General features: G+C 42.4%; 6 protein-coding genes and 4 long non-coding RNA genes across 13 annotated transcripts; 7 read left to right on the forward strand and 3 right to left on the reverse strand.

The window, feature by feature from the left end:
• Positions 1-1991: 1991 nt before the first annotated feature.
• slx9 (SLX9 ribosome biogenesis factor) lies at positions 1992-31740 on the reverse strand. 2 transcript variants are annotated; one of them, XM_048234853.1, is made up of 6 exons: positions 31419-31740; positions 30684-30795; positions 10973-11044; positions 6305-6473; positions 3160-3228; positions 1992-2684 (listed from the first exon to the last, which is right to left on the reverse strand). In XM_048234853.1, exons 1-6 carry the CDS (start codon positions 31611-31613, stop codon positions 2564-2566), a joined length of 738 nt encoding a protein of 245 aa, XP_048090810.1. In that variant the 5' UTR covers positions 31614-31740; the 3' UTR covers positions 1992-2563. The 2 variants fall into 2 exon arrangements, with proteins under 2 accessions (XP_048090810.1, XP_048090811.1); XM_048234854.1 differs by lacking the exon at positions 3160-3228.
• Positions 31741-38099: 6359 nt separating this feature from the next.
• Positions 38100-41076, forward strand: LOC125288994. Its single transcript, XR_007192552.1, has 3 exons — positions 38100-38210; positions 40398-40551; positions 40672-41076. It is a non-coding gene; the product is annotated as an uncharacterized LOC125288994 (long non-coding RNA).
• A 5062-nt stretch (positions 41077-46138) lies between these two features.
• Positions 46139-63151, forward strand: abi2b (abl-interactor 2b). The gene is given in 13 exon segments (XM_048234434.1): positions 46139-46317; positions 49841-50008; positions 50414-50590; positions 51305-51322; positions 51594-51694; positions 53039-53185; positions 54434-54555; positions 55300-55336; positions 55338-55543; positions 58230-58418; positions 59717-59806; positions 61001-61186; positions 61984-63151. Coding segments are annotated over 13 exon segments (1734 nt in total). The 5' UTR covers positions 46139-46200; the 3' UTR covers positions 62160-63151.
• Positions 63152-63318: 167 nt separating this feature from the next.
• On the forward strand, positions 63319-65352 carry LOC125288246. Its single transcript, XR_007192469.1, has 2 exons — positions 63319-64494; positions 64694-65352. It is a non-coding gene; the product is annotated as an uncharacterized LOC125288246 (long non-coding RNA).
• A 103-nt stretch (positions 65353-65455) lies between these two features.
• itm2ba (integral membrane protein 2Ba) lies at positions 65456-82188 on the reverse strand. Of its 2 annotated transcripts, XM_048234438.1 has the most exons (7): positions 82021-82188; positions 75178-75309; positions 74964-75038; positions 72745-72960; positions 69004-69114; positions 67432-67582; positions 65456-66648 (listed from the first exon to the last, which is right to left on the reverse strand). In XM_048234438.1, exons 1-7 carry the CDS (start codon positions 82105-82107, stop codon positions 66560-66562), a joined length of 861 nt encoding a protein of 286 aa, XP_048090395.1. In that variant the 5' UTR covers positions 82108-82188; the 3' UTR covers positions 65456-66559. The 2 variants fall into 2 exon arrangements, with proteins under 2 accessions (XP_048090395.1, XP_048090396.1); XM_048234439.1 differs by lacking the exon at positions 74964-75038 and having other exon boundaries at positions 82021-82187.
• A 71-nt stretch (positions 82189-82259) lies between these two features.
• nudt15 (nudix (nucleoside diphosphate linked moiety X)-type motif 15) lies at positions 82260-85223 on the reverse strand. The gene is made up of 4 exons (XM_048234440.1): positions 85030-85223; positions 84691-84867; positions 84104-84300; positions 82260-82662 (listed from the first exon to the last, which is right to left on the reverse strand). The coding sequence occupies exons 1-4, from the start codon at positions 85065-85067 to the stop codon at positions 82547-82549; spliced, it is 528 nt and encodes a 175-aa protein (XP_048090397.1). The 5' UTR covers positions 85068-85223; the 3' UTR covers positions 82260-82546.
• Positions 85224-85302: 79 nt separating this feature from the next.
• sucla2 (succinate-CoA ligase ADP-forming subunit beta) lies at positions 85303-97262 on the forward strand. The gene is made up of 11 exons (XM_048234437.1): positions 85303-85433; positions 86042-86237; positions 89374-89473; positions 89655-89817; positions 91346-91474; positions 92005-92143; positions 92356-92517; positions 94854-94996; positions 95293-95413; positions 95545-95633; positions 95802-97262. Exons 1-11 carry the CDS (start codon positions 85350-85352, stop codon positions 95874-95876), a joined length of 1401 nt encoding a protein of 466 aa, XP_048090394.1. The 5' UTR covers positions 85303-85349; the 3' UTR covers positions 95877-97262.
• Positions 97196-118050, forward strand: htr2ab (5-hydroxytryptamine (serotonin) receptor 2A, genome duplicate b). 2 transcript variants are annotated; one of them, XM_048234436.1, is made up of 5 exons: positions 97196-98666; positions 103013-103081; positions 108639-109403; positions 116432-116632; positions 117025-118050. In XM_048234436.1, the coding sequence occupies exons 3-5, from the start codon at positions 108977-108979 to the stop codon at positions 117846-117848; spliced, it is 1452 nt and encodes a 483-aa protein (XP_048090393.1). In that variant the 5' UTR covers positions 97196-98666; positions 103013-103081; positions 108639-108976; the 3' UTR covers positions 117849-118050. The 2 variants fall into 2 exon arrangements, with proteins under 2 accessions (XP_048090393.1, XP_048090392.1); XM_048234435.1 differs by lacking the exons at positions 97196-98666; positions 103013-103081 and adding an exon at positions 107502-107752.
• A 13722-nt stretch (positions 118051-131772) lies between these two features.
• Positions 131773-133984, forward strand: LOC125288624. Its single transcript, XR_007192507.1, has 7 exons — positions 131773-131899; positions 132063-132153; positions 132262-132362; positions 132479-132604; positions 132887-133087; positions 133577-133736; positions 133944-133984. It is a non-coding gene; the product is annotated as an uncharacterized LOC125288624 (long non-coding RNA).
• A 43-nt stretch (positions 133985-134027) lies between these two features.
• On the forward strand, positions 134028-134735 carry LOC125288625. Its single transcript, XR_007192508.1, has 2 exons — positions 134028-134262; positions 134632-134735. It is a non-coding gene; the product is annotated as an uncharacterized LOC125288625 (long non-coding RNA).
• Positions 134736-144179: the final 9444 nt, after the last annotated feature.

A 144179-nucleotide genomic window follows, 5' to 3' on the forward strand; every position in this document is an offset into this window, starting at 1 on the left:
TCCACGCTGGGCTCACGTCCCTCATAAGCTGCTTTAACACAATAAGGTTGTGCTCAGCAGCAGAGGTTGCCTTGCCTAATGGCTAATGGCCTCTCTCACACGCTACACTTCCCATGCATCCACACTGGCGCACAACACCAACGCAGTGTTTGGGGCGCTCTGATGGATTAAAGGATCAGTCCATAATTCTGGTAAAAAATTGGTGATATTATGAGCTAAGGAGCCAATCAACGTCCGTGTTACTGAAGCGATGTGTCGATTGGCTGGATCAGTGCATGGTTCTGGCTCTGAAGAACTTCCCAATTTACAGCTTCAGGACTTGTGTACATACACTGCAGTTTTCTTGGGCGCACATAGAGAGGGGACAGCTAGAACAATAATGAGAAATTTACTGAGTGTGATAAAAAAAAAAAAAAAGGATATTGGAATAGAATCACGAACTTCTCAGTTAACATGTATGCAAGCTAGGGGTGTAAAGGTACACATATTTGTACAGAACTGTTTAGGTACACAAAGTTAGGTTTAATACAGATGTATACCGAATGGACCAAATGCAGTCTTTAACAGTAATGCGGACCATGTTTCAAATTTGAGTACCCACACAAACATATTAAGTAGTGGACCATATGTCAGTTTAGTCAATTAACGTCAAAAATCATAGACACCTTTTTAAAATACTATTCTCAGAATGTATCAAAAATATTGTTCGTGAATTTAAGGTTAGCAATACCTACAGGCTTACTGTACCAAAAATGAACTGAACGGTGACTTTAAACCCGAGGTACACAACGAACTGTGTTACGAAATTTTTGTGTACCCCTAATCCAAGCAGGTCGCTTCACTGAGACAACATTTTGGCATTCTGATGGGTTAATTAGAGATCTAGTAGGGTGAGGGTGGGAGTGTGTGAACGTGACACGGGTGTTTGTCGTAGGTTTGGAGGGGTCTGATTACGTGGCCGACGCGTCCTTCGACCTGCTCTATGCATTATTAAACAGTGCTAATGGCACAGTCCCTGCGCACAGACCCTTGCCATTGATTGGATTTTACTTTTCTCAAATATGATCTGACTGGCGCCTCGATGGGAGGACGATCATTACTCCCATCAGTTTCCTCTGCTGCCTTTGCTCCACCCAATATGAATCAAATACGTTACCCACCCCCCTCCACCACACCCCAAAGGCCACCTTGCTGTTGTGTGATTTACGGAAAATCTCCATACACAAATTGTGTGTACATGGTGATGATGGTACAGTACATGATGTTTCAGATTCTATCATTTCTGTTAACAGTGACCCAGCCAGCTGTAGATGGTAAGCATGCTTTATGCTTACTCAAGCCCCCTGCACAATGACTTGCACCCCAAATCCAAACCTTGTCCATTTCACCACTGTGCCTCAGATTGTAATCACTGCGACACCGCCAACCCACATCCAAACAACCACCCATCACTGTGACCTCTATCTGTAAAGAAACAGCCTCCTAAGTGCCTCTGACGGGGGGACAGTAGAGGGTAATGTTCTCATTACTTCTACATCCGTAACTAGTCTGGGATTCAAACCATGCAGCAACCTCTTCACAAAGCCCCTCTGTTTAGCAGCAGACAAGTTCAACTCGACACACGCCTTCACTGTCTGGCCGTTTTCTCTCTCTCTCGTACAACACACACACACACACACACAAACTATTTGCATCTGAATCATGTTGACTCTTCAGTGGCTAGAAGCTGTTTCACACCCACATGTGGGACCAGGCTACTGGGAATGTCGCCTACTTCTGTGGTGAGGTGGTTGTTGTTGTTATGCCATGTTGCCACGGATACATCAAACGTTGTGAGACTGAGGCCAATTTTTGGTCGCAGGCCCAGAACGGACCTGACTCTTCTGACCTGACTCTGACTCTTCATGACAAGCGATCCGAAGATTACCGTGAGATCAGTACTGCAGGGCAGATTAAACAAACCACAAAAGCTAGTTTGGATGACCTGTGGATGGCTTTTCAGTTTTGTTTTTAATATATGCAAATGAGTAATTGACTTGACTTTGATTAACAGAGGCAACCCCATGACAAGGGGGAGTTCAACCACTCACATAAATAGTGATTCATTTGATCTGTAAACCAAGTAGTGCACACCAAGCCTTTTCACATCACCTTCCATGCAACCATATCAACTCCAAACAAGGCATCAATCAAAAGAACACACTGCCATCATACTAACGTCATAATACATAACGACAAGAGTCCTGATGGGGAAGTATAGGTTAGGATGCAGGTCTGAGGGGTAGGAACAGGGGATGAGGGTGGATTTATGTTTGAGTCTGTGTCTCAATGTCCAATCAGACAAGACGATCATGGAGGACTGGGTGGGGCTAACATGGTGTTCAATTAGACGAGAGAATGCTAAGGAAGTGGGTAAGGCAAACTCAGTGTCCAATCAGACGAGAGCATCCTGGAAGACTGGGTGGGGCTAACACAGTGTCCAATCAGAGAAGAGGATCCTGAAGAAGTGAATGTGGCCAACTCCATGTCCAATCAGACAACAGGATTGTGGTGGTGGTCGAGGTTAACTCTGCTCTTCTTCCTGTTTTAGACGTTTCCTCAGGTGATCGGTGATGGCCGCCAGGGGGTTGGCTTTCAGGGTGGGGTTCTTCAGGGCCTGACTGAACCACGCTGTCTCAGTCTCCCTGCACACACATGGAGGGTCACAGTTACACAAACACACAAAGCCTGTTCTACACAAAACACTGACAACAAACTGATGATTACACTAACACAATACGCTAACAATAACACTGACAACATGCAAGGGATAACTGCCACTGAGGTGCCCTGGATTTGATGGACAAGGCAGAGCCAAAGAGTTTCCTTCACCAATTGGAATACTCTTTGAACACTAATTAAACTTTATCACCAAATTTACTTCATAGGAGTCCTGTTGTACTCAATTAATAGCTACCTGCAAATAGCCAGTTAGAATTAATATAATTTATAGCCAATTAGAAGAGAGTATTTCTGGCCTCCGGGATACATTTGATAGAACACTATAAAGTGTGTGAGTGGACATCTCAAACACAATGACAATCCTGGGTCGGTAGTGTGTGTGTGTGTGTGTGTGTGTGTGGGGGGTAATAACAAAGTAATGAATGCAGTGGGGCTTACACTAGTTTCCTCTTCTGAGCTGGCTTCATCTTACTGAAGTTCACGGAGCTGGGTTTCTTCTTCTCTCCACTGATGAAGCGTGGGGGGGGTGGGGGGTGGGGGACAATCAGTTATTTCAGTGGCAGTAAAAGTGTGGTCATACTCAGAGTATAAATAAATTCATAAAAGTAATACATACTTGAAAAATAGGTTTAAAAGTGTAATTGCTTATCATTTCACAAATTACACCCTGTTTGGTAAACTGGTTGTCTAGCATTTGGAGAATAGAATGTGTTGAATGATATCCAAAGCACAATTCAAGAGGTATTAAAAGACACAGCTCAGGTCAGCACCATGGGCTCATTTAACAAAATGTCAAAACAAAACTATCGTTGGTGCAACATAAAAGATCACTGTAGTGTTCAAGAAATATTCATCGTCTTCCCTGAAAAAGACGGTATCTGGATGGCAGCATATGTTGCTCAAAACTTGTATATCATTCAGCATTAATTATGCCGTTCCAGATTTGCAATTTGCCCATGCAATAGGCACTAATCCAACCCCATACCATCATAGATGCTGGCTTTTGTCAGTGTGAACTGTGCACTCATAACAAGTTAACATTGTCCCTATCCTCTTTAGCCCAGAGGATGCATTACTGAGTCCATGATTTTAAAACAAAACTGCAGATTTCAGAGAACAGATGCAACACTGTGCTCATAGACAGGTTGTAAGTTTTCCTGAACCCATACAGTGACTTTCTTTGCAGAAATATGTCTGTTTTTAATGCAGTGCCATCAGAGTCCCTGAAAATCATGCATACATTATGTACTATAGATGATGAAACCCCCAAATTCTTCCCAAATTTTATGTTGAGGAGCAATTTCCTTACATAGTTGCATTATTTGCCCATAGGTTTTCACAGCCTGATGAATACCTCTGCATCATTACTTCTGAGAGACTCTGCCTCTCTGGAATGTTTTTTTACATACTCAATCATGGTGCCAGTTAACCTTATTAGAAATGGTCTTCTTTGTGTTTTCTTTAGCATTACACAACTTTTTTGCCTTTTGTTGACCCCGTCCCAACTATTTTGAGACCTGTTGCTGGCATCAAATTCAAAATCAGTTTCAGCATTTGATTTGTTGCCCATGTCTTTTTTGTAACTAAATGTGGCTTTGTGAGATTATCACATTCGGAATCCCAACTTTTTTTGGAAACGGGGTTGTACAAACTAACAGAAGATTACAGTTCCCAGTCAGAACCAAAAGGTAATGGGGTGGGGAATGTCTGTGTCTGTATATGTGTGTGTGTGCTTATGGGAGTGTGGAGATGGAGTGGTGATGTGTGTGTGTCTGTGTGAGTTGGGGGGGGGGTGGGGGGTTTGGTAGAGAGCCATAAATCCATATGATGGGAATGCCCCCGTGGCCTAGTTCCTGCATATGTCAGCAGCAGAACCATTACAGGCCATGAAAGCGCCTGTGTGAGGTCACTCGTATAACATGCATGTCATTTCAACACAATTTTACTGTGACAGAAAACAGATCAAATAACCCAGACTACTATAGGGGAGGGGAGAGGGGTTAGAGGGGGGATAGAAGCATTACAACTATAGTCAGCACCCTAAAACTGAAGGTCATAAACCTTCACTAGATGCCACATCACTGAACTCAGACTGAAACCCCTGTGCTCTTGTTATGCTGTGGTTGAGTCAGGTTTGATATAGTTCTGATGGTAACATCCTAAAAGCCTCTCTTCTGATGGTGATGGGATATGGGCAGCATCCTGATTAGGTGCATCCTCCACAAGAAGGACTACTACAACAAAGGGCTGAAAACTCAGCACCTTCCAATGTATTTATCATTAGATTTGCTGTGTATCATAGGTTAGGCTAAACAAATGTTTTGACCGGACAAATTCCAGAATACCGAACATACAAAATATATAGTGGATATATGTTTTAAATAGCTATTTAATTGCCTATACATTTAAACTGCAATAAAACAAACAAATTGTGGTGTGGTCAGCACAAATGAACTCGGCACAAACATTGCAAACTGACAAGGAATCGGAAGAGTCAGGAGAATTCCCGGTGGGTCGTAACACTTGGCCAGCTGACGTAAGCTCAAAAACGGGCATGATACTGTTGTTTGTATAAGATCATTGCTGTGAGATCACAGCCCCTCACTCACAATCCCAGCGGCCCCTCCCCACAGCCCTGGTAATAACATAGTGACAGCTATGACCCTTAAAGGTGCACCGTCACACCGGTGTGACAGGAATGTTGAAAAATGAACGTTCTAAAGAATATCTGGGTTCATTGAATTCAACATAGAATTTTAGAACCTTGAATTGTTGCTGAACGGAATGTTATGTTACAATGTTCAAAAGCCCACACCTTTAAGGGAGTTGTGCAGGTTTAAATGAGAGTAGGTACAGAGACCCTTACTGAAGATTTTAGATGGGTGGCTGTGATATCTTTTTAGTTGCCCTGGGTTTTCCCCCCTAAAATAGGAATAGTCAACGGAAATAATTTATGCTGAATAAATTAGCATTGCAGCAACACAACTGCAATTCCATGAATTCCTGCTTACTTGCGGCGCGACTTCATGGAATGACAGTTCTCCGCTGCTTGTTCAAATCAAAAACAAACTACACGTAAATTTCCGACCAATTTCCAGCTAACGCAACCCCTGCTGTGTAGTTATTGTACCTGTTCTACAGTTACTACTGTAATTAAATTATGAAAATCCTAATAACTCAACACCTAGCTTGCTGTGCGTGCTTCAACTTACAGGGGAATCCTTATGAATAGTTGCCATATGTGTGTAGCCTTGTGTATTTCAATTTCACATAATATCCCTGTAATCAACCCAGATATTTAGAGTATTTGGAAGAGTATCACGGCATAATAACACACATGTTCACATAACGTTATAAAGAATACAAGGATACAAGGAAGTTTTTTGTCACATGCATATAGGAAGTAAGAAATGCAGTGAAATTATGTCTGGTGTCAGCCTATTTGTGTATTTATGGGGGGTGCAGTAGAAGTGGGGTTTAGTAGATTAAGTGGCAAGGGCTGCATAAGAAAGGTGGGGGAGGATTGGGATTGGGGGCACCAACAAGGAGCACCCAAGAGCAATGGTGTCTACTGTATACTCACGCTTTGGCCTTTGTGCGGGTGGCTGTGGTTGTTGGTTTAGTGGTGGCGGTGAGCAGAGAGAGTTCGGGCAGGGCGTCCACTAGCGGGCGCATGTCCCCCACCACAGGCGTGGCCTTCCTACGGGCCTGAGCCACCTGCTGCTCCTTCGCCAGTTTGATGGCACTGATCTCTGCCACACAGAGAGAGGTCACTCATGATTAAAACATTTATTTATCTTTAGTTTACTGGTTTATTTGAACTAGATAACTGTATTTAACAAATGCAAATTCTTGTTATGCTTTCAACTAAAATACTTACAATTCACCTGCAAATAGTTATATACCTGTTGTAACTTTACTGTTTATTTAAACAGTGTTAATTATAAATGTTTTATTATAACCCTTACTTTCCATAACCCTCTTTTTTAGAACTTAATATAACAGGTGTGCATTATACATTAGAACTACATGTTGCTCCTTTCTTTCACTGCAAAGCACTGGCAGAGCCGACAGCACGCTTTGTTATCTTTGGGGAAATATGAGTCATGTATCATGAGCCAAGCTAACTTTCTGAGCTTGAAATTCGCAGCACGCTAATGACCATCTGATTCAGTGAAGACAATTTATTAAAAACACAATCCAACCGTAATCACATGCTTTTTTGATTTGTTGTTCAAGTCATGTATGCATGTGCTGATACAAATGAATTGCTGCAATGTTACAGTGACGGCCCAATCAGAGAGTTTGATTACAGATGTTTCTCTGACCAAATGTTTGACTTGTTCTTGGACAATAAGAATACAGAATATATTGATCCTGATTTTCACAAATGTTGACATTACCGCTGGTGCACTTTCACAGCTTACACTGTTGCACTGTTCAAATTCAAGTTGAAATGTCACTTCCGAGTTGGTTCATTTTTGATGCGTGACTGACTGAAGAAGCATGTTCAGGATACAGGTATCATGACGCAGATATTTTGTTTTGTGTAATTTCATCAATAAATCTGACTAAACATTCATTTTTTCCAAATAATCATGCTATGGCCTGCCTTCTAGACCTATCCTGATATATTTTGGAAATATGAAGGGGAGATTTTGTGCTGGCTGTTTAAAAATGATGTTTTTGCTTTGGCAAAATTTATAGAAAAGGCCTGGTATCTGCGGCAAAGTATTTTGTATCCCATTTTGTAGAAATGTCACTTCCGTGTTGGTTTATTTTGTCTATGATGCGTGACTGATTGAAGAGGCATATATTATATATACTCGAATAAAAACAGTATTATCCTTTCAGTTAACTTGTTAACTTGTCTTGATACAAACATAACATAAACATAATAACTTTTAACATGAATGAACATAAGCATTATTATTTATATATTAAAATAAATATGCCGTATGCCAACAGCGTTATCTAATGATTATTTATTCCTGCCTGCTGCTCAAATGATATTGCACACAGGGAGAGTGAATGCAAGTCTGTGCACACAACCCCCATGAGAAACAGTTAGCAGACTGTAAGAAGTGAGCTTCTGAAAAAACAGACGGGGAAAAAAGAAACTGTTCCCTTTGTTGCCCTCCATGTTTGGACGATTTCAGCTTAATTGCACCGAAATTTAAGCGTTTGATTGTGGATAGCCGTGGCCTGTGGACTCGGCCCTGCCTTTTGAAAACACGTCTGCTGGTCTGCGCTAATGAGGAGTCCGAAGAGAAGCAGGCAGCCGGCACAGGATGACAGAGCAACCACTTAGCACTGTACCCCCAGAGTCCCTTAGCTGGGGATGCTCTGGGACGAACTGTCTATAATTATCATGCAGGACTTCAAATGGGCTTTTTGGAAAGCAATAAACACAATTTGCCATGTGTCCATTATTGCAGGCTCATTGTTGATGTATAATGAACTAACTAGTTTCTGCTGTAGATGCGGTTGTTTTTTTCCTGTTTTGAATCCAGTGATTTGAATGCAGTGATGGATTGGGGTTCTTAAGCCTCTCCATGTACAGTCCATGGGCTGGAGGGCTGGATTTTGAGTGTCGTACAAAAGAGAAACAAGCGGCAGGGAAATTATGTTTTAAATTTGAAGTGAACTTTATCCCAACCCTAACAGAAAAAGTGCTTACATCCTCCGCCCCCAAAACAAAGACACCATTTAGAGAGTTTCAGCCTACGAGTGAGTTTAATTGCTGAGATTTTTCCCCCTCTGTCTGGTTGCCTTGAGGACCAAATATGACTATGAGAAACATTCTACTACTAACCCCCCCCCCGCCTCCTGAAACTGTGTCTCTGTTTTGAGAAGGAACTCATTCCTGAGTAAAGGTGTCATGGAGGAATGCATTCACTGCAACACAGGCATTCTGAAGAACATGCTGATGTCATGGGAGAAGCAGCATGACAGAAACCACGCTTTGGCGGTGGAATGTACCATGTGAGGCTGAAACTCTGAACAGTCCTTTCCAAACACTGCTGTCGTGTTGGACAACCAGCGGAGAGGGAGTAGAGTGGTTGAGCCTTAACAACACGCACATTACTCGTCTGAGCTATACACAAAAGAAAGCAACTCAGACAATCTACAAAAACCCACCTTTGAAAGGGATGGTATTGGTAAACTATGTCTATGAAGCTCATGGACAAAACTGATGCTGATTTGTCCATGTACTTTGGGCTGAATTGTATTAATAATTAAATATTAACACCACATGTGTAGCTCTACCGTATGCATTTTTTCAAGTCTCAAAGCACGAAAAGGCAAAAGGTTACTTTCCATCGAATACAAGACACATCGAATCAATTCCAAACACACAGCGACCACACCAAGCTATTTAAGCAGCAACAGTAGCAGAAACCAGTTAGTTCATGAACTAAATTCATCCATCTATTCCTCACACACAAAAAAAAACACCACAGCCCTCATTTTTTCCTGCTCAACTCTTTCATCCTCAAGCTTTTCTCCTTAGCTTCTTATGAGGTCATTCATAAAAGCGCATTCATTTTCCTCCCCATCATTTTTATATGTCTGTGCTACTGCTGGATGGAGACCTTGCAACAAAGGTCCTTGTCAAAGCTCAGGCTCCCTGCTCCAGCAGCCATTATTTCAGAAACCACGACCGGCCGCTTATGAGATCGTATGAAGGACACGGTCATCCAGTCCTGAATAGAAAGTGTGTTGTTGTGAAGAAAAACAGCATCATAAAAAATGTGACTACTGTTTGTGGTAAGAAAAGATTTCTTTCAGTTGAAGTAAACATTGTAAGGCATGTAAGGTTTGGCAAGACGGCTGTTTATTTTCTGTTCTAAGGAAGAACGGGAGAAATGAAAGCAGCATATTATCTTTGTGTGTTCTGCATTCATAGCATGATCGACTGCCAGAGTGAGCAAACGCTGAATAAAGAAGGCTGCTGGATCTTTTTCAAAAAGACTTCCGGACACAAAGCATGAACTGACTTGAATGTGAATCAGGTCTAGATAATTCTCTTTGCACATGCACAGCGTCTACCACCTATGTGTGAAGCCAGACTTTCAGGGCATCGTCACCTCAGGCTTAGAGCGTTAAACCCAAAATACCTAAATTAAAATTGAAAATTGTTTTTTTTTTCTTCTGTACTCTGATTTGTGTAATAACATTCTCGGTACGCAAAGGTGCAAAGGCTTCAGAACCAAGATACATTTAGAGACATTGAGAGAGAGAAAAATACCTCTCCCAGTCAAAATGGCATTTGTGGCTGGTAAAAAGTCATAACATTTTGTGCACATATTAAGCTGGATATTTCAGGACATTTAAGACAGAAAAAAACAAGGGTCTGTTGGTATCTCTCCCTTCGAGAATAACAGGAAAGCAATACATGACCCCGGCCCTCCCTCCTTATTTAATTTCCGAGAGATGGACACGTCCCCTGTCGTTCTTGAGTTACTGCAGGAGTCAGGAAAACCATTACCGCCTAATTATAATCACACTGGCCAAGGCTCGGGTTGCACAGAGATTGATCCTACCAACAGATTCAATTTCCAATGAGAACAATTAGATGAGATTGAGATGGGACTAAAGTGTGTGTGTGTGTGTGTGTGTGTGTGTCTGTGTGTGTGTGTTCTGTATATATGTGCTGGACATCGCATCTTTGCACTTTTGAGTGTGTCTGTCTGTGTTTGATGCAGACTCCATTTAAGACACAAGCTAATGAGTGTATCAAAGGGTCATTCAACACATACAATGTTATCCTCGTCTGCCATCATGGTCAGGAAGTTCAGACCCGTAGTTATCTACAGAACAGGAGTGGGGGGATCTTTTATTCTGGAAGTGTATGAGAGTGCAGTGAATTTGTCAGTAAAAGTGCTTGCGTGTATGGTGCATTTATTTATGTGAATGTGTGTATGTGTGCTTACGTGATGCATCTGTATGTCTGTACATTATGCATTCGTTAGTGTTTGGTGTGTGTGTGTGTGTGTGTGTGTGAGTGTGAGTGTGAGTGTGAGTGTGAGTGTGTGTGCGCGCGTGTGCGCGCGCGCACGTGTGTTGTAGCTTTGCACCAGTAACCAGTATCATTTGTGTATGTGTTTAATGCATCTTAACATTTGTTTGTGGTGCAATAGTTTGTGTTTCGTGTGTGTGTGTGTGTGTGTGTGTGTGTGTGTGTGTGTGTGTGTGTGTGTGTGTGAGCTGGTTGCAGTTTTTGCGACTCTAAGGATGGGTCACCTACTGTTAAGCCATCGTTCTCTTCTATCCTTCATCTTCTCTTTCTTTGACTGCTGTTTCTTTTCACCACCACCACCTGCAAAACAAGAAACAAACACACACACACACATACACAGACACACACACACACACACACACACACACAGACACACACACACACACATACACAGACACACACACACACACACACACACACACACATACCCAATTACTCCACATGTACACCTAGGCAAAAAGGACAGTGCCTTGGCATGAAGCTAGTTCCAATAAGCCTGAGGCAATGCAGTCTCGATCATAGAGAATGCTCTTTCGGGAAGAGAAATGCGCCTGAAGATACAATCAGCCTTTTGTATGGTGTTTTATGGAGCCTGCAAAAACTTTAAGAGGCATTGGCTGAGCCTCTCCTAATAAATCACCTTTATAGTTCAACACCATTACTTTGATAGGAATTCAGAGATGTGAATAACAACAGCGATAACATTCTCATCAGGAGATGGGCTGGTGCACTTAAAAACAAACCTTTCCAGACACGGCCCCACAACAAAACCAACACAACACACAGAAAACAGCAAAGATTGAAAAGAAAATAGTCGGTGGAGGGTACAAGAGAAAATATTTTGTTTTATTCTGTAAAACTCTATACAAAAACGTTGTGTGTGTATACTGTATATATGTGTGTGTGTGTGTAAGTTTGTGAGTGTGAGTGTGTGTGTGTGTGTGTGTGTGTACGTACGTGTGGGAGTATGTGTACGTGTACGTGTGTGTGTTTGTGTGTGTGATGCCAGCGGGAGGTATGGGTGTGTGTGTGTGTGTGTGTGCGTGCGTGTGTGTGATGCCAGCAGGAGGTATGGGTGTGTGTGTGAGTTGGGTCAGACTATATGTCTGCTCTCCTCCCTGTCAACATCCTGTGTGAGGATGGAAAGTCCTCTATCAGCACCAGCACCTGGGAGCCCCCTGCGACCACGCACTCCCAACAGGGCACAAGGACCAGAGGCCGACGCAGTGTATGTGTATGTGTGTGTGTGTGTGTGTGTGTGTGTGTGAGTGTGTGTGTATATATCCTCCTCACTACTTCTGTTGCTCATAATGCTGTACTGTGCTCTATTGTACTGAATGCTTATAACTTCATGTTTAGTTGGGTGTCTATGTATGTATGTATAATTATCTCTCTCTCTCTCTCTCTGTGTGTGTGTGTGTGTGTGTGTGTGTGTGTGTGTGTGTGTGTGTGTGTGTGTCTGAGGACCTTACAGCAGTACAGTTCCCACCCCTTCCCCTTTCCTGGAGGATTTATCTGCACTGATACTAAAAGGTCTGCGTCCACAAATAACGCAGTCACCAAACTTCCTGTCGCAGATAAAAAAGCATGGGCGAATAACAGTGACACACTCCAGATGTATGTGCACAGTATGGGTCTGCTCACACAAGACCACACAGCATATTAGGTGTACTGGGGTACAGTGGTAGTGGTACCATCTTCGCAGTTCAGGTTAAGTTGAAGACTTCGCTTAAAGTTTGTGATATGAGAAGTCCTTATGCAAGTTGTTTAAGCTCATGAGGACCCTTAATTATTACTGTGAATAAAAATAAAATATTTTCAGCAAAGAACTGCATGAATACATTTAAGTCAACCACACAATATAATACAACTGTATAGAACACTGGAAAGTAGGCCTATGACAAAATATTTCCATTTTCAAAATATAATATTATTATATTTTGAAAATGGAAATATTTTGCATATTATATTATAGTTATTATATTAGTTATCATTATTAATAATAATTATCAATGTTATTGTTAATTATTATTAATAATATTAATATTATATGATATTTAACAAAAAAAAGCATATACAATTAATAAATAAGGAATAAGACCCTGTGAGAAGATTTCCTTTATATTTTCTGCTGAAAAATGCAGAGAGGGGGGACTTAACTCTGTGTCTGAGAGACTTTAACAAGTCTAGGTAATAATGACGATATAGGTTCCATTTTATAAGCTACCATTATGCTTCTTTGATTTAGAAGTCGCTATTTGAGGCAACCCATTTTTTGGAACACATCTTCTATTTGAAAAGCGTTCAAATAAATCAATCAAATCACAGACCATCGATGGCAACAGATTGGAGGAAAAAATCTGCATTACAAATCTACATGAACAGCAGGCGTGCTGCAGATGACAGATGTGTGAAAATCTGTGTGTGTGTGTGTGTGTGTGTGTGTGTGTGTGAGAGAGTATGTGTATGCACGACTGTGCACATGTGTGCATGAATGTGTGTCAATGTATGTGCGTGTGTGCGTGTGTGTGTGAGTGTTTGAGTGTGTGTTCGCTCAGCAGTAATCAGCGGGCCACACACTTAAGAATAAAGAGTAGCCTGTGGTGCCTGCAGATGGCCGTTCTGTGGAGGATCGATGGGCTTCGCAGATTAAACTGTGCTGCACAGGCAGCAGCAAAAACACTTAGCTGGTGGGGGTGTGGGATAAAACACTTTCTTCAACAGTCAACACAGGCCATGTCTGACTTAATCTATGTTCTTTTGAACTGACTGATTTAGCTCTCTTCCTTCTTAATATCTCTTATTTATTTCATCAGATTAATCAATTGTTCTTTTAATCTTTAATGCACTTAACCTTTTTTTGAATTCTTTTATCTCCTCACTTGTATAAATAAACTTCCCTAGAGCAAGAAACGGCTTGGACGAGCATGGCGGTGAGGGAGGAGGGATGGGGCAGCCCGAGGAGAGAGTGAACGAAGAGAGCGCCACAAAGTGAGAATGGTGAAGGTGTGAAGAACGCGACATGGCAGGTGGTCTTGGAGGTAGCAAGCTCACAGTCGCTGTCAGACCTCCCAAGTAGTCTTTCTGTCCAGAGACAGGTGTGTGTGTGTGTGTGTGTGTGTATATGTGTTTGCAAAAAACAGTGTGAGTGTCTGTGTGTGTGTGTGTGTGACAGAAAAAAGAGCGAGAAAAAGCAAAAAGAAAGAGTAAGAGTGTGAGTATACGTGTGAGAGAGTGTATGTATGTATGTGTGTGTGTGTGTGTAAGAGAGAGAGACAGACAGACAGACAGAGACAGACAGACAGACAGACAGACAGACAGAGAGAGAGAGAGAGACTGTGATACCTCCACTGGGCATGGATGAGTCAGGGCCAGGCGTTCAGACACTTGGATGGATCTCCTCCACACCTTTAGGAATCTCAATGAGAACTAGAACACCGTGGAGGTGTCAACGCTGACTTCCTGGGCCGGTGTCCTCCGGTAACACCGCAGAACCAGGAAACGGCACCATGACGTCTCCTCACAGGAGACGGACTCCTACTCCTTCAGTTTCTATTCTCCAATGCATCTAATGGCCACCTTAAACCAAACAACTTTGACACGATTTGGGAAAGACTCTTGAAAGATTGTAATCTTTTAACTAATGCTCCCCATTCAAGCTTTACTCAGAAGACTCCAATCTTTCAAGGATCTTTCCCAAATCTTGTCAAAGTTGTTTGGTGTAAGAAGGCCATTAGCTGACTGAACCAACAACCCCCAGGCAAAGGCCAACCTGGAGTGGATCTCTCACATTAAAGGGACACCAGGCAAGCCTGATGCTTTTTCTCTATGAAACTCCCCCTCGCTCGGTCTGAAGCTCTTTTCCTTTTCTTTGCATCTTCCGTCAAGTGTTTTCGCTGCTTCTTCGTCGGCTCTGCCATTATACACAAGTTTGCAACAATCGCTAGCTTTTCGTTAGCCTGCCTCTGTGCTGTGGATGCAGGATGTAAACTGATCCTGCTTCGGTTGGCGGGTACGATACACTGAACTTGCAAGCGGGATATTCTTCCTACAGGCAGTAGGGGCGGGCGAGAGAGTCTTCATTCACCCTGTAATGAGTCGTTTAACCATATACCGACTTACAAAGATGAGTAATTCACATGAAAACGTTGACTGGTGTTCCTTTAAACTTTAAATATACTTACAAACAAGCTCAAAATCTTATCTCAGTATCTCGAGATGTTTTTAAGGGCTTCGTTCACCTTTCATCCTACATTCATAATACTAAATTATTTTTTAATGACATTGAATACCCTCTTCATCACTCTCAGCTTCATAGAGTATCAGTGGGTACTTCAATGTCATAGATAACTATTTAATAGTAACATTTATCACTATTACATGACACTATTGACAAGACCATGATATGCCTATTGTTTATTGTCTACTTTTAACAATGATCACAATATGAATGTGCTGTAATTCAACTGCGACAAAGACACCCTCATCGCTTAAACAATGCTATGAAAATGCTAAAAAAATTAAATCAGCTGATGCATTATGTAGCATAACCACTACATATAAAATATATAATTGCCGTCATTATAGTTATATTATGTATTCTTCCACTTCACATCCCTTCCCTTTGCTCTACACTTCAGCTCCACTTGCCTGACCCTTACTATCCCCCTTCATTCTCCCTCACTGACCATCTCTCTGGACTGATTAGAAATGTCCTTGAGAAAACAATCACAGTTAAACTTGCCTGGGACTGAAGCAATCATAAAAAAAAGGACAAACTAAAGGAAACTTTCTGCTGGTTCATTATCGCTCCTCCATGGCCTTTTACAGCATCCGGTGCTCATTTCACTCTCCAGTGCCCCATCTAAATGTTAGCCTCCACCCAAACCCCCTCCAATACACCTTGGCGATGCGGTAATTGCTACTGTGGCTCAGTGATTCATACAGCAGGGCTGGCTGATTTACTGCCTCTGTTACCGCGTTGTTGCCGTGGCTCGTTCACGTGGCAACTGGAGCTGAGGGGAGTAGAAAAGGGTTGCTATGAAACAAGCGTGCCGCAGTAAAAAGTTACCAAGGGCCACCGCTTCCTGGCGCAGGAAATCAAATCTAGCATGATAGGATCACAATATAAGACTGGGAGTGGGTTTGCAGGGCTGACTCCACCAGCCATCCCCCCAAATACAGGCAAACGCAGTGCGCTTCAGATAAGAGAAAAGTCAGAGATCAAAAACGGATTTGAGCAACTTCTACCACTCACAAGAGCTTTTAAACTTACGAGAGCTAAAATGATAGGGCCATGAAATCGTAGACAATCAGGACATAAGGTCAAAAGGCATTTTTGTTCATTAGTGTAGTTCACAAGTGTAGCCTGACGAGCCAGACCCACATTAAAATGTAGGGTCTGGGCACTCACTGTTCGCAGTGCTCAGTCGTGGGCGGGATGTCGGTTGTCTTTCAAATTCCTCTGCACTTAATGGGACAGAGCTATGAGTCCCATCGTTTTCCCACCAGCGGAGCTAGTTGGCTAGTTCAAACTTCTGCCAACTTAAAAAAGCTTAACTCGTGTCACGCTGTTCGCCAACAGCAACATCCATCTTCTTTGTTTTCAAGTAGCAGGGAATTCAAGCCAAACATTTGCAACTCTGCCATCAATCATTATGTTAAAGGTAAACTATGCAGTATTGGCAATTTCCTTACTGTTTTTTCGGTTTTTGCTTATTTTTCGCTTGCTCTGTTATGACGAATGGCCGAGAAACTCCATCGCTACCTTTTTCTAGCCGATGCCTGGCGTGTATGTGTATTTGAATGCAGTAAAGCAATTCGTTACACTCGTTATACTTCCTGACACGGAGGCCGTCGGCCCGCCCACAGTTGCAGGGGGTGGTTTTCTGCTCACAGCGCTAGGGGAAGAGGGGCGGCCACCATTCAACCGAAAAAAGTCATATAACCATTCCAATGACTCTGAATCTGGTAAATGAAGGTAAATTAAGCTAAAAAACTTGCATATTAAGCTAAAAAACCTGCATAGTGTGCCTTTAAGCCCGCCTAACGTCTTTATACAGGATTTGATTGGCCTGATAGAAGTTTAATTTTTCCAGCTCACAAGCCAACGGAGAGTTGCTAGACTAGCTAGTGTATGTGTGCACTACAGAAAACAAGATATTTAGGGATATTTAGTCTACTTCCAAGAAATTCAACATGAAAGAGGCATCTTCACCAAATCCAATTTAAAAAAAAAAAAAAATGTGAGGGGGAAAAAAAAATCATAGACTCAGTATCATTTACAGAAAATCTACAAAAGCATTTACAAAAACACAAACACACACTCGTATACATACTCATAATCATGCAACACTATGATCAGCGCATGTAGGCTATAGACTGTTGCCTGGTGCAGTCAGCCCCTAGGGAATGATGACCAGACTACATCCAAAATAGAGCAAAAAAGAAAGCGTGTGTAAAAGATATTTCTCGCCGATGCACAAGGGAAAGTGAGAGGGTGACAATGGGATGTGTGTTTATCTCGGAATGGTTGGACATAGAAGAAGATAACAAAACACACACACACACACGGGGGATAAACACCGAGTAGACTCGCTCTGCACATTGCTGATTACACTGCTCTTTCAGTCCGGGGGAAAACCCGATAAGTACCGACGCACAGGAATAAACAGCAATGATAAAAGAGGAGAAAATAAAATAGTGATTTATTAAGCTCAAGAAATGGATGTTAGCGTGGGAGAACCACAAAAGAGAGAGAAAATAATAAATTGGTGCTTAACAAGTCCCTCTCTCTCCATCTGCTCTCTATTACTATCTGTGAGATAGAGCATCTCTAACATATCATTTTCTCTCTTTCTGTCTTTTCCATGTGGATCTTGTTATGCATGAGGAAATCCTATCTCTATGTGTTTAAGGATTCAGCAATGTAAAGCTTTGGATACTTCTTCTATAGATGAGTGTTAAACTTCTTTCTCTCTTTCTATCTAAAAAGGCAGACAGTCCCTCTCTCTGTTGAGTGGTTGCATCTACGAGCCAGACGCACTCATTCTCATTCCGTTGTTCTGTGGCTCAGTCTCGTTGTTCCCCGGTGACTGGGCTCTCTCTCCCTGGCCATCTGCTGCGGGTGCATCCTGGACAGACCGGCCCGTGTCTCTCTCCACCGTGCCCTCCCAAACCCAATGGCCCTTTAACTCGTGTCAGATTAGCATCAACACCAATACGCAACACACACACAGTAACACGCCCCTCTTAAATGCAGATCCGCACACACACACACACAAACACACACTTCAGTGAAGAGCCCTCCTGTTTAGACAGATTTCTTCAATATAACCTTATTTATCCAGCTTCATGTTTCAACAGGGGCTGAGGGGCAGAGGAGATGGCACATCCAAAGCTGGAGAGTATCTTTGATTCAGGGGTGGAATGGTGGGGGGGGGGTGAGGGTTTAGAAAACCATTAGCAGTGCTAGTCTCCCATCCAGTCCACATAAAAACAAACAGCACGTTAAGTAAAAACCAACAGGGCAGTTATTTTTAAAAGCCTTGTTTTTCTTTCTTTTCCCCCCGCAGGAATGTTAAATGCTTCTTCTTGTGTTTCGATCTCTTTTTTTGCCACGGAGGGGAAGAGTGTCTGCTTCCTTAAGTCTCGGGAGAGCTGATCGTGGGGAAAAGAGATCGGATTCAGGCCTCTCCTGTGCTTGTGGTGTTCCAGAGAGAAGGAGACAGATGGGGAGAGAGAGAGAGAGAGAGAGAGAGAGAGAGAGAGGAGAGAGGAGAGAGAGAGAGAGAAAATAGAGAAAGAAAAAAGGAAAAAAAGACAACGAGAAATAGAGAGAGGGGTAACAATAAGAATGAGACTGACTCGATACCGCACTCCCCAAGGTGTCACAGAAGATTTCTTCCTATGGGCCTCGTATTAAAGAAACGTCATGTCGACATGGAGCACAATCTCTCACGCTGTCCGACGCAAGGCGTGCTCTCCCCATCTGGGCCGAGCATGAATAAATCTGAATAAATATGCATAGATGAGGTCTTGAAGAGTGCTGGAACTGTGACTGATGGCTCTAATAATGTGATTTAAGGGTGCCGACGCTGCCTACTCTGTCACTATCAAATCCAGTTAGCGTCTCTGTTCTCCCAGGGTTCCTTTCACGCTCCGCATTGCACATAACACGCTCAGCAGCACTGACACGCTGTGGAACATGGTCTGTGTTTATTACGAGTTTTACCGTTGACAAATTAGGTTAATGGATAAAAAAAAAAAGACACAGTAAGCATACACAAGAATCTGACTCGATTACTGTGTGGAATATTATGTTATAATGATTGGAACCAGACCGTCCTAGGACTCTGGAAACAAGATACACAAGAGTAGCCAATAACGTGCCTCCTATCTGGAATATTCAGTCAGATTGGTTGTCCCAGAAACTAATGAAATGTGTATGCATTTACTGATAACATGTGATTTCATCCGCTTCCCCCTGCAATAAAGATCTCTCTCTCTCTTTATCTCTCATCTTCACTGGTAAAAATTGTGGATCATAAAAGGACAATCGGGCTTGGACGTGAGGTGGCATGAAATAAGCTCAGATCACTGTTCACAGCATGTCTGTTCTACCCCCCCACCCCTCAACACACACACACACACACACACACACACACACACACACACACACACACACACACACAGGCTAAAAATAGGCCACGCTGCATCTCCCTCCTCTCTCCCTCTTCACTCACACTGGAGACCGGCCCATCTGCGCTGCTCGGGCCTCCCCGAAAAGATGAATAATAAAAAAATAAAATAATAAAAACGCAGATCTCTAAAGCTTGGGTGTGGACTGATGGTCAGGTCTTGACTATGCCCGTGCTCCTTGCCTCTTAATCTCACAAGGTCGCCAGAGGTGTACGCATTCAGCTGCAGGCCTTTGATAAATGGCTCCGTGGAGCTCGGCTTTGTTAATATTCACCAGCAGAACTAGGCAGAGGACATGAGCGGCAGTCAGCGGGTTTGCCCAGCAGAACAGACAAATCACAATCACAGGCTTTTATGAGCGGCTGACACTTACCCACATGACTCATGCTAGGAGATGGAACTCCCTTTATTACTCAGCTAAACCCTACATTACATTAAGATGCCCTGACCTTTAAATGACAGTAAATGCTATTTGTGACATGGTATTATTATTTTTGTTATCAACCACTTCATTTTTGGTAAGGACCCTACATGGAGGACAGAGGACAGATTCCAAAAGAGTACACTTTCTGTGCCGCACAGAATATCTGAGTGTAAAATCCTTCACATACAGTGCACAGCATATGTCCGGAACATCCGGAACCTGTCTCCAACGCACTTCTCCTCTGTGGTTGCCTCCGGTCTACCTCCACTCAACACCTTCTCCTCTCTGGAGGTTAATGAAGCCACCGACTCGCTCTGCTCCACACTGACCTCGTGTCTAGGCGAGCTGTGCCCTCTTACCACAAAGGCCAGCTCGATCCAAACATTCTCATCCATGGCTAAATGATACCCTCCGATCGTGCGCACCAAACTCAGAGCAGCTGAGAGAGAAATGGCACAAATCCAAACTAGCTGACGACCTCAAAACTACCAGACACTCCTGACCTCCTTCTCAGCCAGCATCACTGCTGCTAAGACTGCTTTCTACCATGACAAAATCAACAGCTACAGACACTTTCGAAAACTTTTCTCAACCTTCAAATCGCTACTCAACCCTCAGCTGCCTCCTCCTCCATCCAGCCTTACTGCAGATACCCTGCGCCTCATTTTTTTACAAACAAAGTGGCGGCAATCAGCAGTCAATTCTCTACATGTCCACTCAGCGCATCTGACTCAGATACCGTGACTCCTACAACCTCTAGGGACTGCTGGAACATCTTTTCAGCATTCGCGCCTCTCCAAGAGTGAAGTGTCCAGACTCCTGACATGCAGCCGTCCACCACATGCTCGCTGGACCCTATACCCTCTGAGCCTACTTCAGTCCATCAGCCCGACCATCGCTCCAGCTATCACACATGTGATCAATGCCTCGCTAACCTCTGGCACATTTCCAAACAGCGTTCAAAATGGCCGGGTAACCCACCGTTACTTAAGAAAGCTTCTCTCAACCCTGCTCCAAGTCGAGAACTACCGCCCTGTCTCACTACTGCCTTTCCTATCCAAAGGCATTGAGCGAGCAGTCTCCAAACAGGTCTCTGACTTCCTTTCACAGAACAACCTTCTGGATCCAAATCAGTCTGGGTTCAAAAGCGGCCACTCTACCGAAGCGGCTCTGCTGTCTGTAACAGAAGCCTTAAAAGAAGCCAGGGCGACCTTTCGGTCATCAGTACTCATTCTGCTTGACTTATCGGCTGCCTTTGACCACGGTTAATCACCGTATCCTTCTCTCTATACTCGCTGACATGGGAATCTCGGTTCTGCTCTCTCCTGGTTTGAATCCTACCTCACAGGGCCTTCGTTTAGCGTATCATGGCTTGGTCAGCTATCCGCACCTCACCATCTCACCACAGGGGTCCCCAGGGCTCAGTGCTGGGCCCCCTCCTCTTTGCTATCTACACCACCTCCTTGGGACAGATTATCCGTTCGCCCGCGGCTTCTCATACCACTGCTATGCAGACGACACACAGCTCTATCTGTCCTTTCCACCTGGCGACCCCTGGTTTCAGCACGGATTTCGGATTGCCTTTCAGACATAGCTACATGGATGAAGGCACACCACCTCCAGCTGAACCTCTCAAAGACTTGAACTGCTGGTCATCCCAGCTAAACCTACCATACACCCGCGACATCAACATCAAATTTGACTCCCTGTCTGTTTTACCGACCAGGACTGCAAGAAATCTAGGAGTTGTTCTTGACAACCAACTAAACTTCTCAGATCATGTTGCCTCAATTAAGCCCGGTCATGCCGTTTAGCACTCTACAACATCACGGAAAATCAGGACTTACTTGACTCAAGATGCTACCCAACTTCTGGTTCAGGCAATAGTCATCTGCGACTCGACTACTGCAATGCCCTCCTGACAGGTCTCCCAGCCTGCGCAGTGAAACCACTTCAGATGATCCAGAGCGGCGGCGGCGCCTGGTCTACAACCAACCCAAAGGGCACATGTTACCCCCGCTGCTCATCCAGCTACACTGGCTACCTATGGCGGCCCGCATCAAATTCAAGTCTCTAGCGGCTTGCCTACAAAGTAGTCTCGGTTCTGCTCCCACCTACTTGAATGCCCTCTTACAGACTTACACTACCTCCAGACCGCTGCGGCTCCTCTGCCGAGCGGCGTCTAGCTCTACCACCCGATGCGCTCAAGCCAATCAAACTTTTCTCATCTGTTGTTCCTCGTTGGTGGAACACACTTCCAGTTCCTACAAGGGCAGGGACATCCTTTTCCACTTTCAAAAACTCCTGAAGACCCAGCTCTTTAGAGAACATCTACTCTCATAGCAACACTTACAACAAGTCTTACTGATCCTAGCACTCACCAGCCGTTTTAAACTGACAAGTAACTGTTAAAACAGCACTCACCCGGCACTTATTCTTTCTGTACTCTAATGTTCTTTTAAACTGTCCTAAAATTGTGAGAATTGTTCTAAAACTTACTGTTTACCATGTTGTTAGTCGCTTTGGTTAAAAAGCGTCAGCCAAATGTAATGTAATGTAATGTAATGTAATGTAAATGTCTCAGACAGACACTACGCCTGGTTGGATTTCCACTGTTTTGAGGCCTTAAATCCTGTTACTTGTAAACCGAAAGCTCTGCACTGGCTACCTGTCCACTCCATCAGCCCAATCACATGTCTGTCCAGTGGAGCTGCCTGGGAGAGGGGGACGATCAGAGATAACAAACAGGTCATCCACAGCCCGCAAATGGACAGCCATTTACTTCAATGAGACCGGTAGGGTTGAGGCGCTGGTGCCGGTGGACAGGACAGCTGTTGAGCGTGGCAGTGGCTCAATAGCACATCGATGAGGGCCCAGGGTCAGTATAAAAACTGTTCTCCTTCCCCTGACCCCGTTTGCGTTCGATCTGAGCTGATACGATACAGTACAATACGATACGGGCATATTAACGAACACAACAAAGCCTCACCACAACCAAACCACACTCTTTCTACTGGTGCTTTAGATGGTAGAACAGGGAAACTAAATATTATTCAAGTGGCGGAAATGTAAAACGATGAATGCTTGTATCTGGAAGAAAACATTTTCTCATTTAAAGGTCCCATTACACCGCTTTTTTTCCACAATTTTAAATAGCTTTTTATTGAGGTCTTAATAAAAACATCTGTGTCATACTTTGGTCAACATACCAAAAGAAGGGAGCACTACAACACTATGTTCAACCCTGTCTGAAGTCAAGTCAAGTCACTTTTATGTATATAAGCTTAACACATTTTTGTATGCACAGAGTGAGAAGAAAAAGAGCCCTGTTCAGAGCACCCTTTCGTGTGCCTGTTCCTTTACAAGCATAACATGTTGCATAATACTTTTGCTTTTTACATTTTGATAATAGGTCTCGAACTTGTGGGATAAAAGCAAACTAAAAAGGTGATATTTTTAGTTATGGGACCTTTAAGCTCTGTTTTATCCCCAAAGTAAGCCAAAAGGACACCTAGAGAGCACATACCTCCACCCAGGTTAAATATGTCCTTGCACTGTCAATAAAAATGAAAACAATTTATGGAAAAAGAAGAAATGTAGCATTAACTGTCATACTTAAGGGAAACATGAAAAAGAAAAAAGTGTTGAACAGAGTGGCATAGTCTAGCTAGCTGAAGAATAAGCAGCTAAAAGCCAAGTGAGAAGCCTGACTTCTCGTTAGAACTCACTGGAGGAGAACAGCTCATCTCAGTGAGGAGAGGTTTGAGGGACCTGACGCTGCCGTCCTTAATTAAGACACATAGCCCTCGGCTGCTCCTTCTGCAGGATTAAACATGCGAAACACAAAGGCTTCATTCTGATTACAGCTCCCTACTTCATGCGGCCTTAAAGCAAGCATACCATTTCAACTAGATGTACCATATAGCGGTACAATAAAAAAAAAGTATGATGTATTTAATTGTATTAGTTTGCTATGAGTTTCTCAGACACAGTGCATGCTCACCTCTTTTTAACCACTCACAAGAGGCTTCATCCGAAACCATTCAGCCCACTAACACGGCACCCATCGACTGCTTACTTAATTGGCCCAGACAGAAACAGAGTTCACAGACCAATCCATAGTCCACGACCCCCCCCCCCCCCACACACACACACACACACACACACATCCTGCCCCCACGATCAAGAGCCAGCAGCTGTGTCAGCTGGGTCAGGAGTCTCTCTGGAGCTCTTTGGCCAAGCTGTTACACACCTCAACTCGCCCACCCCCAAGCCTTTTCCAATGAAACTCATTCGCCACGACAGTGCAAGTCCCGTCTATTTAATTAGGTCCAGCCAGATTCACTGGTCCAGGCTTATTAATAGCCTCATTTTAATTAGCCCTCTCCAACACACTGCCCACTGGCCTTGTTTCCAGCTTTAAATGGACAACATCCTCTTTTTTTATTGCATGTCATACTTTATGCCACTCATTGCGACGTTTAATTAAAGACGAATTAATCTGAATTAGACTGTCAAACGAGGGCCACCACTGGACAGAGAAAATTATTGGCAAAGCCTTGCTTACAGCTTGAGGGACTAATCAAAGATTTAATAGCTGATGCCTCACTTCCAGTATTGCAAATTAAATCATGTCCATTCACCTGATGGTACAAATGTCTGGAGTAAGTCTAAAAGCAGATTGTAGTGCAACAAGGAGATGAAATTGTCAGCAAATGTGTGTGTGACTGTGTGTGTGTGTGTGTGTCTACTCATCAATCTCTCATTCCGTTTCAATCAATGCAACTCTACCCAATTCTATTTTAGGCTCTATTCTAATTAAACAATTTCAATGATTACCTGTCTATAACCATTACTAATCAAAAGAAAGTAGGCGAAAAAGTGTTCAGTTAATGAAGCACTGAGATGCTACGGATGGCAGAAAATTTCCCAAACGCACTGATAGTGGAGCACAAGGGGGTTGAGGAGTGGAGCTGCATAGCCACCTGAATAATGAGAGCAAAGCCTGCCGGCGGAGGTCATCCGAGCGACCTTTCCAACAACACACACACACACACACACACACACACTTGTGTGGAGGTCAGCCCTCTCCCCTTGGTTAGGCAACAGTGCTGACCTCAGAGCTGACCTGATTATAAAACCAATCACAACAGAAGCAGCATCTACATGGCACAACCAAGTAGCAGCCATTAAAGCAACACTATGCCGTTCCTTTAATGTAAAATATTATTATTATTATTATTAATAATAATAATAATACATTTTATTTACATTGCACTTTTCAAGTAATAACAAAAGTGTTTTAAAGAGGAAAAAAAAGTATGATTATACACTAATAATAGAGACATTGGCACGGTTGGAACGCCAGGTATTCCACTTTGCTTAAGTGGGCAAATGGGTACCCGGTAAAAGTCCACTGAAAACTGACGATAAGGGGCATACCAATTCACTGGTAACTAAAACAATTAAATAGCCAAAACGTTTCGATCACTTCTTTTCTTCATCTGGGCTTTAAATTTTTTTTTTTTTTTTTTTTTTTAAAAAACACTGGCGACAGCTGATTAGTGGTCTGAGTCTTTGCTTGGGAAATCTCCAGTGAGCCACCCTCAGCCAACATCTGATGTGTCCCTGCACTGTAGCTGATGGACACAGGCCGATAAGAATCTCCACCTCAGCCACCGTTATTGTCTATTCCTCATGCTGACACAGAAACACTAGCCTACCTTGCAAATAGGCCCTCTTGGCTTGTGGTGAGGAAAGGAGGAGAGAGGGGGAAATGGAGAAGAATGAAAGAAAAAAGCGGAAAAAAATGGGGGAAAAAAGCTTCTAACCACACAAGTCCCTGAGCAAGCATAGGGTTCTCGGCGCAGGGGAAACCAATAGCGTCAATTACCAGACGCCTGAGAATTCCATCTCCTTTGCCCTCCTCCTTTTTGTTTCATCCTGCCCCCCACCACCCCCCCCACCCCCGACACAATCATCCATCCATCCCCTCTTCCTCCAAGCACCCCCCACATCCCCCCGAGCAGGTCTCTCCGTCCGACCGTCACACTCGATACGTGAAGTGGCAGGAAGGGTGTCTTGGGAGCTGACTGACTGGAAGGTTAAGCAGGAGGTTTTTCGAGGGTCACCCCATGACAAAGATACCTCTAATTAAAGACCAGAGAGGCCTAGACATCAATGCAGTAGCCAGAGGCTCAGATCGACCTGCCCTGTTGTCACCTCAGAGGAAAACAGCAATGCTGAAGTAGCTGCTGATGTCTACAGACCAACAACACGCCAGTTTCCACATTCTGGTATACTTGACCTACTCAAGACATTTACCATGTGAATATTATCACAAACACAGTTTTCACAGAAATGGAGTCACCACCTACAAACCAACCATGGTGGTAAATAAAAATAGATGCTTTGGACCGTGACTGGATTATAGATGGTGGATCAGTTCAGCATCAATGTCTACTCATTCCTCCTGCACACCATGTGGACTACGTGTACAAAAAAAGGAAAACAGCGCCTTGCTCTTCTAAGAAACTTAGGAGCTTTAACACCAGCCAGGACACAATGTCCATGATCTACAAATCACTGACCAAGCGTGTGATGACATTCAACATCCTGTCATGGTATGGAAACCTGAAAACAAATGAACAAACTGGAACCAGAAAGGCTCCAGGCCGGAAAGATCATTGGACACAAACCATCAACTACCAGACTTATTCAAGTCTTAATAAAAAAAGGCAACCCATGATCCCAATCATCCCCTCCACTGTGCTTTCCAGCTGTTGCCATCAGGCCGGAGACTTGCAGTCCCAGTAGCCAAGGAAAAATGGCTACAAGTGGTCCTTCAGCAGGACCATCAGCTGTGACCATCCTTAACAAAGGATTGCCTAAATAGTAGTCCATTGCAGTTAATTGTTAGACACTTTTAGATAGATAGAGATGGATACTTTATTGATCCCCAAGGGGAAATTCAAGGTCTCAGTAGACCACAGACATCACACACAACATGCACTTACAGCAGAAAGGGTAAATATAAGCATACATATAACAAAACTCCACTGTACAATAGAGACAGTAGAAGATAAGAAAAACTAACAAAACTAAATACTAAATATACTATATAAATTAAATAAAAAAAATCCACAGTGTGCTTGAGGATGGTCAAGCATGAGACGCTTGCAGTGACAGGGCCGGGACTGGCCTGTAGTTCTGTGTGCATGGTAAGGTGCTCAAGAAAGTGAGTGGCATGGTTAAGGTGCAAAAAGTAGTCCAAAAAGTGTATTAAATATATATTTTAACTCCTTTTAGTAGTGAACTGGACTGATCTTATAGTCTACTTTTCTCATATTTATTTATATGTATTTATTCTGTATAATGTCATATATGTTGTGTGTTTTATGCCACTGCTGAAGACAAATTTCCATTTTAAGTAAGTCTGATGGACAATAGAATAGTCTAAGCCTATACATGACATTCCTCAACTACACTGCCCTAAAGTATGTTGTTGTATGTTAAGTACCCTCCTGGATCTTCTCCAACACACATCCTCTACATAATTACAGCACACTGCCCCCACCTACCCACACACACACACTACACACACACACACACACACAGTCACTGCTCCACTCCCGCCCACACACACATCTTCACTGTCATCACTCACATACATTACATACAGTACTCTGCTTGCAATAGTAAGTCCCTGCCCCCCCCCCCCCCCCCAACACACACACACACACTTACATCATCACTGTCATCACTTCACATACATACAGCACACTGCTTGCTACAGTAAGCCTCCTCTACATACTTGCTGCACACTGCCCCCACATACACAGCACATTGTCTTCAGGATCTTCTCCAACACACATCCTCTACATACTTACAGCACACTGCCCCCACCTACCCACCTACACACTACACACACACACACACAGTCACTGCTCCACTCCCCTCCCGCCCACACACACATCTTCACTGTCATCACTCACATACATTACATACAGTACTCTGCTTGCAATAGTAAGTCCCTGCCCCCCCTACATACACAGCACATTATTTCATCAGGAAGCTTCTCCAACACACATCCCCAACATACTTACAGCACACTGCCCCCCCCCCAATACACAGCACATTGTCTCATGAGGAAGCTTCTCCAACACACATATTGCACACTGCCCTCTCCCCACATACACAGCACACTATCCCATCTCCCCTGTCATCCCCCAACACACACACCAAGACCCTGGCAGTTGGGTTAGCCCCTTGAGCCGTGGATCTGCCCAAGGTTTCTTCCTTGGTAAGGGAGTTTTTCCTTGCCCCTGTTGCTCTTGGGTGCTCCTTGTTGGTGCCCCCCACCCAATCTCAATCCTCCCCCACCTTTTTTATAAACTTCCTTGTATCCTTGTATCCTTGTACAACAGGGTGCTGTCGCAAGTGTGACTGAAACATTGACAGGGTTATTAATTAGCAATGGTTTTCCTCCATGAAATTGGAGTTAAAAGTGAGTTGCCCGACATGATCTAAAGAAGACTTACCTACCATAGGCTCCAGTCCAAACCTATGAGCTACTCCCTTGCTAATCTTTAGTAGAAAAAATAACTAAAAGTTTGGAGAAACAAGAGAAGAAAAACAATAGCAAAACCTCTCTCTTCTTAAAGGAGAAAACATGATAATATGAGTAGGTTCAGAGGAGCCCCTCTACCTTGTATGCAAATTCGGAGCAGCAGTTTTATGCTATGTGAACGGACACACAGAATCAGACAGACAGACACACAGGCAGGGTAAATAGAGTCCCTGAGGTAGCCAGATCTGAGCCCAATGCAGGTCAAATCCACCACAGCCCTCCGCAATAGGTCACAATACCCAGCAGTAGAAACCACTACAGTCTGAAACGCCTGTTCGAACTAGCTGAAAGTTTAGAGAAGTGTGCTTCCGGGGTTAACAGGGGCATGATCTCTCGTCAGGGAAAGAAAGAGAGAAAATTCTGGAGAGGAAAGCAGTCCATCACTACGGCAACAAGGTAGAAATTATTCTCAAAGGCCAACTCATTTCAATTTCACACAAATAATGAGCAGCCCAGTTACTCTTTCATTGCTAATATTGCTTTCATTAGTTTCATTCAATTTTGTGCTGGAAGATGCCAGCAGTGTCAGTTCATCAAAGATAGGAAAGGAGAAGCACAGGAGGAGGGAGAAATACACAAACTCATCACAGAGGGAAAATCACAGAGCATGAGCATACACACTCACTACCCATTCACTTACTCTGTGACCTGTAGGTGACCTGTAGCATCTTCACCAACACACACACACACACACACACACACCTAAAGGAGTGAGCACAGTCAAAGCTCTCAAGAACAGGAGCTTGCATATGTGTATGTGTGTGTGTGAGCATGCTGAGGGTCATAGATGAGGATGCACACATGAGTGTGTGTGTGTCTACTCATACTTAAGTAAGAGAGTGTAAAAAAGCCTGCAAGTGTGCTAGTGAGAGCGAAAGTGGGAGGGAGAGAGAGAGAGAGAGAGAGAGAGAGTGAAAGAGAAGGAGAGAGAGAGAGAAGGGGGGAGAGAGAGAGAGAGAAAAGGAGAGAGAGGGCAAATAGGAGGGGCAATACAGGAGAGAAAGGCACATTAAGTCATTTAGCTGACACTTTTATCCAAAGCGACTTACAAAAAGGGAAACAATCAAGGTATTTGACTACTCGCATAAAAGTAGTGCAGCAATAAGTACTACTCGCATAGAAAGAGACAGAGATGGGCTGCTGCAGCAGCAGCAGACGAGTGCTATTCTAGTCAGACGGTAGCCGCGGGAGAGAGCAAGTCAGAAGCATTAAGCAACTCAAGAGAGCCGGCCAGCGAGTCAGAGTGGGCGAGAATGCTAGTGTGGTCCTTCCACACGTCTATGATGAGCTCTCGCGCGTCTTTACACGGGAACTGTCCCCCTCCGAGCGTGACAATAACACACACAATACAAACACTAAAAGACAGCATGACAAAAAATCACAGCGTTTAGAGAGCAGTTAGACCACCCTCACTGCAGCACCTTGGGAAGAAAGGGTGAGTGTGCACCACGATGATGTACCTGACAGGTGTAAAGGAGGGAGGGGAAGGGAGTGTCTACTGACAAGGCAAAAGCAGTACTGCACACGCACACAAGGAAACCACAGTACAACAAATGAAGCTGTAAATGCTGATGATGTTGGATCCTGATTTTCATGCATAAGCTATATATATATATATATATAATATGTGATTAAAATATATATAAGCTATATATATATATATATATATATATATATATATATATATATATATATATATATATATATATATATATATATATATATATATGTGACTGTGACTAAAAATAGCTCAGGTCTTTAACACTCACTGTGGTTGCCTCCTATGCAAGAAGATAAAAAAATGTAGGCCACTAAATGCTACAGACTTTGCTGAATACATACATTCTGCAAGGACTGTAGAGCTGGGGGTAATACTAAAGAGAATGTTTTCAGGTCTGGTACTGAATGAATTTCCAATGCCAATACTCAGCTATTAAACCAAACAGGGGTAAACATTGTCCTGGTAAACACTGACATCTAGTGGGGAGCTAATATTATCACGTCAGAGCAAGGTAGTCCAACTATGATCATCTGAAAAACTCAATGGGATGGCGGGTGATGTTCTCCTCCTTAGTCCTTAAAAAACTAATTGAGAGAGTGAGTGAGTGAGTGAGTGAGTGTGCGTGTGTGTGTGTGTGTGTGTGTGTGTGTGTGTGATCACAGAGGATGAAGTACCAGATACACACCTGTCTGGATAGCAGATGCTGTGGACTTAGAGGGCTCATCGTACTTCAAAGTCTGTACAAGAGCCTCAGGTGTGATTTTTGTTCCAGCAAATATGCCAGCTGGAAATGAACTCTGCAGAGAATGAGAGAACGACCTGTCATCATCAATGTGTAACTAGGGTATCGTTTGTTGATAAATCTGCTACTTATTTTCACAATCGATAGTTACTCGATCAGAAAAAAAATGTCAGAAAGTGGTGAAAATGTCAATCGGTATTTCCCATTTAAGGATATGTTCTCACATGCCTTTTTTGTCCAAATATAGTCTGTAAAGCAGAACATATTCCAGGTAAGACGCTGCAATCAGAATGATGGGCGTTTAATTTAATAGTTCACAACGCATAATGGATTAACGTTAACTGATTGCAGTCCTACCATCACGGTACTGGTAGCCCAATATGTGATTAGACTTAGCTGAGAAAAGCAGCTACTTCGATGCATCCGTATTTACATTACATTACATTTAGCAGACACTTCTTGTCCTAAGTGACTTGTCAGCTATATTACAAGGGATCACATTGTGCCCGGAGCAACTTAGGGTTAAGGGCCCAACGGTGGAAGCTGGGAATTGAACCGACAACTTTCAGGCTACTGCACGCTAGCCCAGCTCCTTAATCACTACACTACCACCGCCCCATATTTGAACTGAAATCTGAACTGAAGATGAGCATTCTCGGATATCCCAACGCAACCTACCTTTAAAGATAGTCCTTTGTTATTGTCGCTCTTGTTTGTTCTCTGGTTTAAATCAAATCCCTTGCTTATTCCAGGCAACACAAGTCCCTTTACTTCAGCAGGTAAAGGTGGTTTCTCGAGACCACTTTGAGAGTGGTCAACCTTGACAGCATCCTGGTGTAGCTTCTGTCGGATTCGCTTTATTTTCCCAACCATTTTGTTTCAACAGGTATTTAAGGGAGACCACAATAATACTTTATACACGTGTGAAACGTTACAGAGTCAGTTGTGTCTTATCCAGCATGTCTGTCTCCAGCGTGGTCGTGGTTTGTTGTCACACGGGGTGGTGTTACTTGATTTGTTGCGCGGTTGAAATCGGCTCAGTTAGTTCAGTTCCGTTTTTAAAAGTCACGTTTTGTCCCAATTAACGGCACCGTATTTATTGTTTAATTTAATAATGCTGAGATACATAATTTTCATATGCATAGAAATGTATAAGAATCTACGTGAAAACCGATTGGTCTACTTCCTGTTGTTTCCTCAAGCAGCAGAAAGATTTAGCAGACCAGCACCAAAATAATTAATCAGTACAGTGTGCTGCCACCTGCTGACAAGAGTGGCATGACACCCTGTTCATTTGGATAAAGAAACGCAAGCAGGCAGATGCCGAAATGGCTGTACTGCACCGTTCCTATACTGTAGCCTACTGATCTTGACAGAAAAGTAGAAAGTCGCACAGAGTACATGAACAAAATGCAGTTCCCCGGATGGTGTAATACACAAGCAAACATCTCAAGCAGATATTCCAACACACAGAAAGCTATGGCATTTCGGAAACTGATCTTGTTTTGTTAGATGGATAGATAGGTAGATACTTTATTGATCCCCAGGGGAAATTCAAGGTCTCAGTAGCATACAGACAACACACACACATTCACTAACAGCAGAAAAAGTAATTAAAAGTATACAAAAAAAACACAATTAAGCAATAAGGACAGTAGAATAAAGAATATACTAAATATACTAAAATACAAAATTATAATACAAATTACAAATTATAGCCTACTAATCAATTCTAAAAAAACAGTATCCACATAGTGGGTGATTAATCAATCAAGAGGCGCTTGCAATGACTGAGGCAGGGACTGAGCCTGTGATTCTCTGTGCATAAGGTAAGGTAAGGTGATCTGTGTGAATGAGTGTCATGGTGATGGTGCAAATGAGTAAGTCAAACAGTGCAACAGTGCAAGAATATATCTATATAATAAGTCTATATACTTTTTTGATCCCGTGAGGGAAATTTGGTCTCTGCATTTAACCCAATCGGTGAATTAGTGAAACACAAATAGCACACAGTGAACACACAGTGAGGTGAAGCACACACTAATCCCGGCGCAGTGAGCTGCCTGCTACAACGGCGGCGCTCGGGGAGCAGTGAGGGGTGAGCTGCCTGCTACAACGGCGGCGCTCGGGGAGCAGTGAGGGGTTAGGTGCCTTGTTCAATGGCACTTCAGCCGCAGCCCACTGGTCGGGGCTCAGCAACCCTCCGGTTATAAGTCCAGAGTGCTAACCAGTGGGCCACGGCTGCCCATATAAATAACTATATTAAGAAAGGTATAAGTGTGCCATGGAGGGAGGGGTTATGCATATGTGCTAATATAGCACACAAATAGTGAGGTAGAAGACAGTGGTAAAGTGGCTAGTGGACAGACAGTTCAAAACATGGAGGTGGTGAAGAGGCAGACAGACTATGCAGAGAAGTCTATTTCCCCTCTTCCCTTAAGTGAAGCATGGAACAATTCAATGGCCCTGTGGACGAATGACTTCCTCAGTCTGTCTGTTGTGCAAGGCAGTGAGCGAAGTCTCCAGCTGATCAGACTCTTCTGCTTAACAATAGTGCTGTGGAGTGGATGACACTCATTGTCCAAGATGTTGATCAGTTTGTTCAGGGTCCTTTTGTCAGATATTGAAGTGATGCACTCCAGTTCAGCTCCCACTACAGAGCCAGCTTTCCTTACCAGCCTGTCAAGTCACCCCGCATCCTTCTTCTTTGTGCTTCCTCCCCAACAAACCACTGCATAGAAGAGGACGCTGGCAACAACAGACTGGTAGAACATCCTGAGGAGCTTGCTGCACACATTGAAGGACCGCAGCCTCCTCAGGAAGTACAGCCTGCTCTGTCCAGTTTATTGTCCAGGTGGAGACCCAGATACTTCTAGGTGCTTACCACCTCAACATTGACCCCATCAATGGAGACTTGTAGCAGAGTGGGCTTAGACCTGCGGAAATCCACCACCATCTCCTTGGTCTCCTCCACCTTGTTACCACATAACTGTTCCCTTAAAGGTCCCATGGCATGACAATTTCACTTTATGAGGGTTTTTTGTAACATTAATACGAGTTCCCCCAGTGGCTAGAAATGGTGATAAGTGAACCAAGCCATGCCTATCCCGCCTTTGAGAAAGTGAAAGCTCAGATGGTCATAGGGGGAAATGTTACCTCCCCTTTCTTCTGCTTTGCCCTCTCATGAGAAGATGAGTTACGCCCACTGTGGCTGCATATTGTTTTTCCTCAAGAGACATCATGGCTTGCAAACGAGCGAAGCATGCCAATTGCTCAGTGTTTGGATGTACAAATGATTACAAAAGTCTTTTTTTAGTTCCTTCATCCGAGCCTCTGAAGAACCAGTGGGTTCATTTTATTTTATCTGGAAATGCACTGACACAACTTCCCAAAGTTTTGTATGTCTGCGCCAAACATTTCACTGACGACTGTTTCCTCAACTTGGGCCAATACAGAGCTGGCCATGCTGAACGTCTGAAAATAATGTCTGGATCAGTACCAACTCTCCTTGACTCAGCTAAAAGACAAGTATGTCAACTAACGTTAAGATTTAGTTTTTGACCCTACATAATCACAGTAGACTCAACTCGAATACTGAGGTGATCTGTTTCAATACTGTGGACTACATTTTTCAGTTATCATATGAATTGTATCCTCCAGTCAGTGCGCCAGGATGTCGCTCATTATACAGTATTAGCACCTGTACCCAGGTCAGCCATCAACATTCCAGAGTGTATGGTAGTAGTTGAATCATATGAATAGTGTCCTCATGTGCACCTGGCTGTCTATTATTCTACACCACTGGCACACATTAACACCTGTATCCAGGTCAGCCATCAACATTCCAGAGTGTATGGCAATAAACCTCATGTTTTCCCCTTCACACCTGATTCAAATCAATGGGTTATTAGTAGGTTTCTGCAGAGCTTGATGTAATTGTAATGAGATGAATTGTAAGAACTTCTAATATAAAGTATAAAATATATAAACAAATAAATGATATAATATCATTGTATCATTTCATAGATTGTTCGGTTACGGGTGTAACCTTTGTTCTCTGAGTGAAGAGACCGTTTGGAGGCGTGTGCCGATTAATATGAAGCACTAGTCCCACGCCACGACCTACTGGATTGTGCAATGTGGATACTGTTTAAGACACACCGGTTATACCGGCTACGCCCTTGATAAGTGTTGCATAAAACACCTGTGCTGGCGTGGGACTAGTGCTTCATATTGATCGACACACACCTCCAAACGGTCTCTTCACTCAGAGAACAAAGGATATGGCCCTTTCCATTAGACTCGTAAATCATCGTACGCCCACCTGTACACCATGTACGAATGAGTTGCTAGCGCGAACGCTGGGGTTTGTAGTCTTTTTGGGAAGAACATGGATGCCACCAGGGCAGCAGCTGTCTCGTTGGTGCTGGACATTGATCTAGAACATGAGAACACGTCCCTCATTCTCCCTTACTGGGTATGGTCAATGTGAATTAATTAAAAAAAAACTTTTTTTAGTAACTGAATTTCGCCTATTTCAATTTCAACAAATGCTGTTTGCGTTCCTCTCGAGCCACGAGGGGCATTAGCAGGAGGCTAGTCATTGTTATTGTTTTGTGCTACATGTATCCTCTAGCTAACCGGCTGGAAAACAAATCGTTACATTGTATTGCACGCACAGCAAGACCGTGCAATGCATGAATTGGTGACCGGATTGAAGCAGCAATGTAATCTAGTGTGTAAGAGCATTGCATCGACATTAAAATGACCAACACAGTACAAATGCAAAGAAAATACATGTCATCTCATCTCAACTATGGGCGCAGCCATGTTTGTCGTAAGGCCGTATGACCACCTTGGGGTACCCTCGAGTACTCAGAGGTAAAGGGGGCGTGCCTGCGTGAAATCCCGCAAGAAAGCTGGGTAATTTACACTTTCCAACTCGGGCGGCAGATTTACGAGACAAATAGAAAGGGCCATTACACCCATAACCGAACGTTCTCTGTCGTATTGAGACTATCTCTCCACCCATTACATATTCCATGTATGGGGAACCTCTTTAAGACACCCTGTGAGGAGGCCGTGCGGACCTAGTGCAGATGGATAGATGGATGGATGGATGGATAGATGGATAAATTAACTATTTACAAACCCCCAGGCCTGATGGCACTGCCAGACAGAAGTTTTCCCTGCTTTAAGCCCAACCTGGTAGCCTGGAGGGCCATCCTATATAATTGAAATGTATAGTCTGGAATCGACCCAATAACCTCGCTTAATCCAAGGGGCGGGCAGAGAATTGTCTTTCAAACTGCCTAGGCATGCAATAGGCCAGCGCTACGACCAATCAGAACAAAGAGCAGGATGACGTGGCCAGAGCAAAATGGCAAATACATCCTTCTTCGAAAGGAATGACTTAAGTGCATTGTGTTGCTCAACTTTTAAAGAAAAGTTGACGCCAACGCCGATTCAAACAACCGCTCTTCGTTCGCCATAGCCACCTTCCTTGTTGTTCACCGTCGCAGGACTGTCGTCATCCTGTTAAGCCTGCCTTAAGACTCTCTAACAAAATAGAGTGCTGTGATTGGATGACGTCCATGGCGTCAGCCAATAGAAATCCCAATGGTTTGCTACTAGACGTACAGGCTGAGCAAATTGATCTGCCGCCGCTAGGGTGCATCTAGATTTCTAGGCTACCAACCTGGGCCTACCAACCCCGCAAGACGCAAGGGTGTAGCGGAGGGATGAAGAAACTCAGATACTTGCCAGACTCAAGGCTGCATGAGTTGAAAAAAAAAGATAAACTGGGCCCCTTGGGCCTCAGTGTTGGCAAGAGTAACAAGAACACAAAAATAAGGCTCCCTTTCAGGGCTGGGTTGCGGCTAGCACCCGCTCTCCAAAGGATGGGCTAGCTGCTATGTTAATTGAATAGTATTTCACAACGGTTGAGGACATTGACCAAGTGGCCACTTTGCAGACATCCTGTAGAGAAGCACCTCGCCATAGTGCCCATGAGGTTGCCATGCCCTTTGTTGAGTGAGCACGGAGCCCTGGTAGAGTTGGGCCATCTGTTTCTGTGTAGGCCTGTCGGATGGCCTCTACAACCCATCTGGACAGCAGGGCCATAGTCACCATAGACATTGAGGGGGACGTGTCCCCCCCAATATTCAAATATGACCAAAATGTCCCCCCCAATATACGGACATAGAAAAATAAATAAAGATAAAAAACTCTACAGGAAACCAACAACCACCACCATCTGAAATGTAATCAAACATAAATAACGCACAAATTAGTGACCTAGTGATGGTTCCAGAGTAGCCTACACCCCTGAGTGGTTTGACCTGGTGGTTTTCCGTTTTTCTAGGGTGACCTGATTGTGTCCTCTTTTTAGTTTGTGAAAAAGAGGACATAAGAGAAAACACTGCCTCAAAAGGCTATTTTGAACTTATTTGTGAACGACAGAGAAAAATGCAATGCAATTTCGCTGTAAACACGTTTGAGGCTCTAGAATAACAAAATTCTGGAGGATTTGTAAGGTCTCAAAGAGGACATGTCCTGGAAAAAGAGCCCATCTGGTCACCCTAGTTTTCAAAAGCTTCCATTTCCTGCACCCTACCAAAGATCCTTGATTACTGTACTAGCTCCGCTTTAACCCTCTCTGACCCTACTACGGTGAGGTAGGACTGGCAACAATATCGCAAAAGCTTACAATTCTCACAAAACTTGTTGGAAAGGTGTAGCACAGGCTAAGGAAATCCCATACATTTTTGGAGCCGATCAGACTCAAAGGGAACTTTGAAACATTTTCCATATTGTAACCTATTCTCGCAAATTCGCAATGATAGCGAAAGTGAAAAGTTTTATTTTAAATGATGAATTTGTGCAAGCCTGTGTCATTCATTTCTGTCTTACAACATAAATAATGCATTCATATGCTAGTACTAATGCCAGGAAATACCCTGTTTATAGGCATCTTAGAAATGGTTGTTGCATCTTGCATATTATTTAGATGCGCACTCGATCGCGCATCCATGCAGGCAAAACGTAGGAATCAAATGTGGCGATGGCACACAAGTTGGAAAAAACGTCGTAACAACTTGTTTGTGATTTTTAATAATATTTTTTGCATGGCCCTCAGACCCCACCACAGATTTGATCCCCCCCAATGTTGACATCATGACTACGGCCTTGCTGGACAGCCTTGACTTGATACAAAAAAAAAAGACTCACTGAAGAAGAAGAACAGGCCAGTGAACCCTTCTTTTTCTGTGAGTTTTTTTTTTGGCAGTTGGCAAACGGAGTGCACTGCACCTGCGCTAGCTAGCGGCTACATCATCACAAACCTCCACCGCTCTTCCGCAAACCACTGCCAATGCTAGGGCTACCAGCGCCGTGAGTACGCCTACAATGAAGGACATCAGACAGCAAACTTTATGCCCAAGTTAAACATTGCGAGCTAACTACTCAAAGGTAGACTCTCTCTCTCTCTACTCCTACCTTACAGAGCCTTTATCTCGCTCTCAGTCTGTCCCTCTGTATCTCTGTCTGTCTCTCAGTGTTGGGCAGCTTTTGATTCCAGTGTTCAAGTTAAGTTATAATTACCTTGTTAAATTGTGATGAAATGTGTTACTCCTTTTGAAAAGGAATTATTATCTTATTACTCTACTCGTCACTTTACTTCTGCCTTTTTACAGAAGTCCTTTAATTAAACATTTCTGTTTTTAAACTTTTTCTGATTTTCATTTGTCATTTTGTCTTGATTGAGAGAGTGTAGTGCTGGAGAAGTGGTGTGTGCTCTTCCTACACATAACAATGAAATAACTTTTTGTCTTGGGTTAGGATTAAATAACAGATAATTGTGTATAGGTCAGTGTTTTTATTGAAGGAAAATAGTAACCAAGTATCCAGTAACTGTAATAATAGGTACTTGATTTGAATTGTAAGCATTGCTACACTTCCTTACTCAGGAAGTTAAGTAACAAAATGACAGTAATCTGTTACTTTATAATTTGTTACCCCCAACACTGAATTTCCAAAGGTTGCAGCTACAGTTGCAGCTCAAAGTCGCGTTGGTATTAAAAAATATTGTGAAGGTATTAAAAGGTATTAAATTCAACTGAAGAATTTCTGTATATACCCTGCTGATGGACAGATAAGTTGTGCAGCTCCCCAATTCTCCTTGTTGAGCAGACTGCTAGAAGTATAATAGAGCAGTCTTTAGTGATGGCAACTTCAGCTCGACTGCCTCGATTAGTTCGAATGGGGCATGCTGGAATTCCCCCAGCACTCTTACCTAAGGTGCCAATGGCACCATTGGTACCTTAGGTCGCACTGTTTGTCGCTGGGCGCCCTTCAAGAATTGTGAAATGAGGGCACAGCAGCGTCCCTACTCGTGAAGCCTTAATTGCGGATACCATGCCTCTGAGGGGGGCAGCGGATTTAACCTGGCCCAGCTGCTCTTGCAGGAACTGTGGGATGTGCTGTGATGTGGAAACGAGGGGGTCCACCTGATGGACTTCGCACCAAGAGGTAAACTTGTCCAAACGGAAGGCATATGCCGCACGGGTAGAAGGTGCCCTTGCCAACTCCAATGTTTGGATGACTGGCTCCGGCAAGCCTAGGGCCCTGAATTCTGCCCTTTCAGGGGCCATGCCCACAGTTTCAGGCCCAGTGGGAAGGGGTGAAACAAGGTGCCTCGTGCCTGCAGCAACAGGTCTCCGAATAGGGAGCTCCACAAGGCTGAAAGGGGGAAAGGCATACAGCAGGCCTTGAGGCCACTGGTGAGCCAGAGCATCCGTCCCTAGTGGTGGGTTGTACCTCCCCAGGGAGAAGAACATTGGGCAGTGAGCTGTCTCCCTGGAGGCAAACCGGTCAGCTACTGTTTGTTTAACAGACGTTTTAAGTGTGCACTTCCTATTTGAAATGCAGCATATGCATGTTGTTTACTAACTTTCAAACGGTAGCACCTGTTCCTTTAAAACATATCCAAAAGACATTTTCTTGCGTTAGTAGCCTATTGGCTACTTATTCTCAAATTCAGATTGTTTTAGGGAAACGGGATTATTAGCCAATTTCAATTTGACAATTTGACCGGAGGGATTTAATTTTCTCAGACATTTTTTTTTTTTTGGCCAATGTCCGGCAATTACCGGACAACGGAAACCCTGCTCCAGATGGAGCCTCCACTCTCCTGGCTGAGGGCCTCCCCTAGACAGCAAGTCCACCGCAGTGTTCAGAGGGCCCTGCAGGTAGGTGGCTCTTAGAGAAACGGCCCTTGTCTCATGGCTAATGTCCATAATTTGTGGGCCAGCTGCCCCAAGTGGGGAGAGCCCAGTCCCTCCTGTCAGTTGACATAGGCTGCTGCTACTGTGATGTCGGTCCTGACTAGTACTTGGCAGTCCTGCAGGCGTGGGAGGAATTGTAGAAGCACAAGGTGACCATTGATCGAGACCAGATCGAGACCATTGATATGTTGTTTCAACTGTTTGCCGGTCCAGGCACCCCGGACCACACAAAGTCGCCGTGTCACCCAAACTTTGGTCGACAGGGGAGTCAGGGAGGTCGGGAGATTGATGCTGCCCTGGAGTCCAGGGTCATGTTGAGGAACTGGGTGACCTGTGATGGTTCCAGTTCGCTCTTTTTTTCGCTTATCTGCAGCCCCAAATTCCTGATGTGCCGCAGCAACCTGGATATGTGGTCGTGGCACATCTGTTGTGTTTGGGCACATACCAACCAACAGAACAACTGGATACACATACTGTAGGCACACAGCTATCCTTAAAGACTCTGCGGCCCCACTTTAGAAGTGAAGGTATGTACTTGCCACCTTCACTACATTTACTTTTGATGTAGTTAGTACGTATTCTGGCGTTTCTCTTTACTTTCATTATGTGTTGTTTCATTAGACTAGTAAAATACATTTTGGGCGCAGGTGTCCAGGCAACTGTCTCCTGCAAAGATTTCAGTGTTGGGACGTCCAATGCAGACCCTTTGTGCCTGTCATCGACACCTATAGAAAGACCATCCAAAAGACCTCGTATAGACCTCGATGAACAGCTTTAAACCCTACGTAGTGGCCTTCCTCATCAGGAAACTTTGAGCAGATGCGCAGGATCACCCAAGCTAGAATAACGGCCCGGATTCTGCGTCCCAGGATCCCCCAGCACCAGCTCACAAATGAAGAATAGAGATACCTGTAGCAACCGAACAATTGATTCTGATATTTAGGCGACTATTTATTATTGATTTGTGTTATTGTTACAGTATGTAAACAAATATTCATATGCTCCTATGGATCATCTTCAATGCTTGTTTTGTATTTCCTCTGTAAATAAATCTTGACACTGTCTACTCTATTGAATGAAAATTAGGCAGATTTGTTGGTGGAATAAACAGTCAAGACTCAAGACAAGACTTTATTTATTATTTTATTAACTTATGTAACAAAGCACAATTTACTGATGTATTCCTCTCAAATGTAGAGGACAGTAGTCAGGTCTGTATATTTGGCCGACATTCTACAGAGAGAACATTGAGGCCAACAGGCTCCGCTCCAATCCAATTCAATTCAATTAAAAAAACTTTATTTATCCCTTCAATTATCCCTTTTCAATTTTCCCTATGCAGGCATAGTGACATAAGACATAACACAACATATAAGACAGGACAAAAGAAAGAACAGGACAGACAGGAGTGGGGGGGGGGGTTAGTCCCAGGAGATGGAGCAGGAGGGGGCTGGGAGCATATTCAAGTTCAAAAGGTGAATAGCCTCAAAAGTAATCCAGGATAGTCAACCATACATGTGAGCTGTTCTACGACCTCCTGTAGTCTAGAATTAGAAATGTTAAGTGTCATTTTTAAGCACAATTAGTTGTCAAATGAGACAAAGTAATTTCCAATTTAGTGGTGAAAATGCTACCTGAGGTATCTCCAAGCATTCTCAGCTTCTGTGGCCATGGTAGATGGTAGCACATTTTCCACAATGGCACCTAACCAAAAAATATAGGTAGATGTAATAATGGCAGGTCAGGTCAATAGAGGTCTGATTAATATAGTGGCTCTGGTTAGTGTCTATAGCTGATATATATATATATATATATATATATATATATATATATAAAATATGGGTCAGTGGTGTAGTCTAGTTAGCTGTAGTGGATATACTGTGATGTAGTAGTTAGCTGTAGTGGCTATACTGTGATGGTGATGCTTTTTAAGTGGGTATATTGTGTAGTCCCGCATATCACGTAGACTACACCACTGACATGGGTTATGTGTAACATGACTTCATATGCGTGGACATGGAGAACTTTGTCATTAAAAAATGATCCAGAGTAGTCTTCTCTAAACTACAGCGATTATCGGATCGCCCCCTATTACCATCAGCCCTGTGTTTCCGTCCTCTTACGTGTATGTGTCACTTACTATTCATTTCTATACAAGCCAAGACGGCGGATTCCTAAAGAAACGCAAGCACCCACACCATAAGTGTATCTAAATTAGCTATGTACCAAAAATTACATTTTACCGTGACTCAAAGAATTATAAACAGTCTTGTAAGACTGCGTGTACAAATTCGGTTGGAGCTCCAGTGGAATTCTGAGGTAGCAACGAGAATTCTGTCTAACGGGCTCTGGTCTAACCGTTCATGTGCCGTTGAAAGGGTGGGAGTAGATGACCCACCAGGCCAGCACTAACCTCCGAGCGCAGTAAACAAAATCGGATATTTCAGGCAGTAAAAGCCCCGGTAAAAACCAAACCAGATTTTGTTCAAATCTACACACCTATGGCTACTGACAAATGTAAGGTTAATTTATCAAATTTTATTTTGAAGTATTAAAAAACATCGTTGTTTTAGAACTTTTGGATGAAATGGGTGATAAATGGAGGTGTTACTGATATAGATGCTAATTCAGCTTTAGAACGATAGCAAATCAGAGCAACATAAAAAGCCAACAATGTAGGCTAGCATTAGCTACACGATAATAACTGTAACAGCATGCATAAACAAACCAACTAAAGTACCGTATCCAAAAACAATATTTTAAACAAACCATTCAAAGACGTCCTACTGTAGCCACTGAGTTTCAACTTCAGGTACTGCTCCATCCGTATCAGATTCTGGGTCAAACTGGAAAGCTTGCGATAAAGCCATTGCAATATAGCCTACTGTAGGCTATCCACTGTAAATATTAGTGCATGGTACTGTGGCCGCAAGCTGGTCATGGCCACACCCCCACCCTCCACCTTGCCCCGCCTCTCTCCTCCTCATTAGCATTTAACGCTACAGACACAGAAATGGTACGTCCTAAGAAAAGCTCATTGTGGGACTGGTTGTGGTTGTAATTCTGCACCATGGCTGAATTTTGGGAAAGAGACTTCAGATACAGTTTTAGGGGACCACTAAGGCCTATATAAAAGCATCCAAAAAGTAGCATGTCATGGGACCTTTAAAATCACTTGATCAGGAAGCTGTGTGCAGTCATTGGAAATAGGCTAAGTTATTTTTTTTATGTTCTTCACAGAAAATGAGCCAAGGCCAATGAGTCTGAGTTTGAATAAATATTTTTATAACTTATAACAAGGGGCCATGTCAACCCATTCCATAACCACTCATTTCATGTATAGCGCCACCTAGTTAAACACAAAAAAGTAAAAATGAGGTGTTGTAATCGCAGGTATCTGTGACCTAACATAGTCAAAACTGCACGAAATTGGAAGTGTAGGATCATTATGACACCCTCTGTATGCACGCCAAGGGCAGACACAGTTCTCTGTGAATATCTTGAGAACTGTAGGGCCTAGGATGACCATTTTTTTCCGTATGTTTGCCTCCAGGGGTCATGTTAACCCATTTCATGTGCACACATGTGCACAAACAGATACACACACACACACATACATTCACAGTAATCATACGTATGACACATACTCACACAGTAGACATATGTACGCATGCATGCACAGGCACATACGCAGGCACACACACAAGCACACACACACACACACACACACACACACATAACATAAACATTACATTACATTACATTTGGCTGACGCTTTTTAGCCAAAGCGACTAACAACATAGTAAACAGTTTAAGTTTTAGAGCAGTTCTCAACAATTTTAGGACAATTTAAAAACATTAGAGTACAGTAAGAATAAGTGCATCAGTGAGTGCTGTTTTTAACAGTTACTTGTCAGTAATGTAAACATGTACATGCACACATGCACACAATTAAAAAAATTCTCAGAATTATGAACAGGCAAGATGGAGGTGGGGTTGTATAAAATGAATTTTACATGTGAAATCTATGAACTAAACATGTTTTGGTACTTGTTGTCTAGCAGATACCAGTGAGAATTGAGTGTGAATAAAGCAATTTAGTGAGACAGTTAGAATCATATATAGGCCTTTCAGCGGGATTTATTATTGTGGAAAAAATGTGCTGGACTGGGCGGCGGTCATATTTTGTACCGCTCTGCGGTACATCTAGTTTATTATTATATCTGCAGCACCAGCTGATTTTAACTCTGTTGAAGAGGATATATTTAGAACTTGTCATTATTTCAATAAATTTGACAATTTTAAGCTTGACCTACCACTTTCTTAGAGCGATGAGGGCAGGTGGGACTCCAGAATGCCCCCTTGATCAAAGTGGGGAGTGAAAGAAAGTTTGAGAACCACTGGTCTATGACATCTCAGATTTGATTGTAGTTTGTGTAACTTCAACATAGGTTATAGGTCAAAAGTTGAAAGAACGAGTGCTTGTCCTTTTGATTTCTTACAGGTTGGGTCGTTGTTGCCCATAACACGATAGCATTGTGCTAATGAATGACGTCATTGACACGTTTGAAAGGCTTTTTAGAACAATTAAGTGACTTTAAAAAATACAATACTCAGCCAAGTGTATTTTCTTTGTATATTCCCCTTTCGAATACAATATTCAAATTACTTGGGAAACAATTATATCCCGAGAAAAGTGGATTTTGAGGGTAGCCTAAGGCTCCATAGACCTCCATTCATTCTGCACTCGTGGACGAGCGCCCTCATGTGGAACCACAGAAGGAACGGCAACCAGTTCAGAAACTGGAAGTTTTTCGAGAGTGGCAGTTCTCCCCTTATTAGACATTCTCTGGTTGCACTAGGGTGGAGAGCTGGGGGCCTCAGGCTATAATGCGCACTGGTGGTGGCCACTGCATCCATAGATTTCAAACTTACCACAGGTCACAAACTCATTTTGACCTATGTTTTTTCAAAAACAACTGGAAAAGTGGGATAACTCATTGAATGCCAAGCTGTTTTCGGGAGCTTTGTCCTAGAGTGCCAGCAATCTTGACCATTGTTGATGATTTTTGTACAGCCACAGCATATTCTGTGTTATAGCTATGAACACATACAATGGCTCGTTTAAAAGGTGAGACTTTAAGCTCTCGGTGGGTGCAAAATTGCTGTTTTTTTTTTAGAAATGGAGATATAACGTCTTTCATGAAATATGAAGTGCTGCCTGTTACTTACTTGTGGAAACTTTCCGGGAAGTGATCAGCGAGACCTGGCGAGACTGCCACCTTGATAGACCCACGAAAATGGCCTGGTTTTGACCTGACGTGCACGCGTCACTGATTCGACCCAAAGCGGCAACCATAAAATGTCCAGATAAAATGTCCAGATTGTGCGTTTTCATGAGTTTCACGATCGTCATATATTTCATTTCTATTAATCACAGAGTTCCCAAAATCACATATAAGGTGTGTTAGAGTGTCTAGTTTCGTAATTTAAAAAAAAAGAGCTAAAAACGTAATATTACGTTTTTGCCACTCAACGCATGGGAAGGAAAAGGCACTCAATGAGTTAATGGCATGGGATATTTAAAGAATGAATGACTAAAGGAGTTAACTGTGAACCTATTGTCCAGAACACATGGGATGAAGCGCCCCTGGACTTTCACCTCAACTTCTGGGCATCCATCCAGTAGCCTAGGGTCCTTGACAACCAGCCCTGGTTGTCCTGGGCTGCTCCCCGAGATCTCGGGGCACTGTCTCTGAATGTGTCCCTGATTGGTACCAAAATAATCTACTAGGCTTCTGCTTTCAAAAGAGGTCAAGCACTTGAATATAAGTCAAAGTATGTTAGTAGGCAGTGTGCAATTTCGAGCAAACACTCAAAATGGGGGGTGGGGGTGGTAAGTGTAATGATTTAGGCATAGGCTACTGTAGCCTAGTGTTCCTGTGTTCTTTCTGTATTTTCTGATTGTATTTGGCAAAGATATGAGAGATGAGTGTGTTTCAATAGCCAATGACAGACCTGGTAAATGACATCAAGGTAAAATGATGTCAGTGTTGTTTTTGGAAAAGGATAGAGTCGAGAGGACTTTTGTTTTGAAGAGTCTGCCATATTGAAAAATGTTTCGGGTTTTCTGGCTTCAGTCAGTCAAGCTAACATCTAGCTGGTAAGATGTGAAGATGGCGGAGCTTCAAATGCTATTGGAAGAGGAGATTCCGGCTGGACGAGGCGCTTTACTTGACAGTTATGCCAATCTAGAAAGAGTCGCAGAATACTGTGAGAGCAATTATATACAGGTATGGATAAGATTTGTGATCCTAAATGTACGCGCAGTGCTGAAAGGCATGGCTGTGAACGGAAAGACGTCCAGCCTTCATTAGCTTGCTAAGTTACCTAGCTAGCTGGCTAACGTTTTGCTCATTGGTGTCCTTTGCTATTGACTACTGCCCATTGCCCTCAACAGATGTATCCAACGTTAACCTCATGGGTATCATCTTAGCAGTATATCATAGAAGACGCGTTAATGATCTCATTTAGATACAGTGCTGGACGTAAGCACGAGTAACTTAACGATGTTTAGCGGGGTAGCCATCTTGGGTAGAAGCTAATGGTTGGCAGTCATTGGTGTAACGTTATGGTTAGGTAGCTTGCTAGCTGACAAGCTAGGAAACACATGATAATGGTAATCTAATGGCTAGCTAGTTCGCTAGCCAGAACAGTTGCTAGCTGGCAATGAATGCAATGGAAGCAGTTCCCAGTATGCCAGTTCCCAGTTTTAAGATAGCGTTAGTTGTCATTGTCCACCTCATAAGTTTTATAATAAACATTGCAATCAAATAGTCTGCCTTGATTAGATTATTAGACAACAAACTGTAACGTTTACGATATGGCGAGAAAAGTTCACCGTGTTAGGCAAGCACAGTCACCATTCACCAAGTGGCTAGGAAGAACAGCAACAAATCTTGTCCGTAAAGTAGATGAATGTTCCGATAGATTTGTCTGATAAACGTAAACATTTCAGTTGCGACTGGTGCAGGACATATAACTGGTTGTTAGTGTGTGTGGTAAACGTGCAAGTAATTGGTGTTTCTGATGGTGTGATGGTCGTAGATAACATTACTAACGATATCACCAATCATTCGCTCGTCTATCCAGTAAGCCAATGTTACTTGAACGTTAATTGTAGATACAAAAAACTATTTGTGACATCGGTGATCATAGCCGTTTGGCGTTACAGGCTGAGCTTGCTCAAGTCAGATAAGCAGTTATTTTGCTGCAGTTATTGAGATTACGGCCCGCAGAAAAACAAACAAACACACGAACGCTGCGAGGGATATCCATCAGATTTATATTTAGTTTGGTGTCGTGGGAAGCTTTGTTTCTATTTTGCTGGGCTTAACTCAAATTTGTTAAATAGCAATTACCTGTATTCTACACTACACTCCTTGATGTCAACATTAGATGTGCCGCAGATTTGCTACATGTTGAACTCAATGCGTCCAATGGTCATCAAACGTTGAGGGCACTGTTTCCTCTGGGGTAGAGAGCCCCAGACGTGTAGCTAGAGCCATTAAACTGGTTTGTGGTATTGTAACCCCAAGGGCTTGTTCGAAGGCTCTAGCTACACGACAGCTTTACTAAGCCCGGCACTTGTAGGTCATTGGGCAACAAATCACAGCCGCTAAATGTCGCTCATCCCCTCTGGCTCAGATGGAGCGCGAGGTAAAGATGACGCGATCTAGCAGCACCTGGACATTTTTGAAGTGGATTTTTTTTGTAAACGTGATCACTGTGGAATTCCGTAGCTATTGTTAATTGTCCTTGGCCCCGTTTTTCCACCAGGTGTATGTTGGTTGGATTATTTTTAGAGGTCACACCCTTCTGCGTGTGTCCGCTGCTTGATTTTCTCTTGCGGAGTGGAAGAGCGGTTCTCCGCTGCTGCTTCGTTTCACTTGGGTGGGTTGTGTGAGTAGGTGGGAGAACAACATTAAGCTCATCATTAGCAGGGACATAGACTCGCTCTCTGAAAGGAACCACTCTGTTTTCCCTTTTGATGTTGTACCACAGGCAGTATCTGTCCTTTGTTGGAATGTATGAGTTATGGAGTGAATTTAGCATATTGAAAAGCACACAGCCTACTATACAGATCAGTACTGACAGAGTGACCATTATTCAGGTATAATTACAAACGGCATGTATAATCAAACATGGTTGATGGCTGAATGTGGGTGTCTGTTCTAGCAGAATCGACTGGTTGAAAACTATGTTAGTCATAGTTTTCATTATGTCAGGTTGTTGGTAGGATACCAAGTTAACTTAAGCACAACTTAATTTGAAACAAACTGAAGGTTTTCTTCTCTCTTCCGACTTTAGATTGTGTTTCTGTCTAAGCATCTGTCTTGCGTTGGACAGGTGATGTGGTCTCTGTGGCGTTGCCGGTCTGTTGTTATGGCTGCCAGTGCATTGACTGTCTGTCTGGCTGTACGGTGTTGTTGTGTGTTTTTGGGCTGACAGTGGAGAGCTGTGCCCTGGTTCCCTGAATGGGACATGCTCCGCTTGAGCGTGCTGTGCCATGCTCTCCCTCTATGGGACCCTGACCTGGTTCAAGCACTCACAACGCTGACTGCAGAAACAGAAGTGTTGACGGGCTACATTCAGAGAATGCTGAATGTTTGGCGGGGTGCGTGTGTGTGCGTGAACACATACCACTGAAACCACATACTTGGAGAGAAGTGTCATAAACTTCATTCAGCAGAGTCTTGGAAATGGCAAGATTGTTGAGTAGGCCATAGCCGCGCAATGAATGTGGTGTTTCTTGATTCAGGCATTGGCTTGCATGTTGTTGGAGGGTACCTGTGGGGTAACGTATGCAGTTTCCTAGCTGATTACCAACAGTATGGACATGTACTGCTTCATATTTTGAATTTGTTTTTGTTTATCTCTCTGGGTTGAATCTGGTTAGCATGTGGGATGATGTGTCCTTAAAGTGATGCAAGAAGCAAGTCGTGCATACTTAATACTCGTGCGTGTGCGTGCGTGCATGCGTACAAGTGCATGCGTGCGTGTGTGCAGACTGAGAATGGTCTGAAGAACCCTCAGACCTGAAGCCAAAAGCCTCTGATGGGACTAATGTGACATCTTTGTGTCATCTAATGTGTCAGCTGGAATTTTATAAATGTGACTCCAACCCCTCCTCTAGGACCTGCCAGGGGCATAGTGTCACAACAAAACTGTGTGTGTGTGTATGTAAACCCTTATACACTGGGCAATGTTTTGGTTTAATTTTATGTAAAAACCTGTCGGTTACATAACCAAAGTTGAGTGTTTTATTTGTCTCTTCATGTTCCTTCGAGTGGATTGTGTGTGTTGGCTTTTGCAAGGCTTTTATCCCCCATCCCCCCCAAACTGCCCTGTGAATGTCTTCACACTCACTCACACGTACCACATTTATTTTACGGCTCTCTCCGATGTGATGGCGTTGCCACGGCAACCATGACAGGTGGTGATTGATGGTTGTGGGCAGCCAATGGCGCGTGCCTGGGAGGTGTTGTGCTGCGCTGTCATTGGGCTTGCAGGAGACTCAGTCTCAGTGTCCTGATCCGCTCCCATGCTCCTCAGGAAATGATTTTTTTTTGAGGGGGTGGCGGGTGTTGAGGTAGGGTGTATATGTGTCATCCCGTTGTTATCTCTGCATCTGCACGCAGCCTCAGTTAGTCAACCCATAACTCCTTCTCTTTCCCTTCCCCTGTCCCATTTCCCTCTTTTTCATCTCTCTCTCTCTCTCTCTCTCTCTCTCTCTCTCTCTCTCTCTCTCTCTAGTCCCCTGATAAACACAGGGCTTTGGAGGAGACCAAGAGCTACACCACCCAGTCCTTGGCGAGCGTCGCCTACCTGATCAACACACTCGCCAACAATGTGCTCCAGATGCTCGACATCCAGGCGTCCCAGCTGCGCCGCATGGAGTCCTCCATCAACCACATCTCACAGGTTACACACAAACACGCGCACACACATGGCTCAATATAATCTGTCAATACCACACACAAACATAGCACAATGGAGGTCTCCATCATCCACATCTCAGAGGTACTCACATACATACACACATACATGCATACATACATACATACATGACTACAGACATATACATACACAGGCACATTAGACTTTAATGTGCATGCTTGCACCATTCCATAGGATTCCATTGTATAGTCGTCTGTGGCTAGTGACAGCATTCTCAACACTGAACCAATTTTGTTTTTGTCCCTACTAAAGATGTGGATCCAAAAAGATTAAAAAAAAATACAGCCCAGGTTGAAAAAGTTCTCCTTTAAGCCTGCCGAGAGTTTGTGTGTTTAGCCTACACCTCATATGTCCCTTTTTCCCCCCTAGACTGTGGACATCCACAAGGAGAAGGTGGCCCGTCGGGAGATCGGCATCCTCACGACAAACAAAAACACCTCCCGCACACACAAGATCATTGCACCGGCCAATCCCGAGAGGCCCGTACGCTACATCCGCAAGCCCATTGACTATGGTGTGCTGGATGACGTGGGCCATGGCGTGAAGGTAGGCCATGGGAGTGCGGGAGGACACTTAGCATGTGGAGGGTGTCAGTCAGACAGCAGCTCGGAGACCCTAAAACCTTTGCATGTGCCTGTCCTCAATGCACTGTGTCAGTAGTACCTATGCAATAAATCTAATGGCTGTATTTAGTTTTCTTTTGATGCACTGTCTAGGCCCTTTTCTTGAAGGACTGTACCTAATTGATTGACCTAAAGAGCACCGAGTTCTTTTGCTCAGCTTTGCAGTAACCAGAGATTTTGTAGGATTAAAGTATCGTATTGTCAAGACATACAATAAAGATGTCACTCTCTTTCTTTAATAATGTTAATATTGAGGGCTAGGAATTGAAAGAAAAACTCCATATGAATATCTCTAAAATAGCAGCTCCAAGATTGAGATGAATTAAGCCTATAGATTTTTAATTTCTTCTCTATCAAAACTCCCCAATATACTGTGTAAATGTAGGCTATGCTTTGCTAGTAGTTTGCACCTTTCTAGTGACCTGTTTGCCTGTGCGCCCTCTCTCTCTCTCCCTCCCTCTCTCTCCCTCCCTCTCTCTCCTTCCCTCTCTCCCTCTCCTCTTTCCCCCTCTCTCCTCTTTCTCTTTCTAAGAGTAACACACTGAAATACTTTGCCAAAGTGCCATTTGCCGTACTAACAGAATGATTCTCTTCTCTCTTTATCCCTGTCTCTTACTTGGCTCTTGTATGGTCTTAGTGGTTGCTAAGGTTTAAGGTAAGGACTTGTTCCAAGGCCCCCTTCCTCTCCTTGGCTTGGTGTGTAGTCGTGTTGTTTTTGTTTGTCCTTTCATCCACCAAAGTGCCTTAAAGGACAATATTTCATCTCCTCTTCCATCAGACAGTAATAGATAGATCTCTGTATAGATCTAGTTTTAAAAAGTGCCAGAGCTGGAACAGTTTTTGTTTTCCATGAGTAAAAGTGTGGTGTTATGTAGGAGGTATGACCTGTTGACCTTTAACTTTTGAACCCCTCGTCCATATTACAGGTCAATGCACAGAACATGAAGGCAGGCGGGACGATCCCGCGCACTGCAGCACCGACCCAGAAGCCCCCAAGCCCCCCTGGACCAGGGAAGGGCACTCTTGGGTATGTGGGCTGGAGGATCGTACGCGTGTGCGTGTGCGTGTGCGTGTGCGTGTGTGTGCGCGTGTACGTGTGTGTGCGCGTGTGCGAAATCTGTCCAGGAGGTTTTCAACAGGTTTTGCATCCTTCTAAGAAACTAATTTGGACCTGATACTTAGGGAAAAACAATTTAGCATTTTGTAAATGTATTAGGTTTGTACTGTTGTAACATTGAGGCCTAATTCAGATGTAATAGTTTTTTCCCCCTTAAAATGAAGCTTGTTAGAATTGCCCTGTCCTGACCTGAGTTTGATCAGTGGGGAGAGGACAAACACTGACCTTCAGATGACCTCTCTCCCTCTGTGTGTAGAGGAAGAAAGGTCTCACTCAGGAGATATGCATATGTTTTTACAGTGCTTCAAAACATCCATGTTTTATTCATGCCCATCTCCACAGCAAAAGACAGAAGGCTTACTTCCTCATTATTTGTGTGTGGGTGTGTGTGTGTGTTTAGACGCGAGACCACAGTGTTGCAATATTGGAATCTTTTATGACCTAGCATATTTCTTTGGTACTTGATGGGTTTGGCCATTACAGTTATGTGTGTGTGTGGCTGCTCTGCTTTCTAAGGCTAGAACTCTGGCATTGACAAATCACACTCTGCTCTCCAATTCCAGCATTGTGGGCACTCGAGTGTGAAATGTTTGTCTGTTCAGGGCCTTTGTGTTCTGTTGTGTTACTTGTGGTGTTTGTGTGTGTGTGTGTGTTTGCCTCAGGTGTGTCAGTGTTGATTTCGTGTACCCCCTCACAACCCTTCCCCTCATCATTGCCCTAGCAACACAGCTGTCATTCATCACCACAGTGCAACAGAAATCGTGAATGGCTTTCTAATGGACCCCCCGCCCCTCCCTTGTACACCTAGAGCTCCACAGCGCCATTATAACTCCCACTATGACATTCAGCCATTGAACTGACACCTAGTAGAGCTCAGAATTTGCACTGTTACTTTTGCAGACGAGTGAATTAGCCAGCATCATAATAACCATTTACATCATCCACAGGCAGCCTGAACTAATTCTCTGACCAATAGCTGAAGTAGCTAAACATCAAACAAAGCCTTTTTTTATTTATTTATTTATTTATTTATTTATTTATTTATTTTTATTTTTATCACGCACTGCAAATCACAGTGTGGTGTTTTGAACTGACCACTGATTAGAAAAGAGGGACCAGTTTGCTGTTGGGCCGCTGCAAGGGAACTGGGTCCCAGACAAAGCTGGTGTTTGAGATTTCAACCCCAATCCCATCCTTTCCTCCTCCTACCCCCAACCCCCCGTCCCCTTTCTTACCCCCGACCCCCCTCGGCAGGCGACACTCCCCCTACCGGACGCTCGAGCCGGTGCGTCCTCCCGTTATCCCTAACGACTACGTGCCGAGCCCGACACGAAACACTGCCCCGGCCCTGCAGAGCCCGGCACGCACCGCATCTGTTAATCAGAGGACCCGCACTTACAGGTACCCCCTCACACACACCCTCTTACACACACACACACACACACACACACACACACACACACACAGAGACAGACAGACAGACTTGCACACGCGCACACACACATACAGGTACCCCCTCACACATACAGGTACCCCCTCACACATACATCATGCCAGAAGAAACATATACATAGGTGTGCATTCAAACACAGCTCTCCAGACATGTATAGGACACACATACAAACATACGCACGGAAAGAGGTACACAAAGTTTTGCTTATTCATCGGAATAGACAGAATGACACATGTACTACACACACATAAACACATGTAGACTATACTGGACAGGTCTGCAGAGAAATGTGGCCTAATTGACAGCATTGGACCTTCAAATAAGACCACGATACAAAGTACGTAGGCAAATAAGGCAAGAAATGGTTGACCGAAATCAATATCAACATTTCAGAGCTGCCCAGCTTGTAACAACACGTGAACCCCAAGACAACTATTAATCAAATATTTAGAGTTCCCTATGTGTAAATCAAGTCACACACACACACACACACACACACACACACACTATATACCCACCCTGGGTGCATTCAACTCTGACGCCTGTTGGTTAGCAGTGGCTTGGAGGCTTGGCCCCCCCCCCCTCTACCCATTCTTCTTTCCCCATCCCTTGTTCCATCTCTTTCTCTTTCCTCTTCTGGATTCTGTCTAAGTGTGTCTGTCTATGTGCTGTCTGTCCTTGTCCTCTCTGTCCTTGTCCTCTCTGTTAGCAGAAGGAACAGTCACTCACCATCTTTTTCTTTTTCACTTTCTCTCTGTTCTCCCCCTCTCTTTCTCTCTTTTTTTCTTTCTTTCTCTTGCTTTCCTATTCTCTTGCGCTCTCGCTCTTTCTCTGGTGCTCTAGTGCCTTAGTAACTTAGCGTTTTTTTTTTTCTTTCTTCTTTTCTTTTATTCTCCTGCACTTCCAGCTGCTTCATTTGCATCTAGCGATCTTGCGAGGTCGCTCTTTCATTATGATCCATTCTAAGGGGAAAAATCTCTGAAGGACCTGTTACAGGCTTACACTGAAAACTGAGTGAATTCTGTTCTGTGTGACATGGGTTTTTTGCAGTTAATGGGATGATGTTTGTGTGTTTATCAAATGGTGTGGGTATGTGGGTGCAGAGTGTGTGTGTGTGTGTGTGTGTGTGCAGGTGTTTGTGTGTCGTGCGCGTGTGTGCGTGCCTTCAGCCTGTGCTAAACCTGAGTGTGTATTAGCAGTGGCAGCAGCGGCGGCAGCCACCCCAGCAGTCGCAGCAGCAGCCGGGAGAACAGTGGCAGCGGAAGCGTGGGCGTGCCCATCGCCGTGCCAACCCCAGCCCCTCCCACAGCCTTCCCAGGTAAGGTCTCCACCTGCCGGCACTACGTCCCTGCACAGAAACACCCAGCTCTAGGGCCACTAACCCACACCCTAACCCCCTCTTCAGCCTGATCTGAGTATGCCATCCAGATCTCGTAAAAAGCCTAATGTGACCTTTCACCTCTGACCCTACCCTATGTTTCTCCATCTGTTAACCCTGTTGCTTGACCTTTAGCAGTAGGATGACCTAGATGGTCGGACATGTAACAATGTCTCTTAATCTCTTTCTGCTTCTCTTTCCTCTGATCTTGCTCTTTATCTTCTGTGTGGTTTATCTCTCTCTTTGTCCCTCTTTATCACACTTTCCCCTCTCTCTCTCTCTCTCTCTCTCTCTCTCGCTCTCGCTCTCGCTCTCGCTCTCGCTCTCTCGCTCTCTCTCTCTCTCTCTCTCTCTCCCCTCTTCCCTCGCTCTCTTTCTTTCTCTTGCTCTTTCCTTCTCTCTCTCTCTCTCTCTCGCTCTCTCTCTCTCTCTCTCTCTCTCTCTCTCGCTCTCGGCTCTCGCTCTCTCGCTCTCTCTCTCTCTCTCTCTCTCTCTCTCTCTCCCCTCTTCCCTCGCTCTCTTTCTTTCTCTTGCTCTTTCCTTCTCTCTCTCTCTCTCTCTCTCTCTCTCTCTCTCTCTCTCTCTCTCTCTCTCTCTCTCTCTCTCTCTCTCTCTCTCATTTTTCTGTTTCTTTTCTCCTCTACTGTGTTTTCTCTTTCTCTGTTGGTTGGCTACTCAATGCAGGTACCGCTCCTGCTCCTCCTAACCCTCCAAAGCCTCCTTCCTCTTCCTCTTCCTCCTCTGCCTCCTCCACCCCTGCTCCCGCCCCGGCACCTGCACCTGCACCCCCTGCCCCCCCCCCCCACTCCTGAGCCCACCCCTTCCCTGCCCGCAGAGGGCCCACCCCCTGAAATCCCCCCTCCCCCTCAGCTGCCCCCCTCAGCTCTCACGGCCACCAGCTCTGCTGCCCTTAGCACCCCCGCACAAGGTGAGTCCCCCCACACCGGTACCGCAACCCACCCCATCTTACCTCCCCGAACCAAACATCATCCCTTCTTCACCCACCACCACCACCTCCACCACCACCTTCAACCCAGCCACTCATCCATCCTGGTTTCATTCTTGCACTCTTCTCTCTCTCTTTCTGTCTGAGTATATCTCTTTCGTTGTGTGTGTGTGTGTGTGTGTGTTTCTTTCTCACTCTCTCATCCATCATGCTTGTGGTGTTACACTCATACTCCCTCTTTCACTGTCTTATTTCCCCTCCTCTATGTCCATTGCCCTTCCTGCATGACTGTCCCTCATCTCTCGACTGTGTGTGTTTGTTTTGTTTGTTTGTGTGTGTGTGTTTTGTTTTGTTTTGTTTTGTTTTGTTTTGTTTTGTTTTGTTTGTCTGGTGCCTCTTTTCCCTCGGCTCTCATTCCCTCAGCCCTGGTCAGGGTCCTTCTCCTTGTCATAAGAACATTTAGTTCTCGTAAAAATTATATCCCCATATTGCAAAACCCTACAAGAACATACATCATCTCATATCACAGTTTGCCTTTTTTTCCCAACTAATACTGGAATTAGTTGGAAGAAGTCTGTCTTCCATTTACTGTACCTCGTTGTGTGCTTAAGCTTGTTGGCATTATTTATTTAGTTCATAGTATTTGTACTTTCAGCTGTTAATGCTTGCTGCTTTCTCACCAAATATCTGACCCGGCTTAAAGTGGCACATTGAGCATGGCACCATTTTTGTAACACTGTTTGAGACTACCAGGGAATTTGGACTTCCTCTCAGTGAATTATTCAGTGAAACATTCACAATTTGAAGTCCTCTGCTCCCTAGTCAACCACATACATACATAGCCCTTTTGTTTCATGCTGACGATGAACTGATGAACTGATCTATACAGATAAGTGTCCTGGACGAACCCGGCAGATCAGCTAATCAGTAAATCAGATGACGTGAACTCAGCGTTTGCACGCATCTACACACACACACACACACACACACACACACGTACACACGTACACGTACGTGTTGCTTTTTACATTGGGCACTTAGCACAGTGTCTGGAGATGACTTCTGTAGCAAAAGCCAGTGCACACAAAGCTAACTTTAAACTTTTAACTCCCTAAACATGCCCAAGTGCTGTTTAGTATGTGAACCCACATTGAATCTTCTAAGAGACATTGTTTGAGGAGTGTTGTTTTAAAGTGTTTCAAATGCACAGAACATGCCAGTTTTCATAAACATCTAGATAAAAACGGTAATATCTCCACATGTTGTAACGCATGTATTACAATACACATTAGCCATGTTTACATGGACACCTTTAATCTGATTAGAAACGGGATAACGGCTCGGAATAAAAATTCTCATATAAACACCTCAATCGAAATAAAAATGCCTGATCCCATCAGAATTTTAATCGGAATGAAAGAGGTGGTGTATTCTGTTCCTATTCCGATTGAACAGCCATGTATAGTCAGAGCCGGACAGGAACGGAGTACATTTACTTGAGTACAATTTTGAGGGATCTGTACTTTACTCGAGTATCATTTTTGGGGAGTACTCATGACTTTACTCAAGTACATTTGAGAGGCAAATATTGTACTCTTTAGTCCACTACATTTCTATCCATAACCGTGAGTACCCGTTACCCGTTAAAAAAAAAGGAAAAAAGAAAAATCTCGGAAAACCCTCAATTTGTTGTTTCCCTCTCAAATATGATTGGCTTGTGCAGGCGCCACTGATTGGGACAGCCTATCAGCAATCACCTTCAGCTTTCCGACAAAGTCAACTCCATGGTCAGATTTAGATAAGAGATGAAACCATGGACGAAACAATGGATGAAGATGCAGCAGGTCCATCCCGGGAATGTGCCAACCTGTTGCCACACTTCGCCAGACTATTTCAATTTTCTGAACAAGTTAATGATAGTTTTAGCTTCAAGTGTTTCAATTACAAAATAGTATTTTGTATTTGAAATACGTATTTTAAATACATGTATTAGAAATACTGCCCATCCCTGGCAACATGGTAAAAAGATGAAAATGACTTGATTTTACTTTCAATTCCTTTTACATTCTCCAAGGTATTAACATTAACATTTTTCATAACTCCATGTAGGTTGTTTCTGTAAATGTAAGCACTGTGGCAGTAGTAATGCAACATTTAGAAAATGTAGGCTACTCTTGTACTCTTGATACTCAAGTACTTTTAAAAACAAGTACTTCAGTACTTTTACTTAAGTAGACATTTGACTGTTGTAGTTTTAAAATTGAACAAAGGGTATCTGTACTTTTACTCAAGTAATGAAGCTGTGTACTCTGTCCGCCTCTGTGTATAGTCGGATTACCTGCTGTATCTTCTCAACGAAAAGTAGGCAACAACGGTTATTCCGATCAAAGATTCTAAAGCACTTGAGAGCACCTGATCGGAATAGAACGTACCCCGTGTAAACAGACATTTTTCAATAGGAATAGTTTAATTGGAATGACAAAAAAACTGTCCATGTAAGCGTGGCTATTGTAATATTATGTTACGTGTATTACAAAAGTGTAAAAATAAAGGGTTATTTGTTACTTTTATTATGATATTCCTCTGGCTTTGTGTGTCTAGGTTGTATGATTTCAATGCCATGCCTGTACTTCCTCTCACTGTCATCCCTCTGCTGTTCATCTCCAAGGTAACGGCCCTCAGTTCTACAGCATGAACCGACCAATGACACGGCAGACCACACCTAATGTGGGCGGGTCTCTTCCCTACCGCCGCCCCCCATCGGTGACTGGCCAGCCGAACCTTCCCCAGAATCCGAATCCCAACCCGGCCCAGAGCCAGAACCAACTTAATGGAGGACCACATTACCAGAACCAAGGTACAGACCCACTTCAGTGCCACTCAGTGGGGCTTCAAGTCCATCTCAGAACTACTTCCTTAAAGATGGACTCCAGCAGTTTATTGCACCCGTAAAGTTCTTGTTTGTTCCTCTGGAGTATAAGTATAGAAAATAAGAAAATATCATGAAAAAGTCCCCTCATTGTCATGAAAAAGGCTTAATTGGAACTTTACATCGTCTTCCTTATTTTGAAAATTGGGATCTATCTGGCCTGGCCCTTATTCCACACACTGTTCACTTGCTTCAAACGGCTGCTACAGCAGACACGTTTGCACGATTGTCTTGTATCTTCATGAAGAATTGTCCCACCCCCAAGCTCTTGGGATTGGTTCAGTGCCCTTATAGACCTCTGAAGTTCGCCTACAAAAAAGAACCAAAAAGGCCATCTTTGCCTATATAAGGAGATCCAGTTGTTAATTGAACTACCTATGGCAAGTTGCATTGCAAGTTAGCTCTGGGGTAGAAAAAATCTAAGTGTGCTTCATGTACCGGGGATCACAGTATCCACTCGAAGGCAGAGGACAAAGTGTGTTCAGGAAAACGTCTGCATTTCAGACTTTTTCATCCCCGCGAGAGTTTAACAGGTGCGATAATTTTAAATCCCCATGTTATTTTCCCATAGGAAAAATTGCCAGATACCAGATGTCAAAGATGGCAGCTTTTTTGTAGGCGAACTTCAGAGGTCTATTATGGTCATAAAGAACTGCAGTTTGAATTTGCATACTGAAACTGTGATTGGTCGACCGTAGATCCAATGCAGAAATCCTCATCCATAATGTTGAGTGCAAATTTTGCTTTTTATATGTCTCGTAAAACATAGCCGACATCATATGGACATGTTGACAAGGTTAAAACTAGATTTTCACTGGAGGGGATCTTTAAGCATAAGCATTAGTAGTTCATTTTCATGCAGATTGAAGTGATTTTGAGTTGTTTCTAGATGCTTTGTGAGCATCACAAGAGTCCTCTCTGTGATGAGGCTTTTTGCTTCAGACCTAATGCCGCGCCTTTCTCTCTGCGGTTTTGTTCTTCTTTGCTTTCCCATCATCATATTTCACCTGCCATGTTTGCTTCCACGTCCTTTTCTCTCATATCTCTTCCCTTCCTCCTGCTGTCCTCTTCCTTTTGGTTCCTTTTTCTGTCCTCTCTGTCCTCTTGTCTCTCTCCTCCCCCTCTCTCTTCCTACGCTCTCTCTCTCTCCCTCTCCCTCCCTCTCTCTCTCTCTCTCTCTCTCCCTCTCTGCACTCATTTCTCCGGGGCCTGGGGGGGGTCATCAGGTCCAGCAGTGGCTCCCCCTCCCCCCTCGATTCTGCAGATCACTCCTCAGCTTCCGCTGATGGGCTTTGCCGCCAGGGTGCAGGAGACCAGTAAGTGTCTTCCCCACTTGCCCCTCTCCTAGTCCGTGCGCCGACACAACTCGTGTGTGTGAGAGAGTGCGAGTGAGTGTGTGTGTGTGTGTGTGTGTGTGTGTGTGTGTGTGAACATGTCCGTCAGTATATTATATGTATGTTGTCTTGTTTGTTTGTAGGCAACTTGCATGCATTTTCATGTCATGGTATGTCCTCATCATTGCTGTTTTGTTCATTAGAAATGTTGGTGTGTGTGTGTCTTTTTATGTTTGTAGATAACCTGCATGCACCATTGCTGCATGCTTTCTTCATAACAGATTATTGTTTCAAATAGATACCCCCCCAGCATGTGGTAGGACAAATTGTTTATTTGTCAGGCCATTGTGGTGTTGTCTCCTCACTACAGCATAAAAAGCACAATTCCATGTTTGCTTTTCACCTTGCATGGCCCTCTGCCCTGGGGGAGTTTCTGCCTAAACACAGTGTGCAGCAACACTCTCGGCAGGAGAGGGCAGCTTCATTCACTTTTAATGAGGAGCTCAGCACAGTGCCCTCTACTGGTTGTGTGCAAACATCTGCCACCTAACACAAAGAGAGGAAGAGAACTGCTCAAAATAAATTGTTATATAAATAGACACATCTGTCTAGATAATGGAGAAAATGATTGTAAATGTAGCCACAGTCCTTTCTGTGTTTCTGTGAAGAATGGCCTTCACGCTCAGCCTCAAAGTTGCAAGGTGTAATAAGTTGGTTCTGAAAGTGGAGGAAGGACGATGCGTCTGCTGGGTGTGTAGGCAGCTTACAGAGCCCTCATGTGATGTGTGAACGGTGATGGAGTTGTGCTTCAGCTTCCATACTTCCCTAGTTCTTGGGATGAGTTGTTTTGGTGGTCTTCCTGCATGCCGAGGGGTTTCTCCTTAACCAGATGACCTTTTAACCTTCAGTGGTGATCTTTGATCAGGTGCCCCAATTGAATATTTTGTGTACATAACATGTGTATATGTATCAAAATATGCATGCATAATGTAGTGCACTGTGCAGCTTAAAAAAAGAGCTGATCGTTGGTCTTCACTAAAGGGTACTAGTTTACCAGTTCTGTTGTGTGGTTGTATAATGACCTCTGCATAATTTAACAGAACTTGTATCCTTCCCTCTCTCCACACACACACACACACACACACACACACCTCCCTCAATCCTCTCCTCCTGCAGTCTCAGACGCGCCGCCACCCCCACCCCCCGCCGACGAGCCGGTGTTTGAGGAGACCCCCCCTCCGCCACCCCCAGAGGACTACGAGGATGAGGAGGACGAGGAGGAAGAGTCTGCTGTGGTGGAGTACAGCGACCCCTACGCCGAGGAGGACCCGCCCTGGGCCCCGCGCAACTACCTGGAGAAAGGTGAGGGGGCGCCTGGCCTTCGGTGGTGATTGCTATGGTCTAGCTGTTAAGGATCTGGGCTTTAAAAAAAACAACGCACACCCAAACAGGTTCTGCACTGCAAAAACTGCTTATTTAATAAAATCTAACCAAGTGTTATTAATCTTATGATATTAAGATCAATGATATCAACTATATTAAGATAAAAAAATATAGTTAATATTGTTTTCAGTATAAAGAAACTTGCCTCCTTGCCTCCCACATGCACTGAATTCAAGCCACAGTACAATTTTTGTAGTTGCTGTGGGAGTATTTGCTCTGCCTAAGATTTGAGTAAGCTGTAATGACTCAGTCACCCAGGGCACCTTTATTGCGACTGTATTTTGTTGGCAATTGGAATCCACCCACAATGCCAAAGACCACCCAGTCTATTAAAATAGTTTGTAATGAATTAACAGTACAAGGACAATTGCTGGAAACGCTCTTACACATTCTGAATCTGGAATCTGTCCATCCGTAACATAGAAATCATGGTCAGCTGAGTTGGTGAACTCTTATTGGAAATAATGTGCGTGTGTGTGTTCTTCTGTGAGCGATGTTGACACGGTACTCAGCAGAAATAGATTGTGTGTGTGTGATGTGGGTAGCACAGGATATTCTGCTTCCTGTTTTTCTCTCGTATTCTCAGATAACAGAGTTTTGCAACAGCGTTTTAGCGGGCCACCAGTGAGCCCAGACTGAATTGAGATTATTCTGCAATGACACTAGAGGATATTGACTTGTAATAATCTCTCACTCTCACTCTCTCTCTCGTCCAGTGGTGGCGATCTATGACTATTCGCGTGATAAGGAGGATGAGCTGTCCTTCCAGGAGGGCGCCATCATCTACGTCATCAAGAAGAATGACGACGGCTGGTACGAGGGGGTCATGAGTGGCACCACTGGCCTGTTCCCCGGCAACTACGTCGAGTCCATCATGCACTACGCTGACTGAGCCCCCGACACTCACACACACACCTCAAACAGCCCCCTCCACCCGAAAACACCTCCACCATGTCCATCTGCTGCCCACTGAGCCCCTACACACACACACACACACACACACACACACACACACACACACACACACACACACACACACAGATAAACACTCCCTCTATCCTCCTTAATTCACATTGCTGCTCCCACCATACCATCTGCTGCTTTTCAACACACACACATACTCACACACACACTCTCAAAGTAGAGACATGCAGATGCAGAAATTATTTACAAAACACCCACATCATTTCCTTCAATGATTCAACACACACACACACACACACACACACACACACACACACACACACACACACACACACACACACAGATATGTATGTACTCAGAGCTTTCCCATCCCAACCTTAAGTTTTGAGTGATGGATAACTGGAAGAGACCGTGGAGGAGTGGAAAGGGTGAAGAGGAGAGAGACTTGACTTGGAGAAAATGCTACAAACATGTTTTGCCTGGGGAACTATTTACCTGAAGTGAACTGTGAGATTTAGTTATTTCTCCATTTTTTTTTTTTTCTTGTCTTAAACCGTGTACCCATGAAGTGAAGGGTGTATAGTAAAGACTGTGGTGTGTGTGTGTGTGTGTGTGTGTGTGTGTGTGTGTGTGTGTGTGTGTGTGTGTGTGTGTGTGTGTGTGTGTGTGTGTGTGTGTGTGTGTGTGTGTGTGTGCGTGTGCTTGGTGTGGTTGAATGCGTTTGGATATCGGTAGTTGGAAAAAAAAAAAAAAAAATCCAGAATCTGATTGACCAAACCTACAGGTCATTAGGACTCTCTGGAGGACTTTTACTTTTTCCTCAGTTTGAACTCTTGTGTATTTCTTTCTATTTCCTCCTCTTTGAAATAAGCTTGTTTGCTTCCTTATTGCTTTGAGTCGGTGTGTGGATTTGCGTGCTTTGTGAAGTGAGAAGTGTTGCTGTGAACTGAGGCCGAGGAAAGGGGAGAACACATAGAACTCGCTATCTTATACCTCCATCTTCTCCCTCCTAGCTCTCGACCCCCAACCCCCCACACACACACACACACACACACACACACACACACACCTTACATTTCTGTTCTCCTTATCCCCAAACAATTACACTTCGTACATGACTTACCTGAGAGTGCTCTGAAAGGAGAGAAAAGCATGAACACTAAGTGGTTGAACACTAAGATTTTGTCTTCAAGCTGCTCCTAAAAGCTTCTTGTTGGCTTGTGGCTACTCATTGGTTATCAATGGCATGCATCTGCTCCATACATTTGATCAAACTGACTTTCCATTATCCAGAAACAAACGCTAGCACAGCCATGGTTAAGCTTGTGAGACAGAAACAGACAGATATTTATTTTTCCATGTAGGGGTGGTGAGTATATATTCTATATGTTTATTTTGAGGGAGAAGGGAAGATATACTAAGCTATATGAAATGTTTTCTTTTGATGTAGTAGGCTGGCGGGGGGGGAGGGGTTGGGGTTTTGGCGGTGGGGTGGGTGATAACCAAAGGGTCCAACTATGTTTGGAGTGCAGTGTTATATGAGATGACCTTCAGAGACGCTATAAGCCTCTTCACTCTCAGTCTTGCCCATTTCTTTACAGTCTTAATGTTACACAATAAAGTTACTGATGGCCTCTTACATATACACACACAGACACTTTCACATTTAGGACAGAGAGATACGACTCCCAGAAAGAGAGGAACATTAGTTGGTGCCATAGACATGTAAAGGTTCAAGGTTGGTTGGTGTGTGTGTGTGTATATGTGGGTGGGTGAGTGAGTGCATGAGGTTCATTTTGCAATGCTAACCACCTTTACCTTTATCTTTATCCAGAACCACTACAGCAAAAAGTTCACTCCGTTATTATTACCATTTTCTTTCTTTTTTGGCAAAGTAAAGAACTACTTACGTGCTCTTGCCTATTTCAGAGTATCCTGTGTAAAGTGTTGATATTCAGAATTATATTGTATATGATATATTGTATTGAGCATCATGTGAAGGCCCAGCAGTGATTTCATGCCCCATATACCCCCTGCCCCCCTCCAGTCCTTTACTTGTATCTGCAATAACGACAACACGAGGCACAATGGATCTGGACCGAAAGCACAAGTGGACTGGGGAGAAACGGCAGAAGTGGCCGGTCTGAGAATAGACTGGATCACACACTCAACAGGGAACCGGTCTTTAGAGTGGACCAGCCCATAAAGCAAGAGACTCATCACAAAACTGACCTTTAACCGATCATATTGTTTGTTCCACGAGTCAACTGTATGACAAAGTGCACAGGGGACTTTTCTATGAGGTACATTGATGTCTGTCTGTCAGACCGTCTGTTTGTATGTCTGTGTGCCTGCGTGTTTGATGTGAAATGGCTATTTCACTGAATATGTGTGTTAAGTTTACGTTTCTTTTTTTTTTTTAAATGGAGAGTTTGTGGACTTGTGACTTGTGAGTCTTTGCATGTTGATTATCTTTGTGAGGTTTCTTTTTTTTTCCCTCAGATTGGTGGGGACTTTTATTGGGCCTTCTTTTCTGGGCAGAACATGGCTCAATTTCTCCCCTTCCCCCCTTTGTCTCCTCACTTCCTGCCTGAATACTGAACTGTAAACAAAGGATTGACGTTAGGAAACATGCCTGTGTTGGTCATGCCCCCCACGAGATGAGGCGTTGGGAGAAAATACTCCTAGGACAAGACGAAAGACAAGACACACAATGTTTAGTTAAAATGGGGCCTTGGTTTTGCATTGCTGCCTTCATACCTTGAAATACAGTCTCCCTTAGCATCTTCCAGAACCTTATTACTAATGCCCTAGTTCCCATATGGATTCAAAATCCCAGCAGAGGACGTGAAAGGAAGAGTGGTGTCAGAGGCATGGTGTGATGTTCGAGGACAGGGCTGGAAGTGAGCAAGAGAGAGAAGTTGACCCCAGTTTAGTTTAGACCCTTTTGAAGTGACCAGTTGGCCCCCTAGTGGCCCAAGCCCAAAACTACACACAGCCCTCCCCTGAGAGCACCAAGGCCCCATCCAAAGACAACCCCCCCCAACTTCTGTACTTGAGTCCAGGTGAATAAGGCTCGAGTTGAAGACCAGTCCATAGGACATGGGAATCAACTTAATCCAAGAGGAACAATGAAAAATAAAATCCGTTGGAAAAATAAATCTGACTCCAGCTTTTTTCCTCCCCTTCTTTTTATTCATGTGTTTTTACAGTAGAGTTAGAAAAAAATTACAGAATTTATCAGTAAGGACACATGCCAGAGGGTTCACTTTAAACATTGGTACTTTAATTGTGCCGTTAGTCTTATTCACACAGAGGTTATACTGTATGGTTAGTTTAACAGATTTTTCAGCTACCAGACCTCTATGATACAGGTATACCCTTAAGAGAAAATTCTCATCATTCATCTTATTACAAAACTGATTTTAAGATTAACATTAAATATTGCCACAGTCTGATAACTGTTTACAAATGTGTTTCTACGTATAAATTTGATTTTAAATATCTTGACATGGATTTTTTTTAAGCTATTCTCAAACGTCCTCTATTAAGAGAACGTGTTCTTGTTAAGGAAATATACATAGAATTGTGCAGTGTATTAATTACATACAGCAGATAGAACTGTAAAAAAAGATTGCCCTAAACTACGTCATCTTGATAACAAGTGTCACTAGTACAAAAATCATTCTCTATGCAAGTATTTAATATGTTCATGAGTGGCTATATTTCATACACTTTCAATAAGCCAGTAATTTCTTCCAGTAAGTCATATGGTAAAGAGAGCTGTGAGGAAGCTTCACATTTTTTTTTAATCACAGGCCAAGCATTTATCTGATTACCCACCAAAAATACACTCATTAGGCCTGTTTTGAAGTTGTTACCTTTTTTTTTTTTTTTTTTTTTTTTTTTTAAATCTTTTGTCTTATTTCCATCCTCTCTTTCCACACCAGTGTAGCTTGGGGCAAAAACAAAAGCATTTCTTTACATTTTTAAAAACATCCATTAATAATGGACAGTATCTCACTTCAGAAAAGATTACTTTTTTTTTACATCAAAAATATCAGAAAACAACTTTTTGTCTTTCGCTTTGATATTGCTGAGATGGAAAAGAGGGAGACCAAGCGTCAATCTACAGTCGGGACACAACCACTCCTTGGCTCACCCTGGCTACTGGCTGACGCCGCTTTTTTGCGGCACAGAAAATAATTGCAATAACAAAAACAATAACTCAGACCACCACCAGACAGGAAACAGGAACGGCTCTAAAGGAAATAGAGGGGCTAAAATATTGTAATTTTACTGCACTCGAGTGGAACTCAGCAGAAAAGTGGTTTCCGTTAGGCGGCAACGCCACCGTTCGTCTCTGCATTACAGGTTGCAGATCTCGGTCTCCACCACAAACTTGTTCTCGAAGTGGCGGATCTTGTGGCAGTCGAGCGCTTCGCGCTTCTGCATGCCTGTAGTTCATGACAGACACAGAAAACAGAAAATTCTCAGAAACATTTCGATGTCAGCGGTTTTGCTGTGCATGGTTCATGGCGGTTCAGGCAAGGTTATTATGGACCACATCAGCAATATGTATCAGAAAATAAACAAAAACCACACAGTGTAGCCATGTGAAAGACAAGCTTAACCCAGATCGGTTTGTGTGAACCTAGATCTTAACAACATGCTTCCCCGTTACAGATGTTAGTTGAAAAGATCTCTAATAATAATGCATGCATTATGTAAAATAACCCCATCTTAACCATATCTATGAACAGCAACCAAGACATTTAAGTATAGTGAGAATCTACATATTCTTGCCAAGATCGATTCTTCTTTATGCTTGTGTGATCTTTAAAAGCAACAATATTTTGTATAAATGGTTGGGGGACTAGTGAAAATATTAGCACCCAATGTCCTTGTAATTTTACATGCGTAAATTGTAACACTGTCTGTTATGCACTAGTCAGTGTTTCCCATACATTGAATTATTTGTGGCGGCCCACCACAATATCAACATTGACCACCACACAATGATTTTCCTGGTTGTACTAAATTGTGCTTAAATCTGGTTAGAATCATAACGGCGCTGCAGTAATTTGTTAAAAACTGTTGCATTCGAGTTAATTCTGCAAACCTTCCACCACAAATAGAATTCAATTCTGTGGGAAACACTGCTAGTTGTATTTCTTCCCCCTGGGTCAGACACATGTAAGATACAACCACAAATTGTGTGTGTGTGTGTGTGTACTCACCCATCACAGTATCTCTCCTCTGCAGCTTGTAGGTGTCCTTGCCCTGGCACAGGCTGTTGATGAAGTAGCCCAGGGTCTCCACGTTGTCCAGCTTGTCCGTCACGATCATCTGCTCGTGAATCAGGTAGGACTGGGGCAAGTAGGTGCCCGCCTGGAGAGGAAAAACAAAAACAAAAACAAAAAACAAAGATTTAAACCAGGGGTCTCCAACCTTTTTGGGAATGAGGGCTACCTGAAGACCCGAAATCATATGGAGGGCTACTCATTTGAAACAAACATACCCTCACCCCTTTTTTGCGAGGGTAGTCCTCCTAAATAATAGGCCTATGTGATTTTTACTTTTAAATTAGCATGGGGAATCTAATCCAATTTTTTTTTGAACAAAAGAAACAATATTTTTGTGCAATTAATAATTTGGGTTACAATTTGTACCCAATTTATACCCACCCACCATTATGAATTCAGGGGTTGTTTAAGTCCTGATTTCAGTGGACAATTCGGTTTTAACATTTCAATAGTAATCGCCCATACCACCCTAACATATGAAAACTCCTTTTAAAGTTATTGCACACCTGAAATCTCTCCATAATCTGACAAAAAAGGTCATGCACAGTCCTGCTCAGTCATGCATGCCACAAAATTTTAAAAAGCTATTATCACGGCGGTAGCCCTGACGGAGGGAAAAGGCCTGTGAGCTAAAGCAATTGTTTTTCAGTCCTTGAACAATCATGCAAGAACCGTATTTGACGAACATAGAATGGCCACAGAACTTTTGCAAAGATATGTTTCCATTGGCTACACCAGACGAGCAAGTTTTTTCCCCCTTTACTGTCTATGCATGCGAGCAGCTTCCGCTTCCGTTGTTGTTTAAAGATTAAATGGGAAACGGATTTGGAGCCAAAGGCTAAAATGTAACGCAGCTACAATTTGTAAGGTATGACCAATATTAATTTAATGTTACAGATGTATGGCTACATACATTCTTAAAATGGTTCTGGTCTAGACTTAAATATCTATTGAAAACTTCACAATGGAGCGTGTTTTTAGAGCGTGATCTGCAGGCGACCTGTTGGCTATTTTTAGAAGGTGCTCTGGGGGCGCCTCAAAGCCATCCCGCGGGCTACCTGGTGCCTGCGGGCACCGTGTTGGAGACCACTGATTTAAACTAAGGGCAGGCCGCAGGTACAGTAGGCATAACCTGTCTGACTGAAGGTAACATTGAATGTGAGGTGTGTACACACACACACACACACACACACACACAGTCACACACACAGTCACACACACTCTCTTCTGTCCCCTCAGAATATCCCTGTTAACTTGTGACTTAACTTTGAGCACTACAGAGTGTTAGCAAGGAGGCTAAAACAGGTGCTCGCCATTTGGAAGTGAGATTTACACTTGTACCCGTGTCTGCCTGGTTCAAGGACACCATCAGGCACCATGGAGACATGCACACACAATGTTTTCACACTCATATTGATACATACAACAGATATACCACAGGCGTACACACACAAACACACTTTCCTGAATGAAGTGAGATCTGCTGACCTGATGCTATGATATTACCTTAATATTGATAAGCAGCTCCAGGAAGTCTTTTGGTGGCATGACGATGGACGTGTTGAGAGGAATCACATAGCATTTGTTCAGGTTGAGGTCCAGATAGGCAGTCAGACGCTGAAGGAGTCCAAAAATATATTGCAAAACAGATTTAACAATAATGAATATGGATCTATGGCCATAGAGTTACAGCAAAAATTATTTCACATAGTTAGAGGCCTTGGTTAGAAGCATATGAATGAGAAGTCATGCCCCAAAATTTTGAGTAGAATATAGGTAAACCTGAAATGGTGCCATGTCACCTTTCTACTCCAAGAGCTTAATTTTAAGACAACTATGTGAAAACGACATGTGCTACCTACAACATGTGTGTGTTTGGGGCATGTCTAGTGGTCCAGTGTTAGGGGCAGGTCTGGTAACACTCCATAATAAGGTGCCATAATAAATAGCAAACTAGTAATTACCTAACCCTTAGTTAATATTTGTTAAGTTACTAAAATATCTATTTGGCACAAGTTAAAAAAATTTTCATCATTAATTAAATATTAGTTGTTTGCATAAAATCTGTATGTTAATGTTTTAGCAAATCTATTAACTAATATTGTATTAATATATATATGTTAATAGTTAACTACATATATTTTTTGGCACTAATTAACAGTTATTTCTTACATCATTTAAATGTTAAATGTTTGTTTACAAACTATATGCTAATATAAAAGTTAATGACATATTATTTATCTAGCTTTTCTGATTAGCTTTGTGGGGAATTTATGGAATTTATGGTTTATGGCTTTATGGTCTTGTGGGGTGTATAAAGCACCCTGCTGCCAGTGGTTGGTTGTGTGAGTTTGCGCTCCTCTTCTTCCACTTCATCCTTATTGGATACCTTTGTGGTTTGCTGTCCTGTAATTGGTGACTCTCTGTCTAGTATTTGAAAATAGTGTACTCTTTGCCTTTGGAAGTACTATTTGGTTGCTGCTTGAATTTGGTGAAATTCAGGGGAGGGGGGTGTAACAGAGTTAGAAATGTAGTTTAGTGTTTGTATGTGATTTTCGCCGTAATTAAGCAGCTTTATTGAGATTGGTGTTTTGGAGCCCCCTTTGGAGAAACGCTATACTGCAGCTCTGCTGTGTTTTGTCCTTGTATTGTTGCCATAGCCGATCAGAAGCGGTATGCTTTGCATTGCGTAGGTTGACTGTATAAAGCACTCCCCACTTTGTTTTAATTTTGTAACTGTAAAATGTTGTTTAAGTTGAAAACTTTGATATACCACCTGTATTATGTTACTTTACATGTATTGTTAAGATTTGGGTGCAATTCTAGCAACTTAGAGAATGTTTATTAATGTTTTCATTATGACCACGAGTTCATACTGAGTCTAACGTGACTAGCTGTAAACTTCGCTAACAACTTTCCATGCATTCAGTGTAGTTTAGCTTAGTGTGCATGGAAAGTGCAATTCAGTCTAGCAGGAAATGAATGTGCATTTAGTTTAGCATTATGTTTATGCATTACCTTCGTATGGTCTACATCTGTGAGTGTTTAGTTAGTCTCAGAATATTAATAAACTCGTTCTGTGCACCTGAACATTCCATGTTGCATGTCTCCCTTGCTAGTTGGGACAGTGATGGTGTAGGAACGATGCATGTAATATAGCCCATTCAACTACTTGTTGTTTTGTTTTAACTTTTCCTAAAGGAATAAATGTGATAAGCCAGTTTTGGTCTCAGTCCCTTCACCGTCTGACTAGTTATATATTACTAATATATTAATAAAGCTTAACCAACTTTATTATAAGGGTCCCCCATACTGATCGTTATATATTACTAATATATTAATTAACCTTAACCAACTTTATTATAAGGGGCCCCACGCTTATAGCTGTATACTACTAATATATTAATTAAGCTTAACCAACTTTATTGCAAGCGGTTCCGGCGCCGACAAGAGTGGCAGCATGTCAAGGTAGCTTCGTGTTTTTTTTTTTTATTTCCCCTTGGGGATCAATAAAGTATTTATCTGTCTATCTATTGTAAGTGTCGTTGTCAGCCAGAGATATTGTGATGAAAACACCTAATTTTTTGCTTTTTAATTTTTAACTAGGTGGCGCTATACATGAAATTAGTGGTAATGGGATGGGTTGACGTGCCCCCTTAAGACCAACATACATAAAAAAGGTGGACCTCCTAGGCCCTACGGTTCTCGAGATATTCACAGAAAACTGTCTCCGGCCACCTACAGGCCAGTTGGTGTATAGTAACATAAATTAATTTATTGTGTGGCCCCCATGAGCGAATTCCACAAAACTTGGCGTGCATACAGAGGGTGTCATAATGATCCTACACTTCCAATTTCGTGCAGTTTTGACTATGTTAGGTCACAGATACCTTCAATTACAACACCTCATTTTTACTTTTTTGTGTTTAACTAGGTGGCGCTATACATGAAATGAGTGGTTATGGAACGGGTTGACATGGCCCCTTGAGATCAACATACAAAAAAAAATGGTCCTCCTAAACCCTACGGTTTTTGAGATATTCACAGAAAACTGTGTCTGCCCTACCCTCCTTTTCGGGGTCCAGTCCAACAGGGGGCTACAGATCAAAACGAAAAACGATGGTTCCATGCTATCCATGTGGGGTTACATGCCCACCAAGTTTCGTGTACCCCGGTCTTTCAGTGTCCCGGGAATCATTGACGGAAATTTGGGCATGCGAAAAATAAATAAATAAAATAAAAAAATAAATCTGACTAAACCGCTTCGCTGCACGGCGGTCATAATACCCAGCCTGGGGTGAACCCAGCCTGATCTGCCCGCTATTTATTTTTTAATTTCTTAAAAGATTGAGCTTGGTCTGATGAAAGCCAGACTAGCCATGGACCTCAGTTACACAATGCAAGGGAACATGAATCAGCCTATATTTGCACGAACAATAACGGACAAAAGCTCTTCAACTTTGGCCCGTTAAAATGTGTATGAACAGTCTAGCGACGCATTTCATCATGGCCCATTTGGACATGTCAGTTATTTGCACCACTGGTTAGATGTAAAACAGCATTTCGTTTCAGACTACTGTTACTTAATTTGTGCATTAACAATAACGTTTCAGACTACTGTTACTTAATTTGTGCATTGACAATAAAGTATTACATGAACTAAAGATGACTAAAATCTTATGTAGAAGAAGAAATATTCACAAAAAATCCATCCATCAAAAAATGACCTTTGTTTTTGATCGCTGTTGAAAACGGCATGGAACTGACAGAGATGTTTTTGTTTATAAATACATAAATAAATAACATTATGCTGATACCTTTTGCTTTTCCCAAATACAATGTAGCCTACAGGTGTAAGTGACCTTTCATCAATCCAGTTGCAATGGATGAACTGTGATGAACTGCCCTACTTGTGATTGTTTAGAGGTTTTAAAAGGTTTTATAACAATGCTACATCTTCTTTGGCTATTCTACAATCTATTCACCTTTTCAGCACCAGAAGGCTACTTTCTGTGCAGCCGCACACACACACTCAGGCATGCCAAACAAGCATACACAAAAGTTTCAAGAGTGGGGGATGGAGTAAAATATGGAGACAAATTGAAGTGTGATTTATTTTCGCGGAACGGATGTACAGGACTGAGCGGCAGTCATATTTTGTACCGCTATGCGGTACATCTACTTATGGCACCTTATTATGGAGTGTTACCGCAGGTCTAGTGCACTATTGGGGCACAGTGTACTCACCCTGTTGAAGTCATGGACGATGTCAGCGGGGTCACTGTTGCTGAACTCGGGCACAGGCACATTGATGAACTCCACCTCGGCGTCCTCCAGGATGCGCACGGACTCCTGGATACGGTGCAGCGGAGCGGGCAGGTCCTCGGGTACCATCACCTCCTCCTCCGGGATCATGTAGTCTTCCTCCATGTAGTCCACGCCGCAGAAGTACACAGGACCCTCCTGTAACAGGGAGGGATAGAGAGAGACAAAAAGAGAAAAAAAAAAAAAGAATGACAGAAAGAAAGAAAGCATAAAGAGCCCAAGTTGTCCCAAATCTTCGCTGCACAGTGAAAGCGGATATTTCATTAATTCATATGGTCGTACAGGACTGAAGCCAGAGATCTGGTAGCAGTACAGAGGCTGAGAGTACATAAGCATAGAAAGTTCTCTAATCATAATCATGAGTAATCAGAAGAAGTGGCATAATCGGCTATGTTTACAGACACATTATGGAGTAACTATTGGACATGTTGGCAATATTTAATTTAAGTAAATTAAATTGCTCTATGATGATAAATTATCATCAATTTAAATGCCAGGCAGGAGTGTCCCATGTATGAACTAAAGCCTTCATGTGGTATATGGGGGCACAGAGCTGACAATGATGTTTGCAATTCGCTACATACTGTAAGCATTCCGGGTGACTTTCATCAAGCTGGTTATGATACCATAGTGCACAAAGCGGTTATTTAGGTAAATAGGGGCTATTCTGAAGAATTAATATATTAAGCTAAGTGTGTTTCATAACCTGTTACGGTATTTCATAGTTTTGAGTTTTCAGCTTTGTTCTACAATGTAAAAATGAAAGAAGAAAAAAAAAAAAACAGACCCATAAAAGTCTAGACGTTTCAAAACTTTTCAGCAGTCATGTGAACTGCAAGGTTGTTTATTTTAAAACCTCTTCCTTACTAAAAAAAGATTACCGGTATTCATCCATAAGCTCAGCGATGATAACAGATGCTTAAAAACAAAAACAAACAAACAAAAAAAAAAAAAAAAACGCACAAGATAAATTTGCCATGACTTATTTAGGCCTATATAAAGAAATAGGTCTGTTGGCATCAGCAGCCCTGACACAAGTAATTGAGTCGTACAGTGAATGACTTATCTGATTAAGCCCAGTCACCAAAACTGTTGAAATGTTTTGAGTAAAGTTTTGAGAATGTTAAGCGTCTCAATTTTCCTCACACTCACATCTACCTGACTAGTCAGCTTTCTGCTTACTCAGTTGGGCTTTTCTTCAAAGAATATTTTTTTTTATTATCAATGTTACATCAACATAGCAATAAATCAAACTGAATTGAGCTTACTTTGTCCAATTTATACCCCAGTCTCATTTTTATTTTATTGTAATGCATCTATTTGTTCATTAATTAATGTATTTATTAACTGGGTCTGTGTTTGATATGTCTTTATTAGGGCTGTCAATCGATTAAAAAAAATAATTACATACTCTGTGATTAATTAATCTAAATTAATCGCATATATAATTTTTGCTGTGAAAGTATGTTAAATATTTAAATTCAAATGAATTATTGAATAATCAGCATTAGTGACATTAAAGTTCAAAAACTCTTCTATTATTATTTTCACTGTTCAAATAATGGTCATACTAATCTATGATATGACCTAATATGCTGAGGTAATCAATTCAAAAGTGCTTCGGGAAGAAGTTTTTTTTTCACATACAAGGCATTTCAGGCCACAAATATAACCTAGGGGACACAATAAATTAACACTCCCCTGAATGTCAACACTATTTCTTTGCATTGATGTGCAACTTTAGAGTTGACAAACTCCGGTGACATTGTAGAGCGCTTTATTTTAACCAACACTTTATTTTTATCAACATTAGGCTGTTTTTTAAAAGTAAATGTTCCAATCAATGATCTAGGCAGCACATTTTCTTCTCTCTCCTTCATTTTACAGTCTAATGGTTACCGACTAGAATGGCTCTGGGTCAAAGGTCATACGGAATCGATTAATCTGCGTTATTTTTTTTAATCAGTTATTTTTTTTCTCAAATTAATCAGTTATTTTGACAGCCCTAGTCTTTATTGCACAAAATAAATAAATAAAACTGAGTTGAAGTTTCCCACACAACATGGATGTGAATGTGAACATAGCCTTTGATTGAAGCAGGTGAAGATTATTATAAACCCTGTGGGAAGATCCACACAAACCTGATGGAGATAATCATACTCATCATCACCACCACCACCACCTCCACCCACACTCAGGTGGGGTGTCATTTCTACCTAAAAGGGGAAAACCTTACAATTACCACCTGGGGAAATGGTTGTGGCACCACCGTAAGCAGCAGCACCGATTCATGAATGGCGATTGTGTGTGGGTGCGTGGGGGGCGGACGGATGTGTCGGTCAGCTCTGCTCTTACCGGCAGGAAGTAGTACCTGTACAGGTATGCTCCTCCGACCACTACCCCGGAGAGCAGCAGGGCCAAGCCCAGGAACATGCACCAGCACCAGGACCGCGATTGCTGGCGAACACGCACACCCTCCTCCACATCCTAGAGAGAGAGAGAGAGAGAGAGAGAGAGAGAGAGAGAGAGAGAGAGAGAGAGAGAGAGAGAGAGAGAGAGAGAGAGAGAGAGAGAGAGAGAGAGAGAGTGGATAAAAAAACTTTGGATAAAAAGTTTTTTGTCCAAAGCGACTTACAGTAAGGTCAGTTAAGTTAAAAGAAGTAGAACATATGATGATCTAGGTCCAAGCAAATACAGAGCATGAGGAACCTTGTTTAAGATTCAAATATCAAGTCATGCCTCAAACCCAAAACCTCTGCATCACAAGACGAATGAGTTATAGTCAGAGAAAACCGACTGGTTGTGACTGACTTTACAACATACCGTGGATTTCTTTGAGACAAAAGTATAGGCCTAAAGATAAATCTTGTGTGATTTTTGTAAAATGAGACAGAGTAAAAAAACTGAGGGAAATTGGAGCCAACCAAGCCAAAACCTTTGAGAACAAAATTGAAAGCAAAGAAAATCAATTACAGGCAAATGTCGAACTCATTCTCGTTTGTTTACTTGCTTTACTTTACTCAATGACTTACTAAGTGAGCTATTACATGATCAGAGTATCAGCATAAGAGAATGTGCCTAAGAAAAAAACATGGACTTTCATACAGCAGCAAAACACACACTATAAAAAGTGTGGGAGTCGAACCCAAAGACTGTTACGTGGTAATCACTGAGCACTGAACTATGGACAAGCTCACAATGTGGGGGTTTGTGTGTGAGTATAAAGTAACATGGATGTAGATAGTCAAAATGTATGTAATTATTTAAAGTTTGGCAAACACACATTCACACATGTCCCAACGAATGTTGTAATGATTATGCATGTGGATCTTGCATATCCATATGGACAATCTTTCTCTGCTTGGATCCCTAATGATTATCATCAACTTATTAACTACAGTTGGCTTTATGAAGTAACACTCTGCTCTTCATAAATGTATGGAGCATGGGGCATACTGCTGCTTTTATTCCAAAAAGGCAACGTTTTGATTCTCTCAACAGATCTTCATCAGGCAAATAAGTTCTTATTTGTCTGATGAAGATCTGTTGAGATCGAAACGTTGCCTTTTTAGAATAAATAAAGTATTTCTTGGAGCCCATATACAGTGTGCAGACCATCTCCTTCTCTCTCTCTGGCACCTGTTAATACATATTTTGGATGTGCGCACACGTTTCCACAAATGCATACTGCTGTCTGACATGAATGGTGCAGTTTGCTACAGTATTTCTGTCCTAAAGTTGCATATAAAGACTCAAGGGTCCCATTTTTGACAGACATCTGTCTGTTCACTTCCTTGCATTCCACAGTTCTTAGGGGGAGCCGTTTACTCCCCAGCAGATCTACTACTGATCTGGTGCAGATCCATGCCAGGCCTGTTTGGATGCCCGCAAAGAAATTAGGTGGTACTTGTGACTTATCTTTATTGGCATTTTTCTCCATTGCAAACAACGAGCTGCGGGGTCTTATGTAACGCATGCGCATGGGCGGGCGGGCGCGCACACACACAGCTAATCCAGCCTTTCATCCTAGTTGCCTTGTTTGACCTAGCCGCTGATCTAGCATAGGCTGCGCGTGCTACCTTATGCTAGATTATCTACCCGTGCTCAGCATGTCATCTGGCCATTTGCTTTCACTCCTGTCTTCCTTAAACAGATGCTTTCTTTACCCCACCATCCGAGTTCCTCCTCCATCTTGTTTCTTTCTCTCTCCCTCCCTCCCTCCTACAAACTCCACTCCGACCCTCTCCTCATCCTCGATCTCTTTTGGTTCTGCTCGTACACCACCTCCTGGCCCTCCCAAATCCAACTTCCTCCTCAATCTTGTTTCACCCTCCCTCCTACAAACTCGACTCCTTCCCTCTCCTCATCCTCGATCTCTTTTGGTTCTGCTCTTACACCACCTCCTGGCCCTCCCAAATCCAACTTCCTCCTCAATCTTGTTTCACCCTCCCTCCTACAAACTCGACTCCTTCCCTTTCCCATCCATCTTTCTTTCTTTATTTCGGTTTCGTTCACCCCCACGCTCCCTTCTCTTCATCGCATTTGTTTGTTCCTCAGCCCACACAGTCAAACTAGTGTGTGGGCGTTGATGAAGGACCTTTGCAGCCCTGTCCAAAGTACAACAGAAAAAAAAAGAGGAATTCCCGATTGCTGGTCACTATATGACCTTCAGTCTGAACACCCTTTAATAGCACAGGCGTGATGGCCTGTAAACAAGTCCAGGGGGTGACGGTTTCGCTTCAACTTTGAGAAGGGGTTAAGGAATGTCAATATTCAACAAAAACAGAGCTGACAGGGCAGAAGTGACTGGAGTGGAATGGGCGATCCAATCCACCTCACCAAATCCAACAACTGGCTTCACATAGGTCACCCATATACTACAACTGTGCTTCCAGGAAAGTCAGGCTTTATGCAGATCAAGTGAATTATTGCTACATATGTGTGTGTTTGTTGCCGGAGGTTGGGGGCATTTTGAAGGCCGTTAGCACAGCTATTAGCACACGATTTGCTCAGAACAAAGGATTTGTTTAGGGAGGAGATGCTGGCAGGGTCATATCTCTCCCTAGAGATAAATTGGGAAAATCACAAACACACACAATGCAAGACTGATGAGCAAAACGTCTGTTGGTAATAGGGTGTCTTGTGGGATGGAACAGAAAAAATATTATCTGGATTTAACAATGCTGTGCTATGTTATGTCTGTAATGAAACTTGTAAGACTACAGATGAAATGCTCAATAATGTGAAAATGTAAATGTATTTGAGGTAATCTAGGCCTATTTACAGTTTTATCGTCATTGACGGGAAAAGTAAAAACAAGACATTTCTTGGCTAAAAAGTGGAAGCTCGACACACGGATAGGGCGATTCTGAGAGGAAGTACCGACTTTCCTCTTGACAGCAGTGAGCATGCACACAAAATTAACCTCCCTTCACTAACATGAATACCACCCCATCAGATCTTCAGTCTTTCAGATGTTCAGTCTTCCATTTTGTATATCACGTGGAGTAATAATTTTTTTTTCCTTCTAACTGAATTACAGTGAAACAATATAACGATACATTTGTGTCACCGCTATGATAATTGTCGGCAACAAAAACAACTCATGCTGCTATTGTTTAGTGCTGGCAATAACATGCAATAACTACCTCATTCCCCAGACACGGTCCCCATCTCCTCTGTCTCTTTCTCTCCACAATGGAAAACCTCTTATGAAGGGAGGCAAAATCCCTTTGCCCAGTAAGCCAAGGAACTTCATCGCTTCCAGGTCACTAGGTTAACCCTTTTATGAATTCTACAAACAATAGACAGCGCACAACACCACATCGCTCACGCCATCAGCTTGATTTTGCAAAGGTTTCTTAATTTGCATATCTGCCAATCTGAAAGCCTAATTTACTACTGATATGACACAACCAGACTATCTACAGTGGTGTTTTGGGAAGAGGGAACATGTCTGGCACCAAGACGATGAAAATTTGCCCGCGGATTGCGGCGAAACCCACCAGAGACGAGACTACATTTCCACCCACAACCTACTCACAAGAGCACCATCTATCACCATAACTTTTTTTGGTTGAATCTTCACAACTAGATTGAGCGTGATCTTCAAAGTGTCTGATTAGACATTTCCAGCTCAATTGAGTTTATAACTGGTCCCAGGTCCCAACCAAAATTACCACCTCTTCTCAATTATGCCAGATACACACATATTACAGGTCTTAAACTGTAAACAAGATACAAAGAAACAAACAGGATAAACAAAATACAACACTGTAAATCCCCAAGTAACCTACAGTCTGCTAACCTGCAGAGGTCTGCAACAAAATGCGGGTATTGTATGTAGCCATAACATCAAGATCTCAGAAAAAACTAAGAAAGAGCACACACACATTTACTCTTCCTGTTTAAAAACTGCCTCAGAACTATGGTTTGTGTAACCATGAAACAAGCATTGCATCAGCATTCCCAGGTCCCCAGGGTGACGAGCCATCTTGTGGGTGGTGTGTGTGAGTTTGTCTGGGCGTGCAGAAAGAGAAGGAGAACGAAGGAGTGTGAGAAAGAGAGAGAGAGAGAGAGAGAGAGAGAGAGAGAGAGAGAGAGAGAGAGAGATCTGAGCTAAAACATTTAACTCACAACACAAGCCGATACATGCCGCACTGTATGCTAGCTACCTACCTACCCACACACACACACACTAAGCAGAACAGGTCACACAGTACAGGGCCTTAGGCTTCCTTGCACTCACAGTCCTCACTGAATCATTCAGGCAGTAGGTTTTGCCTATAGCCCTGTAGTGTTTCCAATGCATGGGCTGTGCTGGCTTGGGGTTGACAACTCCGGCTGACTGAGACCTCTTTGTATGTCATAGGTGAAAAAATGCGGAAGGATCTGTGCTTAGACTACTACAATTAAATAGCCTGCCATTTACTGTATTGTGAAACAGAAGTCGATATCAAGCTTTTGTTTTGCATATTTAGGTCTGTTTGTCCATCTGTATGCCTATCCTTTCTCTCTCTCTCTCTGTCAATCTTTTGATGGAAATAGACAGATATCTGTAGGTTTATCGGTCATCATCCTCTTGTTCTATCTCTCTCCGACTAACTAGTGGGATGAGGCAGAAAAATCCCTTCTGCCGGCTGTTCGCTGTTGCCATGAAAGATTAGCGTGTAATCTCTCACACTTCACGTTGACTTGTAGACCTGTCCGAAATGTGCTTAGGTTGTCCTTACCTCTCTTGGCCTGCACATCCCTAAGAATCTGCTCTCGTAAGCCATTTCACTTCCTCGCTTTTCTCCTACATTATGACACATTTTTACTTTCTCCTAAACTCTTGATCAACTGATTAAAGGCATGGGTTACTGTATGTATACAAATACAAGCACGCACACACACACACACCAAACACACACAGGCCTTACACAGTACGTCAAGCAAGGGAAAAGTCTGCCTAAAGTTATCAGAAACTTTTAAAGTCTTTTCCAATCTTAAACAACCTGGCTTGTGCCTGAATTCAGGCACTATGCCAGAGAACTTTAAGACCTAGCTACAATCAAACATACTACCAGTATGATAGATGTCCTTTCATCTTAGCAACTTGATTTTTGGCTGAATCATTTTTTAAGAATGCTCCGCCTAGTTCTGGACTACACCAAATAATTGCTCTCAGCGGCAAAGTCCAAATGACACCATGTTACACATCATTGTTTTTCTTTCTGTTCAAAAGGACATTGAAATAGAGGGCAGAAAGAGTAGCCAGTGAAACTACCAGGTGGACCTTGCTAAAGGGCCAAGTGACGGAATATCACATAATGTCCTGCAGTCAACATAACCCCAACAGGTTATTCAGGATACCCATTAACATAAGGACATGGTGGTTTAGATATTTTACTCTGTACTCTCTAGCTATCTAACAAAAAACATTTGCTTTTCAGTATGTTTAAGAACCGAAACTTTATAGAGGAACAAGGTTGTTTCAGTCTCACTGAGAATGCACCCGTTTCTCAAAACATTCGCAGCCAATTTGAAGCGGAAGTGGTTGCAAAGCTCCCACGAAAACATCGCCTATCTGAGATGTCAGAAACCCACCGAGATCTTATTTACTCATGATTCACACTGCATTTGTCATCAAATTAGCAACGACGCCTAACCATCCAAATTGACACCATTTCAACAACAGATGGTGTCTTTTCTCAGGGCTCCACGCAAGGACTCATGGAGTCCCAGAGATAGACTAACAGAAGACAAGGATGTGTCAAAGTCTGACACCCCGCTCGATTTATAATCACTTCACACTTCTAGACCTCTGATCGCGTAGATGCTTCGCGACTTCCGCATTTGTTACTCACCACCTTCCAAACGATCCCAAAAGGCGAAGAGAAAAGGAAACATGAGCCGCATTAGTCAACTTAATTGGAAGTTAAATTTATAGTGCCTGAATATATTAAACAAAACACATATACTGACATATATACAACCCTATCTAACTTTAGCCTTCGCAATAATCTCTATTTTTCAGATTAAGAGATTTCCCATTTCGGAAACAAGGAAATATTCCAAGGGAAGCTTTGAACATATAACATCTTTAAATTGTGGTAACTTAATGTTACTAACTCAAAGTACACAATTGCCTTTAGATAACATCAGATTAACGCTAATCATACATATTGTTTCGCAGCAAGTCGACATGTTTGTCAACAATTAACGTTAACGTTAAGAACTTCCCTCAGTGTTTCAGCAACTGAGAGACTGAGTATGTTCTGTGGTTCTGAGCAGTCAGCCATTTTTCTTATAGCGTCGGATTAGTCAAAACAGACTGTGTTGGACGGAGCAGGTCAAAACCGGGCAATGCTACAAACCTTTCGTATGTAAAGGTTTCGTAGTAGGCCTACGTTGCATTAGTTCTACTTTGCATAAAGTACTAACACTCGTGCACTAAATAATTTCGTCTCACCTCAACTCGAAAGACGAAACCACAGCTCAGTGTAATCGACACTGTTTGGAGGCCCCGAATTCATAAAAACAGCGCTCGCCATTTGTTATTCAAATACTGGCAAATGCATTGCACGTCTTAAATCAGCAAGCCTTTAATACCACGGTTACGGTATAGCCACCGAGAATACCTGGATCTCAATCACCCCCTCGGTTTTCAGTTTATCGACAGAGTTAAAAGAATAAAATAATTAACGTTAGATTTACCCTTTCATCAGGTATCAATGCCTCCTCCTTCCCATCTTTCTTCAAATCCTTTTGACCAAGAGCAGCGTTAAACGTTAATTTCACCATTGTGGAAAAAATATGCGAGAGAAATCTCTCCTCGTAGGTCGACCTCCCCTGTAAGTACCCAGACTAGCAATGACGCATTTTAAACGCAAGGCAAGAGATCATAAACCCGAAGTCACCACTAGAGGGAGTCTACATCCATGATCATACATGGCTTACTTTCAGATATGTTTATTTATGCATTACTCTTTTAATTGAAGTTTCTTGACTTCTCTTCACAAAGCAATCCTGTGTGGCTACAAGTCCTGGATGACACCTCCCACAGGCTCTAGGGGTCTGTTTCCAATACATGGATTAGACTAAATGCTTTTTTAAAAATCTCCACGAAGTTCCCTTTAGGTCCAGGACTAGGCTTAACCCATGAATTGAAAACCGTGCCGAGAAGTTTAGGGGGATATTCTGTAAGTCAGAGGACAAACTGAAGGTCAAATTTCAGTTCCAGTTATGTTCCATTTGGGAGGTCTTTGAATGGATGGTATCCTTGTTGTCTTAGACAGGCCAGAGGCAGAAAAAGCTGCTCTTCAGGGGGGAAGTTGTCCCATCGTACCCAACGCCATCCTAAAAACAAGACCTACAGTTTATAGTGCATTGTACACAATGCTCTACAGACAAACAATTTTCTTCCATGCCACTGTGTGTGTGTGTGTGTGTGTGTAAGTCTTATTATAGAGACTATGACGACATAATGTCCAAGATAATCAGTGACCTGTGTTAAAGGCATCCTATGCAAAATTTTATCCTTGATATAACAACTTCAAAGTAATTTTGATGGTGAACTAACTCGTAATAGGAAGAATGGCACACCACCCCAGCCGTACCCTACAGAGAACCAGCCTGGTAACTTCGCTCTCTCGTGACCCAGAGAATCACAAATTGCTTTATGGCAATTGTACAATAGCCAACCTTTTGTGTGAAATCGTGTAATATTACCTGGTCAGTCAACATGGCTCTTCAGAGATTATCTTTGTCGGTTTATAAACAAATCCACAAGTACAGTGTACTTTCCCCCTACAGGGGGAAAGGTGCAAGCCAAGAGTGGTGTACGGCAGTTATGTAAAATAAATACTCAAAAAAAAAAAAAAAAAAAACGAAACTGCATTGGATACCTTTAACACTACCTATGATTTGTTGACAATGGTGAACTGTAATTTAATGCCTGTACATTGGGAACCATACTCTATTCTGACTATAGGATGCACTTCAAAAAAGAGTTAGAAGTCATGTTAATTTCAAGGTGCTGCAGGTATCATCCACATACCTGCTTATAATATTACTCTGTATTGCAGAGGATATGTAGCATATTCCCTTTGGATATAAGTGTAGACTAGATGGATCACTCATATGGCAATAATCAATGACACACAAATATGTTCAAATGTCCCAAAAGTATGGCGCATAATGGCTGTTGTTATGCCCCACAATTATGGCACACAATGGCTGTCGTGCATCACCCAAGTGGGTGCTACACATTGGTGGTAGTTAGTGAGGTTCCCTCTTCATTGTGAAGCACTTTGAGTGTCTAGAAAAACGATGTGTAATGTAATGTGTTGTTGTTGTGTGGGCTGGGGAGTAAGTGTTTGCAACAGAGTGTTTGTTTGTAAAAACACTACATTACATTAAATTCTAATTAACATACTAAAAACAAAGAGCCTCAGTGTACATTACGTATACAAGCTGTGTTTGTTGGTGTTGCTGATAATGTGATCTGTGTTTCAGTAGGCCAACAAAAGTCTAATGTGAAACATTATCATTACAAGCGGTCCTCAAAGCCAACCTGAATGTAATAAGCTGTTATTATATTATTATTATGACATATCCAAAAGAACGCTTTGTTGGTTAGAGTGAGGGGGCTACTACCGGTATACAAATAGTGTTACGGCCCAGGCTCGTATGGACCGAAAACATGAAAGGGAGACGAACACTGAATGAAATTATAGACAGCCAGAGACAGAGAGGGTCGTAACAATAGCTTATAACAAATATCACAATTCATAAGTACCTTCATTCTTTTCAGGTTCAAGATTCACAGGTTCTTTTGAGATGTCTCTGTTCAGTTCACCCTGCATAAAGATAGTGATATAATGGTAATTCTCCTCTAGCTTGATGGAGTTCACCACGGATGCGTATTGTAGGTTCTTCAGATGGACCCCAGTCTCCTCCAACACCTCTCTCTGTGCACATTCCTCCCATGTTTCTCTGTTGAGGGGTAAATCTGTTCAAGTCTATACAAACATCTTAATCATTCCTGTAGAATCATTTTTATGTCGGCTATTTTTAAATTCAAAATCTCTTCATAAGCATCAACAAAGCTTAATTTCCAACAACAAAATAATCTACTTAGTGTATGTCACAGTATTCACAAAAAACTCTCACACACACTCACACACACACACACACACACACACACACACACACACACACACACACACACACACACACACACACACATAGAGAGATAGGAGAGAGAGAGAGAGAGAGAATAGTTTTCCAGATTTAGAAGTTGGATTCCTCTGCTTTCAATGTTTTTGTTTTACACCATAGACTGTATATATAGTTCTATATATACAGTCTATGGTTTACACTTACCCAAACTCTATGTGGCCACCAGGTAACTGATAAGTACCTTTGCCCACGGGACCTTTTCTTTTACCCAGCAGAACACAACTCGGGTTTAACAAATCTGTGACGATTACACCAAGTCCAACTCCAGGACGCTTAGGGCTACAGTTTCGCACCGCTGTCTCTGCCATTCTACTAGACACCCTGCGGAACAGAAACATGTTAAGAGTACCCTAATAATAATGACTGGAATAATGACTGGAATAAATGACTTTCTATCACAGCATGGATGACCAATTGGAAATCGGAAATCTGTTGCAAAGACTCCAACTGCGCAGCCTACAATCAACAGTTCAATGAACTCACTGTAAACCCCTGTATGGAACAAATCTTAGAAGGAACATGTAGAACCACGGGCTCTGGTAGAACCAAGAATCGTCGACAGATTCGACGAGAAGACTTATGGAAAATATCAAAATAAAGGCTCCTTAGCTCTCATAACAGACAAGACGATAAGTATTTTACATCGAGAGAAATCAATCACTGTAGCGCATTTCTTGAGGTATCATCTCTGGTATCATCTAGGATATGACTTAACCGCGCATGGGCAAAACATGACGTTGACTTTCTGCGCAGGCGCTATCAGAGATTTGTTTTTCTCCGCGGCTGCTAGTCGAGAGTGAAACATGGCGACGTCCCTGATTTGTGGCCGGTTGTCCGCTGGACTAAGGAATTCCGGGTCCAGGACAACTCTAAGCTCAGCAGCTAAGGTTAGTTGGTGTTATGGTGTAAATTAATGTCTGGCCATATTATGGATGTTCATAAGTTGTCGCCAATCGACCTCTTAGGTTCAATCGCCTCAGAAGCTAGAGCTAACGTTAGATAGCTCGCTAACGTTAACTAGCTAGGGTCACATTTGACATTAACTGACGTTAGCAGGATAGCTTTACTTGTCAACAACTAATGTTTCTGAGTTCCTTGGACACTTCGTGCCATACTGGCAAAATGTCGGTTACATATTCATGTCTGTCAAACAAATATAAGTGTTGTTTTCAGAATGATGTGAAACGCCAGTGATCTGTACAGCTGACGAATGAACACTGTCTATGGACCACTTTGACCTCCACGGGATGGTGCTCATAAATGGACGTGGTGTAGCTCTCAGTGGAATTTCAAAACAACTCTGTGCTAACACAACACTGTTGATAGGACTTCACCTGATTATTGCTATAAATAGTCCTTGGGCTAACGTCTTAGCCAGACTGACACGTTAGATAGGCCGCCTGTCTACAATCTTACCCGAGCTTGCATATTTGGCTAGTGCTGGCCTGCAAGTTAATAGCAGCAACGTTAGCAACTTATGTGTATCCCTCCTCAGGTCCTCGGTGGAGCCACAGGTCTGTTCGCTGGACATGGCTCCCAGCAGCCTCCCTTGGCTATGCAGCAGCAGCAGAGGCACCTGTCGCTGCATGAGTACCTGAGCATTGGGCTCCTGAAGGAGGCTGGCATAGCCGTGCCCGCTGGCATGGTGGCCAGCACACCTGACGAAGCCTACTCGGTTGCCAAGCAGATTGGTAAGACTACACACATAAAGCACAATAAGACCACACATTTGAAGTATGATGATTATATATAATTAAATGTTTCTAAATCACCTGCTGTAAGCTATATAAACAGCTAACTGAAGCGAAGCATGAACACGCTGGTGGGAACCCTGCAATTAATGTAAATGGAGCTGAGTAGAGGGTGAGGTTTATTAAGGGGCCACAATGTCTAACTACATTTCTGACTAATGCTTGTAGGTTGGAAATGTGTCAGTCATACTTGTACCAGGGTTAGTTTCTGTGAACAGTTGGTTTTCATAAGGATAAAATGGTTGTCAGTAGAGCTCTCAGATGTGATTACTGTATGCTGAGGTCCAGTCTGTAGGGGATATGCAGCTCTTTGTCATACTGTTGTAATCAGAATCTAATCTAAGTAAGATCATAAGGGTGTCAGCAGATTTCTGTATGTCTAAAATACCTCATATCAAAGTGAATATGAAATATCTTCTTTTGGTCTATGTCTAATTAAACTCTGGATTAACCTATATCCCAGTAACATCTAACTGCCATCTTTTTTCATTGATGACGATGGTGTTTAACCTAATTCTAGGGAATATGGAAGAGTGCAGAAGAGAAGGGAATGGCTTCAACGCCACATGAACCAGTACAGTTTGCACAAGACCAGTAGCATTGACTACTGACCAGTACGAGTACACCTCCTAAAAGCTTAGCTGAGCACTTACTCCGTGCTATGACTGCATGTCAGATTTCATTCATTTAAGATTTAATTCTTATTTACTCCAGTTAGTCCTGTTTTATTATTAAAGAAGAAGTACGGGTGAGATAAAGTGAGTGCAGTCTGTTGTCTAGCTATTTTTGCAGTGGCTGGTCACCAATGTGTCTATTCTATACATGCCGCTAAGTGATAAAAATAGCCTGTAAAAGTTCAAGACTGGCCTCTCACTCTGTGTCGCTAATGTGTGTCCACTGAGGCCAAAGCCTTCATGTTACAAGACTGAGCTAGGGGAGTGTTTATAGGGCGCAACAGTTGCGCCCACGGTCGATTCCGGAAGTAAGAACTCAATACAATTTCTCCATTGACAACTGGAGTATAAGCCATAAAATCGTAACCGTCCATGGTAGACTTAAAACCAGCTATGACATGGCTAAGCGATTGTATATGCTCATATAGACGTTCATGGGGAATCTACCTTGTTTTGAGAAAAAATAGTTTTGTTTGCAACTTCACATTAAATCACTACACTACCCAAAATCCTAATGTGTAAAAGCAGAGCCTTTGATTGGTAGAGATCACCGTTGCCATGGAAATGTTTATGCTTTAACTGTCGTCGTTACTAATGTTGCATGCTCCTTGCTGAACAAGATGGATGCCAGCAGTCAGAGCAATGTGTGACCTGTTTTTCTCACCTTGAAAGTTGAATTTACTAAATGGAAACGGTTGGTAGTTAGTCATCTTGTTGTCTTACATTCAAAAGTAAGCATGTTAAACTATCGTTATGTTGGAATGTATAATTCGCAATGGCTGATGGGATGAGTAGTTCCTTTATTCGGAAATTAAAATATGTGCACAGTCTTGTACCTTTGCCTTTTTTAATTTTTCTGTTCGTTTTTTGCACAACATGAAATGTTGTATGATTACGAGTCATGTCATAACTGGTCAGCCTAAGTCAGGGTCTTTATATATGGATTTTGCCAGACGCCAATTGGAGAAATGAATGGGAAACTTACTTCCGGAAATTAAGCTCTCTTGGAGGAGGGGCGGGGCAGTTGAGCTCCATAGAAGGCTCACCCCATTGGTTTGTTATTGTGTGCCTATATCTCTGAAGTGACTGTGTCTTCTCTCTGGTTCTGGAGTCTAAACATAGTCATGGCCTGGTTGCTGTTCTGCTTGTCACACTTTCAACAAAAGAGCTGCAACTGTGCCTGTCTGTGATCGATGTCGGCAGAGTAAACTTATTCCTATAGTTGTGTGTGTGTTTGTGTTGGTGAGTTTCACATCCATATTTCTCAGAATCAAGTCTAGTGTCCAGCCCTGAGGACGCTTCTTGCTGAGAAGTTTGTTCCTATGCTTTTTTTTCTGTCCTGGGTTTGATCGAGGTGAAAGGTGAACAGGTGGGGTGAGACACATGTACCTCCCTCAGCCGTCTTCACACGAGGGTGGGTGGGGCTTTGAAGGACATTCCAGAGGTCCCAGTATTGCTATTAATGAGGACTCAGAATTAGCCCCAGTTTAGTATGTTGTTGTACAAAAAGTGAGCTAACAACCTAAAACGTATGCAGGAACATTGCAGACTCCCATAATAGCACAGTTGGCACCGATAAAAGCTTGCTAGCACGTAACCGTTGTCTTGAGTTGATAAACAGTAATTGGCTATGTTGTGCTTTGAATCCTTTACTTACATTTTCATGTGCTGGTTTGTCTTGGAACACAGACCTACATAGCCTTATGGTGAATAACTTGGGGAGCAAGTGGGAGTTGCAAGTTTGTTTTATCAGCTTTTCACATGACCATATGAAATTAACTTAAAGAGAAGACTTTGCAAATACTGTATGTACTTCAAAGTTCCCCACAGTAACAAAGAAAAGTTTCCCTCAGCAACAAGGAAATGTGCTGTACACCGTTGCTTCAACATGGTAGTTAGGGGAACAAATCGTAGGAGATTATTTTTGCCAGCTGTTTGCATCGTAATATTTCTGATTTGTAGGTGATATGTCTAAGTAGGAAGCATACCAGTAACTTGAGAAGTGATAAAAGAAAGAAAGAAAGAAATTGAGAAGTGATACATTCTGGGAATGGCATTACTCAATTCTTTTTGTATATCCTCAAACATAGTTCCTCTAAGCACCGTTTTTTTTTTTTTTTTCTTCGTACTGACAGTACTGTGACCTCGAAATAGATTTGTGTGAAAAATTGCCGGAGTTCTCCTTTTAAGCATTCAAACAATTTGATCTTTTTTGGGACCCACACTTTTGTAACTTGTTACATGTGTTATGTCACATGTTTTGTTAGGTGAACTGTGTTGTTAAGTAAACTCAAAATTCTCCAGTTTTAAATCTAATCTTTATCTCTTTATTACCCTCTCACTATCTTTCTGCCCCCTTTTGTCTTTTGTCTCTCTGCCTCTCATTCTATCACCCCCCTCAGGCTCTAAGGACTTGGTGGTGAAGGCTCAGGTGCTGGCTGGGGGCAGAGGAAAAGGCTCATTTGAGGGCGGACTGAAGGGGGGAGTGAGGATTGTTTTCTCGTATGTTGTTTTTTTCTACTGTTATTGTTTGGTTGTTTTGCTGGATTATAGATTTGTGGTGTGTTTGTTAGTGGGTGTATTGCCATCTGGGTCTCATCTTCTCATCTCTCTCTCTCTCTCTCTCTCTCTCTCTCTCTCTCTCTCTCTCTCTCTCTCACTCTCTCTCTCTCACACCCCCAAGACCTGAGGAGGCTCGGGACATCTCCTCTCAGATGATTGGCAAGAAGCTCTTCACTAAACAGACGGGGGAGGCAGGTCGCATCTGCAACCAGGTGTTCATCTGTGAACGCCGCTACCCCCGCAGGGAGTACTACTTTGCCATCACCATGGAGAGGTCCTACCAGGTGAGGGGGGTTGGGGTCACGGCAACCATGTGGGGTGAATTCTGAGTTGGGTAGTGGCGGCAGATGTGTCCCCGTGTCTGTGAAGTGAACCATGTTTATGGTGTTAGAGGACGTGACTTAAAGTGACATGCATCAATAAACATTACATTAACGTTAGTGAATAGTTCACAGTAAAGTCAGACTGCAGACTAAATACAATTTTAGAGGTATTTATTTTCCTTTACAAATGACTCTAATGAAGCCCCAATGAAGTGAACATTTTTGTTATATACATTTGAAATGGAAAAAACCCATGCACAATCAATATTTCCAACGAAGATTACTGTTCCATCATAAAAAATAGACCATGATTATTTTATTAGGCGGTGATTACAGTTGAGTATGGCTGGCCCTGGCTATCCCACTGTTTCCATTAAGAATGATTATGCTGGACTTTGTCACAACTGTCTGCCTTTGTTGTCTAATTTAAAATAGACACAAACAGCGTAGGTGTTCTACCTCAATTTCTTCTCAACAGAGTTTGACGAAACAAATGTAACTCTGTTAGCTTGTTAACTTCAGGCCTGACTGAGACTGCTGCTTGTCAGGTGTGTCTCCGAAAGCAAAACCTCTATGTCAGTGTGAGTTTAAAGTTTGCTCTGTAGAGTGTGGTCATTGTGTAGCAGGGCAGTAGAAACCTCAGTCATCCTTTGTGGGTTGAGGTTAGGGTTTGAAGATCGATGAGAGGAGGGGTTTCATGAATGCACAGAGTAAGATCAGCAATGAAACAGAAGGCTGGGGTTCAGAAATCGATACCGGAGTGGAGTGGAGATCATATGAATGGTCGATGTAAGAATGGAATGCCTGCAGGATGAAGACCTAGGGGTTGAAATGCGTTGTCTGTGTTTTGTTGCCCATTCTCTAAATATATAAAATTGCAAATCATTGAAGACAGAGTGCCTTGGTTTCTTTCATCCTGGTGGTAGCCAGCCACTACCGAGATTTGGTGATTTGTATGGAATGCCTGCATATTGGTGGCACAGGCTGCCTTCAATATTTGTTCCTTTGGGCTTGCTGTAATATTTACCATTAGGCTGTCATTCATGGAAGCTGAGGCAACTGCTGATCAGAGCAGAGAGGTTTTGCATACATGTTGGTTAATAAAAAATACAAAAAAATCTTTGCTTAGGGATATGTGCACAGCATTACTTATTGCAGCTCACAGTGAACAGAGATTTATTTATTTGTTAGGTTATTTCTAGATAAGAATAAACTAAGGGCACATTAGTAAGCATGACATGACTAAATTCAGACTGAGACTACTACACTTATTCACCACTAGGTGGCAAAATGTGTTCACTAAGTTATTGCACTGCTCTCCAAAGCTTTTCCAGATTATGACTTAGAAATAATTGCTGTAAACGTGAGCTTTATATATATCCTGCCCTTATTACACTTCTCACATGCATATTACCAACCAACAACCTACTGGACTACTTTTTCAGAGATGTGATGTTTTTATTTACAATTTTTTGCTTTTTTTGTTCAGGGTCCCGTGCTGATCGGCAGTTCTCAGGGGGGCGTGAACATCGAGGATGTGGCGGCAGAGAACCCTGATGCCATCGTCAAAGAGCCCATCGACATCATCGAGGGCATAAAGAAGGAGCAGGCTGTCCGGGTAGGAGAGCTCTCTCTCTCCTTCTCCTCCTCTACCTCCTCCATCTATTCTCTCTCTTCCTGCTCTAGCACCTCCTCATTACTATTCTCATCCACCTCGTCTCGTCTGCCTCCTTTACCATATCCTCTTCCTCCTCCTCTTCTTTCTCTTCCTCCTCCATTCCTCCGCCACCTGCTGACATAACTGTCGCAAACACTCGGGGCTTAAGGTCCGATCTCTCTCTCTCTCTCTCTCTCTCTCTCTCTCTCTCTCTCTCTCTCTCTCTCTCTCTCTCTCTGGGTGTCTCTCCTGGATGGGGATCAGAGCTAATCTGGTACCACATTTGACTCTGCAGGGGAAAAATCTCATAGAAAATGAGGCGCTGTTGGTCCTAGATCGGGCTCTTTAGCATGGATGCATGCATATAAATTATGCAACATGCAGAGACACACATCAAATACCTTACAATTAATTTTTCTTTTTGTTTAGCTTCAAAAGGTGTGTTAAACCCCTCTCTCTCTCTCTCTCTGTGTACACATCACTTTCTGTAGTTGGCTCAGAAGATGGGCTTTCCAAAAGCTCTGATTGACGAGGCAGCAGAAAACATCATTAAACTGTACAACGTTTTTATTAAATACGATGCCTCCATGGTGGAGATCAATCCAATGGTGGAGGACGCCTCAGGCACGGGTAGGAATGACACATTTTCTTCTCAAACAGGATAACTACCATCACATTATTCCCCTATTTGTAATACTAATGCAGAAATCTGTATAATTGCTATCTTTTAATAACATTGTTTTCTTACACCACTCTCACTTTATTGATTATTTGTTGTCTCTCTTCTTCACAACTCCCTCTTTCCTCTCTCTCTAATTTCGTTTTTGTCTCTGACATGACAGTGATGTGCATGGATGCCAAGATCAACTTTGACTCAAACGCAGCATATCGACAGAAGAAGGTGTTCGACATGCAGGACTGGACTCAGGAGGACCCACGTGACCGACAGGCGGCTTTGGCCGACCTCAACTACATCGGCCTGGACGGCACCATTGGCTGCCTTGGTCAGTACAGTGCTCCCTGTTCACAGTCAGCAGTATTTTGTCTGTGGTGTAGATTATTTTCTAAAACTGTAAAACTGATAGTTTTAGACCGGTCCTTGATTGTGATGGCTGAATCGCGTTCGATGGTGTTGTAAAATGCAGCATAAACATACACCTTGACCGCATTTCGTTCTATATTACTGCGCTACCATAACTTGATACAAAAGAAGCTGCGTCTCGACTCGACGTTGCTTGGCAACCATTCAGATAGAGGAAATATATTTCTTGGCGGAAGAATGATTATCTATGAATAAATCATTACATTTTTCATTGCTGTGCCTTTACTTTATGAAACTTTGCCAGGTATCCGCTAGCGCTTTGCCGAGTATCCGCTAGCGTGTCGTGCCTAACATCGGCCCTTAACTGTTGTAAAATCAGTGTAACCTATGGCCTCTCGAGACTTACTGCTTAAATTTCCTGTTCCTGTAACATCGTTTGGAGACTAGCATTGTATAGTTGTATTTATAACACGGCTCTTCATAATGCTGAAGAATGCTCCATTCACTTGAATGGGCCTTCCCAACGTTCGGCGGTCTGCTATTTCTCGATAACAGACCATTGCTAAGTGTAACAGACCGCTGTCAAGGAAAATGGGTTTTGTGCTTCTAATTCACGTCTTTCATATCACTACGCAAGGACTGGAACTTCATTCAAAAGTGAAAGCAGATGGTTGATCAGTTGAAAGCTATGTTTGATTCAAGTTCAGCGTGTGCTGTTGCAAACTATTTGTTTCTCAGCAAAAGCCACGATGAAACGGTAACAAATAAGCTATAGCCTAGGCCAGTGGTTCTCAAACTTTTTCTTTTATTCCCCACTTTGATCAAGGGGGCATTCTCGAGCCCCACCTGTCCCTCATCGCTCTAAGAAAGTGGTAGGTCAAGCTTAAAATTGTCAAATTTATGGAAATATTTTTGAAATAAACTTTGCAGGGATGTGATGTAGGCCTACTGTTTAATACATGGGATCACAAGAGTGCCTCCCAATCAGACGTTTCAGCGATTTCGCTCAGAAATCTCAAAGGCATAATACTGTCGCTTAATCGAGGCGCCTTGTCCCATACTCAAGTTTTTTGGTGAATGCAGTAATCTTATTTGCTAGGTGAGGTAGGTGCTTGTCTTTGCCTTGTAACTGGACATTTAACTCAAATGTATCGCTAAGATATATCAAATATATCGCTAAGATAGGCCAGCTTCGTCAAGAAATGTTCATTAGTGAACATGCTTGCAGATTCAAACATGTGCTCTTCCTCCAAGAAGAGGTGACTCGAAGCTCAAACACGCGTGACCACACTTTACCTCGGAAAAACCACCTTGCCTCGCTGTGAAACAGTACAGTCTTTTAGTCAGCTACCATCTCTTCGCAAAGTGCGGAGAATAGACGCGCTTTTAAGGGCCGGGTTTTGATGAAATTCACCACTCTCACAACATCTCCTGTAGGTCGGGACTAACTAAGCTGCCTTGACACGAGCGCTTCCCTGTGAATAACACAGTGTGTTCATTGTGCATCGGGTGCTACCTGGGCCCAGGCTACAGATAAAAAAAAAAATAAAAACTCCTGTTTTTCATGTCAGTTCGCACCCCACCTGGCATGTCTCCGTGACCCAGTAGTGGGTCGCGACCCACAGTTTGAGAAACGCTGGCCTAGACTATGTAGGCTAAAGAGTCATATCGTTTATTGTTTCGTTTTGGCCGTGTAATAATCGGGATAATGTATAGAACGCCGGTCATCATCGGGAAATAGGTCCCTTCAAGGCGGAACAAGACCCCTCCGCTGCGTGTCTGGGTCCGGTTCGCCCTGTCGGGACCTATTTCCCGATAATGACCGCCATTCTATACATTATCCCTTACTTATACTCGGTTACCATCATGTTATTTGGAGGGTGGAAATACCAGACTGGTATGATTTATACAAATATTTTGGGAAATCAAAGAGGAAATATTATAGGCACCTCAGAAAAGTTCAGTATCATTTGTCATTGGGGGGCCTCAGAATGTCACTCTCAGGTGATGAGCTAGGCAACGTCCACCATACAACATTCCGGTCCAAGTGCCAATGGGAACCCGGGTCCAATTGCGACTCGCGGCCATTTCCCAATCCTAAATCATCTATCTCTTCCATTTGCGTCCTGTTACTCCTCACCCTAAGACTAGACTAAATGAGAACCCCTCAGTGACAGTGATATCATAGAGAAATTCAGTGCCCTTTATTTTCCCCTTATATCAAAAAATGACCTTGAGCTCTTATAGGTTAATTGGTAGTCTTTGGTGTTAAAGGGCTGTTTGTTGTCCTTCTACTAGTCAACGGAGCAGGTTTGGCCATGGCCACCATGGACATCATCAAGCTCCACGGTGGCACCCCTGCCAACTTCCTGGATGTGGGCGGAGGAGCCACAGCGCACCAGGTGACAGAAGCCTTCAAGCTCATCACCTCCGACAAAAAGGTACTGCTGTTTGTACGTGCGTGCGTGGGTTCTGTCCTTGGTTTGTTTGACAGACATAGCTGCTGGCCGTAGGGACTAGTGCTGTCTCTTTGTGTTCATCAAAGCACTTCCAAGTATTCTTAAATGGCCTTGTTGAAGTTGAAATGTTGTGTGGAAAACACACTCATGGCTGTGACAATAGGTTATTGATTGGTATCAAGTCCGTGTGTGTGTGTGTGTGTGTGTGGGGGTGTTTGTGCTGTGTCTGTATGATTTATCTCTTTGGCGTTTGTGTGTGTGTGTGTTTGTTTGAACAGGTCCAGGCCATCTTGGTGAACATCTTTGGAGGAATCATGAGGTGTGATGTCATTGCTCAGGGCATCATCATGGCTGTCACTGACCTGGACCTGAGGATCCCCATCGTGGTACGGTTACAAGGTAAGAGACGAGGGAAAAACACGACCTCCTGGGAGGGACGCCGCACCGTTTACACACCGGCACAACATCAGCTCATTCCGCTCACAAACATTTTTTCTCCGCCCTGTGTGTGTGTGTGATTCTTGAATCAGGTACGAGAGTGGATGATGCTAAAGCTCTGATTGCTGCCAGCCCTCTGAAGATCCTGGCCTGCGATGATCTGGATGAGGCCGCAAAGATGGTGAGTCTCGGCCCCGACTCAAGAGGAGAAATACAGTGTGAATGACCACAAGGTTGGATAAAACCGTAATGACCTTTCTTTTCTTTTCTTTTCTTTCTTTTTTCTTTCTTTCTTTCTTTCTCTCTCTCTCTTTCTCTCTCCACCTCTCTTTCATCCTGTCTTTTTCAGGTCGTTAAACTTTCTGAAATCGTATCGTTGGCCAAAGAGGCCCAGGTGGATGTCAAGTTCCAGCTGCCCATCTAAAGCCACACCCTCCTCCTACCCTGGACACACTCACTCACACACACACACACTCCCCTCGGTCCTTCCAAGCTCTCTGTTGATCCACACCCCTGACCTCTGCACAGTACCTGTCGCTATCATTTCGAGTCCAGCTAGTTAAATGTTAACCATCCCCTTCCCCTTCCCCTCCCTTACGCGCTTCAATGCTTCCAAAGATATCTTCATAGCCTACCCCTCATTGTAAGACTTGACCCTGTGGACTCCTTGTCTTTTCTCAATTCATCTTCCACCCCTCCCCCCAACTGATGGCATATTAGATCGGTTCATTTGTTACTCGTGTCGGATTTGGCGACGTCTTTTTGTTTTCTTCATTTATCGTTGTGTTTGTTTTTAAATTCTTTTTTTTTTTTTTTTTTTTTTTCGGTGAGAAGGAACTATTTATGTGGGAGTATTTATATTCATGACCAGGGCAGAGGGAAGAGGCCAAGCTGTTCTAAGCAATGTCAATGACACTGGTTCTGCTGCCTGTCACACGGTGTTTCATTAAAATCCTCCCCCCCCCCACCCCGGCTTGGCTTTCGCTTGAGAGTCTACGTCCCATTTGTTTGTCATAGAGTACTATTTAAAGACGCACAAACAAACCCCACCCCCGCTTCCCCCTTCCTCTCACCTTGCTCCTCTGAATCCTATGGATGTCTGATTTCATTTTATCGTGTTGCAGGATTTTATTAGTTTTGATTCTTCTGTATATTTGGGGGATTTGAACCTGCACCTATCAGAGCTGCTTGTTCTGAATAGTACATCCTCTATGGAGTCTTAAGTGTTATTTGTTTTGGGTACCAGGGTCGCAGTCGAGGAGCAGCGTTTATTGTGTTCACATGTAAGGGAGCACAACTGTGGCCCTGTGGCTGAAGTTACATGCAAAAATACAACATCCAATAAACCCTGAAACACCAGCCCAGTGAAGAGTGCCTTGGTTGGAGATGGGACTAGAGACGAGAGGGTATGTAGGGGTGGGGAAGGTTTAGAGGGGTGTTATTCAGGAGACGATGTCTCCTTCTATCTTCCTCTGGGACAGAAAGGCAAGCACACTTGGACTGTACGAGGCAGCTCTAGTGAACTGGGCTCTGACTTGTATGTGTACTGACATTGGAGGCTTGCAGACCAGGGGAAACGGGATCCACAATCACAGCCCCTATGCTGAATGGGAGCATCTTTTTTTTTCTTGTCTGGTGTTACTGGAAATAAACAAATCCTCTGACAGAATGATTGTTGAAGAAGAACCCCCTCAATTGACCTATATATATATATATATATATATATATATATATATATATATATATATATATATATAGCTTGCCCTGTCGATATTAAAATAAATCCAAGCATTATGTCTGTAAACAGATATATCTGTTTCCTTGCATTATGATTTTGAGTTTTTCTCTCCTAGTTCACTGGAGGAGTCTCCTTTAACAGCTGAGGTCAGCCATTTGTTTAGAATAAAGCCAAACCTAAACTTAGTTCAAAGAAGTTATAATAGCATTGTCAATATACACACACACACACACACACACACACGCACATACACGTACACACGTCTTGGAGAGACGTTAAGCACACACCCACAACAGTTATCATTCCAACTTAAACTTGGGTAGAACAACAGTCGTCTTTTCTCTGCAATATAATACGTGATAAATTTCAGGACAAGATCAAAATATTTAATGCACTTGCACCAAGCTTACTCGATTCATAATTTGTATTTATAAAGGTAGAACGCAATGTCCTCTGTAAGAATGCAATCCAGTCTGAATTTACCCTTCAGACCCTTCAGGCAGTCTCTTCTCTATTCCTGCCACCCTCTACGCCTCCATTTCACAAAGAGAACGTACATGAATGCAAACCACTCTGAATAATAAAAGTCGACAACAATGACTTCCTCACTGTGCTGCAAGTGTGTCATTTCACAAGAGCCGCTATCCTGATCTCAATTGTTGCCCTTTCTGCCTCAAAATAAAGAAAATTCCTCTCCTTGTGGAGGAAAATTACTATTCAGTTGGCCACCACACGCAGGTGCAGAAATTATAAGGAAAGTGTGGCTATAGAGAAAGGGCACGTCACATGGAGACTCAACAAAAGCCCTGTTTATGGTGCTCAAATGATGCTTTGTCACCAAGCAGCTTTGAAGTGATTTGTTTTTCGGAGGGAGGATGCCCTTTCCCACCCCATGGAAATTAGCCCTTTGGCTCAACTTGCTGCATTCCCTGACGCTTGATAAGGCGACACGCTTGGCAGGCATCTACCTGTTAGGATGTAAGAATTACAGGTGAATAGCAAACCGACCCACCTGTTTTGCCATGGGTGACCAACACTATTTACCTGTTTTATTCATGCGTGTCATATGTAGGTCCAGAGTGTGAATATTAGGGGTTTTAACCCTGAAGCAAGCTTTTAACCTGAATTTGTTATGGTTGTGAAAAAGGGAAAGGGCTTGTGGGTGTAGCCTATCCAGGCAAAAAATTAGTGGCATTTTAGAACATCCACTTGGTGACATTTACATTTGTAATCCAGAGACATTTCAGGATGGACCCACTTAGATGCCTGCCATGGAGCAGAACTATGAAGAGAGATCCAATTCACCACATTTAAAGTATAGAGTACCGTAATAATATCCTACTCCTGGAACAGGTTTACCTACCCTTCTTGTGTCAATGGCAATCTGTACCGAACATGTCTGTGTTTGTAGGAAAGAAAAACTTTGGAACAAGTCTTGGCATCAGGATATGAACCAGGTGAACAAATTCCACACCAGTAAGAATTTTATTTTTATTTGACTTCTTTTGAGAAATGGATATTGGTTTACCAGATCTATGATAAAACATAACTTGAATACCTTGTGAGGATAATGCAATCAGCTCAAGTATTAGTCCCACTCAACAGCAGTTTCATAACCTTTCAAGTTCACCACGATATCTTTTATTGTCTATATACCTATGTCCGCACACAAGTTAGCCTGCAGTCTATTTCAATCTAATCCAAGACCTTATATCATCCAAACCTTTTTGTGTGAGCTTCTCTAGTTAGTACAGGTGTGAGACAATCTGGTGAGAGAAGTGTTTAAATAGCATAGGAGTGATTCATCTATTTAACTCCTTAGCCTTTTTCGACATTCATTATCTGTAGGCTAGATATTCTGAGGGTTTCAGCGCCTTAGACTCTTGATAGCAAGCGAGGCCAAACCCTCTTTTGTGTGAAAGTATTTTGAGATCTCATTTAAATAGTGAGAGCATTAGACACCTGGGCCATACACAAGCTAGGGATCTGCAGGAATGCGTAAGCATATACTTAAAGTGTCAGCAGATGTGAATAAACTGAGTGGTAAGATAAAACATATGGAGTGCTTCTCTTGTGCTTGGTGAAGATATGAAATGCTTTGACTGTTTAGAGGTCTCCATTTTAGGTGTCTGAAAATATACGCAAAGACAGTCCGACAGGGTAGTCCATGTGAGATGGGAAGATTGTTTGTGAATGTATAGGCCTAGGCCTACTTTAATGATGTGTTTTTAGTCAGAAGTGTGAGCTCGTTTAACAGTCAGGAGGTGTGTGTGTGTGTCCGTGTCCAATGGTTTGTGAGTGTTTGTGTTTTATATCTGCCATTTTTAGTTAGGTAGTACGAAATCAGATTCTTCATAGTGTGAAGTTCACACACTATGCTGTTGCCATAGAAACTCTGGACTCCTCTCTTTGGTTACTGTCATTTTAACTTGATGAATTGATTGTTTTCGTGCTCTCTCTGTGGTGTCAACATTGTGTGATGCATTGCAAAGTTCAGTTCCAGCAGAACATTTTGTTCTTTATGAGCTCTCTGCCCTAAATCTAATTATTATCTTACAGTATTTATTGACAATTTTTTTTTACCCTTACAGACTGATAGTCTAATTAGTTTGATCTGTGCTCTCTGCGTGTAGCCATTAGACCATCTGACCCAGACCACTGTTGCATTGTTTACATTAACAGGACATGGTGCTGCGAGATCATTAGCTTGTTTGGTTGTACGTGTCCATATTTAAGAGGCGAAGACGAGGTTCTGCCTCAAACCCGATCACCCAGAGAGCACGGTAGCAACTGCAGTAAGCAGCAGCAGCACAGGAGCCCTTACTCGCACCATTACACAAATCTGAATTTCATAGCCAACCTCATGTGCCCATGGCCTCAAGGCAGCCTTTTTACAGATTTCACATATTATGTAACATCTCAGTTTTACAGAAGCCTGAAGTGCAACACGGGACATTGAGTAGTGTGCAAACAGGGCTGGTATCTTACACTGTATGTGCAAAATCTATTACTTTGGTGGAAATTTCCATCAGCCCTTATACTTTCAGCATGCATTTTAAGCTGTCACTAGTGTGATGTGTCACAGAGCAGAAGGAGGGGAAAAACACATCCCCATATTTAGTGTGAAGTTATGGTTGTCGACCATGAAATTCAGTTCTCTGAGGCGAGCTTCTAGAAGATTCTTTCTAACTGAGAACATGCAGTATTCCACCCACGTATCACTGCTGATTAATACACCATTTGTCTTATTTTTATTATTTATCCATGTGCTAGGCTGCTACTACTGTGCTAATTTCAACACAGTGACATATCACAGATAATTAACCTTTAGAGCTAATGCTTATTCCATGCGCTAATGTAAGCTAATTATTATTTCAGTATGTTGTGTGCGTGCCAAGGTGACAAATCACCTAACTGTGGTGAGACTGGCTTATATTTTGTATTACCAATGACTAAAAATGTTTCACATCAACTATGCCAAGCATTTTTCTTCATTAGATTGGTTCTTTTACAGATAAGACTTCTTGGCACTAGCTATGCCACACATCTTTGCTTTTATCATCAGCTTTACTGTCAGCTTCTGCCTACAGTCACTGTCAGAAACGAGGCAAGCTTGGCCAAAAAAAGACTAAAAGCTAAATGACTGATCTCACGTCAGCCTTTCAGGACCAGGACCCGAATGACTGATCTCACGTCAGCCTTTCAGCCTTTCAGGACAGGACACAGCATCATCCTCCACTTGAACTTCTCCAAATTCATTCAAGATCTGTCTCCGAGCTAGTTGGGGCCACTTAAGCCATCACTGCAGTATATGGCAGTCATGCTGGGACTTTCAGGTTAACTTGGGCAGAAAGCGAACCTGTTGCGTAATCATCAGGGTTATGCACTTCAGCAGTCTGACCACAACCCTGCCGGAGCGACCAGCGCATGAGAGCTTTGTTTCCAACAACAAACACACTGAAGCACTTAAAAATGTGGAAACTTTAAATGCAATGTCTGGCCATTAATTGTGTCTGTAGGACAAAGTCATGACAACGATCTTCAAGTGTTTATCTGGTATTTTTCCGGAAGATTGAGTGCTGCTGGGGACCCAGGCGCAGATGACCTCCTATTCTGTGCGCACACACTAATCCGAGAGATGCGGTCAAAGTTTCTTAGAGAGCCGTGGCGCTCAGAGAGCAGTAATGAGCACGAGCAGTGCCGATGTGCACAGTGAGTGATGAATCACCCGTTAATGACCTGTCCTCGGATGCTCATCAAAAGCCCGGCGGGGCAAGATGCGGCCAGCAACGAGAAGGCTGTTTGCCAGGCACGGGTTGCATAGCCTACCTCTGGGGAAAAGAAGCCCTAGGATGCGAAAACTGCCCAAGCTGCCCACTGCCAAGTTCTGTCCCCACATTAAAACCCCAGGAAGGGTTTGTTTAGCCGTGGATATTCATTTGAACAGAAGCACCAGCCAGTGTGTGTGTGTGAGTGAGAGTGAGAGGGGGTTGTGAGACTGCCTTTAGATTCCCCCTAATTTGTTTGATTCCACACTAGTGCTGCTATAGCCTCCATTCACCATCATTTTTGTGTGTGTCCCTCTAATCTAGACTCTTCCAGATTAGTTTGATTCCACAGTGTTTCTAGCTACCAGGCTGTGTGTGTGTGTGTGTGTGTGTGTGCCTTTACATTCCCCCAGATTAGTTTGATTCCACAGTGCTGCTGCAGGCACTGCAAGTCCCATCACCTTGGTGACTGTGACTGCGCCTACGTGGGCCTTGGTCCATTTGCACTTTGCCCCGCCGTCTCCTTATTCCACGGCCTTCAAGGATCCTTATGTGTGTTCTGATTCTGAAGTATGTCATTACTTGTTCCCATGGCATCAAGCTGTATGCGCAAAGAATGAGTCATTTTTCGATTCTGTGCAGCTGTGGTAAACTCCATAACAGTAACCACACCCCTCCTCACAGAAAGAGGGAAGAAGTTGTAGACAAATGAAACTGCTAATTAATTTCAGTGTGAATTGATTTTTGTTGGAACACAACACTGCTGTTTCAAGGTAATGCCAGATATGAATAATAGCCTTTCAGCTCCAGGGTGAATTATTGTTTATTTTTCCACAGAATGTTACTCTGTGTGTGTGTGTGTGTGATGAAGCCAAATGAATGCATGGGTTGGGTCCAGACACGGCCTGTTGTGGCGATATGAAACGCAGAGAGCCATCTCTTCAAAGCCAAACGTGCGCTCACCTAATCTCGTTAGAGCGCCGTAATGCGATTGCTCTGTCTCCATAATCACAGAGGACGCTGCTAATTGGCCCATCTCTCCGTGCACATCTTCAGGCAGACGCAACGGGGCTCTTCCTGATTCCGGATTTTTCTCTGAACGGAGCCTCTGCTCCGCGGCCTCCGCATCATGTCGCCAGCCACCTGATCCAGGATCAGATTACCTATTCACCCCCCACTTATTTGCCCTATTTACCCCCCCCCAGCTTAGTCTTTAGAGTACAGGTCTGGCCTCTCTCAGGTCCTTCCTACATAATCAAAGCTTGGAGCCAGCTGTTTGCCCATGGTTGTGTGGAGTTTCTGTAGGTCTGGCTTACCATAGGGGTTCAGTTAAGCTAATTGCTTAATTGAAAAATTAACCCTGCGTCTGTTTGAACGCCCACACACATGAGTCTGTTATGTTCAAGCAGAACTATTAGGCTATTTTGCTGTGCATAGACAACCTACTGTTACACAACAGGTCTGCACTATAGCTGTTGTGTAACAGTAGGTTCATAGCTGCTGTAGGAAAGCGTGTTTGCACATTCCCTCTTTCACATGTGTCTCCTTCTGTAGGAAGACAGGAGGTGAAATGAAAGCAGTCAGCTCCAAACCTGAAGCTGTCGCATTCTGGGTCCCAACCCGGTAAGTGAGAACGGAAAGGGCAGCGCAAGGGGGAACCCGAAGCGCTCTGTCACCTTGTCACATTGAACAAAAATCTCCAGAAAACGGACGAGGTCCCCTTCGACTACACTGAGATAAACTTGCATCTGGGAAGCGTGGCCACAGACAGTTGATTAATGGCGAAGCTAAACCCTCTGTAATATCTCACATTGCCAATTTTCAGAAGCCCTCTATCTCCCTGGTGTGCAATTACAGAGGGACCAGAAGCACAGTGATGGATTCACAGAGGATGTAGCTTTTGGTCTTTATACGAGTCACTCATAGATTCTATCTCTCTCTCATACTCACACACACACTCACACATAGATGGACTATTTTCAGACCCAAATGTGCAATTTGAAAGAGACTTTTGGAGGAGGATTTGTTTCTGTCCCGGAAGTGAAATGTATCATCTATATGGTATGCGGCACCAGAGGTGTAAATGATGATATTTTAAGCCAGTCGGGATCTGGGCTAGTGTCCTCTGAGACCGGGGCAGGATTTTAAGAGTTCTCCCAGGCTTCGAATCCACCACATATTCAGTGTTGCAAAATCATGAAGATAGACCAGGAACATGCAGCAAGAGAGAAAATAATAAGTCTTAACTTGATGTATTTTGCAGATGCCTTTGTCTAAAAAATGTATGCACTGCAATTAAAATAGCACCATTTTAGTTATTTAAAAAAGCAGTAATAACTAGGCTGTGAATTGTTTTCTTGTTATCCACATGTGATTTTTCTGTTCTCTATGACACGATTGGGGCCAGAAAACTCAATCTAGAGTGTTTAAGAGGGATAGGTGATTTGATTCTGGAGTGCAAAATAAACAGGACAAGAAAGGATCAAGCCATCAGGTAGGTAAAAGAGCAAAGAAGGAGAGGATAAATGAGCGAAAGATTAAAGCAGCTATTAGACGAGTGCTATTTTTAAACAAAAGTCCCTGTATATGGCTCTAGAGGTATTTCTTAGTAAAAGTTGGGAACAGGGCATTTTATCATAACTAAGGTGTGCTAAATTCAACTAGCCCTGTTCCCAAGCTGAATTCTGAGTTTTTGACCATCTAATTAGCATAAACAAAATGGTAAACTGTACACACCAATCAATCTGGTCTGAATTTTGACTCATTAGAAGTTCCATTATTCTGCTATATGACCTGAGCCTTTAGTTTGTTGAAAACTGCATCAATAGGTATATACCAGTGATGTAGTACTCGAGTCCGGTCTCGGACTCGAGACCGGTCTCGAGACCGATTTCTGCTTTCTCGGACTCGACTCGGACTTGTTCCTTCAAAGACTCGGTCTTGACTCGGTCTCGGACCACAGTGGGAGGAGAAGGACTTGTAATTTCAGACCGAAGTCCTCGAGACCAGCGATTTTTTTATGTTCATATTAAAAAAAAATGAAAATGAAATTTCACGGCGGCCACGCCTTTGCCCCTTGTTGGTCTTGGTGCCCCTTCTTTCAATATTCTGCTTTTGCGTCCGCTTAATAGCGATTTTTATTTAGCCTATAGCCTGTCAAAATAATCTTAGCATCACAGCAAACTAATTCAGTCTTACACAGTGGAGAAAAATGACAGCATGGCAAGACAGAAAAGGCCCCTAACTCACCCATTCTTCTCAGTTGAAATACTCACAATCATTAAGCCTACTCATCACACAGACACGTGCATCACATCACATGAAAGAGCTTTTTCTCAGCTTTTAAACGATGTTAGCCGCTAATTGCTGTGGTGAACGGTTCGCAAGAAAAGTAAATAATATAATTAAATTTAATCATAACGTCTACATAAGGTGCGATACCCATCTCCCCTACCCATTCATCTCGGTGGAATACTTCACGAACCCTTAGTTCAACACATGACAAACCATATATCAGAATAAACAGCAGACCTTACCAGAAATAAAGCAGTCCCCTGTACAGTAAGTCGTTCCAGACTATTCCGGTTAAATTAAAAATGTAATCTGCAGCAAGGTCTACATTCATGTGTCCAACTTTGGTCTTTAGGTTTCAAAATGTGTTTAAATCGTTCTTCATGATTTCATAACAGGCTAAATACAAAATAAATGTTACAAATATTGCCTAGATATAGGTAAATATTAAAATCAGAGGATATACAGCTGAGTAAGAGTTTGTGAAAGGATTCTAAATTATCAAAAAATGCTAAGCATGCATCTAGGCTATTTGAGTTTCTTAAAGCTGAGCTGTGCTTACATTTTTCAACAAACACCCGAGGTTTAGCATCCTTGCTAGCATTTCATGCATTGTCTGGGTGACACCACCTCTTGAACTGCAAATCACACCAAACAATCATCATGGAAGGTCATTGAAAAGCACCATGAATTGCTGAAGAATTTGGGCATTGGTGAACCCACAAAGGAAACGATCCAATCTTCAGAAACATTTGTCTGCAGAATTTACAATGTGCACAGAACAGACTCTGTTGATGCAGCACTGCATTTATTGTTCCCCAAGATGGCGAACCCAGAGGCTATGGCTAAGTGATGCACTCCTTTTTCATTTGATGCGAGTACACTATTAAAGGGGCAGCCATGGCCTACTTAGTTAGCACTTCGGACTTGTAACCGGAGGGTTGCCGGTTCGAATCCCGACCAGTAGGCACGGCTGAAGTGCCCTTGAGCAAGGCAATTAACCCCTCACTGCTCCCCGAGCGCCGCTGTTGTTGCAGGCAGCTCACTGCGCCGGGATTAGTGTGTGCTTCACCTCACTGTGTGTTCACCTGTGTGCTGAGTGTGTTTCACTAATTCACGAATTGGGATAAATGCAGAGACCAAATTTCCCTCACGGGATCAAAAGAGTATATATACTTATACTTATATACATCAAACCGTGACATGGAGAAATGCCCATTAATACCCCCAAACCTGAGCTTCCTGCACTCTCTGAGATGGGATGGAGACTTGGGGAATCTGGACAGCACTGAGTCCCATTCCAGACAGTTGCCCTGAGATGCTAGCCTGTGCATGCAAGAAACAATGCAAGACAATGCACATCAATCTGTTTATGCCAGCAACAGACAGATGAGACGAATGCAGTAATGCCCTAACTTGTTATGACAAAAACCGAATGACACTTAATAACAGAAGCGTTATGTCATAAATGTGTATTACTTGTTTATGACACATTCATGTCAGTGTCATATCACTCTTATGTCGATACTGTCAAGTAAACCCAAAGGTTTAATAATAACAATGAAGTTGTGACGCAGTTATTCACAAGTTTGGGGGAACGGAATTAAAACTGAAGTTTTTGCCAGGCACTGGGTCAGCTATCGCTTCTTTTGAAGGCGTAATGGGTAAATGCCATCCTCTCGCTCTCTCTATCTCTGTCTTGCCCTGGCTTCAAAGGACATGCCCAGTAAATTCCCAGTGGTGCTGTCAAACAGATGAGTAATTTCTTTGATGCCTCCATCCACCACATATGTCCTTACTCTCTCCACCTCTCTCCAATTTCTCTCTCCCTCCTTTTTTTTCTCACAGCCAAAACAGCCCCGAAGCTCTCTTCTTTAATGAAAGGAGGAGAGAAATATTCTTAGTGTATTAAATATTGAATGTGGGTGTGAATAATACATTGTTAATACATAATAATGATATTGTCCTGAGGTGCTGGATCAGCCTGAGCTAGACTTTTAGTGTGTAAGCCTTTAATATTTCATTCCTGGTGAATGCTATATGCTGACGGCTATCACGGCAACATGTAACTGTCTGTCATCATCAACTCTTTTTTTTTTTTCTCAGAATGTTTCAACAGTTGGTGCTTTAGCACCAAATAAAGACATAAAGAATGAGTGCAATATATCTCTTGCCAACAGTGCATCCTAGCAGTCTGTATACTAATGGATCAATTTGATACTGATCACAGTTTAATGGGTCTCGTAACCTTTTCCAGACTAGTCCCCTGAGCTCCCTCATACTGTCTTCCGGAACAGTTTGTGTATTTCATAGTACAATGAACTGCTGTATGTTATATGTGGTGCAGAACGTGGGCGTGCTTGTGTGTGAGAGTGTGTATGTGTGTGTGTAAGAGTGTGTTTGTGAGTATGTGTGTGTGTGTGTGTGAGTGTGTAAGTATGTCTTAGGATATATGCAACATGGATGGAAATTGTCTCTCTGAGCTGAGAGAGCATTAAAGAGAGGAAAGAACTGCTGCTTTTCACAGTGGAACGAAGTGGAGAGAAAGGAGAGAAAGGAGAGAGAGAGAGAATAGGAGAGGGTGGGAGAAAAAGAAGAGGAGGTTAAACATAATAGAGAGGAAGGAGAGGGAGGTCAGAGAAAGAGGAGAGATCGTGGGTGAGAGGCAGGTTTGGGGGGAGGTGTGTGTGGGAGAGGGAGGTAAGAGAAAGAGGGGGCAAAGGAGGGAAAAAGAGAGAGAGAGAGACCGAGTGGGAGAGAAGAGGGAGTGGAGAAGAGGCAGTGCACAGGACAGTGAATGGCGGGAAACACTGAGATACTGAGGAAGTAAGCAGGGTGCTGAGAGAGAGAGAGACAAAGAGAGACGATCAGCTGCAAAAGAGATGAAAAGAAGGGGGGGGACAGAGGAAAGGACGAGTTAATCTCTATCAGAGACACAAGTAACCGCTCAGCTGCTGAGCAGGAAAGACGGTCACTCAGGACTCCTCAGCCGCTTTCTCTGAGGTAAGGCAGTTCCCACCTGTGTGGAGTGAGTTTCGTGATAAAGATTAAGAGGTATGCATATGTGGTGAGTGTTTCTGTGTGATATGGTGGTCTACACCTGTGTGGAGATAGGTGTTAGGTATACAATATGAAATCTGGATGTATGTTCAGGGTCTCTATAACTTTAAGCAGTATATGTATGTTATAAGGTTGAAGTCAAAATATGTCTTGAATGTGAGTGTGGAAAATCAAATCAGTAAACATTATATATGTTAAAGCAATGTGTCTGCTGAGTATTGTCCATATCAGGCTTACTCTGTTGAGAAATACTAATAAAAATAGTGTCTTTTGGTGTTGCTCTTTGAGATTCAGTACCTAAATAACACATTTTTGTTGTGAGTGAGTGGATGGTTGCTTTTTAATGGCTGGACATCTATATCCATATCCAGATTTGTAACTTTTAGTAGAACCAACCAAAGGGCTTTTTTAAAAAACAATAGTTGCTCTTTAATGACTGACATGACATTCTGTGTCATTGTACATGTGTGCTTGTACCTTGTGTGTGACTGTGTCTTGGGTGATTTCACCCCTCTCACGACTTGTCTCACCTCCGGGTGTACATGCATTGCTGTGCATTTGTTCATGCGTGTCCGTACATGTGTCTCTCACTGTGCACGCGCTTGTGTGTGTGTTTGTGTGTGTGTTTGTGTTGTGTCTTGCACAGAAGCAGGTGCATGTGGTTCAGTGGGTTTCTCCACAAGATTCCTGGGGGATTAAAACAAAGCAATTGCCTTTGGGTGTGTGTGCATGTGTGTATGAGTGTGTGTTTGTTTTGCTTTGTTTGTCTGCCTGAATAAGTGCTCGCCCTTCACACTTTCCTCACCCTCTCCTTCTTTCCCTCTGTTAGGCTGATCTCCTTCAGGCTTTGCCTGTGTCTGCGGGCAGAAGAAACATGCATACATTATGCTAACGTGGGATTAGTACGGTTACGGCTACACTAAACTCACATCGCCTGAAGCTGAAAATAAAGAGAGAAGCTGTCACCCTAAATAGATTTCCCTCTCACACTGCTCTTTATGACTACACCAACATGATTCCTTATTCCTTGTAAGCTACTCTTATGGACAAGGACAGTCATGTTTTTGGATAACAGCGCAGACTGGATGGAAATTCCAGTGGGACAAAAGGATAATTTAGTAACAGTGTATAGTTGCCATATAATGTTCGTTCAATGAGCCTGGTGCCATGAGGGTTGAAGGCTTTGCCATGATGGCACGCCAGACCAACCAATCAAGGTTCATGTCCTCAGTCATCTCTGCTATGACATTACCTCCTTTTGGTTCTGAAATGTTGTCCCCCGAAGTAGAAGTGGTTCTGGGATATGTAGTTCACAACGAGTCCGTGGAGTGCAACAGGACGGCGGATGCGAACAAGACGTCGGGGTCAGGGTGTGTGGTCTCGACTGCGACTCAAACACCGAAGAACTGGGCGGCGCTCCTGATCCTGGCAGCCATCATCATCACCGTCATGGGCAATATCCTGGTCATCATGGCTGTCACGCTGGAGAGGAAACTTCAGAACGCCACCAACTACTTCCTGATGTCACTGGCCGCCGCAGACCTGCTGCTTGGCCTCCTGGTCATGCCCATCGCCATGGTCAACATCCTGTATGGTGGGTACCGGGTGTGTGTGTCTGTATTGGGGCTGTGTCTGTCAGTGGTGTATTTTTTTTAAAAACACATACACACATGAAGGAATGTGGTGATATGGATAAAGTATCCATCATAAACAATCTGATCCAACCCAGTATTTGATTAGATTGATTATTCGATTACAGAGAGAGGGATATATATATATATATATTTGAAATTATATTTCAAGAGATTTAATAGAAAACGCCAAAAAAAAAAAAAAAAAAAAAAACAGCCTGGAAATGCATTTAGACAAAGCCAATGTCAGAACCGAACAGGCAGGTTGTGAGTCTTTGTGCCTTAACAAAGTCCTGTGGCCATCCTGGATCTCTGTGTTCTGCTGCAGCTCTCCGTGTGGAGTGTGCAGTGACTCAGGCTTACCTATTTAGACCCTGACCATCGGAGAAGAGCCTTTGTTATTCTGTACCCACAAGAGAATAGAATGAGACATGGTACAGCTCAATGGTAAAGTGCTTTTAGCACAAGCGTAATTTACAGTGTTTTTATGCTCTTAACATACCTGCAATTTTTAGGGACATTACATTTTAAAGGGAATTTACAAAAGGGCATATAGAACACAGAATCAGAATGAAAGTGTAATTAGTATTCCTTTACTCTGCATGAATTTCAGCTTAGTATATATTTTGTATACAATAATAGTTTTTAATGAAGTGAATTTGTAATTGTATTTGTACAATGATGTGAATGAAATTGTATTTGTATAATGATATATAATGAAATTAAATAAATAGGCTTATATGAAAGTAAGTAAGTAAATAAGTAAGTACATTTTATTCATATAGCACATTTAAGACCAAAGTGCTTCACACAGTAAAAAGAAAGTGAACCAAATGTGTATAAATCACGTCTTCCTGGAACTTTCCTCACAGCAAGTCAAATCCAGAATAAGAACATCCGGTATGGTCATTATTTTCATTTTTTACTGTTTCCCCAAACAAACTCTTTCATTTTTGACATTTCAATATGTTTCCATCCTCAAAGCTGCATTGTTTATAGCATCAAGTTATACCCCATCTGAATCCCTGAGAATATTGCTTTCCACTGAGTGAAACTTGAACACTTCCTCAGACAGCAGCCGATTCTGGCTTACTTTAAATTTAGGGCCTGGATCAAGAGCCACATGAGGGCCAGAACTGTTCCATGGATGTGCAGATTACGCTGTTTTTCCTGGACAGTGCTGTGGCGTTTGTGACGGCATTGACTCAGGGTCTTTTGTTTCCTTTTGTCTTGCAATGTTGTGGTAACTGTGATGGTACTAACAATTCCAAGGGTCTGTGGCTATGTGGTCTCCTGGGCCGTGAAGGGGTGATCAGGTGACTTACCACCAGGGTGTTTTGCTAACTGCTGTTCTGAGCAATGTTGTGATTGTGATGGAACTGACGTGGAGAGAAGACCATCAGTAGTGTCCTGTGGTCAGTGGCCTGCTGAGTAACCGCTGGTGTTCTCGCTACCTGCGGTCGAGAGGCATCCTCCTGAGAAGCATGCAGGAGATGAATCATCCTCTGTTTGTCAGCCATGATTTAGCCAGAGTCTGACTTATGAAGGCTTGTCAGATTCTGTTACCCCCCTCTCCTCTCCCCACACCAAGGCTCTATCCTTTTCTTTTTCTCATTTTGTAATCTTTCATTCTCTTTCTCTCTCTCCTTTCTTTTGTGACAGTCTTTTCATCTGGAGTGTTTCTTCTTGTTGCACAGTTTATTTGCATGTGACAGGATGACTCAGATCAGACCCGCGCTTAGCGTGTCTCCAGAGGAACGTTTGTCATGGAGTCAGGAATATTCATCCTCACTCGCTCACACTGATGATGCCCCCTGTGTTTAGGCTCCAGGTAAACTGACATGTAGCCTACAGATGGCTTTGGTAGCCAGGTCCTGGGTACACAAAATTACTTCAATTCATCTACGGCTGCTGGCCCATCCAATAAACCTATGCTGAAACTAGACTACTCTAGAGAGAGAGAGAGAGACTACTGTTGGCTTTTTGAACCAGTTATTAATGCAATAAAACGCCACTGCACACTGATCATTCATATTTTAGATCATTTATCCCATGCAAAAAATATACAATTCACATACATATTTTCTATTTCATGTGGACTTGATGTGCTATTTCTACTTTCTCGCAACCAATTAACACTTCAGATAATAATCACTTCATCATTTCTTCATTTTTGATTTAGAAACAACCAGTAATATATGCTGCATTTTTTTGTTGCTGTTGCTGTATTTGATGGCCCAGTGTTTGAGTAGTACCACACAACTCATCTATGTCCTTGCCGTTCAGTGTGATATCACAACACTCAGGATTCCTCATCACTCCAGAGCCACAGCAACCGCTTGGGGTCTGTCACCAAGTCTCCATGTTGCCGTCTCCACAGCGACAAGTGCACACAGGAACAGCCAGCTCTGATTAGCCTCCACCGCTGGCCTTTTGGAGACACGTATGCTGCTGTGTGTCAGGATAATCGAATGCCGCCCAGTAGTGGGTTGACCGGTGGTCAAGGACCCTGTGTTATTCGAGGAACCGGAGAAGGGTTGTTAAAGAGACCGACAGTTATTTAGATGAAAAGATTACTCTCAGCAGAGAATGTGTCATGGCAAAGCATCACTGCTTGTGCCTGCTGTTTCCAGGTTAAGGCAACAGATGAAAAATGTCAGACAACAGCCCATGACACATCAAAGTGGCAGGTAAAACAGGTGGTTCGTTGGGCAGGCAGATTGGTGAACATGTGTCAGTGTGGACCTGATCAGAGGTAAACAGGTGGGCAGAACTAAAATTCAAAGAAATAATAAGACTATTAATTCATTAGAAGATGTGATGACAGGTGGAATACATCCTTTAGATATCAACTTAAAACGTCCCACAGTGAATAAAATAAGAGCCACTTCCCACAATGAGTTCCTAGCATATGGCTGCTGTCACTGAACTCTTACTCTGATGTTAATTGGAAAAAAGAAGCCATATGTCATTTCTCTGACCCCACAATACCCTGGTCTGCCAGTCATCTGTCATCAGCTTCAGCCACAAACAATCCAGTGGCAGGGAGAAGTTGACACATTGGGCCTGGTTGCCAACTATCCATATGGATCAGTAAATAATAATAACAATGATAATACATTCATTTTTTATAGCGCTTTTCTAGACACTCAAAGACGCTTTACAGTTTTTACATAGATACAAACAAACAAACAGACAAGGTACATGGACAAGATTTCATAAACAGAGAAAAACACACAGGTACATGAACAAAGCAGGAAGACAAAACAAGAGAGGTGGGCAATGAAAAAAGGAAAAGCTGGGACAGTCCACAAAGGCAAGTTTGAAGAGGTGAGTTTTGAGAGCCTTTTTGAAGGATGGTAGGGTGTTTGACTGTTTCATGTCGGGGAGGACGTTCAAGAGGGAAAGTGCAGCAGCTGAGAAGGCCCTGTTGCCCCAGGTCCAGAGCTTAGTCCTGAGCAAGGGATGAAATAACATAGCATCAGCCAAGTCAGTGGAGAGCTCCCTGTACGTTGCTCCCTCTAGTCTGACGTAGGGCCTAAACAAACCCCCCTCCGACGCGTTGGCCAACTCCTTTGTTTCTCGCCGAGGCGGAAGTGTGGGCATCGTAATTGGGTTGCGGCGCATAATTAGCCACTGATGACTTTTGGCGTGTAATGAGAGCGCACTCGGCCGTCTGGCGTGTCTGGAATTAGCAGCGGTGTGTCGGGGCGCGCCGCGCGCCGCGATATCCTCGTGTGAGAGATGAAAAATCCCCTCGCTCGCCTCCATCTGTGCCTTTGATGCTGAATTAATTACGCGGTAATGATGCCGCGGTGCGAGCGGTGGTCGGGCCGAGGGGTTGAGGTGATGATGCTTCCTGTTCTGGGCCAGGCAGGCTAATATTGGAGCCAGGCTCTGAGAGAGAGAGAGAGAGAGAGAGATGATTTCATGCCTGGCAAGAAGCAATAGGCTTTGTAGACAGTGTTCTAATTCTGTACTAGCTGCTGGCTGATTAGATGAAGCCACAAAGAAACCTGGGTGACAAATGATACAGTGCTGTATACACATCTCTCTCTGTCTCTCTCTCTTTCAGTCTCTCTCTCTCTCTCTCTCTAGGTTGCCCAGCAACATTGTACTGCTTCTGGAGGAGATTGATTTGGGATGAAATGTGATGTTTCTCTTTCCCGTGAAAGGAAATGATCAAATGTGGGAACTTGGGAAGTGGAAATGTGGGAAGCAGCACTGTGAAACATCACTTGGAGCAGTTTTTTCGCCTATCCGTATTGGATGAAACGACAAACAGAGTCAGAAAGTCACTCTGTCACACACCCTCAACCACCCACACACCCACCCACACACAGAGACTCATACTATTTGATGTAAGGCATCCTGGCATCCTTTATTTCTCGCTCTCATTTCATTATTCATCATTCTCATCCTTCAGTTGTTTTATTCCTCTTATCCAGTTCTTTTCATTTCAGTGAGGTGCCTATTAGGCCTATCATTAAACGGTGATTTGTAGGCCTTCAACCAAAAATAAATAAATAATTCATCTATTTCCTCTCCACATTCAGCTCTTCAGAATGGGAAGGATTGTGGAAGAACACACTAAGATGTATTACAGTGTATTTGCCATACATGTCAGATTTAAAACCTTTTGTAATTCCTCGCTGATACTTATGATGACCGAGTTAATCTTAGATAAACATCCCCACTGCTTATTCTGGTGTTGACTCATGTTGAGACATTGCCAAGAAGAGAGTAGTAGATTTGTGACGATCTGGAGAGTTAAGACCCTCCTGGCAGCGGAAGGCTGGATCTAGCAGTGTGTTTGTGTAGAAAGCCCCTCATGGGGAGAAAATGTGTGTGTGTGTGTGTGTGTGTGTGTGTGAGGCTTGTTATGCTGGCTCATATGGTCATGTGGCATCTAATGCCAGATGGTTCCTGAGCAAACAGACAGCAGTGGCTAAAGTGGGGAAGACCCCTGGCTATCGCGAAGATTTCCTGCGACGGGGAAGGTATTTGCTATGGTGAACTTTTAATGGGCACTCTGATGCTCTGTACTAAGCGTCTAAAAGATGAACATTCCCTCATGCGTGGGGTGGGGTTAGGTGTCTTCAGCAGAAGAAAGCAAGTGTCAGTAATGCGTCAACAAGAGTGTTCAAGATGATGAAATATAATTAAACTGACTGAGAGCTATCATTGAATCAGATAAGAAAAAAAAGCCCTCTAATGTTGTGAACATTCTGTTCTGCAACCAGCACCTAGATATCCAATATAGCACTGTCCTGAATGTTACTGAATTACCAGCAAATCAGCAAAAATATTTTACGAAGGGTGGACAACTCATTGAAAGGTGGCACAGGGTGTGTGTGTGTGTGTGTGTGTGTGGGGGGGGGGCAATTAGTTTATCTTTCCAATTTGTGGTGAGAAACTGTTGTCTGTTCGCCTTCACTTGCTCCAGTAACACAATTATCCCTATTCCTGTATCGCCACTCCACAGAGCCACTGAGATACTCCATTGCAAATGAACAAGAGAGGCTATTGTCACTTAGAGCTTTGTCAACAAATCGTTTATCTTTCCAGTGTTGTGGTGGAGAAGCTGTTGTCAATGTGACTGTGTGCACCTGTAGTCTGTTCACCTTTCACTTTTCACTCAATCCCTTCTGGCACCACTCCACAGAGCCAGATACCATCACACACTAATGTTCTTCTGTTAGAAATAAGATAGTGTCATATTTCATGATGCAATGACATTACGTAATAATCGAGTTCTGAAGCAGGGAGAGAACAAGGAACAAAGTGGACATGTACAGTGATTGCCTCTCCAGGCTTGAGTGGACATTCTCCCTCAATTACCCCACAGCCCCACACACTCACACACACACCGCCAGCCTACTGCCTGTCTCTGTGATTTGTGTGTGTCTGTGTGTGTGTGCTGAGAGCATTTTTGTGGCTTGAAGTGCAATGGCTGCGGTTTTACTGATGGGATGTAATAAGCTCGGTAACTGCACCCAGAAAACGATCAGCTTAGCCCTGGAGCTGAGTTTAGCCCATACAGGGCAGCACAGCACTGTAAGACAGCCTCTTCCACCACTTCACTTTGCATTTTAAGAGAAAAAAAACCCATGTTGCGAAACAACATTACCCTGAGTTTGAAAGTTATTTTCTTGAGTTCCCTAAACAAAGGAAAGTCTTCTCTGGTGTATGCCCTGAAAATATTTGAAATATTGTTCAGACCAAGGCTCTTAATCCTATCTAAACCAGAGACGTTTTTAAAACTCATGTTGGGGCATTGCAACATTCTTAGTGTATTCTTACTACTACTACCCCTGTGGCTACACTTGTGTCTAAAGTACTGCATGACTGAGTCAGACCTTGTTTAAACACTGTAAATATTCTTAATTGTCTGGTTTTAAATATGATACTTTTGTCACTGACAAAAAATGCAGAGGATCATCTTCTCTATTTACACAACGCTTCAGTCACACATACTTAACTGTCACTTTGTTTGCGTACAGTGATCTTCTTTCGGATATGTTAGACCTGTATGCCGGGTGCAGTGGGAACTGTTTATTTGAATTAGTTAATTAGTGTATATTCTCAGGAGACGTGTAGAGGGATCTTCCTGTCGCTTTCTCTTCATCCACTGCAGTTTGTCCTTGATACACCCTGACCTCCATGTCTATGATCATTTACAGCATGCAGACTTTCATGAGCTAATAGATCTAGTCCTTATTTATTACATTAGGTAAGAATAATACCTTATCCACTATAATACTAAGCACTTCTAAATCATTAACTACTTTTCGTTTTATTAAAATCTTATAACCACTGAAGTGAATGGATTTCCGTAACTAATAAATTGAACGCTTGTGAAGAGATCCTTGAACTAAACTGCAATTTGGTAGCCGACTTCATCTGCAAATCAAATTTGAGAATTTAACTCATGCTTTGGTCATCATGTTATCTGAAGTGAACCATCAGTGAAAAGCAATCTGTTTCGTAGATTACAGCTGGCCCCTCCCCTCAACTCTCTGTCCAATCTGGATCTTCCTGGACGTCCTGCTGTCCACGGCATCCATCATGCACCTGTGCGCTATATCTCTGGACCGCTACATCGGCATCCGAAACCCCATCCACCACAGCCGCTCCAACTCCAGAACCAAAGCCCGCATCAAGATTGGCGCTGCCTGGACAGTCTCTGTGGGTAAGAGCTGATTGTGTACCAGTTACTATATACCTCTGCCTGCATTAACGTTAGTTCCATAATTGTGTTATAATTATGGTAAAGTACTCTACACATTTAAGTGATTGAAGTTCTGGGTACTGGGGCCGGATGATGATCACTGCTGCACTGAGTGGATGTAACTTGTGTACAGTCCAGTGACATTAACAGACTAATCTTTTGAAATGAGAAATATCAAGTGCAATTGCTGGCCACAGATCCAAAATGATCTTGCATGGGAAACTGGCCCGTTATGTAGGAGATTGTATTTGAAGTGCTGGGGCAGAAATACCTGAGTGTTACTGGACACTTTAATTAATCCTCTTGCTCCTCTCTCCTGTCTGACCCACTTCTGGCCTCTACCCTCTCCACAGTCATCTCCTTACCCGTCCCAGTGCTGGGCCTTCAGAACCACTCCAAGTTCTTCCAGGGCCGAAGCTGCCAGATGACTGACGACAGTTTCGTCCTGATTGGCTCCTTCGTGGCGTTCTTCATCCCCCTCATCATCATGCTGGTGACATACTTCCTCACCATCAGCACGCTGCAGAGCGAGGCTACGGTCTGCCTGGACCAACTGGTGCCCCGGCCCATGTGGGCGTCGGCCCTGGGCCTCATCCCGCGCGGCTCCGTCTCCTCCGAGCGCCTGTTCCTCCAGCGCTCGCTCAGCCGGGATGGCGGGGATGCCACAGCGGTGACGGCCGTGGGGGTCCCGTTCGGCCGCCGCACCATGCAGTCCATCAGCAATGAGCAAAAGGCCTCCAAGGTCCTGGGCGTGGTCTTCTTTCTGTTCGTGATCATGTGGTGCCCGTTCTTCGTGACCAACGTGCTGGCTGTGGTGTGCGACGCTGCCGTGTGCCCTCCTGACCTCATGGGGGCACTGCTGAATGTCTTCGTGTGGGTGGGCTATATGTCATCGGCTGTCAACCCCTTGGTCTACACGCTCTTCAACAAGACGTACCGTGCCGCTTTCGCACGCTACGTGCGCTGCCGATGTAGGGAGCAGAGAAGGCCCCTGCAGTTCATCCTGGTCAACACCATCCCACCGCTTGCCTACAGCTCCTCACAGATGCACTTGAGGGCCGATGGAACACTCAGGAGGGACACAGAACCCAGTGGTTTGGGGGGGTCTATAGGAATGAATGCACTGCAGTCCTCCAAATGCTCTGGGTATGAACCTGATGAGATTAGCCGTGTTTAGAACTTGGATGTTGGCACCAATGGATGTTGAGTTTCCTCTTCAACAGGGGACATAGACTGAAACTTGAAAGATATTCTGATGATCAAAAAATTTTTGGAAAATTAACGTTCTAAAGAATATCATTGAATATCATGTTCATTGAATTGACCTGTCGCTAAGCCCCGCCCCCCATTGTTACCGTGTGAAAACTCGGACAAACAAACCAGACTTGATTAGAAATACATTGTGGACAATGGCAGCTGACAGTATATGAAAGCAGGCTTTGAGGACGTTTTGATCGATAAGAGGATTTACTTTCCTCCAGAAGCTATCAAAAGGGACTTAATTATGCTATGGAGGGGTGTATTCAAAACTTTAGAATACATACAAGGTGACAAGCAGTTGTGGCAAGTAGCCATGCAAAAACCACTGACGTTAATGCTAGCTAGCTAGCTAGTGGAAGATTGATACTAAGATATGTTAGGTTACGTTAATATTTGATGTAGTAAGAATATAGTAGTTGGTTAATGAGCATTTTCATCTTGGGATTTAACAGGGAACTTGTGCCCACGTTGTTGGCTTAGTAGCCTACATTACGTCGAGCTGTTGCAAACGTGAGAGTATCCTGTAGGCTACTGTTGATGAAAATATAGACCCCGTTTTCTAGCCTCTCGGGGTACCAGCTATGAGTATTACACGTCCCCCAAGCAAAACGTTTGACCATGGTTATCCGTCGGGGTTTTTTGAGTTAATAAAGTCTATTGTTTCCTATGGAGTTGTCCGAGCTGATGTCCGAGTCCCGTTGAGGCTGGACTGTCATTGGCTCATCAGCGTTCTAAGGGTGGCACTTAGCGACAGGTCAATTCAACATAGAATTTTATATCAATTGTTGCGGAACGGAACCTTTAAGGCGGGGATCACATTAGCCAGCGGCAAACGTAATGCAACGATAAGTTAAGATAAGTTTTATCTCGTTCCTAAGCAACACAAACGGTTTGTCAATTGAATACGCTCGTGTTGCATTCAACGCTCAGCTTGTTCAACGCTAGTGTCACGCCAGCGTTGCCACCGTTCCGCTGCCGAACCATAGAGAACATAGAGGGTGTGTTCGAAACCGGAGACAGCTGCCTACTGCCTCCATCCCTACATAGAGAGCTGTCTCACTAGACATGACTTTGGATTAAATGCATCTTTTAAAAATGAGCATAGCACTCTAGAATCTTTGGTTAACACTACGGTATGACGTTAGCAAAGGCCTGACGTTAAACTAAATGAGCTTACTTAAGCTAGCAGGCTAACGGTATACATTAGTTTTACGGCCGGCAGATATATCAGACCAGACCCTATTAATGGTTACAACAATGGCATAATCAGATAGTAAATTGTTTATTTCTCATCTCTAATCTACAAATCTAAGCAAAATAAGGTCACACAAATGACATTTTAAACAGATTCAGCAGCCATTACCAATGTCATCCGCCATGTTTGTTTACCTTTCACAGCTGTTTCAGACGTTGCCGCAAGGGATTATGGGTAGGAGGGAGCATGAAGTGTGCATCGATGCTGCCTCCAAAAATGACCGTTATTTGGGAATTCTAAGATATCTTAAAAGGCAGCAGAATTTGTTTTTTCGGTTTCGAACCGCACTTGCTGCCTTGCTCCCCAGTTAGATATCTTAAAAGGCAGCAACTTTACCCGTTTCGAACAAACCCAGAGAATAGAAAACCTGCTGCTTGCCGCTGGCTATATGTGATATGAGGGTTAACTGACAGAAACTGAGATGTGAAAGTTTTTATTTGCAAAGCAGCACACTTATTGTTCTTCTTAAGTTTTATTGTTTTTCCCGTCACCCTAATTTTTTGTCAGCTCTAGCCTAGGCCCTTTGAGACAGAGACACCATTCCAACTTTAAAACGTCCGAGAGTACCGTGTAAGTTGCTCATGAAGATGACGCCAGGTGGGTTGTCGTTCGTCCGCCATATTATTGATTGAAAAAAGCGAAACTACATTTTCACAGTTCACAATTTGGCCGAACGCCAATTAAACTTGACGTACATTATCCTTGGACCAAGCCTCACAAAAGTTACCAGAAGGATTTTGATTTTTCGAAAGCGTTTGCCCGTCACAGCTAAAACGAAATCGGGCGCTAAGTCTCAAACAGGAAGTCGCCCATATCTCAGGAACACTGTCACATATCGATACCAAATTTTGTATTTGAACTCGGGACTCCAATGTGAGGGTGCATAAGCTAAAAAAAACAAAGAAAACATTCCAAAAGTTTCCAGCATTTGGCAACCCACCCACCCATATTTGGTAACTATCACCTTCCACATTTGCAGTTGTACTGGTACATCTTTCACAATGCCTTCCAAGTATGCACAATGTCTCCAGGTAACCTTGCCCAATCATGAAATCCTTGCTCTGCCATGGGATAGTATGGACTTACAAACTGAAATGGTAAGGACAACAATAGCTATTTATAGCTGATGTAGTACAGTTATTTTCACATTGACGGTATTCAAATTAAATTTTTCATTATTGTTAAATATCATGATGGGAGAGTATTATTAAAAATGTTACAAGTATGCTAATGCATATGTTTACGGGCATTTAGGTTTTACTGTGTTGTTTTGTTATAAAGACATGCAATTCATGCATTCAGACATGCATTCTGGGCTGTATTAAATGAACAGTGGTCGGCAACACTCCATAGGCTACGTATTAATATGAATAGGTGTTTCTGTAAACCTAGGGACAATAAACAGCTATCTCTGTTACAAAAACGAGCTGGTAATCGCTCATTGAAGAGGGAACTATGATAAAAAGATTGTTTTCCTAAAAGCATGGAGTTGACGAAAGAATAAGCAAGCAATGTCACGTTAATGTTAAATAGCCTACATCTGAACGCTAGGTGGCAACGTTTTATTACATTTCACTAGTGTACTTGAAATACGGTGTGAGCTTCACAAGTAAGGAAGGTGCAAATATTATGTAATTTATCATGGGAAATTATTGGAAATGTTATTTCTTGTTTATTCTAATTGCAAACCACACACATCCATTCGTAATCACACGTACACTTTTAATAGAGCTGCACAGTCCCGCCCACAGCCGATGCCGGATGTAAAAATTCAATGCAATTTCTCCATTGACAATTGTGGTATAAGCCATAAAAACTTAACTGCACGCGGTAGACTTAAAACCAGCTACGGCTGTACTAAGCGATTGTATATGCTCCTATAGACACCAATAGTTCATGGGGCACTAACCTTGTTTTGAGATAAATGCCTTTTATTCGCGATCTCTTGGATAAGTACTTCATTACCCACAATCCTGAACAATCCCACAATCCCACAGTGATGCCTCTGATTGGTGGAAAGGCGATGATAAATATAAAATTCAATATCAAAACACTATTATGTACACGATTACTCCTGAAATAACTGCTATTAACTGCACAATCACTATATAAAAATCACTGTTTGGAGGAAAGGGTTCGCGTGCTGTCGCCGGTTGGAAATGGCAAAATAAATCGCGCCGATTTTGCCTATATTATTCAGTGAGGTGCGGTGGTTTATTGGATGAGTAGTTCCTTCGCTCGGAAATGAAAATATGTACAGTCTTGTACCTTTTGATTTTTTTTGGATTTTCTCTTCGTTTTTTCACTCGAAATGATATGTTGTATGCTTATGGGACAAATGAATGGGAATCTTACATCCGGCACCTAACCGCATTTTGGCTGTGGGCGGGACTGTGCAGCTCTATACCTTGAATAGACTCTCATTTTGTTTATTTGATGTTGCCTAGCAACGCAGCGTTCAGAGCAAAGATTCTAGAACAGAGCTTCAGAGAGACACGTTTTGAGTTCGTGGCCAAGTACCTAAAATATTGGTTTACAAGGATACAAGGATACAAGGAAGTTTATTGTCACGTGCATATAGTTACTGGAAGTAAGAAATGCAGTGAAATTATGTCTGGTGTCAGCCTATTTGTGCATTAATGGGGGGGGGGGGGGGGGGGGTAAAGAGTGCAGTAGAAGAGGGGTTTAGTAGATTAAGTGGCAAGGGCTGCATAAAAAAGGGGGGGAGGATTGGGATTGGGGGGGGGGCACCAACAAGGAGCACCCAAGAGCAACAGGGGCAAGGAAAAACTCCCTTACCAAGGAGGAAACCTTGGGCAGATCCACGGCTCAAGGGGCTAACCCAACTGCCAGGGGTCTTGGTGTGTGTGTTGGGGGGATGCCAGGGGAGATGGGATAGTGTGCTGTGTATGTGGGGAGAGGGCAGTGTGCAATATGTGTGTTGGGGAAGCTTCCTCATGAGACAATGTGCTGTGTATTGGGGCAGGGGCAGTGTGCTGTAAGTATGTTGGGGATGTGTGTTGGAGAAGCTTCCTGATGAAATAATGTGCTGCACTGTAAAAAGTTTAACGTAAAATTTACAGCAACTTGCTGGCAGCAAATAACCAGCAAGTTGCTGTATTTCACTCTACAGTACACCTACTGTATATGAAATCACAGTACCTATGCCTGATACTGTAAATGCAAACTACAGTAGTACTACCAGTGCTGTAATGTATACAGTATTGAATTGTCTACCGTTTCTTTAATCACAGTACTTATGGATCATACTGTAACTTAGTACAGTAGTAATACCAGTGCTGTAATATTATATACAGTAATTTTGGGAAATTCATATCCTGCTTTATCTACAGCCAGGATACATTTCACTAGGCCTAGGTATGGTTTAGGCTACACAAACTTGCATAAATAACCATTGACAACTTGTTATCAGTTTGAAAAGCAAGTACATTTATTCACTTTTTTCCGCTTAGAAATTCTCGCGGTGCTGCATCCTAACGTTAGACCAACGGTTGCAGTCAGCCTGATCCACCACCAGTAGCAGAGTGAAGCAGCACCTAGCAGAAATAGAAGAAAAAAAGATGAACAGTGTTAGATAACAATTTTCAACTGAAACTGAAGGCTACTTACAAGTGAAACTTTAGAATAATCATTTATATATATACTGTATGTTTTTTGAGTTTACTGTCAAAATGCCAGGCTGAAGATGGTGTTAGCATAACTCAGTTTCGCAAGGTATATTTAGCTGCTAAAGTTAGCCAGCTGGGTGAGCTCATTGATGATGTTTGCTTGCAGCAACACATAGATATATGTACTGATTACGATGAGTTAACGTTACATAAGTTAGCTGGTAGCAGCTAAACCTCCACGCTAACGTTAACCAGCAGCACATCATCTTCAGCCTAACATTGTGACAGTAACATACTAGGCCTAGCACTACTAGCTTAATGTTTTATATAAATTATATGAATATAATAAACTGTAACTTACTGAGAACTAAGGTAGGCCTAATATAAACGAGACTGCCAAAACGTTAACGTAACATAAAACTTAATGCCACCTTCACAGCAACTATGATAGCTAGCCTAACGCTATTACTTACTTAGTTGATCCAACAAGCATGGATGAGTTTGTAAGTTAGACAGTACAACGTATATAGACTGTACACATGCCCGAATTTAATGTAGTACAATTTCACAATGAAACATTAACGTTACATAAATAAATGCTTGCTTACCATTAAGGTGGAGCTGCGAACTTGACAGAGTGCTGAACACCGTTGGTCTGACTGACTGAACTGTAGCTCAAAATGATCTCCCGCCGGACAGTTCAAACGTCGCCGCTGTGCACGCTTTCAATCACCACGCCAAAATTTCCCAGTAAACCATAAATCCATGACTTTTCAATATCTTTTCAAAATGATGATTTTGATGGAAAATCAACATAATATCAATGTCACCTTGCTATCTGGGAGCTTAACTTTGTATTTATGTGCAAAAAGAAAACAGAAAACCCCAACTGATTTTCCGCCATGTTTTTTCAAAATTTTCAAAAAGCTGACAAGTGAGGGAGGAGTCAGATTTATTACTGTGTTATGATTCGCAGCAAATTTTTATTACTGTAGTTTGACCATTTTTGACCATAATTCATAGCGAAACTACAGCAACATACTGTATTCACAAATACAGTACACATTTTCCTCAAAAACAGCAGTGATGCTGTGAAAATCACAGAATCTTGTTACAGTGTGTGTGTGTGGGGACATGTGATGGAAAATAAATAAAGGTCTTAGCATAGGGAGAGGGATGTAAAAGTGCTAAAAGTGATGTAGGTGTGTGTGTGTGTGTGTGGGTGTGGGTGTGGGGGGAGGGAGTGGAGTAGTGACTGTGTGTGTGTGTAGTGTAGTGTTCAGGTGGGGGCAGTGTTTGTAAGCATGTAGAGGATGTGTGTGTGGAGAAGATCCTGAAGACAATGTGCTGTGTATGTAGGGGGCAGTGTGCAGCAAGTGTAGAGGAGGCTTACTGTAGCAAGCAGTGTGCTATCTGGATGTGAAGTGATGACAGTGATGATGTAAGTGTGTGTGTGTTGGGGATGGGTGGGGAGGCAGAAAGGCTAGGCAATCAAGGACATGGGTAGATGGAGGAGAAATCAAAAATAATAAATAAAAAAGTTCTATGGAGATGTGCAAAAGTTGGAGAAAGTCAGATAAGTATGTGTGTGTGTGTGTGTGTGTTTTGACATGTGATGAAATAAGAAAATAAATAAAAGGTCTGTAGCATAGGGAGAGGGATGTAAAAGTGCTAAAAGTCTTGTAGGTGTGTGTGGGTGTGTGTGTGGGTGTGGGTGTGGGGGGGGGGTCATGAGTGCTGAGTAGTGAATGAGTGCAAAGTCAGTATAGTGTGAGTTCAGAGTTGGGAAATGTTTGAGAGTGCTGAGGAGTGAATGTGTGCAAAGTCAGTATAGTGTGCGTTCAGAGTTCGGATGGCCTGGGGATAAAAACTTCTCCTGAGTCTCTCAGTTCTGGCTTTGTGACTACATAGGCGTCTTCTTGATTTCAGCGGTAGGAATAATCCATTGTTAGGATGAGAAGAGTCCTTCAGAATCTTTTGGGCTCTTAGGAGTACTCTTCTGGAATAGATATCTTGTAGAGCAGGGAGTTGAGTTCTTATAGTACGTTCAGCTGAGCGCACTACCCAGGTAGCATTCTGACGTTGGGCCAACGTTGGCCCAAGGTCAGTGGTTGTGTTGGCCCAACGTTGGCTGCTGACGGTGGCCCAACGTCATTTTGTCCGGTGGCCCAACGTTGGCCCAACCATTTAATTAGACCATCAGCAGACCTTTGGCCAACCCTAACCCAACCATATGCCAACTTAAAAAGCCTACCCAGCCAACCCAAAATACACCTTACCAACGCTATGCCAACCCGAAACCTACCTTTCTAACGTTGACGTCAACCATTTCATAGACCGACTGCCGACCTTTTGCCAACCCCAACTCAACCATATGCCAACTTAAATAGCATACCTACCCCAAAAATTACACCTTAACAACACTATGTCAACGTTCTAACCTTAAGATGACTGCTTATTTCAGCAGAACACTCATCTTGATATTTTGGCCACCTTTATGGTTATTACAGTAATTTAGAAATTACTTACTTGATCACAATGATTTTACCAATCTGCCCTGAACTTGTAATCTTAATAGTGATATAATACCAACACGAGATTAAGGGTTAAAATAAATACATTTAATAATACATATTGATTTAATAATAAACATTTATGTGATGAGATCCTCAAGGGTTGATGGGTCATCAATCAGTTCTGCTCCTATAAAATAACAGAAATTACTTTTAGTTACTTTTAGAAATGATTTTGTTTTGCTTGCTCAAATAAGACTTCACTGCATTAGGAAGATTATACAGATAATTTGTCTAACAAGAGATTACGAAATGTGTAATATTAATAATGTTGTCTTCCAAGTGTAATCAAGCAATCATTTTATTAACTGGTGCCAATGTACAATCTATGGAGGCCTATTTCATAACATTCTCTTAATTATGTACAAATGATGTTAATGCCTTCAGGTCACTTATTTCCACACTTGTCTAATAGTTATTCATTTCGAAGCATTAGATAAAAAGATGAGACAAAAGGTAAAACAATTTAGGACTATGCACTAATGACTAAAAAACTTACAATGTCAGATATTTCAGACACTTCCTCGGATTCACTGCTGATGTCAGATGGAGGATGTGATGGGGAATGTGTCTGCCTCTCTAAATTGAGGAAAGAAATTCAAGTTAACTACTTACTATTTCACAACTGTGATGATAAATAAAAGTCAGCAATACAGACATACAGGCAATTACAAATATTTTTTGATTGGTTGTTGAAATCTGTACCCTTTTCTGATCTCCTTTTTCTTCCTCCATTTCGGTCACCGCTGTATTTTAGCCATGTTTTTATCTTTTCTTCTGCCTCCATTAAGGTGGCCCCTTGTTTTTTGGCAGCATCTGCGTGGGGAATTTGGGGGAATTGAATGGAGAGTGAAGGATAATATTTTACTCTTAAAATCAGTTTAAAAACCACTGATTTAGAACATGACGTGAAGTTTTGTTGTGTAGGGTAGATAATATACTGGATGTGTACAGCAGGCTACCAATCAGAATGTGTGTAGAATCATAGAAACATTGAATGAAATTGTAAAAGAGCTGTAGGCCTACCTATGATGACTTTTGCCAGGTGCAACACAGAAAAAGGACTTTTCTGCCCCCTGCCCATCCAGTTAAACTTTTTCGCTAAATCATTGCTGATTGTTTCACGCATGATCCTGTAGATTATATCTTTTGTTGTTGTCCCACCCAAACTCATGAGATGTTTTCCCTATAAAATGAAATGGTTGTGCATACATGATTAAGCTTGTCAAAAGGTGGAACATAACTACAAGCACTACACAGTGCTATGGGCTACCATACAGTCCCATAACAGAAGAAAAGTGGCATAGCAAGAAAGCTCACAATTGGTGCCTCCAAAGCTTCACTACTAGGACAAGGCATTAGTGATTCTGTAGTAGAGTTGAGTTCAAGAGGTGATTTCAAGAAGTATTTAGGATAACTCAGACAGTTGAGTTTACTGAAAGAATTGAAATGAGAGCGAAGGAGGAAGATCAAACTATCGGTATCCAAGAAACGGATGAACCACTCACGTACAATCCTTTTAACAACACTATTTAAAACTATTTATTGTATTTATGTATGTATTCCTATTTATTCATGTCTTTATTCAATGGCTTATTTATGGTATTTATTGATTATGAGAACTACTAATAACTAGAGTATAGGTTTACATACACAACATAAACAGAACTTACCAGAGAGCGCCATGTTTCCTTGTCAGAAAGCCGGTCCTCCATTTTTTTATATCATTAATATTTTGTAACGGAAACTCAAAATCTGGAAAACTGCTGACTTCAGTGACACTCTCTCTTCTCAAAATTGCCTGAAGCAGAAGAGAATTTTGTCTGACTTGGCCTTTTATCTCCTCTAGCATCTGAAAGAGTCGGAGTTCTCTTTCTGAAACAGACAAAGTATATAACTTTATATAACATGTGTCTACTGTTTTGCATACTCAATTTGAAAATTATTACATTCTGTTTTTATTTAGCATTTTACATGATGTCCCAAGTAATTTTTTTTTTATTATCTAAATTATGGTTGTAAATCAAAGCACATTGGATATTAAGGCTAATTGTTAAGAAGTTGTTGAAGAGTTTCTAATCCCTTTTATAGACTAAAAAGGTAATTAATAAAAGCTCCAAGTAAACTATTATAAAAGCATTCTGACGTTGGCCCAACGTTAAATTTGGTTGGCTAGGTTGGGCTGACCTATGCAACGTATGCCCAACGTTGGGCCAAAGTTGGTGGAGTTGGCTGTGTTTGGCTGACCTATGCAATGCCCAACGCCCAACGCTGGTGGAGTTGACTGTGTTTTATTGACCTATACAACGGTGCTCCAACGCTGGGCCAATGTTGATACAGTTGGCTATTTTTGGCTGACCCATACAACGTATGCCCAACGTACAATAACATATAATAATAATAATAATGATTAGTCTATTTGTATAGCACCTTCCATACACAGAATGCAGCTCAAAGTGCTTTACATTTGGAACATTTAACACAATTATATAAATAATTAAATAAGAATAATAATAAAAATACAATTTCCTTCGTCCTTCAGCCATTCCTCTTCATTGCTGTGGCTGTTTATAATCCAATCAGCAACATATCAGAAACATGTATGACTTGTGATAGAGTAGCAACGGCTTTGCTAACAAATGCTTAGGCCTTGATGTGGACTCTAAGCATCAGCCTTAGTATGTTCTTAGTATTTGTTGTGATTACATGAATTTATATACAGACGTTTAAGGAACACAACGACCGGAAGATTCAGTTTGTCTGTTGTGTTGTATCTAAATGCAATTTAACAATAGACCATATCAAAATCTTAAAATTTGGGTTAAGGTTGGTAAAGCCTATTCAAGTTTAAATTTGCATATGTAATGTTGGTCTATGGTCATGCTTAATGAACAACGTCAACACAAATACAATTGTTATACTATGTAAAGCAGGGTCTCAAATGAGCTGGGGGCCACTTCTGCCATCGCCATCTGATTGGAGGGCCATGTCAGTGTTAAAGAATAATACAAAAAAAGAATGGCTATTTCTAATAGTACACAAAACTTTTTTTAAAATCTTTTTAGACACCTGTGCTAGCAACCTTAGCTTATAGATAAAATAATAAAATAAATATTCATACAAATGATAAAAACAAACAAAAAGCATAAAAACAGGTATGTGTGTGTTTCACACCAGATAAAAATATTTTCCTCTCATAACTTATTTAAACAAACTTTAGGTGGCAGGGTTAAGAAAACAACACCATTGGATTTTGACATCAAAATTTCAAAAGGCTTAAAAAGTGGTCAGAGATAAAGTCCTACTGTAAATGTAAAAATCTTTGAGTATAAACAAAAGTTTATGAAGGAGGAAAATGTACCCATCTAATTTGCCACTGGATGGCAAGCACCTCAAATTATACACCTTTCAGTATACTGGATGTTGCACATATTTGAGCAGGTTTACTTTCTTGTTTGTCATATTAGGAAACAGTAGGCCTAAGATGTAAACCAACAATAGTAAACTATTAGTATAACCACAAACCGCTATTATAGGCCTACAATAAAGTAGCCTGGTCAAATCAGTTCCTATCGTGGGTGACTTTGTAGTTCTTCAGAGCCTATTTTTACTACCCCTGCTGTCTGTATCACGTCCATTACAGACACCATCATCATGATTACCACTGCCAACTCCAGGTATATTGGGCAGAGGGTCGAAATAAGCATGGTAGCCTATGCCTGGACACCGTCGTATACACGCAAAGACGCACCTCCATCACTTACGCACCGTGACTACCACTGTCAATAGACGATCGATCATAAATCTCCAAAATGCAGATATTCTCCTTCAGAATCAGAATGAATAGGTGAATAACATAGCCTACCCAAGACTTTATCAAACGTGAACGTTTTTTCAACATTTGGTGTAGGCCTATTTCTGCTTCAATTTATGCAAAACTATGACCTGCATCGCTTCGGCGTCATTACAAACAAATGCACGTCTTGTCTTTCTCGCGTGTAATAAGTATTTCCTGAAAACTTTGTACAGCGAATTTGGGCTTGATTCGGAGCTCTGGATGTCTAGCAGTGGATGAGAATGGGATTTGTCACTGTACTTGGATCTATCGTCTATTTTAATCAATGTTGTTGTTTGTCGCAATTAAAAAAAAATACCTTCAAGGGCCGAATTACATTATTATTTTGACATTAAGTCGCGGGCCGGTAGTTTGAGACCCCTGATGTATATAGCTATGCAGCAGATAGCAAGTAGGTCCTCTCAAATGCAAGAGCAGGCTAAGTTGAAATGAGAACCGTTAGATAACATTTAGCCCATGGCTTTTTAGCCCATGGCGATTTAAATATACCGGTATGCCTGTCAGAAAACGCCCCCTCTGATGATGTGTGGTCAGATGCTGCATCTGATTGGCCCATGTCCTATGAATCAGAGTCTGAAATTGAGTTTAATGTTGTTGACGATAACGTTATTGATGAATTTTGGTCATCTGCTCTGACAGAAACTGACACAAGTGATGAAGAATCTGTTGAGTCTGCAGAGTGTCTTGGGGAGGAGCTCAGAGGTTGGGCAATAGACAGCCAAGTACCACAATGCCATCTAAATGGGCTCTTGGGCATCCTGAGAAAATATCATCCCTATCTCCCAAAGGATTCCCAACTCTTTTAGGCACTCCAACTAATTATGAGGTCCAGCAGATTGCTGGTGGCACCATGCATTATTTTGGAGTTGAGAAAGGCATTAGGCATATATTACACCAGATAGACCCTCTCCCAAAGGCCATTCATTTACAAGTAAATATTGATGGACTACCTTTGTTCAAAAGCAGCAATCAGCAGTTCTGGCCCATTCTAGGCTTGGTAGAGGAAGACAAAACAAAGCAAACCATTCGTCATTGCATTATATCTTGGGTCTAAAAACCAGCTTAATGTCAATCTGTTCCTGGAAACATTTGTGAATGAATATGGAAAGCTTAAATTAGAGGGTGTGGATGTTATTGGCAAATGTGTAGATATTCAAATTTCTAATTTTGTTTGTGATGCAAGTGCACGGGCTTTTCGTGAAAAACATTAAAGCCCACAATGCATACCATGGCTGTGAAAAATGCACACAGGAGGGAACGTGGGCCTAAAAATCGCATGACTTTTCCTGAAGTCGATTCACCTTCTGGGACAGATCGTCTTTTATTAATAAAGACGATGAGTTTCACCATAAAGGGACCAGTGTGTTCACAGAGGTTGGAATTGGTATGGTCTCCCAATTTCCATTAGATTTTATGCACCTTGTTTGTCTTGGGGTTATGAGAAAGTTGATTGGGTTTTGGATGAGGGGACCGCTTCCTACTCGTTTAGGTGCTCATCAGATAGGCCTAATTTCTGCAGCTCTTGTGTCCTTTGCAATGACACTCCCCAGAGAGTTTGCACGGAAAGGGCTTATCACTTGTTGAGGTAGATAGGTGGAAAGCGACAGAGTTCAGAACTTTTCTCCTGTACACTGGTCCAGTGGCACTGAAAGACCATCTGCCGAATGTTCTATACCACAATTTTATGCTTCTGCATGTAGCCATTAGAATTTTATGCTGCCCCTCACTGTGCCTCCAGTACTGTGATTTTGCTGAAAAGTTGCTGATCACATTTGTTGAGCATTTTCAATCTGTTTATGGTAATTACGTTGTGTATAACATACACGGGCTGACACATCTTGCCAATGATGCAAGGCAGTTTGGTGCTCTGCATAATTTCTCAGCTTTCCCATTTGAGAACTTCCTCTACACAATTAAAAAATGATTAGGACCCCTACCCAGCCCCTTCAACAGATCATCAGGAGATTGTCAGAAAAAGCAAGTGTCAGAGCGAAAAAAAAAGGGTTTTCAAGGATGGTTTTTACCAGGAACATAAGAATGGGCCTCTTCCATACAATGTGACGAATTTACACAATATAAGCAATATATTAATGGTGGAACTTTGATTAATTTATCAGAGGGAGACAACTACATTCTGTTCAATGGAGACATTCATATAGTTAAAAATATTTTAAAAGACAAGGAAGCATCACATTTAGTCTGTCTTAAATTCCAAAACAAATCATCTTTTTTTACCTACCCCATTGATTCATCAAGTCTTAATATATCCTTTGTGAAACAACCGGGCAGTCATTGACTATTGTCCCTCTTCAGACTGTTACAAAAGTCATTCTTTTTACAATATAAGGATGGGTTTGTGGCATATCCTTTACTGCATACTGCTTAATTGAGCTTCAATTAGTGTATATAGTTTGTAACACTAGCTATGTTTGTTTGTTTGTTTGTTTGTTTGTTTTATACTGTAGATGTATTCAATTGTTGTTTTCACAGAAAAAAATGAGACAGAGGTTATACCAAGTGACTGGCTGAGCATCGATAAAAATTTTTCCTTTTGGCCCCCATATAATACTACTAAATGTAGAAAAGCGGTTGAAAAAAATGAAACCCCTGATGAAGAATGGGAAGAATATATAACTGAATGGGTGGCTGAGTATGGTAAGTTATTGAGGAAGTTCCACAATGTTAAGAAATATAGAGAAATAACTATTCAAATCTATTGCTCAAAATGTAACATGCTCCTTGTGAGTTATGCCTATAAGCAGTTATTTTCAAATGTTCAGATAATAGGCTTAACAATGTTGTTTGTTTCTATATTTAGATTCCTATGAAAAAGCCCGAAGGAAGCTCGTGAAGTTCTGCAAAGGCAATGGTTTGGAGTCGACAGACGAGGACAGTGTGCGGAAAAGAGTGTATGTTTCCTCTGTTCTCTGTTCTTCTTTTATAGCCTGACTGTGCTTATTTGCTACTAGTGTTCACTGCACCTTTAAAAAATGTATTACACTTAATGTGTCCAACAGACCATCATCGAAATATGTTGGATTTAGGTCTACATCAGCCCCTCCATCTGCAGCCTCAGGAAGACCTCCAGTTCAGGCCTCAACAAGTAGGCTCCACACAGGTAAACAGCACAGATGAAAACATGACATGTAAAGAAAACATACAGTGGTCAAGACTTTGGAATATCATGTATTGATTCTGTTTCTCACTGTTCTTCTCACTGTTTCTCATATGCAGAGACAATGGAAAGACCAAAAAAGAAATTCTGCAATAATGGAGCCAAAAGCCAGACCTTGCCAGCCATACCACCATTTCCATTTCCACCATCAACACCAGAGACAGTCCCAGATCTAAGACAAGATGGTACATAGAACTATTCCAAATATTTTATAATAGTTTACTTGGAGCTTTTATTAATTACCTTTTAGTCTATAAAGGGATTAGAAACTCTTCAACAACTTCTTAACAATTAGCCTTAATATCCAATGTGCTTTGATTTACAACCACAATTTAGATAATAAAAAAAAAAAGAACTTGGGACATCATGTAAAATGCTAAATAAAAACATAATGTAATAATTTTCAAATTGAGTATGCAAAACAGTAGACACATGTTATATAAAGTTATATACTTTGTCTGTTTCAGAAAGAGAACTCCGACTCTTTCAGATGCTAGAGGAGATAAAAGGCCAAGTCAGACAAAATTCTCTTCTGCTTCAGGCAATTTTGAGAAGAGAGAGTGTCACTGAAGTCAGCAGTTTTCCAGATTTTGAGTTTCCGTTACAAAATATTAATGATATAAAAAATGGAGGACCGGCTTTCTGACAAGGAAACACGGCGCTCTCTGGTAAGTTCTGTTTATGTTGTGTATGTAAACCTATACTCTAGTTATTAGTAGTTCTCATAATCAATAAATACCATAAATAAGCCATTGAATAAATACATGAATAAATAGGAATACATACATAAATACAATAAATAGTTTTAAATAGTGTTGTTAAAAGGATTGTGCGCGGAGTGGTTCATCCGTTTTCTTGGATACCGATAGTTTGATCTTCCTCCTTCGCTCTCATTTCAATTCTTTCAGTAAACTCAACTGTCTGAGTTATCCTAAATACTTCTTGAAATCACCTCTTGAACTCAACTCTACTACAGAATCACTAATGCCTTGTCCTAGTAGTGAAGCTTTGGAGGCACCAATTGTGAGCTTTCTTGCTATGCCACTTTTCTTCTGTTATGGGACTGTATGGTAGCCCATAGCACTGTGTAGTGCTTGTAGTTATGTTCCACCTTTTGACAAGCTTAATCATGTATGCACAACCATTTCATTTTATAGGTAAAACATCTCATGAGTTTGGGTGGGACAACAACAAAAGATATAATCTACAGGATCAGGCGTGAAACAATCAGCAATGATTTAGCGAAAAAGTTTAACTGGATGGGCAGGGGGCAGAAAAGTCCTTTTTCTGTGTTGCACCTGGCAAAAGTCATCATAGGTAGGCCTACAGCTCTTTTACAATTTCATTCAATGTTTTTATTCTACACACATTCTGATTGGTAGCCTGCTGTACACATCCAGTATATTATCTACCCTACACAACAAAACTTCACGTCATGTTCTAAATCAGTGGTTTTTAAACTGATTTTAAGAGTAAAATATTATCCTTCACTCTCCATTCAATTCCCCCAAATTCCCCACGCAGATGCTGCCAAAAAACAAGGGGCCACCTTAATGGAGGCAGAAGAAAAGATAAAAACATGGCTAAAAATACAGCGGTGACCCGAAATGGAGGAAGAAAAAGGAGATCAGAAAAGGGTACAGATTTCAACAACCAATCAAAAAATATTTGTAATTGCCTGTATGTCTGTATTGCTGACTTTTATTTATCATCACAGTTGTGAAATAGTAAGTAGTTAACTTGAATTTCTTTCCTCAATTTAGAGAGGCAGACACATTCCCCATCACATCCACCATCTGACATCAGCAGTGAATCCGAGGAAGTGTCTGAAATATCTGACATTGTAAGTTTTTTAGTCATTAGTGCATAGTCCTAAATTGTTTTACCTTTTTGTCTCATCTTTTTATCTAATGCTCGAAATGAATAACTATTCGACAAGTGTGGAAATAAGTGACCTGAAGGCATTAACATCATTTGTACATAATTAAGAGAATGTTATGAAATAGGCCTCCATAGATTGTACATTGGCACCAGTTAATAAAATGATTGCTTGATTACACTTGGAAGACAGCATTATTAATATTACACATTTCGTAATCTCTTGTTAGACAAATTATCTGTATAATCTTCCTAATGCAGTGAAGTCTTATTTGAGCAAGCAAAACAAAATCATTTCTAAAAGTAACTAAAAGTAATTTCTGTTATTTTATAGGAGCAGAACTGATTGATGACCCATCAACCCTTGAGGATCTCATCACATAAATGTTTATTATTAAATCAATATGTATTATTAAATGTATTTATTTTAACCCTTAATCTCGTGTTGGTATTATATCACTATTAAGATTACAAGTTTAGGGCAGATTGGTAAAATCATTGTGATCAAGTAAGTAATTTCTAAATTACTGTAATAACCATAAAGGTGGCCAAAATATCAAGATGAGTGTTCTGCTGAAATAAGCAGTCATCTTAAGGTTAGAACGTTGACATAGTGTTGTTAAGGTGTAATTGGGGGTAGGTATGCTATTTAAGGTATGCTATTTAAGTTGGCATATGGTTGAGTTGGGGTTGGCAAAAGGTCGGCAGTCGGTCTATGAAATGGTTGGCCCAACGTTAGAAAGGTAGGTTTCGGGTTGGCATAGCGTTGGTAAGGTGTATTTTGGGTTGGCTGGGTAGGCTTTTTAAGTTGGCATATGGTTGGGTTAGGGTTGGCCAAAGGTCTGCTGATGGTCTAATTAAATGGTTGGGCCAACGTTGGGCCACCGGACAAAATGACGTTGGGCCACCGTCAGCAGCCAACGTTGGGCCAACACAACCACTGACCTTGGGCCAACGTTGGCCCAACGTCAGAATGCTCTTTGACAGCTTAAGCGAGGACTCCTAGACCGATTCACAAACAATTTGTGGTGGCATTTCACGTCGCGATGTTTTGAAATGCGTCTAACAATCACGAGGGAACAATTTTGCATTGTAAGCATAACTAAGGGATGCAGTAACACCACCAACAACAACCAAAACTAGCCTACTCATTGTTTACATGTACATTAAATGTAACGTTTCATTGTGAATCAAATTAAAAGATTCTCCTCTTTGCAAACATTGGCATAGGCATATGGTGACAGATTCATTTAATAATGTTGTTGTGTGGATCACGGTAGTTCTAAGCGCGAATGAAGTGGCCACTTCTTAATGGGAGTCACTGTATGGAAGTAGGCTAAGTAAAATAGAGATGTTTAAAATAAGATAAAGTTAGGATATGCCCGCTTGACAACGGCAGAGATAACTGGCCTTTGGCCATAGCAACCATCCATTTAGAACGACTGGCCTTCATAGCAACCAAGGATCTTAGCTGTGATTCATGTAGCTACATGCAATGTATGTATAGAAAGGTGATGAAATATACAGAGACAGGTCAAGAAATACAGTGCAATGTAGACAGTAGTATACAGTTGATTTACAGAAGGTGGTTTAGAGTAATATGAATTAAATATAAATATGTGCAGTGTATTAGCAGTCATCTCATACAATAAGTAGAATAATGTATGTAGATGTAGTAGTAACATTATAATAGTAGAAATAATAATATAGATATATGCAGTGTATTAACAGAATATAATAAAACAGAATAAATATGGATATTCAATATGACAAATATATAACAGATGTACATAACATACAGCTATGTGCAGTGTGGAAACAGTGTCATTGTAGTGCAGAAACAACATTATAAAAGTAGTAAGAATAAGTCTATGTGCAGGATGAATAGTATAAAGATCAGTAGAATAACTATGTATAAATGTAATTACAGTAGGCCTATGTACATTTGTAAATAAATAGAAAACTATGGGTGAGAGGGATAAATTAATTTTATTTAATCGTAAAAGTTAATTGCATTCAATTAAATTACAATTAAAAATCTTTCCAGTAGGCTTTAATGTCACGCAAAAAGTACAACCAAAGCTGAGCTTGATCAACTAGAACGTCTAAAGAACCAGAACTTGAGTGTAGTTTTTTGCTGGGTCCCAGGGCATGTTGGTCTGAGGGGAAATGAGAAACCGGACAGTGCTGCTAAGCAATCCCTCAATGAAGAAGTCACAGAATGTCAAATCCCTGCCCCAGACCTTAAACCTATACTGAACTCTTACATCTCAGATAAGTGGCAATCTGGGATTAATGTACCAACAACAAGCAACGAATGTGAATTTTGGCACATTTTCATGATCCACTGGGTCGTTATGGGCCACACAAAATATTCTAGAACAGGGCTTCAGAGAGACACGTTTTGAGTTTGTGGCCAAGAACCTAAAATATCGGTTTCCATGTGTATGTGCTGGATGGTGTGTGTCCTTTATGAAAGTAAGTGTTTTATACAGTTAACATTACAGACATAATGAGTCATGTTGTAGTGGTCAACATAAATGTGCCCCTTCTGTTATTAGAATGCTAAGCATGTGAATCAAATTAAAATGTTTTCTTTGCCAACGTAGGCATAGGCATATGGTGACAGATTAATTTAATAATGCTGCTGTGTGAATCACGGTAAGCGCGAATGAAGTGGAAATTAAAATATAATATTGAATGAAATATAGTGCAATGTAGACAGTAGTATACAGTTGATTTACAGATGGTGGTTTAGAGTACCGTAAAACTTCAAATAATCGCCGAGTCCCTAAGAGACGCCTGTCTCTTTTAAACGCCTGGCGTGGCTACAGGTTTGGGTTAAAGGCCGGTCTCCAGTAGAGGCCTGGTCTGTTTTTTAGTTTCGGGTTGTATTTAATCTTCTAAAACCCGTCAGATCGTCTGTTTAAAGATTCGCAATGACACGAAACCGTTACAGAAAGGAGGTTACAGCAGTGTGAATTAGATGTTGCACGTCGTTACAAGCCGTCGCAAAGCATTCACATGTCTGGTCACAGTTGCAAGGTTTTAGAATGTTGCATCAAGTTGCTGCTCATCTCGTTGCGAATTTTGGGTGTGATTTGGGCTTAAGTATGGCGCAGACTGCGCACGTTATGATTAGATGGCATTAAAAGACTGCGGTGGGGAAAAGCTAGAATTCCAAATTCGTCATCGTTCAATTAATCCCTTGTGTTTAAAATTTGCGGACAGGCCGAAGCTTGTTTTTATGCTGGCAACAAAACCAGAACGGTTCGCGAACGTTATTCTTTATTCTAAATGCCATGGCGATAAAGAATTTACCTTAGACTAGGCTATATCCGAGCCCGTCTAAGGACATTCTCTGGCTATATAACCTACTGAAATAGGTTTATGATGTAAAGTCAAGTGCGCTTCTAGGGACTGGTGTCTTGCAGCAGTTTTTTTTATTGATGAGTCAGAGTGGCAAGTGCTGCGCATAGTTGCAGTGGAATGTGGCTGCCCAGGGCATTATAAAACATCTCACTCTTAGACCTACTCATACACGGCGGTGAAATGGCGTATTTAGCTGTCTAAATTCGAATCATGCTGGGGGAGAAATCGTCGGACATCCGTGATTATTTTGTTATTCAGCACCCCTGCTCAAAAATATGTTCCCGCGCGCCTGGAAGTAGGCTATGATTTGAATGTGTAGACTGTTGTCAAATTTGGCAAATACAAAACGGGAGAAACAATATGGTTCATGCTCTCTCATGCTGTTTCATTCATGCCGAAAAAGAGGGAGAATGAAACATTAAGCACTTTCCACTTTTGCATAAATAATTCCTGAACGGTTTTGGTCAGGGCTGATAATGCAACTGTATTTGACAAATGACCGATATAGGCTATTTGCTAGTGACAAAATATGAGCTTTCAGTGTGATACGATCTCTTTGTAGATTAATTTAATTAAAACGTGGTTCATCTGTTCTGGCTATCCCCGCTATTTGGATCTTACTGTATCTCACTCAACATCTCAACACTAAATGAATGATGATCCGTAATTGTCATCAGTTAGCCTAGTCATATAGGTAGACTCAGTGTGTTTGAAATAATTAATTCGATAATATTTTCAATTTTTGCAGAGGAAAAGTTTTGTGTAAAGGGAATTAAAGGCCTGTCTCATATAGACGCCTGTCTCTAAGACTAGCCGGTGCAGTTTGGCGATTTGGGAAAATAAAAGCCCGGGCTATTATTTGGAGTTTTACGGTAATATGAAGTATTCCTTTATTCTGAGATAGGCTACATCAATAGGCTCTCAGGCTCACAAAACAATCCCAGACAGACATAAGGTCTTTATAGAGCAAATCCATATAGATGAGACATGTTAAAGTCAAGGCCCGCCGGCCGGATCCGGCCCGTGAATGAATTATCTACGGCCCCGGGATGATATTTGATTAGTATTAGAACCGGCCCGCAGGCCACAGCCGCTGGCTGCTGTTTTGCACGCACCAATACTCCATTTCCCACCATGCAACGGTAGCCCACGAACTCACTGCAGCGCCGCAAGTGGGCCTCGGCTTCATTATTCATCAGTGTTCAGTCAGGGCAGATGTCAACTTTCAGCTACCCCCCTCCCCAGTGTTGTGCCTGAACACGTTCATTGAACGAAAGTTCATGAACGCGTTCATATTTTGAGCGAACGGGAACTGAACGTACTGTATTAGCCTACTACTGCCTGATAAACGTTACTGTGAACTCGTTCATTCTGGTGTCTGTGAACGGCACGCTCTTTCAGTTTAACTTCTTTGAATAGGGTGTCAGTGAACGGCACGCTCTTTCAGTTTAACTTCTTTGAATAGGGTGTCAGATTTCTACAGAGCCCTCCACGTGAAAATCCGGCTAAAACACACCGTAAAAAGGCCTTAATATGGCAGCATGCAGGTCACCATTTGTCAAACTATGGGCTGCGGTCCGCAATGTGGACAATGGTCTGCAGAGTGAAATTATTCCCGGGCCATCGTCTAATAACTTGCTGCGCAATTGATCAAGGAGCCGCGGACAGAAAAAGAAAACAACATTTCTGCAATTAGTAGGAAATACTTGTTTGGTGTCATCAAAAATAGAGGCATAGAATTAAGTCGTGGTATGGGCGTTTATTCAATGCATGCGTGTGCACGTTGGTAGCAAAGCTTCAACTTATTGGAAGGCTATTTAATTATGAAACGACATTTAATAGAACGACGTGGATTTATGCAACCTCCATAAAAAACAGAGCACAGACTATATAAAACACTGTTTGACATTAAGTATTAAAGTCAGCCAAAAGCTATTAATTAGTCTTAGTTAAAGATGGTTAAAGATCTCCAGTGATTTACGCATTATCTGATCCGCCATTTACCATTCACAAAAGCTGGTATTGTGTTTCCTGAATCCTTACATTCAGGCATTCAAATTAAATGTAATTAGCATATTACATTATATTACATTTGGCTGACGCTTTTTTAGCCAAAGCGACTAACAACATGGTAAACAGTTTAAGTTTTAGAGCAATTCTCAACAATTTTAGGACAATTTAAAAACATTAGAGAACAGTAAGAATAAGTGCATCAGTGAGTGCTGTTTTTAACAGTTACTTGTCAGTTTAAGACGGCTGGTGAGTGCTAGGATCAGTAAGACTTGTTGTAAGTGTTGCTATGAGAGGAGATGTTCTCTAAAGAGCTGGGTCTTCAGGAGTTTTTTGAAAATGGAGAAGGATGTCCCTGCCCTTGTAGGAACTGGCAGTGTGTTCCACCAACGAGGAACAACAGATGAGAAAAGTTTGGATTGGCAGGCGTACCGGTGGTAGAGCTAGACGTCGTTCGTCTGAGGAGCGCAGCGGTCTGGAGGTAGCGTATGTCTGTATGAGGGCATTCAAGTAGGTGGGAGCAGAATCTGAGACTACTTTGTAGGCAAGCGTTAGAGCCTTGAATTTGATGCGGGCCGCCATAGTAACCAGTGTAGCTGGATGAACAGCGGGGTAACATGTGCCCTTTTGGGTTGGTTGTTGACCAGTCGCGCCGCCGCGTTCTGGATCATCTGAAGTGGTTTCACTGCGCAGGCTGGGAGACCTGTCAGTAGGGCATTGCAGTAGTCGAGTCGTGAGATGACTATTGCCTGAACCAGAAATTGGGTAGCATCTTGAGTCAAGTAAGTCCTGAAATAAATATTCTATCAGTGTATGATGCTTGCATGAGGGAAACATCCCAAAACAACGGCACCCATATAACTGCTGTTGTTTTGAGAAGTATTTCTCATGCAAGCATCATGCAACAATGCAAAAACAATGAAACTATTGTAGGCCTAATTATATTTTACATTAGTAAAGCAGTACTCTGATGTGCATGTTTTCACAAACTATTGTGAACTATCTTAGCACGTTAAACATTGAAGTGCATGTATAGCAATATAGTATAAAAAATAATAATAATTGTGATATCATTATGATAATTTGATGGGGGGTGGGAGGAGGGGGTGGGTTCATGTAGGTGGGCCCTATGACCCCAAAGTATGCCTTGACTGGGCCTCAGGTCAAAGAAGTTTGAGAAAGGCTGATGTAGACACGAGCAGCAAGGAGGCATCATATGATCATTTAAACAAGTTTTATGACAAGGTCGGTAAGGATGGGAAAAATCATACATTTCTGTGCAAACTTTGCCCGCACTTCAGTCACAGTCATTATTCATTTAATCATTAAATAAAATACAGTACACGTCTTGGTTCAATAGGTTACATGGAGTCATTTTAATATGTTTTAATAAACATTAAACCAGTCCGGCCCTCTAATGTATTTGACTTTGACATCCCTGATATAGATTATTTGTCAAATAAACCAGGAAAACATAATTTGTCGGATGGAATATATAACATTCACACTCATAGCTCATATTTTTTTAAATAAATCAGTGAAAAAGTATCCTGACAAACAAGCAGCTTTTTAATGCCTTGGTCATATTTCATAATTTCAATTCCTCTGTAGGTTACCTGAAAGCCCAGTTTGAGAGACGCAAGACGCGTGACATTTTTTATTTTTGCAGCCAATCACTGCTGTCATTTTATTTTATTAATTTGATCTCAGTTATAGAAGCTAAATTCGAAGGCAGGCCAAAGGTAAAATCCAACAAACCCCATTCAACCCGCAAGCCAATAGTTGAATAGCCCTCTCCTAGAGCTTTTGAGAAATTGCCACTGCTCCAACACTGAAAGGCACTGTTACAATGTCTGGATCAAGCCAGGTTCAGCATAGCGTATGCCACTTGGTGACCGGACCAGGGCAAGCACACTTTCGCAGTTCCCGCCGGAAATGCAGTCTAGTTATTATTATTATTATTATTATTATTATTATGAAATACACAATACATACACAATGTGTGTTTTTGGTAGCCTATGTATTTTCCTCTTTTGAAGACAGCCTTTGATGGCTTTGTTAGTGTAAGGCCCGTTTCACACTGGACGTGTGGTGGCGTGTCCGTTTTTATTTCGGCTCCCATGTTAACAGGTTAGACTCGTGCATGCTAGGAATAGGACTCACACGTTGGAAGTGTTTCAAAACAGTAAAAAAAATGACGTGAGAAAAAGAGACGTTTTAATTGGCAGAGAGGCTGCTGCAGCACCACATCAGACAGCGTTTGGTAAGCAAAGACAGAGAAAACGCTACGCAACTGACACGCACACGCGACGTTCACGCCACGTTTCCGGTGTGAAAGGGGCCTAATTTCATAGACATAATGAAGTGGCCTACTTTATTCTTCTATGGTTGACACATGCTTAAATGTGAAGAAATGAGATGGACAGGGACTGAATAAAATCAAGAGATATAGGTAATTGCATAGCCAGTTTTACTGCTTCTATTTTTTTCTTCAGCCGTGTGTTGTTGAGTTTAATCAAGACGGCCTCTCCTCGTATATCAGAGGGGGAGGGATTGTGATGGCAGGGGAAGGAAGACCAGAAGTTGCAGCATCCAACATCATTGGATCACGCACCCATAGGTTTGGCATAGTTATTATGGCGCTCGACAGCGTATTTATGCGTTGATGTAAATGACAAGTTTTTTGAAAACAATGTTGTGTGCACGATGTTATTATTGAAAACGCAGGGGGGGAAATATTCGTTTCTCTAAATACCCGGCTATGTGTAAATGTGGCCTAAACTCCCTTAGTCTAAACCAGGGGTTCCCAAACTTTTCCACGACAAGGCCCCCCAAATACCACTAGGTTCTGGCCAAGGACCCCCTTTATGTTTTATTAATTAAACCCATCGACAATACTACGGCAAATGTAAAAATACATTTTTAATTTGGGGCTTTCTGCTATATGAGAGCCATCACTCTACTATTATTCCAAGTCATTATCATGGGAAATATGTTCAGATATGCGTCACATTATTATAATGGCATTGTATAACAACCCTCATAGTATATTTTAAATGTTTCAAATGTATTTATTTCTTGCTTTTATTTTTCCCTCCAACTTGCTGAGGCCCCCCTGGCAACCCCTCGCGACCCCCCAGGGGGCCCCGGCCCCCACTTTGAAAACCACTGGTCTAAACAACAAATAATGCACTTTTTACAAATGTGTAGCCTACATTTGGTGCTGGACGCTAGTCCAGCCTTTCTCAAACTTCTATGACCTGAGGCCCGGTTATGGCAGACTTTGGGGTCATAGGGCCCACCTACACGTACCCCCCCCAATCAAATTATCATGATGATTACCATTATCACAATTATTATTATTATGCTATATTGTTATACATGCACTTTCACTTCAAAGCAGTCAATGTTTGAATACTTCTCAAAACAACAGCAACTATATGGGTGCTATTGTTTTGGAATGTTTCCCTCATATAGGCTAAGCATCATACACTGCTAGGGAAATGGAGAAAAAATGTACATGAAAATGAATGCCTGAATGTAAGGATTCAGGAAACATAATGCCAGCTTTTGTGTATGGTAAACGGCGGAGCAGATAAGCGTAAATCTCTGGTCTGGAGATCTTAATTTGGAAGACTAATAAGGCTACAATAGCTTTTAGCCACGTTATATTCAAATGTGACTATACTCAGAGGCCTAGACACGTTTTATTATACAGTCTATGCTCTGTTTCTATGGAAGTTGCAATAATCCACGTGGTTCTATTAAATGCCGTTAAATAATTAAATAGCCTTAATTCCGACAGGTTGAAGCGGAGCTTTGCTACCAACATTATCGGGTAGGCCTAGTTCAGTTTCTTTCGCGCGCACGCATGCATCAAATGAACGCTCATACCACCACTTAATTGTACGGCTCTATGTTTAATGATGAGTATTTCCTCTTGGTTGCAGAAACGTTTGTTTTCTTTTTCTGTCGGTCCTTGATCAATTGCGCAGCAAATTAACACACGAAGCACCGGGCCTAATTTCACTCCACGGCTCCGCGGACCAGTCTCCACGCTGGGCTAGTCGACCACATACACTATGCAGTTTAACATTACATTTGGCATCGACAAAAATTAGTCATTAAATGCTTCTGCTTTTTACATGATGATGCGTGTGTGTGAGAGAGTGAGAGAGATGTTTAAGAGCTGTAGACTAACAAAGAATAATAGCATAGCCTTCTACCGCTACCCATATTATATGTTGCGTGCATGTAGCTTTGCATGTAGGCCTAAATGTTGACAGATCCCGTCGTCAGCTCAACTCTTATTTAATAGGTAGTTGGGGGAGAGTTTTCTCTATCACTCTAGGTAGGTCTAATCATAAACATCTGGGAAGCGCAGACACAACGTTGTGAGATAAAGCATGTGTGGCATGAGTTCGTGTGAGATATGTCAACTGCATGCACTTTATGGTCAGTGTGGTGAGAAATTCAGACCCTTACTAAAAATGTAAAACC

The sequence above is a fragment of the Alosa alosa genome, chromosome 23 (genome assembly GCF_017589495.1).
Source record: "Alosa alosa isolate M-15738 ecotype Scorff River chromosome 23, AALO_Geno_1.1, whole genome shotgun sequence".
NCBI lineage: Eukaryota > Metazoa > Chordata > Actinopteri > Clupeiformes > Clupeidae > Alosa > Alosa alosa.

Excerpts from the sequence above, each read along its gene's own strand:
- slx9 (XM_048234853.1), bottom strand. The coding sequence starts at position 31,613 with ATGGTTGGGAAAATAAAGCGAATCCGACAGAAGCTACACCAGGATGCT. Across the intron at positions 6,474-10,972 it reads AAGAGAACGATGGCTTAACA|AGATCAGTGCCATCAAACTG; the intron begins GTAGGTGACCCA and ends TCTGTGTGGCAG. Across the intron at positions 3,229-6,304 it reads ACCCGCACAAAGGCCAAAGC|TGGAGAGAAGAAGAAACCCA; the intron begins GTGAGTATACAG and ends ACGCTTCATCAG.
- itm2ba (XM_048234438.1), bottom strand. The coding sequence starts at position 82,107 with ATGGTGAAATTAACGTTTAACGCTGCTCTTGGTCAAAAGGATTTGAAG. Across the intron at positions 75,039-75,177 it reads ACAGGTACTACTTCCTGCCG|GTAGAAATGACACCCCACCT; the intron begins GTAAGAGCAGAG and ends TTCCCCTTTTAG. Across the intron at positions 66,649-67,431 it reads GAGGAGAGATACTGTGATGG|GCATGCAGAAGCGCGAAGCG; the intron begins GTGAGTACACAC and ends CATGAACTACAG.
- nudt15 (XM_048234440.1), bottom strand. The coding sequence starts at position 85,067 with ATGTTCCTTCTAAGATTTGTTCCATACAGGGGTTTACA. Across the intron at positions 84,868-85,029 it reads GTTCCATACAGGGGTTTACA|GGTGTCTAGTAGAATGGCAG; the intron begins GTGAGTTCATTG and ends TCTGTTCCGCAG. Across the intron at positions 84,301-84,690 it reads GGTGGCCACATAGAGTTTGG|AGAAACATGGGAGGAATGTG; the intron begins GTAAGTGTAAAC and ends ACCCCTCAACAG.
- sucla2 (XM_048234437.1), top strand. The coding sequence starts at position 85,350 with ATGGCGACGTCCCTGATTTGTGGCCGGTTGTCCGCTGGACTAAGGAAT. Across the intron at positions 91,475-92,004 it reads AGAAGGAGCAGGCTGTCCGG|TTGGCTCAGAAGATGGGCTT; the intron begins GTAGGAGAGCTC and ends CACTTTCTGTAG. Across the intron at positions 92,144-92,355 it reads GGAGGACGCCTCAGGCACGG|TGATGTGCATGGATGCCAAG; the intron begins GTAGGAATGACA and ends CTGACATGACAG.
- htr2ab (XM_048234436.1), top strand. The coding sequence starts at position 108,977 with ATGAGGGTTGAAGGCTTTGCCATGATGGCACGCCAGACCAACCAATCA. Across the intron at positions 109,404-116,431 it reads CATGGTCAACATCCTGTATG|ATTACAGCTGGCCCCTCCCC; the intron begins GTGGGTACCGGG and ends TCTGTTTCGTAG. Across the intron at positions 116,633-117,024 it reads TGCCTGGACAGTCTCTGTGG|TCATCTCCTTACCCGTCCCA; the intron begins GTAAGAGCTGAT and ends CCCTCTCCACAG.